Below are 144,179 nucleotides of genomic sequence, written 5' to 3' on the forward strand. Positions count from 1 at the left end.
ACCAAATCCCTGCGGTCATGTCGGATTTCTGAGCCTGCCACTTTTGTGTCAACATCCATTCTGTAACAGTTTAGCCGGAACATTAAGCTTCAGGCTCCGAGCGGAGTGACAAATCTCCGCTGCCCCAACTTCATCCGGCTTTCTTTTGGTCGACCACCCGTCTGGTGAAGGGATGGGGGCGAATTGGGTGGGCTTTGTTTGCTGACTGAATACAGAAGACTTTCACGTCTGACTGATTTGTGCACTGCGATCAATCTGGAGGTAAATCACTGAAAGGGAGAGGTGTTTTATAGGTCTTACAGAGATGACAGATGTAGAGTCTAGTGGGCGTGAAGTTTCCTGGAGACAGATGATGAAAGGGATGAAGACTCAAAGATAAAGGTATCCTCGCCATCATATTCCTCTTGTGATCCATTTTTACCAGATCTTCTCATCATTGCTTATATCATTCTCTCATACCCCGACTTTGCCACTTTTTTCTTCTTAATATACAGTATCTATTGTTTTTTCCAGTTGTTGTCCAGTTGTTAGCCTCAGTCTGTTCTGCCCTCTCAGACATGTTTTCTTTCAAGATTATGCTGAATTTACATCTATTCGTCTTCTCATCAACTCTGAAACACTTCTTTGTCTCCCAGAAAAAATGAGAACAGCAAGAACACGATGCTGCCACCATCATGTTTCATGGTGGGGATGGTAGTTCAGAGTTTCAGTTTGGAGCGTCAGGCTGATGGTTGGATAGGCTGTGAGATGGATGGATGGATGGAGATGGATGGATGGATGGACGGACGGACGGACAGGGTGTTGTCGGGCCCCAGCTCCACCTTCTGGAAGTTTTCTTCTAGATCATGATGTTAACAAGTAAAGTTTGAGTGCCTGAACTCATCTCAACTCTTCCTATTAAGAACTTTCACCAAAGTCTTGCATCGATGGGATTATTTCATGTGTTATTTTTGTTTCACATTCAACCTTCTATCATTCCTCCTCTCTATTCTCCCTCCGTATACTGTCTGGTTTTTGTTCCCCTGGTGTTGTGCTGACAGGTCATTGTCAAACAACAGAGGACACAGCAGTCTTACCTTCTGTCATCGCTCTCTCCATGTCAGTGCATTTGTCACCTCGCTCTTTTCAACCCTCCCCACCGACAGCAGCCTGTCCTGTCAGGCATGGCAGATGTAGCCCCATGTTCACCTTTTACCTTGTCACAAACATTGATGTGTTGATTTCACTCCCACACAGCTTCTGCTGTTGCTCTCCCACATTCATTAGGACGTTTTATTAGCACGCGGCCATGCCTCACCTTTTCCGCTCGCGCAGTGCGGCATGGCACCTGCATGGCGCCTCACACGAGGGGGAGAAAACAAGGGACAGCTCATACTGACACACAATAGTGCCTCTGGGAGACATCTGTGCTGTTACTTCCTGTCGTTTCAGGCTGTAAATGAGAATTGAGGGCTTTATGACAGACTGGTTGTGGCAGGAGCAGAGGAGGCGAGAATAAAGCCATTTCAGAGGGACTGCAGCTGCTGCAATTCTTTGCAAGAAACCCCTGACTGACCTTTTTAATTCTTGGGATTATTAGAGTGACAGTCAGAAGATTGCATACACTCACCATGAAAATCCATGTCATTTTATTGATTTATTGGCTGTTTATACAAGGTGAAATAATTGTACAACTTATAAATACAATCAATTTTAAAAACAATAACTGGGAATTAAATTTTTAAATTGCCAATTTTCTTATACTTGCAACTTCGTATAAGTTGGATGTACCCATCTCCACTTTTGGACTAGTCACAAACTGTGCCAACAGGCTGTCCAAAATCCAATCTAAAACATTGAATTCAGGTGTTCCAATCACTTCTACATCCACCAACTAGACTTGTAAACTACCTGCAAACATTGGGGAAAAGAAGTGTCACTCTCAGGAGCTTAGTGAATTCCAGCAGGGGCAGGATGATATCATGTCTTGTGCAAAAGCTAAAGTTGTGAAATTTCCTTCCCATTAAAGGAAATTTTCTCAGTTAAATGTTAAAGTTGTTTAAAGAGATGTTATGTAAAATTAACTTTTTGTACTAAAAAGTACAAGAACTTCACACAATCTTGTACTTCTATTTGGGTCTCTCACAATTGTCTGACATTGCTTGTCAACTTGCAACCCAAGCAGAGCTTCACCCACTTCATTACTAGAAGAACATAACATTTGGTCAGCTGGTTTGACCACTGTATACACTGTACAATGGCTGCTGGGAAAAACAAGTGTTTTATTGTCATCTTAATAACGGAAACCACTGCTGCATCCTTGATGTTTGTACATCAAAGTTGTACGTTTGCACAATTGCCCCTCTGTTTGCAGTCATTTTCACTTGTATAATGTCGAAGTGTAAACATTGAGTTGGGGGGCGTGGTCAGCAACAGTTTACTTGCATAAAAGTGACAGATTCCCTCAAACAGCTCATTCTGAAAGGAGCTCAAAATAGGCAGACTGAGAAGATGAAATATCATCTGAGAATTATTTAATGTAAAAAATGTAATGAACATGTTTTGTACAAACTTTAGACCTATAATAACTTGCTTAAAACCATGCATAAGAAAAGTAACTGCGAATTTACTCACGTTGGAAGCCAATTAACAGGCAAATAGTTTTCAGAAGTCGCCAATTTTCTGCAGAGCCAATAACAATACAGACCTTCAAACTTCATGTGGTCTTCATTTAGTGTGTGGAGATCTTCATGGAACAGGTTTCCACAGCCAAGCAGCTGCATCCAGCCTTACATTTTCAAGTACAATGCAAAACATCAGGTGCAGTGGTGACAGGTCAAACCTCTCTGTCTAACTTTCTAATGGATAAGTCTGGATTTGAGAAGTGCGTGAAGCCAAGCCTTTGTGTCAAATGTAAAAGGGGCTGTTCTTCAGGAACAAGGCTTGACATTCTGGAAAAATTCATCCTCCCAACTGAGTGAGAACAACTTGGGGATTCTTTCCTCCTAAACCAATACAAGCAAGATTGACATCCATGCACATGGTGGGTGTTCATTAACTTCTGCCACCACGGGTCACTAGTGATGGCAATTCACCAGATTTGGTGTAACAAAACATATTTTTAAAAATTCATATTGTATTTTATTGGTACTGTATATTTGTGATAAGGTTGTTCCAGAGAAAGAAATATTAGACCAATATACAACGTGGCAGACAGGGAGACATGTGAGTCAGAGAATAACATCCCTAGTACCATTGTTCTGTCTAGCTTTAAGCAAAGTCAGACACAGCATCTGAGCTGAACCTCCCGTCTGTCATTTCAGAAAGCATCAGTGCAAGAGCTTATAAAAAAAAGTCATTTTATTCATCAAGTTTTTATTCCACCTCCTGGAATAAGAAGCTTCGAGGGTGCTCTTGGTTCTGGAAGAACTGACTACTATGCAAGGTGTTGTTCCTTCACATGTGGCTTGCTTTGCAGAATATTGATCATATTATTTGCATGTCCCTCCAGATGTTGGAGGTAGTTTATTTGATTTGTAGGCAGTTGGGAGCTGACAGAGTCGTGTCTTCAGCAGTTTTGTCAGAGCGGGCCGTGCATGACATACATCACGGATTCATTTACCAGCCCTGATTCCAACATATGGACTGGGACAGCAATCAAACAGGGGGCCATTTACTGCAAACATGCTGATCCAGCCTACTCATGCTCAGCTAGTTGATGGAATCACGTTTTACACGCATACAGGTGGAGACAGATACTGTGTTTCAATGCATTCAGCAGTTCAAATATCACATAAAGCAGTTTTATTTTGTATTATTTATTTTGCTGCTATTTCCTTACATTTCAAGACCGTTGGAAAAGATACAAAAAACAAAGGATGGTGGCAAACCTTTGCACAATACTGTATGTTTAAAAGTATGATGAAAAACTCTGAAGCTGTTTCATAGCTACATTATTTCAGTCAACATGACCTAATAAATACCTATATCTGATTGTTTTGCTAACGCTTCTCAAAATTGTTTCTCCTCAATTATATATTGTTAGATGCAACTGGGGAATAAAGTCACAAAATTGCAAGAATTATGTTGAAATAATATGAGACTAAAGTTATATATAAATAAAGCTTAAGTTCTAAAATATAACTTTTACTTTATTATAAAATATAACTTTAACTTTATTTATAATATAATTTATAACTTATAGTACTATTATTATGCTGCCCTCACGATGTGTTGCTCTTACAAAGCTAGCTAACACTTGACTTGAAAATAATCCAGTCCTTGATAGTTTTCTTGTTTGATTTTGCAACTCTTTTCTCGTTTTGTTTTTCCTTTTTGAAAAACTGTAACAAAGCACAAAAGTACACATCAACCACAGACAAGATTCAGAAAACAACTAGACTACAGCAAACAAATGACTCCCATTTATCACCAATTAGCTAATGATGTAGCGTTAAATTTTGGTTGGGAAACATAAAACTTTTCTATAAAATATTACACAATACTGAAATGACAATAAATAAAATGAACTTACAGACAAATAGTGTCCAAGGAACAAACTTGTCTGAAGGACAGTCGATGATGTCAAGCGTACAGCTGGACGAGTTCTGCTTGACTGACCAAATTAAATACATAAACAATGTTCACTTGGTATCAGTAAGGCTCTACAGTTTAACTTACAATTTACCATTGGAAAACTAAACAAAACATAATGATGGAGTCAGCACAATTATGACTTCATTTTCATATTATTTTGACTTCATTTTCATAATTCTACAACTTTACTCTATAAATATTATGACTTTACTCTCATATTATTTTGACGTTAAAGTTGTATGACTTCCTTCTCATAATATTAAGACGTTATTTCCAGAATAATGTGAATTTCTTCTCATAATTCTATGACTTAATTCTTGTATTATTTTTTTTTTCAGTTTTTCTTAGTATGGCTTTAATACTCGGTCCTAATTATATATACTGTGTTAATTTAATGTTAGTTTTTTACAATACTGAAATTATGTAGATGTTGAAGCTATGCCTTTGCAGCCATCATTTTTTGGTGTTTTTGCTTTACAAAAAGATAGAAAGAAGAACAAACTGTACCTGTGTTGCTTCAAAGTTGCATCAGTGGTTAAAATGTAAATGACCCAACACCAAAGTGAAAGTAGCCAACACAGCAGGGGGAAGCAGGGCACCAACACGGGGAAAAAAGCTAAATATTTGAAAACTCACTTCATGCAGGGGTCTTCGTTCACACGCTGACTCCTATTTGCTGGAATATATATATATATTATCAGTCAGGGCCGTATTTCTGAAGACAGTGTCTACAGACTGTTGCAATGGGAATAAATAGTGCCAACTTTGTCGGATGCATATTGCACCCTAAAATGTAACGCTGTCTGCTTGGTATGTGAGTTCCAAGGTATGGACATGTTTGTTTTTGAAGTCTGCAGCTTTGTTTTCTCAATGCGATTTATCTCCTGTGAGAGAGAGAATCTCTCAAGGGTGTTTGTTTTCTTCACATTTCACAGTATTTTCTTTGTTCTGAAAATCTGATTCCAGACAGTCTGGATTGTTTGTAGGTCTAGCTGCTCCTCATGATAAAAGAGAAGGATGTTAACAGCTGCATGCAGACGTTTTGTGCAGATTGCAAAATTTTCAGGTAATGGTAAAACATTGTTATTCAATAGGTGACACCAAAGGCTATACAATATTGGGCACACTTTGCATAGTAATTCATAATTATAGTTTTCAGCCATTGTTTACATCTGGAATTACTACGCCAGGCTTCTTCTGGTTTAGAATTACGATACATATCTCATCAATTATGTGAAAGTCAGATAAAATGTGACATCCATTTAGTATCACATATGAAACTGGCAAATCAGATTGTTTGAGGGGGATTGATTGGAACTGGGCTGTTTAGGCTGCCATGAAAAAGTCGGGTGAAGGTTGCATATGGGCAAAAAATTGGATTTGGGTCGCATCTGTCTGCTGTGTGAATGATGCCTAAATTCACCAAGCTGTTTCCCGAGAAACAGTAATAAACAATCAATACCCTGACTATATGGCAGTAGCTTGTGGCACTCCCAAAGACACAAAGCTGCTGTATCCTTTAGTGCAGCAAGTCTTTCCACAGCTAATGTGGCTGGACCTTTGAGATTCAATAAAATGCAAGGAAATTGATATCCAGAAGGAAATAAATACAAGAAATAAGTCCAGCTCCAAAAATATCAGCATGAACTGATACAAGGTCCTTTATGACAGTTAGTGTTAAATACAACATCTAAAGAATCCAGATTTAAAGCACAACCAGTTTGATTTGTATTCAATTTGGCAAATATTGGTTGTAGATCTTCTGTGGTACACGGTTTTGTTTTGAACATTGTCTGATAATTACTGTTCTGGTATGGAGACTAAATGTTTATATGTCGGCTCGATTATGGTTTGTACATCCAGATTTCATTTGCAGTGCAGATGTCAGGCGATATTATGATATTCCCCAACTAAATGGTGGTGGCTCCATTGTGCGCCTATAATTCTGATCCTATTATAACCCATGCCGGCATTCCAAGAACCCTTTTGGCTATGATATAGCACTAGCTGACAGCAATGCGCCAAAGTAGATAATTATATCTGCATTTTGATCTTAAAAAAAAAGATTTCAGACTCTTGTTTCACATTTTGAATAAATGTATTTTTGCTTTGGGCTTGTGATGGTTCTGTGTGTAGTGTAATTATAGATATAGGACTGCAATGTCTTTTTTAAAACAAGATTTAAATGCACAAGTCCAAACTGGGTCAAAATTTTACACACAAGCTAAGCCTTAAGAGAGTTGGTTCATTCCAGCTGGTCAGTTCCCTGGCATTGACCCATCTTTTAAGTATCGTCCGCAAATTTTAGGTAGAGTTTAGTTGATGTTAGCTGTTTTTTCTATATCACATTCCATTTTGATGTAAGTTTGGAAACTTATATTAAATACCCAACTATGTCCAAATTTAAGACATCTGACCAAATCAGAAAGTGGGACATTTCTGCCATTGTCCACCGTGAAAAATAAAACTCACTTATTTTTACCTTGTCTGAAATTTGTAAAGGTCTACAACCTCAACCAAAATTTCTTGCCAATAAAAATTTTAAGGTCAAATTTATTTTTTTTATGTTTGAAAGAGATGATATGAGGCTTTCAAACCTAATTACATGGTACCAACTATGAAACATGGTGGTTGTTAACATCATGTTCTGGAAGTTTTGCATTGCTTCAACCATGATTAGCTGCAATCACTAATCTACACTCTTATCTGCATCAATAAATACCCTAACACACTCAGGATTCTTGTACTTAGAGTAAAGATCCCAGATATTGAGCAAAAGGTTTCTGGGTGTCATGTCAACAACACTTGTCTTTTCCAGCAGCTATTTGTACGATGAAGTTAAACCAACTGACCAAACTGCTGGAACTCAGCTTTAGTTGATAGTTGACGGACTGGGCTTTGCTGGAGTTGCACATACAGTATGTTACATTCCAGAGATTTCCAGACACCAAAAACCTTGGACTTATTGCCTAAAACTGGGTGTTTTATTAAGCACTTGCACTGTGTTTAGAAGCAGTTGAGACCCAAATGGAAGTATAATAATGTGCAAAACGTGCATAATACATTAGGGTCTTTCTTATCTCTGTTCTTGGGCGTACAGCCACTGAGTGCCAAAGAAAATAAGTGGCCAGCCAACAGCATGTCAACTAAATTTGGTACTATGTATTTTAGCTTCCCAAGTTGTATTTTCTTTCAAATATTTTTAAGAAAAAATGAGCACACTTTCTTGGAATAATTTAGAGTAGCATTCAATGGAAAAATAGGTACAAATAGGTGAATTCACAAACACTAAATACTGAATGTAAGGATACCCATAACCCAAAGAAGACATTAACAAACAGAACAAAACCTGTTGAGAGGATTGTAGGAGGGGACGGTGATGAATCAGATCAAGCAACCATCCCTAATTACTTCAGTCATCTTTAACAGGCAGCAGCAGTGACTAACATGTCTTCCTCCCAAGCTTGTAATCTATTATACCCTTCCCCATCTTCATTATGTCTCAAAAAAGAACTCAACACAAGGAGTTTCCGCTTTCTGAGGTACTTCCCCAGAGTTGTTACGGTGCTCAGCTTCTGTTTCTAATTTGAACCTGGTCGGTGTTGTGCTGTGAAAAGTAAAAGCCCCACAACAAATTTCGGTGGAGTTTACTTTGCGAACAGATTTGTCTGCTTTGGAAGCGGCAGAGACGAGATAAGGAGCTCCAAGAGTCGCTGCCAGAGCGATCCGTCTCATCCAAGCAGCCCAGCATGTTAGAGCATGAGGTGCTTGAAAAATCTGCAGAAAGCCAACATCTGTCTTCACTGGCAGGTCCACCAGCAGATCTTCTGCTTAGTTTCAATCAAATTCATTGTGCTTGGGTTCTCGCTTCCTCTTCTCTGCTCATACGTCTTCATCTTCTCTGTTTCTTTCCTTTTAGACACCTTTAATTTTGCGCCGCCGTCTCTCCTTCTCTGCCTGTTTTGCTTCGGCTCGCTCTTGTTTTAATTCTGTCTTGCATGTAATCACTGAAGACACTTTAGCTTGCCCTGGGAGGTTTATGGAGTGTTTGGAATAGGCGAGGGCCTCTCCCTTTTAATTTGCCTTTGTTTATCTGTTGTTTGGTACCTTCAGCTTCTGCACAGGCTTAATGCCTCAGCTCAGACTTGGCCGTTTAATGTCTTGGAGTCTGAAATTTTGGAGACAGAAAGCACCCGCAGTGGTTTTCAGTCTGTCAAGACGACGTATGTCTGGGTTCTGCAGTCTCGGTGTGTGTGCGTGTGTGTGTGTGTGTGAAGAGGGGGTAAGCCTTTCCCAATGTGGGGTTTGTGTAATTCAAATAGCTTTGCAGCACACTCGAAGGCCATGGAGAGGTCAGGGATTTTGCTGACTGAAAGAGTTTACCCCGTTAAAAACAAATCTGGAAATGGTTATTTATTCTTATATACATCCAATTTCAGCACTGCTGCTCTGGGCACAATCTGAATAAATGATGGAGATTCAGAAAAAGTGCAAGTGAAGAGGATTTGGTTTCTTTTTACACATTTAGGTGGGGCAGGCTAGAAATGCTGGAGTTTTACATACCTCCACCTAACCAAAATAACACTTTTAATCTGTTAGTTTTTTCATTTAAATATTTCCATCACATTTCTTCACATTGCAGCCTCAAACCTCAATGCATTAGATGGAGATTTTGTTCAAGGCCAATCAGAGTGGAAGAAGAGTTTCTGTGAACATCAGTCCAACAGACTCGATTCAGTTGGGGACCAAAGTTGCAATGTTTGTTCCACTTTCAGCTGCTGCGGTTTGCTTTCACACCTTTGAAAAGCCTGTTCACCTCCTCGCCTGAGGTGGCACTGCACCCAGAATTACTGAAGGAAGCAATACAAAAACCTCAGAAGACATCATGAGCGTAATTTCCTTATTCACAAAATGTAAAGCAAATGGAGCGGTGTCAGAGTTCAGTGGTTTTAGTTTAGACTCTTTAATCTTTGGTAAAATACGACGAGTCATTTCTCTGGGTAGTTACGCAGAATGCAGGGCATTCTGGGTAAGATTGCTAAAAGTTTATTGCTTTTAGCAGTTCTTATATGCATTCGAGTTCACCAGAGTTTTCTTTACCCGAATCAAAAAGTAGGTTTTTAGGCGGATCAGAGTCAGTTTTTTGGTCTGCATCAGAGTTCATTATGCATTCACACCTCCAGAAATGAACCGGACTTTCTAGGCAAACAAACTAAAGTTCAATTAAAGTGGGCTAAACAGAGCTGGTGTGAATGCACGCTAAGATTTTAGTGGTAAAATGAATGAACTTAAAGTGTTAAAAAAAAAAAAACCTGGTTCAGCACTTTTCTCTGCCAGCCGAGAAGGATATTCTTAAAAGAATCTGGCAAAATGATAGAAAATCCTTCAGTTCTGGCAGAGAAGCCCACAGAGTCCACTTTGCATCGTGAGATGCAAAACAGAGGCTGCCTGGAGGCCGAGGTTTGATGAGGTGAGGAGGTCTGATAGAACAGGACTGCTGGAAGCTGCAAATGTTTATCATATCACTCAGAAAGGCACAAGGTTCCCACCACGGTTTTCCCCGACAGCCATGATGAGCCAAGCCGATCCAGGCGGAAAATTACCAGCTTTCTCCCAGCTCCAACTGATTTTTATCTCTGTTACATCCCCATCTCAGCCCTTGTGTCTGCCTGCCTTGTATTGTTCCACATCTCTGTGGCTTTTCCCTCCTCCTGGTCTTCCTGCTTTCCTCTCTTTGCTTTGATCCCCTGACAACGACTGAGGGGAGCCACGACTGGCGTCTTCTTCCGGGTTATTAGACATAAACTACGCAGTTTCGAAGTAGAGAGGAGAAAAGCCAGTTGCGGCAGAAGACATGACAAAAGGAATTGTGATCACCAGGACTTCCTGTCCTCCCCTCCCCGTCACTTTTTCCATGAACTCAATTCACACATCTGGTTTTGCACAAAGAAGACACAAAGTGTGAGTAGATGCTGGAAAATAAAATAGAAGTAGAAAGATATAAAATAGAAGCATGAAAAATAACAAAGCTGTTACTTCAGACAGACTTTTTTATGCTGCAGGTCATTAACAGTTTTTTATGGATCTCTTGTTTGTTTTTCAGGCCATTTTAAAACCAGCATGTTCTCCACATCATCACTGAATACGTTTTAACTCTGGTGGAAGACGGAGGAAACATTTAGTACAAGAGTTAAAACAGTTCAAATATAGTCATCCATCCACCCACCCACCCATCCATCCATCCATCCATCCATCTATCCATCCATCCACACATGGAAAAGGCAATAAGATACAAGAAAGAAACACACACTATGCAATCAAAAACCAATGACTACATTTTCAATTTCTGCAGGATTTTTTTTGTATGGGAGAAGATGACCTATATATTTAATTCAATAAATTAGAATATAATTGAAAAGTCAATTTATTTCAAGAACTTTATCACTAAGTAAAACACATTATATAGATTAATTGCACACAGATGAATGTTTGAAAGTTTTTATTTCTATTAATTATGATCATTTTCCACTTTCAGGTCATGTAAAAATGGCATTTAAAGTTTTAATATTATTTCAAAGCAATAAAAAAAAACAATTTTAATAGAATTGTAGCCTTAATGAAAGGTATGTTTACCTTTCATTAAATGGTAAATTTTCACAAGGAACTTTAATCTGACGAATGAGCTTCATCAGAATGCATATTCTAATTTATTGAGTATAACTGTTTGTATGTTCTTTTCATTTGCGAAAGACTATATAAGCAAGTTTGAAAAATAGCAGTTGCATTTAGAGTTAAGGGCATAATCATTTTTTTTTTAAAAGATACATATTTATAGAACCATTTTGAGCCTGGGTTTTATCAGAACTTTATTCTCTCTGACTAAGACCTCCAGATCTGCTCTGACCATTACTCTGGTGTTGAGTTCCTTAAGACGCAAATGGCTTTTTTTTCTTTTTTCACAGTTTTGCACTTTGTGAGTTTAAATATAGACTCTATTTTTCTTTGGCTGGCCTTTAATGGTGGGCTTTTATCTGTGTGTTGCTCGCAGACCGAGCGCCTCTCATGAATACGGCGGACAAGTTCTTTTTCTTCTCTTTGTTTTTGTCCTCCAGGCGTCCACCATCAATAACACATTGTTTTCTGGGTCTATGGGTAATTGTTGTAATTCATCATCATTGCTGGAGAATAACAGACGGTGAGTGGGTGGATTTCTCAATGGAAACATACTGTTACCTACGGAGAATTGTTTTAATTTATGATGAATTAAAATTAAACTTTCAGCGCAGAAATATGGTGTTATTGTTGATATAACAACGTGTCAGCATCTCTGGGGGAATAAAAAAAAGACTCACTTTGAAAGATGCTAATAGCAGTTCCTCCTCCATTCATTACTCTGCGTGCTGCTGGTAATTTACAGTAAAAAACTTTACTCTGTAAACTTGGTGTTCATGGTGATTTTTTTAAATTGAAATTTAAACTCAACACTCCAATTGTCTTCATCTTCACTGCAAAACCCCAAAATTGTATCAAGTATTTTTGTTGTGTTTATAGTTCAAATATCTTAGTTGACTTGAAATAAGACAAAACTAACTTACATGTAACTTTTCATCAAAATATAAAAGCTCGAAAAAATGTCTTGATGTAAGTAAAATAATCTGCCAGAGGATCTAGTAAATCAGTATTAATGAATTACTTACACAACTTCTTCTATCTTACTTGTAAGTTAGTTTTGTCTTATTTCAAATATACTGAGATATTTGCACCAGTAGCTAGACAAAAAAACACCTTGAAATATTTTGTGTTTTTGCGGTGCTGCAATTATTTAACAACAGGACACAAAGATGCTTGAACTCCACCTCTATGGATTTTATTTCAAACATTAGTGCCATATTATTATAACAAATTACACTAAACTGCATGTTTTTTCTATCAAATATTTGCTACAAACAGGCTTAAAGAATCTGAATTTTTAACATTGACTTCTTGCATTCTAATGAGTCGATGGAGGCCTGTGGTCTCCTACCAGGGGGACTCAGGGTGTAAAACCTCGTGACACAGATGGTGAAAATGACTCTTGAGTTAGCTGTCTCATTACTGAACAGCCTCGTTTGTCTAATTTGTGCTCCCGTGTCACCTCTCTTCTCCATCTCCCTGCATGAAGAATCGATTCCAGAATATATTGATGGATGCCTTGGTTCTTGGGCACCAAGTCAGGTGCAAGCAGAGGGAACAATAAGTTCCCTTAGTGGGTCCGTTGTGGCCTTTTACAGGGCACGGGACACATGAATTCAACAGTGTGAAATGATATGACTACCAGCTGCTGCAAAATGATGGTGAAATGTAGCAGCTGTCTCAGATTTGAATGGTTTGAGTTTTCTAATAAGACTGAAAAACAAATATGTCCCAGTATGGGACCAGGTAGCACTTTCCAAGTGGGCACCTCTGGGTTTATAATTGCATCTATTTCTGGTAAACTAATAAACTGTACTGAGTTCACATGGCATTTGCAGATTTTGAAGCACAAAAAATATTTTGAAACCATTTTAGAATCTTTCCATTTGATGGGAACAAGATGGGTCTTGTATAACTTCTCCTCAACAGCACACTGAGCACAAAGTGTGACTTCATGTGTACAGATTAAATATTCTGTATCTATTATGTGATTACAGTACAAGACAGAGACGTCGTCTTACTGAGGCAAACTCAGAACTTCACACGGGTTATTAACGAACTCGTTGCCAAGAAACAATGCCATCCATACTCCTCAGACAAAACAGCAAAAAAAAAAAATTAAAAAGAGAGAAAAAATGAAGCATGTCTTTTTGCTCCAGGGGTTTTTATGTTTTTACTTTTTTCTTTTATAAGACTTTTATGTTTTCCAAACTTTTTCTTTCATCATATATTGCCCCTGCTTGAAAGTATTTGTATTATTTTCAGACAATACAATAAAAAGGCAAGTTCTAAATTTATCATTGATACTTTCAATTATATAGTGTTGTTGCGCAACACCCCCCCCCCCCTCCTTTCTCTACTCTCTCACTCTCTACTTCCTCTTCTGAGAGGGGAGATGTGCTACCAGCTCTCCTTCTAACGGGTTAATTGAGTTTCCTAAATCTGCTGGGATTTACCCTGTCCAGAACTGAAGTAAACTCTGTTTAAGCTGGTTTCGAGAAACGATTCGCCTGGTTTTCTGACGGCCTACATCCAGGTGTCCCACCCTTCTTCCCCCTGTGAATTAGCCAGACTGAGCAGCCTACAGCCAACTAGTTTCACAGAACACACCTGTTAACGGTCGCTCGTTCTCTATTTTACAACTTGCATTTGTTATTGAACCAGGTAGGTTTTAGTGACTCAGGCGAGTCCCAAGGATGACGTTTTACATTTGGGCTACCAGCAACCTATAAAACATTTTCCACTTTTTCCTCTTCAGAATCAAACATCACAGCTATTTTACAACCATCAAAGAACTTTAAGGTGACTCATTAACTGAATGTCCACAACATCTTTTAGATTTTCTTTATGCTAAATATTTTATTAGTAAGGCATTTTTGCAAGGGTCAGTACAGCTTAATTCAGTAGCAGAAATAATCAAGTAAGTAAAATCAGTCATCTAGTCTATCTTTCCCTACTGCTGATACTGAGAACTAAAAAAGGGAACCTTTGAGAGAGACGGACGGAGTTTGGCGTTTCGAACCCCAGACCTGGCCTGATGATGAAGAAGGTGCTGCAGCAGGAGGAAGATGTTGATCGATGAAGGCAGGGATCTCTGTAGGTCTGACGGGCTTCTTCTCCACATGGATGGTGAGGTCACACAGGACTTGGTGCTGGCAGGAAAAAAGGCAGCAGTTCTTCTTCTTTGTCTTTGCCTTTGTCTTTGTCTTCATCTTTGTCTTTGGGGTCTGAACCCAGCCGATGAGAGAAGTGCGATTCGAAGCCACAGGTTGTGGGGCTGACGGGTTGGTCCCCATGGCAGGACAGTCTTCAGCTCTGTGGCCCCGGCTCTTCTTCAGCTGCAGAGTTCTTTGTCCATCTCTTGGCTCGAAGCTGCCCGGAGGATCCAACCAAAGGTTCCTCTTTTGCACCCACCTTTTATAGGGTTTATCCACCCATTTGGTGCGTTTGCATTGGCTGACTGCTCAGACAGATGATCTCATATCCATCACTGTCTTACAGACATTATGTCCTGATGTCTGTGCTAATGTCTCAGGGTTGCTCAACCTCATATGTCCCTTGCCTGCACGACCTTTCACCTACTCTCTACCTCCAACATATCAGTGATGTTTAATTGCAGTTACACCTTTTTACACCATTTCAAGTTTAATGTCAAAATCACATTTATATCACATTTATTTTCTTTAGCTTCTCTGATTTAGCATTCATTTATGATTTTATAACCATAACTTATTAATTATACTTATTATAATCCTAATGTGAGTTATTACATATGTTTTTCTGAAAAGAAACCAAGAATAATCCATGATTCTAATTATTTGATACCAAAGTTACAGTTACTTGTTTTTCTTGTAACTGTTCCCACAAATGTAAGTGTAAGTATTATTACAAGTAAACCAATATTAATATAAGTATTTTACTTTGAATCTTATCAAATTACTCAAAATGTTTAGATTTCATTCTTTAAAACTTTACCTTTAAAATAAGGAATAGTCTCAACTATTTTTATAAATCTGCAGGCTGGAAACTTACTTCCTCTTTTTCCACGAAACCTGCTTTTCCTGTTTAATGACTCTCTCTGACTGACTATGATTTCTTATGATTAGATAGAAAAAAGTAAAATTAAAGCAAAGTTTGCATGAGACAAAAACAACACACACAACCAGATTTATTTTATTGACACCTAAGTCTACTGCTGGGCCTTGATGTCACTTGAGTGATTCATTTTAAAGATAACTTTATTTATTATTACTGTTAAACTTAAATCTCCAGCATGGGGAAGTGGGATGAGCTCGGATTTTCTTGACAATAGTTATCAGTTTTATTGTTCTGTTATCCTGTTTAGTTGGAAACAAATGCAGGCAGATCAGAGGCAATGAGGTGAAGAGAAAAAGAAATTAAAGACAATTTCAATTTGAAGAGAACAAGAGCATCACAGAAGAATCCCATTGAATAAAGGAAAGCAAGCATACATACTGAGGCCATGAAAAAGTCACACAGGTTTTATTTTCCTGCCTAAGTTACAGAGCAAACAAAGGAAGCTGAGCAACAGCACTCCAAAATAAACCAGAATAAGTAATAAGCTAAACACAGAGGACTGATAAAACATGACCTAATCACAATAAACAAAGAGGAACGCAAACCCAAATAACATTAAATGAATAATAAAACTCAGAAACGATTAAGCAAACTAACTCAAATGAAAACCAAGACCAATGTACTTATAAATCACGACACTAAAATAAATGTGTCATTAAAAAATAGCATGTTTGTTGATCACATGCCTTAAGGTGTGAAAATCCTGTTAGTACCTAATCAGATGATCCAGTTTTATGTGCCTCAGCATTGATGACACACTGCAACATAAAATTACTCGGGCTCATAAAATACTTCATGAACTTCATTGAAATCAGTTTTTATTTTTGCTTTTTCATATAAACGCATTGTAGTGGTATAGAAATATACATATTCCTATACAAATAGTTCCCAGGGTGGCGCTGTGAGCAACTTAATTGGGTTTGGAAATTTAAATTGCCCAATATTCTTGATTTTAACCTAGTCTCGCCACATTTTTGGCGCTGTGAGCAGGATTGTGCTTTTTATGAACATCTGAGACAAGTATTTGTTTGGGGTTTTTAATATTTGTGTTGTGTGTGTGGATTTTTTTTTCTCTCTCCTTTCCTTTTTTTTTTTTTTTTGTGTAGATTGGCCAATCCGGCAACAGAGCAGCAGTGGTTCCGTGCAGATCTTCAAAGTGGTGGGTGAGGTGTTAACAGTTGACCTTAGGTTGTAGTCTTGCACTGTAGTAATCACAGGAAGCAGAATAAGCTTGTGATTATGGAAGACGAAATTCAGGAACTTAAAAAGCTGGTAGCAAGCTTACGAGCCGACAATGAGCAGTTGCGACAAGGACAGGCTAGCTTACGTGCTCAGCCGTCCACTTCTTCAGCTTTGCCTAATGCCCCTCCTACGCCTAGTCTCCCTGTAGCAGAGAGACTGATTTTTGTACCTAGAGATAGGAAATGTCCCATCTTCAGAGGGAGGACAGGTATAGGTTTGAGTGAGTGGATGGAGGAAGCGAAGGTGTGTATGAGAGCACGACATCTGTCTGTGGTTGACCAAGCGTTTTTCCTATTCGATCACCTGGAGGGAGAGGCTAGAAATGAAATAAAGTATCGCTCTAGTGCAGAGAGAGAAGACCCTGCTAGAATATTTGAGATCCTACAGGAATTGTATGGTTGTTCAGAGTCCTATGTTGCTCTTCAAGAGGCCTTCTTCTCTAGAAGACAAGAAGAGGGAGAGAGTCTTCAGGAGTTCTCCCTTACATTAATGGGCCTTATGGAGAAGGTAAAGCAGCGTGCACCTGCTGGTATGCTGAATTCTGAGACGCTGCTAAGAGATCAGTTTGTTGAACAGGTGTTAGACAGTTCCCTGCATCGTGAGCTGAAGCAGCTGGTACGCATGAGGCCGGACAGCACTTTGCTTGAGGTTAGGGCTGCAGCAATCCAGTGGGAACGCGAAGGGGTACCTCATAGTGGGAGGAGCCGTGGCCAGTCGGTTCCCTCAGTTTATGGTGTCCAGTATGGGGTTCGTGGTGGTCCTCAGGTAGCTTCTTTAACATCAGCAACGGAAATGAGCCAGATAAGAGAAATGCTAAAGCGTCAGCAAGAGCAGCTCCAGCAGCTTAGTGAGAGCATTTCTCAGTTGCAGAATTTCCGCCGTCCTAACCAGCCACGCTTTACTGGTCCAGTGATCTGTAGGCGGTGTAACCAGCCTGGTCATTTTGCACGAGAGTGTGATGGGGTGCGTGCCCCCCATCGAACCCAATGCCAGTCAGATTCAGCTGCTCAGTCCCGTTCTGCTTCCATGGCGGAAAACTAGTTCCCACCGGACTGCAGAGCCACAGTTTGGGTGGGGATGTTACTGGCTCACTAGCCACTATTGGAAGTTTGGGTGCTTCTAAGTTGGTTTCAGTTTGCCCTCATGCGGATGTAGTTATGGGTGGAGTGACAGTCACATGTTTGGTGGATACTGGTTCGATGGTGTCCACGGTTTCTGAAAGTTTTTTCCGTCAGCATATGGAGTCTTGGGGTTCGGAGCGCCTCCAGTCGTGTCATTGGTTGGAGCTTAGAGCTGCCAATGGTCTTAAGATTCCTTATATTGGCTATTTGGAACTGGATGTATACCTCTGTGGCAAATTGATTCCCCACTGCGGTGTTTTGGTTGTGCAGGACCCTTGTGGAGAGGTCCCAGCCAAAGTCCCAGGTGTTTTAGGGATGAATGTGATCAGGAAGTGTTATCAAGAACTGTTTGGGCTACATGGTGTAGCTTGGTCTTCTGTGTCTGGTGTTGCTGAGGCCCCTCAGTCAGTCATGCAGGCACTGCAGCAGTGCCAGTTTGCCGACTCGCGAGAGTCTCGGAGTGGTCCCGGAAGGGTTAAGGTCAGGGGTAAAAAGGGCTGTCGGATTCCTGGTGGAGTCATGAAAATTGTGGCTGCCACATGTTCTGATGTGTATGCAGGCTCTACTGTTTTGTTTGAACCTTTAGAGTCCGGATTGCCTTCTGGTTTGCTTGCTTCCCCTGCCTTGGTTCAGGTAATCAAGGGTACAGCTTATGTGCCCATTATTAATGTTGGTACGACAGAGCTGGTGGTATACCCTCGCACTGTTGTTGGCACCTTAAATGTTGTCAATGTTGTTAGTCTCCCTGCAGGAATTACTGAAGTCCCAGCAAAGGTAGCTACGATGGTGTGCCAGACGGCTTCAGTTAATGTGCAACAGCAGGTGGAGGACTTGGATTTGTCCTCCTTGTCCGTGGAAGGACAAGGTCAGGTGAGGTCATTGCTCAATCAGTATATGACAGTTTTCTCATCTTACGATGGCGACCTGGGCTGTACTAATGTGATAGCTCATGACATTCCTCTGATTGATGATGTCCCAGTTAAACAACGCTATCGGCGCATTCCCCCTTCTGATTATGAGGTGGTGAAGGACCATATCAATCAGTTACTTGCTTCACAGATCATTAGAGAAAGTAGCAGCCCATATGCATCTCCCATCGTCTTAGTTAGAAAGAAAGATGGGAGTATTCGTATGTGTGTTGACTATAGAAGACTAAATAGCAAGACCCGAAAAGATTCTTTCCCCCTTCCACGAATAGAAGAATCGTTGGATGCTTTGTCTGGCGCATGTTGGTTTTCCACCCTCGATCTTGCTAGCGGATATAATCAGGTTCCAGTTGTGGAGGCGGACTGTCCAAAAACTGCCTTTTGTACCCCCTTTGGGCTGTTTGAATGGAACCGAATGCCTTTTGGGCTCTGTAATGCGCCTAGTACATTCCAACGGCTAATGCAGCGGATTTTTGGGGACCAACAGTACCAGTCTGTCTTGTTGTATCTTGATGACATTGTTGTCTTCTCTTCAAGTGTGGATCAACATCTGGAACGCTTGAAAGTGGTGCTGGGCCGACTTCAACAACAGGGGCTTAAAGCAAAGCTCAGTAAATGTTCCTTCTTTCAAAAAGAGGTACGTTATTTAGGACATGTGATCTCTGGTGAGGGGGTTGCTACAGATCCTAGTAAAACTGAAGTTGTAGCCAATTGGCTAACTCCTACTAAAGCCTCAGAACTTCGGTCGTTCCTTGGCTTTGCCAGTTATTACCGCCGTTTTGTGGAAGGTTTTGCAAAATTGGCAGCTCCATTGCATAAAGCAGTGGCTCAGTGTGGTGGTACCGGCAAGAAACCTGACCGTGGACTTGCTGCATGTTGGACTGATGAATGTCAAAAGAGCTTTGAAGTCTTGAAGGCTAAGCTAACAACAACACCAGTGTTAGCCTATGCAGATTTCACTCAACCATTTATCTTGGAGGTTGATGCCAGCCATGGTGGCCTGGGAGCAGTCCTCTCTCAAATGCAGGCAGGCAAGGTGAGACCGATTGCTTATGCTAGTCGAGGCTTGAGACCCACCGAGCGGAACATGGCAAATTATAGCTCCATGAAGCTTGAGTTCTTGGCCCTCAAGTGGGCCATGACCGACAAGTTTAGAGAGTATCTATTGGGGAACAAATGTATTGTATACACTGATAACAACCCTCTCAGCCATTTGTCCACTGCTAAATTGGCTGCCACTGAACAGAGGTGGGCTGCTCAGCTAGCCTCTTTTGATTTTGAGATCAAGTATCGGTCAGGGCGGTGTAATACGAATGCTGATGCACTTTCCCGTCAGCATCCACCTGATCCGCCAGATGTGAAAGTCATGCTTCCAGGTACAGCTATGCCTAAAGCATTACAGGAAGCTTTGGGACTTGAAAAGGTTGAGGCAACCCAAGCAGTTGTTGCAGTTCTGCCACAGCATACTACAGCTGAACTTTGTGCTTTGCAGCAGACTGATCCTTTTTTGCAGGACTTGTTGGTGTTTTGGAGGAAAGGACAGCATCCTAGTCGAGAGGAGCGAGCCCAGCTGTCCCCATCCACCTTGGTGCTGCTCCGGCAGTGGGACCGGTTTGTCGAGAGAGATGGCGTTCTCTATCGAAAGGTATTTAGATCAGATGGTGGTGATGCTGTGTTCCAGTTGGTGTTGCCAAGTGTGCTAATTAAGGATGTTCTGACTCAAGTCCATGAAGAACATGGCAGATGTTCTTCATGGCAGGGAGTGGAGCGAACTTTGGCGCTCTTGCGGTCCCGGTGTTACTGGCCTCATATGGCCTCTGATGTGGCTCAATGGTGCCAGGCTTGTGAGAGGTGCCAAGTGGCAAAGGATGTTCACCCTAAAGCTTATGGCTACATGGGACATTTACTAGCATCACGTCCTAATGAAATTCTGGCCATTGATTATACCACCTTAGAGCCCACCCAGAATGGCTTGGAAAATGTTTTGGTCTTGACAGATGTGTTTAGTAAATATACTGTTGCTGTCCCTACACGGGATCAGCGAGCGGCCACTGTGGCTAAGGTCTTGGTGTCTGAATGGTTTTATAAGTTTGGCGTTCCTGCTCGGTTGCATTCTGACCAGGGTCGTAACTTTGAGAGCTTGCTTATCCAGCAGCTGTGTAACTTGTATGGCATTGTAAAATCACGCACCACTCCTTACCATCCGGAAGGAAATGGCCAATGTGAGCGCTTCAATCGGACGCTGCACAATCTGTTAAGGACACTGCCTGTGTCCCGAAAAAGGGATTGGCATGCCTGTTTGCCCCAGGTTCTTTATTGTTATAATACAACTCCACACCAATCTACTGGAGAGTCACCATTTCTTTTAATGTTTGGTCAGGAACCTAGATTGCCCCTGGATTTCCTGTTGGGTAGAGTTGAGAGTCCAGTTGGTGGGTCTATCCATGAGTGGGTTCAAGAGCATCAAGCTCGATTGCAGGTAGCCTTTGATGGGGCTAGAGAGCACCTGAAACATGCTGCAGATCGCCGAAGGCAGGCTCATGATACCCAGGTGAAACATCTGCCATTAAAGGAAGGGCAACTTGTGTTTTTGCGTGACTTTACTGCTAGGGGGCCTCATAAGACAAGAGACCGATGGAGCTCTGTGAAGTACAAGGTATTGAGGGCACCAAAGGGGGGTGGCTCTGTTTACACCATTGTGCCTCTGGATGACCAAACTAAAGTAAGACAGGTGCACCGTACCATGTTAAAATCTGTGGTTGGTGTTGTTCCTCCTGATCACACTCCTCCCCATAACTTGCCTCCCGTAGAAAAGGGACTGACTGAGGATAATGGCCCCTTTGATTATGATCTGTTTGTTTGTGAACAGCAACCCCTAGTGGTTGCTTCTGCCTTACCTCCTAGTAGGTTGCTGCCTCAAACTCCATCTCAGGAACCTGGACCACCTTCTGCACCCGCTGCACCCACTGAACCCTCTACATCTTTGGCTGGTCCATCTGTCAGCTGTGCTGACCGAGTGGCCCTACGTCGCTCCAACCGTCCAACTGCTGGTCGACATACTAATGTGAACCATCTCCCCCGGCCAGCAGGAGACATTCATCCTAGGGGCGCTTCTGCATCTTTGTCAACTGTATCAGCTTTGTTTAGACCTTGGAACTGATAACATCGGTTTTGAATCAGCCATCGTCGGGTCGACGATGCAAGAAGGGGGGGTAGAATGTAGTGGTATAGAAATATACATATTCCTATACAAATAGTTCCCAGGGTGGCGCTGTGAGCAACTTAATTGGGTTTAGAAATTTAAATTGCCCAATATTCTTGATTTTAACCTAGTCTCGCCACAGCATCATAAAGCTGTGTTGATCTTTGTTGAGCGTGACAGAACAAAGTCGACAAACATTTCCATTCAGGGCAAAATAGATCTTTAATACTGCTAGTACATCAAGTTAGTATGTTGATTATCACTTATAAGTGGTGAAAGCATATGCCAATGTGAAATACTGTCCTTTGATTTATACACTTGATTAAAATATAGTATGTTGTAAACGTTAATGCCTCTGGTCAATCCAGTTTCCTGTTCTCAGCTCGCTGCTTTAAAAGTTCATTTATTGCTTTTATAGATCAATAATTTATGCAGCTGCCAGAACAACTTGCCTCCAGTTAACTCCTGTTTGAACTTTCAAAATCTCAATCACTTATTTATTGAGATTGATAACAATATGACAACAGAAAAGGTTGGACGTAAAGGCTTGAAAACCTGCAGTCACACTTCCATTTTGTTGCTTCCAGAAATCAGGTAAATTTCATTTAAACAATTCCACTTTCCTAAACGTATCCAAACTTTAGTTTGTGGGAAATGTAAGTCTCATAGAATAAGCTCCCTTGCAATATTTTGGTTAGCATTAAATCAACCAATATGTACCGATCAATGTTATCTTTCAGGCAGTTTATCACAACATATAGGACTATCGTTAATCATAATGCATCTCATAACTGCTGTAGTAAAAAAAGTGTCAGCAGAGACAGACTCTGGATGTAAAGTGAAGTCAGACGTATCAACACTTTCAGAAAGCAGTGTGGGCCTGGAGCCATGATCCGAATGGAATAACACTTCGAAAAGTTAAGTCAATGAAGAAAATATATCTTCTACATTTTCTAGTAAAGTGTTCATATTTCTAACTTTTAATACTTTATTTTTCCACTACAGCATGTTTCTGGAAAACATTTTGAATCTTTTTACTAGTACATTAAATTAGTAGTTGCTTTGGTCACCAGTAGTTGCTTAACCCGTTTAATCCCAATTTGTTTTTCTGCAAAATAAGTCCATGCATATAAATCCTTGGATCTCCCTAACACATGACATATATGAATGATTACATTTTACGTTGTTTATGTTAGTGAAAATGTAGGTTTTATATTCTGCAACAATTGTTGCTGGTGGAAAACTGCATAGTCTGAATTACACAAATCTGGCCTATAAAAAATGTGTAAAAAAAACATCAGAAAAATCATGACATGCATAACCTATTATAACTAAGAATGGTTACAAGAGTGTCCAGAAATATTTTAGATACATAAAGATTCAATGCCACATCCTGCAGATGTCATAGTCTCAATATGGCCGGTGACCTTTGACCTCATTTGGTCATTTCTTCAATGAGGCAAAATCAGGTAAAAATGTTAGTATGAACAAATCTCCATCTGGGAGGAAATTCTCTCTGTTCTACCAGACCAATCACTAAACCTTGGCTCTGTTCTAAACTAGTTCCAGGAGTGGCAGCATCTTATAGTGGTCATTCAGTGTATAGACCAGACTTTGTGTAAAGGATCACCTTTTGGGGGGTGAGGGTGGGGAGGGGTTCAACTGTGGGACTGACAGTGATGTACAAGACATTATTTTGAGGTTTCTTCAGGTCTAGAAGGTCTAAATTATTTGATGGTTTTAAGCTGTGTGGGAACAGCAGGGCATATAGAATAATCAGGAAAGTTATGGACACATAGCATAATGCTGTCTACGTATTATACTAGCAGCAACAATTGTTGCCACGCTTACATTCACTCATCTTATGATGAAAAGATGAATGAAGGGATACAATTTGCTTTATTTATCAGTAGAAGACACTTGAAAGAACATATGTTCAAAATATTTTATTTATATTTGTTTATTAAAGTATTTTACTGACTTCCTGTTGTACAGGTTTGTGACTGACATTTACCTCCAGCGTTACAGGCAGGAAGTAAAGAGGTCTGGTCATGTGACCTTTCACACTACATACATGAAATTGATATTGCTTAGAGTTGACTCATTATCATTTTATTTTAAAACTTCAATTAGTTGCCAAAAGTCAAAACAATTGTTCTAGAGCTTCCAGAAGTTAGAAAAAATATCTGGCAACAATTGTTGCCGGTGGGATTAAATGGTTATGACCTGCATCAATATGTGCTTTCAGTTACTGGTGATTTTTGGTATCGCCCATATTGGCAGTTGCTCAGGGTGATATTGTAAAAGCGGAAGCGGGAGCACCAGCACCGTATTAAAATAACTTATCGTTTGTTCCCTGAACAAGTTTTCTATTGCTTTTATTGGGACGTTTGCTTCTCCTGCTCAATTCTGAAAGTAGGGGGACTCGTTTTCTGGAGCTTTGTGTGGAACTAAAGGAAGATAAGAAATTCATGGTTACATTCGTAGAATCTCCTGTTTTCCTCATAATCTAATTTTTCTCTGCTCATAAATTGGTCATAGTAATGTTTTATCTGTTTCATAAAAAAAATGAATCCAGTGATTTCTGTAGATGAAATAGCTGTTTCAGTCCAAATAAAGTATGTCCTGTTGAACTGACTTTGTCTTACTATGCTTTTTTTCCTGATATCTTTGCAACTTGAGTCTGAAATGTCATTGACTGAGACAAAGGTTTACTTTCATGCAAATAGCGCATGAAAAGATGACTGATACTCTCATAAATACGTTTGTTTCTTTGATCTGGTTTTGCTGCAGGGACAAAACCAGAAAACGATTGTCACACATGCCACCCAAACACGCATGAACACCTCCGCATGCTCATTCCTCAACATGAAAGATGTTATTTTACTTCTGCGGGGCGACTGATGACTCTGCTAATCCTCTGATTTTTAAGACAAGCCGTTCGCTGAAGCATGCTGAATCAAGGCTGAGCCAGTGAGCATCAACACCCTGCTGAAAAATTAATGAACGAGCGCAGACATCTACATCATGTAAACACTGCAAATAGGATGTCTCCATCAGCCGACAGCACAAACGTTGCAGGTTAACGATCTTGGTTTTATGAGTGCTGCCGAACAAAGGCAGCAAACCTGAATTATGCAGCAATCTCAGCAAAATGCATGAACTAGTTATAGCCACTGTTGCTCCTAACGTCGAGTGTTTGCTGAGAAAACAAAATCTTGCCAATACACACATCCACGTGTGCTGAACAGCTGCACTGATTCTCATTTCACACACGCACACCTATAGTGCAGTGTTCCTCTGGGGAAATATGGTCGAGAAAAGTTTCTGCGCAAAAGTAATTTAAACTTTGTATATAAAATTATCATATCTCCTAATGCAAAGTCAAATAAAGCAAAATACAACTGATAAGGATGGACTTATAAGAGAAGTCTAATTAAGACATGAAGGGCTTTTAGAACTGACCGATAACTGAGGATGAAAAGGACAATATGTAAAGTTTTAGTTTTAAAAGCAGCTTTGTTTGTTAGAAGAATGAAACTGTTTTTGTTTCGCAGCTAAGACTTCAGATACTTTTTAAAACACCTCAGGCATAGAGGTGTTTTAAACCTCTACTTGTTAAAAACAAGTAGAGGTTGAAATTGTACTTGTCATCATGACAAGTAAAATCATAACAAAGGTATGAGGACATTCGTTTGTGGCGTGGCCAGTCTCCACACAGGTGTTTGAATGTAAGGGTTCTGAAAGTGTGGATTATAACCTAATGATATCAAACACATAGAAATAAAAACAAAAATAAGAATGTTGGCACTCTGCAAGTAAGATAAGTGAGAAAATAAGCCTTAAAGTTTCAGAGGAACTGTCATTGACTTTAATAGTCAACAGTTATAACTGGGAGGGTGTGCATACAACAGTGAGTTGTTGTCTGGCTTATCTAGTCAGAAACATATTTTTCCATTTTCCAATTAGAATGTGAGCCTGTCTTTCAATGTCTAAGTTACACATTTTCCCAATTTTGTTGCCTGTGTCCTCAAATGTGCAAGTGATTGGCCAAAACCAACAAAAGTGTGTGACTAGCCTCTGAAATGGCAATTTAAAGCCATTGCAACAAGCATATTTTGCAAAAGTATTGAAATCACCTTTTCCTCAAAAATAGATTTTTCTGTCTCAGTTTCTGCTCTCAGATTCAGATTTTAATTTGTGCCAAAGAAAAGCCAACAATAGATCAGATATAAACTCAGTGATGAATGAAAAGAAAACTCATGATGTGAGATAATAATACAGGTTTGACATGAATTCCAATTTTCTATCCACTTAACAAAGCTTTTTTGAAATTCTAAAAATTGAACCCTGGCAGATTTGATGGCTGTGCTCAGCAACACAAGGGAAACACACCACAGCTCATCACATTAGGCTGACATCTTCTCTTACAGTCCGCCGGTGCGCCGTCATCGCCAGCGGTCTCAGGAGAGCAGCGGTGCCGTCTGCTCTTGTTTTATACATAACCGGCAGGCTAATCTAATTACTCTGTGATGGAGAGCAGTCAATTTCACAGTCAGTCAGCCACTTCTGCTGCCTAAAAATTGGGGCAGTCCAAGTTTGATATATGAGGCAATAACCTGTAATGTAATGGAGTCACCTTCAGACCAAGACCCCTGTCATTGAAATAATAATGAATTATAACAAGCATAATAGTGTCTGGGTTTGATGCGAAGACTCTATCTCTGAGTTCTACACTCATTTGTTTCCCTTCTGCTCTCCAGGTTGGATTTTTTTCCTTTTTTAAGTAGCAACATTAAGGTGATTATAAGATCAATACATGGAGCGGATAAGCAAGACAGACATATGCAAAGAGTGAGAACTCCCCCCCCAAAGATCACACTAATTTACTTAAGCAAGGATGGATGACCATAAAAACCTGATGCTATTCTTTGCCGTCATAAAACTGTCATCTGTAAAAATGGTGCTCATGGCAAAGTGTTTATGCTACAGAGCGCATGGATTTTACATAAATGCGTGCAGTCAAGCTGAAATATGGCCCAGATTACGACACTTTGTGTGAAATATGTGACATTCAGATGAAAAAGCAAAGGCTAAGGTAATATTCTATCCAGTCTGTCCTGTGTTCATTGGGGTTAGTGTCCACAAAACAGGACAGGTCAGACTGCAACGAACATCCAGGAGTTGTACAGGTCTATGGTCAGCTTACATCCTGTACAGGTCTACTGTCAGACCCCACACATCCTGGACACAACCGGTTTAAACTTTTACTTTCAGATTGGTGCTACAGAATGCTATTTGCAAAATCCAGGAGCTAGAGAGACAGTTTCTTCTGCCAGGCTGTTTTTCTGATGAACACCTGAACACCTTACAGCCAGGGTAACTCTGCTGAAAAAAAAGTATATATGCACTCGCAACAAAAATAAATTACTTTTATGTATAACCTTTCAGTATGCTGCGACCAAATGAAAGTGAAGTCAGATTCCTTATTTATGCACAGACACTTTGCAACTAAAGCAGCAGATTCTGATTCTGTAAAATAAAAATAGACACAAAAAAATACAAAATTCATAATTTCCTAGTAAGTACTTGGAAATTAAATGATATATGCAGCATCTTTTGCACATTCTAAAATGTCATAATCTGTTTTCTGTGAGGTCAATATTTGACCAGGGGCTTTTTCCCTGCATTTCTAAAATTGAAATTGCAATAAAAAATGTTTTACAAGTTACAAACTTATCATTTTTGTCACTAGAAATGTATTATTTAAGTTCTCCAAGTTACTGGATGAAGAAAACAATTAAATCTCACATAAAGGGCATTTCCAAAAGTAAAAAAACAAACAAAGTGAATGTCTTTCTCTTAAGACAGTTCAAGGTGATCTAGTAACATTCTGGACCTAAAATGGAAAAAAAAACAATGCAGAAAAGTTAAGCAGTCTTTACTGACAATGATAAAAATGAATATGTGCAAGCAGGAACAGGGTTGCATTTCGAAGACACCTGTTGGATAAGGCAACTAGGAAGGAACGTTCAAACAGGAACCACCAGAGGCGGTTTCCTGGACGGTTTCCTGGACATTCCTCTTCACAGTCATTGCTCGTCTGGGATATTCAGGAGTTGCGTGGAAGGTGACGTAAAAATTGTGCAATTTGAAAATGAATTTGCTTCTTGGAAACATGGCAATTTTGAAAAAAAAAAAAGTCTAATTTTTTGATAAAAAGATTTGGCAGTAGAAAGAGGTGGTGTTTTGGTCGTATCAAAATTGGCTTATTTCATAAAACTGCAATAGAAACACTTTTTTCCCCATCACACACGTCACAGGATCAACAACCGGATGTTGCCACTGGCGAGAGCAAACTTATTCTTGTGCAATTTTAATAGTGTTTCTTATGTAAACACCTCAGTTGCAAAATTGTGTCTTTTCAACATTAGTGGAATATTGACACATTTGTAGTGGAAACGCAGCTAGTTTACCACGGCAAAACAAATGATCATTTTGTCTGAAATACCTTTATAAGTGGTTGGGTCAACAGTCCAGGTCACCAACAGTGCAGCCAGGTCAGATTCAATATCCGTGAGGCAGTGGTCAAAATCCAGAGACAGGAAGTAGGGGTCGAAGGCACAGACAAAGGTAAAATCAGAGCAATCAGCAAGCAGACAAAGCAGAGGTAGACGACAGACGATCTCACACCGAGTTCACAGCAGGAGTTCATATAGGCAGCAGCACAGGTAAGAGTCATCAGCAATCAGCAGGTGAAGGAGGGACTGTGAGCATGAATCAAGGCAGGAAACAGGGAAATCAGGAGAGATCTCCTACAATAGAAATCCATATTAACAATCCATGTCCAGCTGGTCACTCTGTGTCAAATCCTATGGATTCGTGAAGACATGACAAGAAAGTGCTCTGTTCAACCAACAGGGAAGTCATTTGCAAAAACAGTCATCTGTGATAGCTTTGCTAAAGGAAACGTTCATGCTGTTGCATTGATGGAGTCGTCAGCATGCACTTACTTTAATGAAAACCTTAATTTCTACTGTCTTTAAGAGATAAAATATCACTACTTCCATAAAAGTGCATTACAGCTCTTGTCTCCATCCATTTTGCCAAAGAAAATGCTGAAGGTAAGAGAAGTATAGTTTTAGCAGACCATATCCATGAAATTGCTTGTCACGATTTTAGTAATAATAAGGCTTCTGCCATTAATTTAATCTTTTCTCTCTTTAATGAACTAAAAAAGTGTGATTTGATAACTTTTAATGATTATTATTAACTTCCCAGTAAGAGGTTTGAATTCACTTCTGTACTTTCTCACCTCGTAGACTTGACTTAATAAAGTAGTCTCTGTATTGAAAACCTGAGACCTCATTGCATGGTTCAGCAGACACATATTTAATGCTGCCCCAGTTCTCTCCTGGGTTTTTTAAGCATTTCTGCTGTAATTGTTGCAATGCACTCAATAAATAGTTATTATTGGATTCATTTTCTTTGGCAGAAGCTATTTCATTAGTTTTGAAAAAAAGAAAAAAGGCAACAAGACATGTAAAAAGACAGGAATATGCAATTATTATTAGTAGTAATTTATATTGGTGTCTTCTTAGATGATTTATTAGTCATTATTCTGTTAAAATCATACCTGAAATCTTCACACTAGTACAATGAATATTTTAAAGCTTAGTCAGAAAATAGATCAGATAAAATAAGATTCATTTGCCGACTCAATTAGCCACAACTAGTGAGACAGTGTTTTTCTGGTATCATCAAACTCAGATACAGGAGAATAATAGTTTAGATGTGGATTAAAGCAAATTTCCCAAATATATATATATATATATATATATATATATTATTAGCTCAAGCTAATGAGGAGACAAGTCAATTTTACATCCGAGTCATTTAGGGTAATTTTCTCAACAGTCCTAAAAGATTCATCATATGCTGTGCTTTAATTGTAGTCAGAACTCAGAAATTGAAACAGCACAGCTGCGAATTCTGGCATTATGTTAACATAGCATGAACATGCTAACCCCAACCCAGTCAGCACAGAATGCAGTGAAGTGATTCCTTTCAGCCAACATGACTTACAAAGTCACAACTTTTACTCTTTCAGATCAAATAAAAGTACTTTGCAGGTACATAAACCTTTTGAGTTGGAGATTCAAACAAAATCTCTGACATCCTTTAAAGCCGGGGTGTCAAACTCCAGTCCTCGAGGGCCGCTATCCTGCAGATTTTAGATGTGCCACAGGTACAAAAACGCTGGAATGAAATGGCTTAATTACCTCCTCCTTGTGTAGATCAGTTCTCCAGAGCCTTAATGACCTAATTATTCTGTTCAGGTGTGGTGCAGCAGAGGCACATCTAAAAACTGCAGGACACTGGCCCTCAAGGACTGGAGTTTGAGACCCCTGCTTTAAAGTGAAGGAGTTCAGAGCAGCTTATTTATAGACTGAGAAAGTAATTTAAAAACACAGTGCAGGTGTGAATAATGAGTCAATCATTGCCAGGTGTGAGATGAGAGCTGAAAGCAGGAGTAAGAGAAACTGCATGGGGAACAGAGCAAGAAAACCAATATGTTAAACTACAACTTCACATCTTAAATTATGACTCTATTCTAAGTTTTGACTTTAGACCATGCACACACAAAAACCGTAGGTTATAACAGTAGTTAATGATGAAAATAATTCTTCAAGATAAACACTAAAGTTTTAAGTTATAAACGAAAATCCATATTAAGTATCTTTACAGCTTTATTTGTTCCCCTCTGGTGACTAAAGTAAGATGAGAAAACTCAAGAAAGTAGCCTGAAAAATAGCAACAACGAAGTGACAGAAAAACATTTTGACCCCAAATTGTAGGTTATGTGGAAATGCCAGCAGTCTTCCTGTCGGAAGAAAAAAAAAGTCTCCATTTGCATGTGAAAAGAATAAATCATGTTTGCAATATTACCATGACTGTCCTTTTTTTGTTTTTGCTTTCAGGGCAGGAGGTTTTCATCTGGCTCTGGTGATGTCCTTATTTCCCTCAATGCCTCTGCAAGGTCACAGCTTTATTCAACTAAGAGGAAAGCAGCAGCTCTCTGGGTTCCCTGAGGCCCTCGAGCAAAGAGAAATACATGAAACTCCGGTACAAGGGCCAACTGACAGGTGTGTATTAGCGTGTGGTCCAGGTATGGACTTTATGGGAGGAACATCCTCCTCATAGTAAGTCTTTACAGCTTCCAAAATAAAGGGAAATTATTATTATAAAATGCTCTATGAGCTCAAGGACTTATTGAAATTCAACACAAAGTTCATGGGTAATGGATACAAGACTAAGTATTAGTTTTGTCATGCATTCTGTCATATTTGCAAAGAGGATTTATATATGTGTCCTCATGCACAATGTCAAAGTCACTGTTTGTTCCGACCTTCAAGCAAACCTTGTTATCCAAAGTGCCATGTGAAATCACGTGTAGAAAAAAACAAACCTGAAAGTCAGAATCTGTTCTGCAGCCATTTTACACATCAGTTAGATCCACATTTTATCTCATTTCAAAAGAATGTTCCCTTTTGGCCAGAGTTGTGTTTTTTTTTTATTTAGCAGTTTGTAAATCAGATCAAGATTAGATTTGTTGAGCAGACTTTCTTATGATGTTGATTAACTGCCACTGACTGTGGTGGGAACATCTAAATATATGCAAACACAGACGCATCAATGAAATTCATGCTGTGTTGTTCTAAGATGTTTTAATTATTCAAACAGAAATGATCTGTACTCTGTGCATGCTAGATGAAGCTAACAGGCAGGCTTATTGAGTTCTTATGGAAGTCATAGTGAAATCATTCATCTTTTAGAAAACTGTACCGTGGCTTTAAATTATCAATTTATTTATTCAGTCAAGAAATTTATACAGAGACATGTTCTTTCCTAATTTTAGCATGAGCTGAGTTGAAGATCGTCTAACCATCAGCAGATGGATCCCAACATCTACACATCTGCAATGTAGTCCCTATGGGTTGACACACTTCCACTAATCCACTGATGCACAAATACTGGAGATCATTTTACAATTAGAACTTTAGCGATTTTGCTAACTTTGAAATGTTAAGCACACTTAGCTTCCCCCTAAATTACCTATCTGGATCAGTTCTAAAGCACTAATTTACTTGACTATTTTATTAACTTCAAGTTGAACAAAGTACAACATCTATGTTGAAGTTTCGGTTATCGACTGTCAAGAATTCTACAAGTAATTAGACGTTTACATCCATGCTCTTATTTTGAAGACTGTTTAAGCAGCAGTTCTGTTTCACAACACTCTCTCCAATGTCCTCAAATGCTCTGCAGATTCCTCTCAAGGTTGTACGATATCACCAATGTTCTTTGTGGACCCCAGATTGTGATGACCATCAGAACAAATCTGAATCAAGCTAAATAATTAATGCTGATGACAATGTCATTGTCAGTGTCTCGGCAGATCTCTTTGGGGAGATTCAACTTCGGACTATTTTTTTTTTCAAGGTGTGAAACACAGCTCCAAGTTTCTAGTACTAAACACGAGAAGACTGAACTTTTTGCCACCACAGCAATAGTATGATGGATAATTCTGAACATTTTTGACAACACAACCTTTTATAACCTTGGTGTTCATTGACATCAGTAACTAAGTAATAAGTAATCACCATCTGTTCCAGAATCTTAAGTAGTTAATCTGCTTTGGACAGGTTAGGATTGATCATCTCAGAGTCCCACCACTCATGTTGCAGTCGCAGAGCGGAGAGCTCTGATCGTCTGTTTGGACCTGCTTAATAATATTGCTGGTAAAGCTATAAAACTATCCTGAATACAAATGTCCATCCATCCATTTTCTGTTCACCCTTTGTCCCTAATGGGGTCAGGATCTCCAGCTACGTTCTGGGCGAGAGGCGGGGTCACCCTGGACAGGTCGCCAGTCTGTCGCAAGGCAACACAGAGACATACAGGACAAACAACCATTCACACACACCCACTCACACCTAGGGAGAATTTAGAGAGACCAGTTAACCTGACAGTCATGTTTTTGGACTGTGGGAGGAAGCCGGAGTACCCGGAGAGAACCCACGCATGCACAGGGAGAACATGCAAACTCCATGCAGAAAGACCCCGGGCCGGGAATCGAACCCAGGACCTTCTTGCTGCAAGGCAACAGTGCTACCAACTGCGCCACTGTGCAGCCCAATGCAAATGTCACATGAACTTATTACATTAAATTTAAATGATTTCACATGGAACTCATGTGAAATCATGAGTTCCATGTGAAATTTATTTATTTATGAAAAATAAATAAAAATATTTTATTTATTTTTCATAAATAAAATATGAAAAATACTTTTTACGTGATGAACTTACCAATTTATAAGAAAATGTATAAAAGCGTAGTCTATCAAATGATATGTGTATTAAAAAACAGCAATTTGCCAATAAAATGCATATTGCTGTTCAGAAATACAACCTCTCTCAATTTCAGTAAGAATACTCTGGTTTAATGTTAAGGTTCTGTGTTTGTAGCAGTTTTTTAGTAGAATAATCCCCATATTCCAATTTTATTAGGTTGTGCTGGAAAGCATCACAAGAATGGTGATGTTTCTTATTAGGAAAAATCCAATCTGTAGTGTTTGGAACACTCTGCTTTGAAGGTGATGGAGAGTCTTCAAAATGTATTCATGAGAAGTGGAACATGAGTGCAGAAAGTTTTGTGGGATTTTTCACAGACCTTATAATCAGTGTGAGGTTTTACCGTCATGCAGTGTGTCCTCCGAATACAGACAGAATCCCTTCAACAAACCATGCATCAACTATTACATAAAAACTCAAAGGATGTCTCCAAGGTTGGATTGGTTGTTGATCAAGTATGGAGTGAAAATAGTCTCAAAATATTTGTGCATGTGTAAAAGTATTTGTGCGCGTGTAAAAGTATCTGTGCGTGTGTAATACTGGATTTGTAAACCTTAAAATAAAATAAACCTTCTCCTACGCCTACAAATGTTGAAAAGGTACATACAAGTCACCTGGTACACACACACAAAACTGCATTTATGCACAGATCCGGTTAAGAGTGCACGAGTATTTTTGAGACTCATTTCACGCTTCCGGAGCTCCCAGATTTGTGTGTAGATGGTGCGTTTACATGCTAGTAGAAAGCTGAGTCATCTGAGTTTTGCTCTGAGTCTAGTGTTTTTATCTTCTAAACCAGGGGTATCAAACTCCAGCCCCCAAGGGTCGGTGTCCTGCAGTTTTTAGATGTGCCACAGGTACAAAATACTGGAATGAAATGACTTAATTACCTCCTCCATGTGTAGATCAGTTCTCCAGAGCCTTAATGACCTAATTATTCTATTCAGGTGGTGCAGCAGAGGCACATCTAAAAACTGCAGGACAGCGGCCCTCGAGGACTGGAGATTGACAGCCCTGGTTTAGAAGATAAAAAACACTAGACTTAGAGCAAAACTCAGATGACCCAGCTTTCTACTAGCATATAAACGCACCATCTACTCCCAAATCTGGGAGCTCCCGAAGCGTGAAATGAGTCTCCAAAATACTCGTGCACTCTTAACCGGATCTGTACGTAAATGCAGTTTTGTGTGTGTGTATAAGGGTGACTTGTGCGTACTTTTTCAACATTTGTAGGAGAAGGTTTATTTTATTTTTAAGGTTCACAAATTCACCCCTACACACGCACAGATATTTTTACAAACGCACAAATACTTTTACACATGCACAGATATTTTGAGACTATTTTCACTCTATAATCAAAAACTCTGTTTATATCATTTTCAAATCTAGTTTAAAAGAAAAAAAGTACCGTATTATAATAGCAGGATTGTGTTTGTATTTGTATTGAATACGTTTGCTTAAATTGTCTTTTTATTTATGGTCAGCCTGTGGAGACAGCTACTAACATAATCAAAAATCAACTTTCCCAAAGGGGAAATATGATAGAGGTTTTTTTATTGTTCTTATCCTAAATCATTGTACTGTTTTTCTGCATGGTGTTAATACCTGAACCTTACCATATGGATTAAGCCAAAGACAACAGAAATGTGATGTGATTTTAGCATAAACATCTTGCATAAAATTACTCTAAAATTTATCATTAAGAGATTACTATTTTTTTCCTGATCATTAGAACAAAACTTCTACTGTTTTGTACTTTATGTAAGAGACAAATTAATGTTTGACTGCACCTGCATTCAGACTGTGTATCAGTTTCAATTTCCCCTCCAATCATCACATGTGCACCATTAGCTGGAGTGATTTTTTTTATGACTAAATCACATGCTGCTGTGAGAAAATACTTCCAGAAATATATTGTCATCAAATGTAAACATTCTCTGGGGATTTTATTTCTTTATGTAAAATAAAGACAATAAAAATTTATGTATTTTGCAGTTTCTTGGTTGGGACATTTTGACAAATAAGAATTATTTTTTTACATTCTTATTTAGTAGTGTTATACTGTTGAAATACTATAGCTTTTATGGTACCTTTTACAGACAATTTCAAAAGGTTGGATAAGATTTTTCTTTGCGTTTGTGGCATGTGGGAAAATGGAGGTGATATAACACAAAAAGCAGCTGTGTCCACTACTGTTTGATAGCCGAGGGCAATCCATTTAACCATCAGCTCCTCAAATAAAAAGCTGGTTGGGGGCAACCAGTTTCAGACTGAAGTGGAAAAAGTGGAAACCTTTGGGGTTGAAGCAAGTTGTTTACATCAAAAGTAAAAAAAGAAGAAAAGAAAGAAGAAGAAGTTAGTGTGTCCTTGACATTAAATGTCTGTGCTTCAGTTTGTGTGTGTTTGGGGCTGTTGATATGTGCGATGGATGAGGCGTGTGAACAGGCTGTTTGCGCTGCCTCTCAGACTGCCAGGCTTGTCAGGACGAATGAGGGATCTGTCTGTAAGAAGCCCCACAGTTGGCCTCTGCTGTGCTCTTTGCTGCCCTGATCCACCTTCATCTCTGCTGCTCTTCTGACAGCGAGGAAGAAAGGAGCACAGACCACTGGGAGCAGGCACTGCAGTCGAGCCGTGGAATACGATCAGGAGCATTTTACTGTAAGTGATTATCTGCGGCGCACCGCTTTACAATCGCACTCATGGTCAGAAACCCCTTGGTGTCACATTAATGCTTTAGTATGCTGGCCTCTTTTTTCCCCTTTTCTAAGTGTTATCAAGGTTTCAAGTTGATGTACATGAATATTCTAAGAGAATATTGGTTGAAATATTCTCCCGATGGCATTAGCGGTACTGTCAGTGATATAGAGGGAAGCACAAGACCAAAAATGAAGGAATATGAAGCAGAAAAAATCAAAGAGAGCTGCAAACTAAAGAGGAGGCTTAATGCTGAGATTGGCAAAATGGTGAAATAAATTCAGAATGAACAGAGAAAGTTATGTTCAAACACTATGGGCATTATCAGTATCTGCATTTCCATTGACTACATAATTGCGCAAACTGGAATTACAAAAATAAATCGTTGGGGACCAAAATTCTAACATTTGCTACTTTTTCAGCTGTTTCTCTTTCACCTCCACCGTGTCAAACAAACCAAATCCTTTGAAAAAATCTGTTCTCGCCCTCGTCTCTGGCAGCGCTGCACCAAGAACCACTGAAGGAAACAACACAAAAAATGTCTGAAGAAAACACTGAGGGCAACTTCCTTCTTCACAGAATGTGTACAAAAATGGAGAGGTGTCAGACTTTCGTGGTTGCAGAATTTCTCTTTTGTCTTTAGTGAAAGACTGGTAGACTCTCATATTTGTTTTGGTTGTATTTACCCAGAATGCCCTGCACTATAATTCACTTCCTGCTTTCCAGTTTGCTTGCCATCCACATTTACATTCAGACCATGAAAGAGTTCACTTCAACCGAACTGGTACCTAGATTTTTAGGTGGACCAAAGTTTGCGTTTTTGGTCTGCATCAGACTTTGTTAACTCATTCCTACCTCCCTAAACAAACCAGATTTTCTAGCCAAATGGACCAAAGTTTGACTAAAGCAGACTAAACAGGGCTGGTGTGAATGCACCCTAAAAGTTGGCAGACAGTCGCTCTTGAGGACTGGATTGGAGACCCCTCTTTTAGGGGTTAAAACTGGATTGAACAAAACAAAAGAAAATTTCTTGTTTTTTTTTACATATTCAAAAGAAACAAAACTGTTGTCTCCAGATATTTCAGTGAAGCGATGATGATGTGAGGAGATCAAACAACACCTCTGATGTGAGCAACACCTGTCACGTCTTTTGACAGCCAAGCAGCAGGGGCTTCTGCTGGCTTTAAAGCTGACAAAGACCCTTCAGTGTGCTTCGGTGAAATGTGACAAAGTGCCTCAAAAGCAGCAGTTTGAGAGCTTTCTTTCAACAACACAGTAATTTCAGCATCTTAACCTTTTCTGTTGTATCACTCTTTAGCTCTTCCTCTAAGGCCTCTTCCCAGTGAGGAGGCTGACATATACGTGCCATTCCGCAACCCTGCTGGTGTTGTTGCCGCTCTCTGTGTTTAAGGTCAGCAGAGAGAACTGTGATGCTGCACAGCACCATCGGAGCAGCAAAGTGAGAAGCTGTGAGTCCCACATACATTGTGAGAACTGTTGACTTCCAAATGGAGAAGGTGAGAGAATCTATGATGAATGCACACACACACATTCCCTTGGTTTTTACATCTGGCCACAAGATCTCAGCAAGTAAAACTGTCCAGTTTCACGTACTGAGGAGGAATTTCTGAAGGTAAAATGGTTCTTACTGGATGAGTAGATTATTAATGGTTAGAATTACAGAGTCAATATAATTTTGTAGTGCAGGTTTTTACTGAGATTGGCATTAAAAGTGCAAAAATTAACTGTTGCATTGATTTCTGGGCTTCATGTGAGATCACCTCAAATAATTTTTCAACAACACAGCGCCCCGAGGCGTTCCCCAGAGACCACAGATTACATTTCTATGAAATTAATAGAAACTCTCTTTGGCTTGTGGCGAGACAATAAATACCAGGGCATGTTAAACATTCACATTTGGTACAAACCTCAACCCTGAACTTTCACTATGAAATGCACCATGAGTTGGTTTATTAACGAAATGTACTTAAGTAAGCTTGATTTGTGCATGTTTTTTTAATGTGGGCATCTCATTATGTTGAGTTTGCAAATTATCACCAAGATAAATAATATAAAAATAAAGCATTTTTTGCATCATGTTTCCTGCAGAACATTTGTAGAATATATCTGCACAGTTAGCATTCAGCATATAGCTTACAGCATGCGGAAGGTTTAGCCTGTATAATTTACCTTACATTAGAGATAATGGAGCTAAATTAGTCTCTAATTTATCTCCATACCCATCCCACTTCTTGGCTCCACCAGACTAGTGGCAGCAGCAATTAGTAAACACCTGGTGGAAATGTACATCTGCTGAGTTTACCATACAAGCTACAACTCTCCTAAAAATGGTTGTAAACTGCATTAATGGATGGCATGGAGAAGCATTGTTGTGATGATGTGATGAAGGAGGACTGAAGGAAAGCGTAGGAGGTTTTTAAAGAGACAGAGGCCAATTTCAACTGTAGCTAACATAGTTGTTTGTTTGTACTTGATTAGTAAATACATGATGGCTCCCTTTAAAATGCTAAAAGTGGCATTTGAATGTACAAAAAGGCTTTATTGGCCAAATGTAGCAGTTATTATTAATACTAGAGGTAATCTTTAATACCTAATAAACATTGCTAAAATGTTTATTGTGTTTTTAGTCACTTTATTAGCTTGAGCTCATATTTCTTCAATACATAGAAGTAAAAAAGAAAACAAATAAATAAACCCAGTGTCAAGGTTTTCCTTTCACTGTTGAAAGAACATTTTAATATTTAAATCATCCTTGCTAAAATGATTCAGGCAATAAAGGAAAAACATGAAAGAAAGTGAGAGACTGGCGTAGTGAAAGTCTCCTCAGTGAAGGACAGGACATGACTGAAGGTCAGGCTGACGACCGCTATCTGCTTTCACAAAACACCAAAGATCTTTTGCTTTTCTGAACATCACAGTTCACCACCTAGAGCTCATCCAGAGAAGGTAATATTTCTTTTTTTCTTTTGGACATTTGATTCATATTAATATGACAAAGAGCCTATACTTTGAAGTCGTTTTAAAAGTTAATTAAGATTAATGTATACCCATGAGACTTAATGTGAAGATCATTTGAATGGTGATAGTTTTTCAGAGTAGCTCCAGGTAAGTAGTGATAGATGGGAATAATAAAGGAGCTGACAAAAGGCTTCAGGTTTATGACCACATTTAACACTGATTCTTTGTCATTTTTTCTTATCTGATCAAGTTCTCAAAGAGCAGCTAAGTTGTTTAATCTTATAAGGACTTTTGTTATAGCTTGCTTCACTAGAATAGAATAGAATAGAATAGAATAGAATAGAATAGAATAGAATAGAATAGAATTACTTTATTCATCCCAGCAGGGAAATTATTTCGCAGTTACAGCAGCATAGAGACAAGACACAACAACAACCACCACTGAGTAGCAACGTAGACAAGATAAAATAAAATAAAATATAACATGCTGTCAATATAAAAAGCAGCTTAGAGCAGACCTTGCAAAGATTCAAAAAATGCAGATACAGTATGTATATGTAAATATATGTACAGCAAGTGTGCCTCAGTGCAGTTGTGCAAAATTGGACTGATTAGTGCAGAACAATAATTTAGCTTTTATTGTACAGTGAGATGGCATGTGGCAGGAAGGATTTCCTGTATCTGTCCCTACGACAGCGGAGCTGGAGCAGCCTATGTGAGAAGGTGCTCCGCTGTCTGTCCACTATGTGGTGGAGAGGGTGCTGATTATTGTCCATAATAGACAGAACCTTCTTCAGTGTCCTCCTCTCCACCACAGTTTCCAGGGACTCCAGCCTTAGTCCCAGTACAGAGCCAGCTTTCCTGATGATTTTGTCTAGTCTATTAGAGTCGCCGACCCTGATAGAGACATAAAACAGTGTTTCTTGTTTTTATATTAATGTATGTAATAAAATGCACAAAACACCTGGATGGTGTTTTGTTCCTTTACTTTCAAAAATAGAATCCTCTTTGTGGTGATAATATATTTTTAAGCTCCTTAGGCATAAGGTGAATAATGGTAGAAACAAAGGTGCGAACCTTAAACCTTAACCCTCTGATGCGTGAGTGACTGACTATACAGTCTTCTGTGATTGGGTCTTTTTTGACCAGGGTTACAATCAATGTGTTTTTATGCTACGTTTGACATTTTGATTCAAAATAATGCTTTGTTTAATACCTTCTACTGTGTTTTATTTCACACAAGAATTATCTCATGTTTGAAATATTTTCATTTTCACTTTTTAAAACGTTTTTAGAACAATTTGTAGAACATTTTTAAAACAAAATGACAACAACAGCAATTTTACAACAGCAATGATGAAATGTCAATAATGGACGATGTCAACATCAATTATGTGTATGTGAGTGTGTGTGTGTGGGCATGGGGAGGGGGTGCGAAAGAGCATGTTTCTTGAAACTAGCTAGCTAACCAAGCTAGCTAACATTACTGTCTGTATTCTATTATGCTGTGTATCACACATGTGAGTGTATGTATGTGTGTGCATTTATTTATCCATCCATCCATTCATCCATCTTTTTCTGTTTATCCGGGGTTGTATTTATCTGATTTTGTCCCATATGTTACTTTCACATCAGATTAAAAGGAATTCATCACAAAAAACAACTCTGGTTGTGGTGAAAGAACAACCCTAAAGCCTGACGACTGCAGAACGTAGCTTAGTAGAAATACTTTGTACGAACCCTGACTATTCAAACATAAATATCTGTGTGCTTTTCCAGCCTACAGACAAAAACCTTTACAAATTGAGCAAGTGACTAAAACTAGACCTTGGATCCTCTCTGTGTGAGCGTTTCCTTGGTGTTTTTCAGTATTTACCTCTTTCAGAGATCTGAGAGCACCTAGAAACCAACTGCTATTTTTTTCTGTCCTAATGTTGTTTTCCAGGTCAGAGACCCAATGATGGAGCCATGAAGACACCTGCTGCTCACAACCGCTCTTCCTTCATCATGGTGGACAGTAACCGGAGGATGATAGGGTAGCGCAGGCAGGGCATGTCTGAAAAAAAAAACTTTAAGGAGAAAAATGTTTGTTTGCAAGATGAAAACACAGAGAAAGGGTGACAACAAATATATGTAGCCAAATGCTCAGAGAAATCAGCAAAATCTTGTATATTATAGATTCTACTGGTGTCAGTAATGTGATTATTAGTTATTGTTAAAATGAATGACATTACACCTAAAAACTAACTAAAAACTGTTTGGAAAGAGTGAAGGGAAATAACACAAACACTTTACATCAGCAGTCAGGCATGGTGGTGGAGGGGTGATGATTTGGGCTTACTTGAGCAGTCAAATATGAGGTTCTCTGTAACAGCTGAAGCTTGGTCCAAACTAGGCCATCAACTGGAAACTACAACAGAATGACTAAAGAAGAAGAAAAACAAGAGTGATTGCAATCAGCCATTTAAAGTCCAGACCTTAACCTGACTGATTAAAATGCTGCATTGGGATCTTAAAGCGCTGAGCAGAAACAAAGTGTCTGCAAAACTTAATAAACTGACGCAAGGTTGGAAAGGAAAGTGACCCAAAATATTGGATAAGGTCAGACACTGAAAGTGGGAGCAGGGGTGATTTTTACTCTTTTGTATCTGCATACTTCAAATTATTGTGGTGGGCAGATAATCGTTTTCTTATCTTAAAGGGAAAAGTAACAAATTCTACAGAAATCAGCTGTACAATGCTTTTACAAAGCATCAATGATGGAAGAAGGGAGCATCACATTCACTTTCAATTTTTCAGCATCCAAAATCAAACATGTCCCTTTTGCTGTCAAAAGAAACCCAAAGACAAACTGTGCAGGCATTTGTCTTCATGTTTATACTCCAGCTGTTGTGACAAGCCTTGTATGTAATTTCCGCCTCACTATGTTCCTGCGTTTCGTCGTCAAACGCAATTAGTCGCGACCTAGTTTTACGAGCAGGAGAAATACTGTTCTTTAATTGCCTCCTATCCTGGCGAGCGTCGACTGGGGAATGTTTCATGAAATACAGCGGAAAATAACAGGAGAAATGGTGATGATGTTCAGCCACACTTATCAGGAGGGTAATGAGTAGTTACCAGTTCCCTTCTAAGCCAAAAAAAATTAGAACAAATCATATTTTATTCAAATTATGGTTAATCACTGTAAGATTTATGTGGGGAAACGTAACATTTCAAAGAGAAATAGAAATTAAACACATTGCAGTATCAAAAATATATGATTTAACACAGTTTAGCTTCTGGTTTCTATGATCAGGAATAATTTACGGCATGAAGATTTTAGTCTTTAAAACACAAGTATGTATAGTAAAAGTGCAACAATTTATATGTCTTCTGTCTAGCAAAGATTTTCTTTTATTATTATATTAGAAGATGAATTAAACTTGAGTTAAAATGTTTTGGAAAAGCCAAGCCACCCTGTTTCCACCAGTACTTCTGTCCTTCCATTATCTCCCAATGTAAAGACCATCACTGATGTAATAGGCTAAAAGAATGCAGTCAAAATGTCTTCCAAGAACAATTTATATAATCTGTATCTTTTCCATTACGATTGAGTTCTTTGCCCCAAGATTAAACTGATAACAGATTGACCCAAAGATCAGAGCATTGCAATTTTGAACCTGTGGTCACAAAAATGTTAATCTATAAAATGTTTCGTAGAGCTGGCAGAAACCAACAAACTGATTAGCTTCAAGCATAGGCGCAGGAACTGCCAATATTACCTCACAATATTGAACCTGTTCAATCGCATTCGTCCCACCCAATAATTTCACCGCAGTTGTGAAGAATTTTTAAATCTTCCACTCTGGTGCTTTTATTTTGAAGGCGCACCACAGCGCCTTCAGCACAGCGCTGTGGTGTGTCTGTTGTAAATACATGAACCCATGCAGGGACATCAGGCTGCAGAGAGTCAGAGGGAGGCAGAGACAATAGCACATATCAGTAGATATTTTAGTTAAATGTTTGTGGCTGAAAATGACAGGAGAAAAACAAACATTTAGGCTTTTTGCCTCAGTGTTTTTCATGGCTCATGTTTGCTAAGTTACTGAATGCAGGGCTGGAAAGTGAGACTGAGTTATTAGTGAGGAGCTAAGGTGTCTGTTAGATGTGAAAAGTATCATTTTTATTAATTTTGTAGATCAAACTGTTGCACTGATGTAGAGAGTTTTTCAAGAAGAATAAAACTTGTTTTGTAGATTTTATTGTTGTTGGTCAAACTGCTGTATTGAGTTTAAAACTGCTGAGTCCTATTTTATGAGCTGCTTTTTTACTTTGGCTTTAGAAAGAGGCAGAACCTGTTCAATTGCCAGTCAACTTATATCAATGCATTTTGACCAATAATCAAATGTCTCTTGACCAATGAAACATATCAGACTCTGGTAGCTTGTGTTTGCTACCAGGGTATTTAACTTGCTAGTTGTGAGGTAAATGATAAAGTGAGTGTTCAGTCCTGGAATGACAGTCATTATGCTACGTGGATGCATAACTTTAATCTGATTATTAGATTGTAAATAGTAACATGTTAGAATACTTGCATTGCAAAATAAATTACGAACTGTATGCAAAATTGTACATACTTTTATAAATACATTCTACACCTTTGTAACTGAAGGTCTTGTTTTCATTTCATCTGCCTCTTCTGCTCACTAATTGCTCTCAGCATGAGCAAGAGAAGATGAGGAAAGTACAATCTGCATTTTAAGCTTCATTAGTTGCCTGCAACTGACTCTGCAGTAAGCATCAAATTAAATTTCTGAGATTCTTTAACATAAATAAAAATCTCTAAAATTGTTGTAAAAGTCCAGCTGAGCAGGTTAAAATATGTGGAAAAAGAGAGAGAGGCAATGTTGGACCTTTTACGCTTTGGGGTGGATTAAATCCAAATGAATCAATGAGGAGTAAATACCTTCCTGACTGGTCTTAACCCCGCCTCTTTAACACACACTCACACACAGATTAATGCCCACAGCAGTGCCAGATAACCCTGCAGTTCAGATTGATTCATGGAACGGGTGTCAAGTTCAAACTAAGGACAGGGCCTTGCAACCAGAACAGCTCAATGTATCACCAACAAAGTTAGAACAACGTTTCAACTGAAAATCCTCGAATCTCTACACAGATAAAAGGAAGATAATCTGGAAAATGTTGCTATTTTTTAAACTATTCAGACTTTATTTTTTTTATCACACTCACTACTTTGTGCGTTTTCATGTTAGTTTTTGCTTGCATGTTGAAGCTGCAATACACAGCTTTTATGAAAAATATATTTCTTCTATATTTATTAAAACAGCATAATAAAACTTTTTTCAGTAACTGTGTTTGGGTATAAATCTAATGAAAACATCCTAACATTAACACAGTGTCACACTTCTGTTTTTTCTCTATATTGATGTATCTTTCATCCTCGTTCCAATCTGTTCTGCTATCATCATAGAACCACCACTATAGAAGTTACTCTGCATTCGTGTCTGTTGTGAAGTTACCTAAAATAAAGGTGGATTTCACAGCAACAAAAGGCACTTAGCAGGTGTTAAATTAAATCCCCCTTCCCTCTGACATTCTGTCTTATGATAAAGTTAATTAAGTGTGAGAGTTTGTAACTGGAAGCAAAACGGGAGCGAATGTCTCTCAGATAATATGATACCCTGCAGGGGAACGCAGGCCTTTTCTGATGGATCATTGTCACTTTTATTACGGTCTACCACGGCTAAATTAAGAGATAGAATTTCCTGCCCAAAAAAAGAGAAAATAATGAACATGAAAGTTGGATTGGGAAACTGCACCTGACTCCTGCCATTTTGAGTAAAAGGGAGGAAATGTGTTAAGGGCTGGAAATGAATTAAAATGGTTCTCAAAGTGATATAAGAGCCCTTGACAGTGTGTAATTGCAATCAGTTAAATTGCCTAATTCAAGCAGAGAGCCATGGGGAGCTGCAATTTGCAAAGAGGCGTGGGGGCAAAAGGGGGCGGGGATTTATTTATTTTATCCTAAACACCTCTAACTATGTTTACATCAGCCTGGGCAATTAATTAAACCTCAATATGATGTTTCTTTTTTCATTTTAAGCTGATAAATCAGTGACTAAAACCACAGTCAGAGGAAGATAGACAGACAAACACAGACAGACAGACAGACAGGCAGACAGACAGACAGACAGACAGACAGACAGGCAGGCAGGCAGGCAGGCAGACAGACAGACAGACAGACAGACAGACAGGCAGGCAGACAGACAGACAGACAGACAGACAGACAGACAGGCAGGCAGACAGACAGACAGACAGACAGACAGACAGACAGACAGATAGATAGACAGACAGACAGACAGACAGACAGACAGACAGACAGACAGACAGATAGACAGAGTCAGAGCTTCAAAAACAAAGGTACCTAAAAAACAGCAAAAGGAGGCAGTAACATGTATTATTTGGGCCTGTTTCAGTGAGAAAAGAGAGCTCTCTGATTGAAATAATACATTTGGAGTGTTGGTAATGCCACCTTAAGTGCTGCTGGAGGAGTTGAGTGAATTAATCGCCTCCCCAACTCGATCGCAGCCAATTACATTATCCCCTGATTTATGAAACAACAGACCCTAGTCCACTATAACCTTGAGCCCAGGAGGTGTTGAGTAAATCTGGCTTTGTGTTAAAATCCAGAGACTAAGAATAATTGTGGAATCTTACTTTTTAATTAAATATTGTCAGCATCATATTCTGGAAACACAAAATACCAGATGAGCTTTTATTTCTTTAATATTTCACACACTGACAAGCAGTTAGGTGCCAAGCTATTTTGCCTGATTTGAACTTCATTTTATGTACATACACACCAGTGAATGGGGCTCATTGATGCCAATGTTCTACTTTCACTGAACGTATTCCTGGCTAAGTGTTAATGTGTTCAGCTGTGTCTCTTTCCTAGAAGAGACTATTAACACAACCACCATTAACCCCCATTTTAACTGCTATTTTATCAGTTTTTTGTCTTTAAAGTTTTTTTTCTGACCCTGTTTTTTTGCGTTTAGCTGCGTCTCCTCCCTGTAGAGAGCCACTGACCAAAGTATTGCTTTCATTAACCTGATGTATTCACTCCTTTAGTCTAATATAATTACTCCATCATCCGTGTTTTAGAGTTCAACTGTGTCTGTTTCCTGGATGAATCTGTTGATGGCGCTAAATTCACCATTACATTTTTTCTTTCCTAAAGAAAGAACCATTGGCTCCATACTTCTTTCTGTTTCCCCTTTTCTCATCTCAAATTCTCATGTTTTTGTTATTATTAATATTTTTCTTAGGATAAAATGGGCATTACAACAAGAATCATTACCACTTATGCCACATAATTCACAACTTCTCTGTGACACAGATAAAGATGAAGGAACACCAGCACAAAATAAGTACTGTGTGAACCGATGAAAAAAGGCATACAGTTGCCTCCAAAGGGATGTTTTAACACAACAAGACAATATATGTACACTCAAATTGAATAGATGGATAATAAAATAAAATAGAAATAATGAAAATTAATTTTTTTTAAAGGAGTGGGGGAGGGGGACACCACTCAGTCCAGAAGCAGAAACTGAAGAGAGTGAAAAAAATGTCTGATCCTCTCTTAGCTAATTAATCAAAAACATGATGAAAGGTTTGCATGGATGGATTTTAGGACTAAATATTTAACTGGAATTTTCATAATAGGATTTAAAACTGATGACAACATTGGACTGGATTTGATTTACTAAAACTAAGGATTGTTTTTGAATTTGCTCTCAAATGAGAAGTATTTGAACTTCATTTGGAAAAAAATTTACACAAATTGTGTTTTTAAGTATCTTGTAGACACCTGGAAACTTGGTTGATATTCTTTGACAAGAAAAGTAGATCCTCCTGCACAACAGCAAGAATGTAGCAAGAGGTTTCTGAATAGTAAGTCAGCAATAAAACACTTGTTTTTCCAGCAGCCACTGTACAGCGCAAACGAGTTCTACTTTGGTTGCTAGGCAACAGATCGGTCTTCTCTGGCCCTGCTAGGTGAGAGGCAGTACCTCTCACCTGTGTGCCCAGGGAATAGGAAATAAATCTAACTAAAGAATAACTAGACTAACAAAGAATAACAAGAAACAAGAAATAAACATAACTATAAACAATAAGAAGAACTGATCTAAAGGAAAACAGGAACAAGACAAATCTAACCAAAATAAGAACACAAAATAATGAAACTAGAATCCAGTCAAACAACCAAAACAACTCAGCAACCCAGGACCCTATAACAAACACGTTTAATGAAGTTACCCCTCATTGACATCTCTTAACCGGAGCTTTAAATAAAACAGATGAATCACAGTGGTCTGAAGAAAGATGAAAAAAATCCATCTCATAAATAAATAAGACATATACAAACAACCTGACAGATTCCATCTTTACTTTTGCTTTTTCTTCTTTCTGAAGTTATTTTAGTGGCTTCAGTCCCAGACGCACGCTAGGAAGTAAACACGCAACAACTCAGCACTGGCAACCAGCACTTTGCCTCTTGACAGGCATTGTGAGTGATTGGATTGTCTGTATAAGCATGTCAGCGCCTGAGAACAACGAAACAGAAACCCTGAAGCTAATTAAAGACGGGTGCCGTCCTCCTCGTCTTCAACAGCTTCTGACAGGCAGGAGGCCGACAGGCTCCGCGGAGGCTCCTGCAGCAACGAGGCAGAGACTGGAGGTGCCATTGCTACTTAGACTGTGCGTGACAGAAGCAGCTTTGCAGAAGGATGGACAAAACCCCCTAGAAACCGAATGATGTTGCTGTCTGAAAGCGGCTTTGATTGCTGGTGGCTTTAATCAAGAGAATCAGACATAAAAACCAGCTCATCAGAACGTCCCTTTTCAACCATCGAGGACTGTAAGTGTCTTTGAATGGGAGAGACACAAACAGTCACCTCTAATGGCTCCATGCAGCACTAAGCACAAAGCCAGGAGAGCATGTAATGACTTCACTTGGTGTAGCACAAAGTCCCTCTCTGAACAAAACAAGATAATAAGAGTTACACATATAGAGAGACTGAAATGTGAGTTAGCCTCTGCAAGTCAAGCTGAAGACATCACGCATTAACAAGCTTTTACTTTATACGACCTTATTATGTCCAAGTAAAAAGAATGTAGCATTTAGACTTCTGCAGTCATGCTAAATTGAATGTGCTGGTCAGTGTTTCTCAATTATTTTCTGTCTTAAAACATTATACAAGTTCAGTTTATTAACTGAGTTAGTAAAATATAATCTCGGCTGCTCAGTGTGTGTGATTCTCAAAAGTGCAAATGATTCACTAGGATGTGCATATTTAGACTTAATAGCTGCATTTTCATTACAAATGTGCACAAAACTTTGACATCTGTTGATAATGTTGAAAAAAAAAACATTTTTCAATTCCGTTAAATAAGAAATACAGTTAAAATCACACGTTTGTTCAAGAGATTAGCCATTAAAAAACATGCTGCGCCATCCTCCCTCTACCACTTCATGTCGTTTTCTGAGCCAGTAGTAACATCTGTTTCTTGAATGCGTGACTAGTGTGATGCAAAAAGTGCTTCCAATGCAATTTTGTGAAACATACAAATTTTGATACGGCTGAAAAACAACCTCATCCAAGGACAAAAAACTTTCTAACAAAAAATGTGAATTTTTTTTAAATTGGTGGGATTCTGTTAAGAGAATTTATTTTCACAATTCCAATTTATGCAATTTTATGGTCAACAGAAACATAGCAGTGAAAAGTTTCCAAACTCAATATTAGTAACTTGTCAGCTTCTATGGATTATTCTTTTTCAAAAGGCATATAGCTTATTAACTTTTGTGCAAAATTTGCAGCAATTTTGCTTGTTGCTTTAAAAGTGACTTCATCTGCACAACCACTTGGTTCACGAGAGAAATTTGCTTCCAGTTGGTCCACCTGAGAACGGGGGAGTTAGTGGTGCAGTTCAGACCCGAAACAAATGACCATTGGCACACACACCCCCACACACACTCCCACACACACACACACACACAGACGGAAACCCGAGGTCAAGTGTTGGAGTGCAACAGATCCATTATTGAGATCAAGCCGGTAGAGATCCAGGTGTCTGGACACAAAACGCATTATATGATTAAGGTGCGTTAAGATGCTGTGCTGACTGCGTGTGCGTGTGTGTGTGTGTGTGTGTGTGTGTGGTGAGCAGATGATGTGTAAAGGCCTCTGGAGCTGCACGGAGCTCTCTTTGAGCTCTCAGATGAATCAATCCCTGGCCATCCAATTTAGAGTGCTGGGAAAGGGCGCATCGATCCAAGCTCCGAGTTTCAACAGACGATGACAGTTTCAAAAAAAAAAAAAAAAAACAGGGAGGGTGGCGAAGAAAAGTAACAATCACTGCAACTTATTTCACGTTTACTAACACAAACTTGTAATCTGCCATATCTGTCTTGATTCTTTACTCTTGACAAGTACAAATGGAAAAATAGATAAAATCATTGTTTTAGAGAGGAGGGAATACAAGATACATCAGATAAAAGAAAAGAAGTCACCAGATTTAAACAAGGAAAAAGGGAAATACGTTTCAAACTGAAAGTGCTGTTAGGCTCAAGTAGGAGTTGTTTTCACATATACAGCACTTTCATAAAGCCTGCAGGTAACATGCTTGATTGTGGTATAAAAAAAGCACTGTAAATTCATAATACTCCCCATTTTAACATTTAAAATTAAAAAAAATATATGTCCTGATTCTATAATATTTCTCCTGGAAGTATTAAATAACTCTTTGATTTTCATAAGACACAGAAAGCCTTACTCCACTAATACTTAGCAATATGTTTTATAGGAACATGTTTTAGAGAGGAAAAGGCTTCAATAACTTCTGCTAAAGAAATGAAAAAATAGTTTTTTGCTCCCCAGTTGAATACCTCATGGATTTATTTCGGAAATTTCTCCAACTGTCCAGGTACAGATTGTTATTAAGAACTGTTTTCTGTTGCTCATCTCCAAATCAAAGGTCTTGTGAGATGGAAATGTGGAGTAGAAGCTGGAGGGGGGTTAGGAGCAGCTTTAGGCAGAGAAAAGACAGATGAAGAAGGAGGATGAGGATGGCCTCAACCCCCTAGTTGGAATGCTGCACATACAGAGCCGAGCAATGATGGAGCAAAACACTGTGGCTTTATAACCTCTTATAAACTTTTATCACTCTCAAGATTTGACATTAAAAAACACCTGAGAGTAAACACTCTGCCATATAACCAATATTGGCGAAGCTCTGTGTTTATAGGCATGTAACTGCTGAATATCTTACACCAAGTGTATAACAAAAATCAACCTTTGTGTCTTTAAGTCACCCATAATTTCACTGTAGTCTGAATTTTAAACAGAAAAGCTCAGAAATGTGAGTTGAAGAATCAGACTTAAACTTAAACTGTTTTAAGGATCATCAAAAGTATTTGCAAGTGCTAAATCTCAAAATAATTGATATTTTCTATTACATTTTAGCAACAAGGCAGTTTAAAGTGTTTTTTACACTATAAAAGCAGTATGGTAACCAATCATTAAACAAGCAACAAACATTACATTTTACCAATCAAGCAAATATACATCAAAAATATCAATCAATGTTCTAGTTATTATGAATCAAAGGCAACTTTTAACTGGTGGGTTTGTAGCCTTGAGTTAAATTAACTATGTGTTTCAGCATTTTTGTAATTTTCTGGAAATTTGTTCCATATTTGTGGTGCATTGTAACTCAATGCTGCTTCTCCATTTTATTTTTAGCACTTTCTTCAAATTCAGAAATGTAAAAACACCAAAAGACCATTAATATCTGTATTAAAGATGCCACCAACAATACGTATTTGTAGAAGAATGTTTAAAAACTAAAGGGTAATCATTTTTACAGCTTTTTTATTTTTAGTTCATTTCAATTTTGGAAACTTTTCAGAGGAAAGACATAGATTGAGCTGAGCCTCAAGTTTCCTAAGTATATGGCCAAGCTGTGGGATCTAAAGTGCATCACTTTATTTGGTCTGGCAGTATGACATCGCTGCCAACTCCTCCACTCTGTCAGAATGGCATTTCTTTTGTCCATACCCCTTGTTAACTTTCTTCTTCCTGTTATCCTCAGGAGTTCATTCAATCTGCTTCCCACTTGGCCATGCAGGAAACTGCTCTCCCTTCTGAATAAATTACCTGGCCTCTTAAGCTTCTGCTTTAGCTCATATATTGTCCTGTCTGCTCTTGGATATTTCCTTTGGTTGCAACAGTTTCTGGTTCATCAAGCAATAATGACATCACCTTCCACCTAACGAGGGGCCTGCTTGAGATAATTTAGAATGACAGTAAAATGTTTGCTCTCAGCAGTGGTTGTGTCACTGCTCTAAGGCCAATAATGGCACCTGATGTGTATGGAAATAATTACACTCTGGACTCAGAGTTGTTTAGCACCCTCAAACTGCGGTCTGAGGCAAAAATAACATGACAAAAGCAATAGCATCACAGCTTCTCAGACCCAACGGCAACAGTAAAGGGTCTACCAGTTCTTGAATACTTGAGAAACTGTCTAAAATCAAACCGCTAATGGGTCTAATTTTGTGAAAATTCCAGTAATCGATGAGCTGCACTTACATTTCCAAAACATGCCCAACATCACAATGGATCCATTGTACTGTTGAAAAACAGAACGATTTCCTTTGCTGTAAGGAACAAAAACCAGTCAAGACAGTGAATAAAGGTCACCAGACAAAGACGGTGCCTCGGGATCCTATTAGACAGCATTACTTGAAGGACTTTGATAGAGGTCTCATGTTGGGTTTGTAGGAGACTGGACAATTGTCCAGTCTCCTATCTATATCTCCTATTTATATCTATAACCCTTACGTAAGGATTATAGATATCAAATCAGGGTACATTTAGGGTACATTACCCCACGCTGTGTTGTGTATCTGAAACCAGGTGCCATTCACCTCATGTTCTGCACAATATGTTAATCCATACTTGATATTGTTTGTCTTTACTGATTTAACTGATTGATGGAACTCTGTCACTTTCCCATAAATAATTGCTCCCCTTGTGATGCAGCAACTATTGTCTTTCACTGTCCATTCTGAATCTATAGCAGCTTCATGTAGAATACCTACCACATTTCTAAGTGTGTGCTTGTTATGTGCTTCAGGCACATTATAATTCTTTCTATTTATTTTTTTAGATTGTTTTGTGTAATGACTTTAGTTGAATAACTTTTTGTTTAATATATTTTTGAGTTTGGATGATTCCTTTTCGTAATTAATTTGATTTTGATAATTTGTGGCACTGTTGGCCTGCCTATAAACAGGCCGGGTTTTGACATGTGTGGAGATCCGCCCTTCTGCTCGCTCCACCACCACCGAGGATGTGTCCCGATGCGGTGCGCGCTCGTCTCCAGTCGCTGTAGGCCGCAGCTGACGTCTCCAGCCTGCCATGCAGTATTTTTGTTAGCCTTTGTTTGTTTGCATTTTTTGTTGTGATTTTGGCCTGGTGGGACCACTTGTCCTGTTTTTGATTCTTTCTTTGCAGTAGATTCTTTTTTTGTTGTTTTAGTCTGGTACTAGTTGGGGCTTTGACGGCCCTGTATAGGGTTGGCCCCCTGCTGTACCGTTTTGTTCTTTTTGATCAGCTCACCAGGTCCAACTTTCTCTTAATACTTTTGGGGTTTTGTCTTTTCCTCTCTCTTTTTTTTGGGACATGGGGTACTGAGGGTATTTAACTCTCTCTCTTTTTTTTCTCCACAGAAAATCAAAGCAGTTGAACCAAAAGACAAGTTCAAGAGTTTAAAAATAAAATAAATTTTTGAACGCTCATTTTTGCCTGTGTCCTCAAATATGTTGTGCCCTTTTTGGACGTAACAGTGTTAAATTCATTTTGGGTGAGTCATGTTTTCCGTTATCATTCTTGATGATCGCCACCAATTCCCAAAGTTTTGAGCAACTACTAAATCTTACATGGAGCAAGTTTCATCCATTTGTTGAAGGGGTTCCATGTTAAGATTCACTTAGACATTAACCTAACTAGTGACACTCACAAACCCATTTTGGAGTAGATATGTTGTCCCTCCAGTGAGCAATGTGTGCTCTCCTAGTGGGATGTGCCTGGAAAACCTTCCCAGGCCCATCCTGGAAAGGTTGTGCCTGAAAACCTTTCCAGACCCCCTAGGTCATGGGTCCCCCTATGACCTAAGGTCATATGTTGACTAAGATGCCAGAAACATCTTAGTGTCTCTTGAGTAGCTGCTCTGATCTAAGTGTCTCTCTGATGGTAGGGTTCCCTATCCCGTCCATATGTTGGAGTCCAGAGAGCCAATAGAGGAAGCTCTTTTCAACTGCTTGTTGTTTAGGCCTGTCTGAAGACACCAATAAAAGCATGTGATTTACAAAACCAAAGACGAGACTCTGAGAGTACCAAACCAAACATCTGTAGGTTTCCCATAACTTTGTTATCTTCAGATCCATAAACCTCACAGGGCTTGAAAACTGAAGTAAATGTATTGTCTATATGGACACATTGTTGGCTAACACCAACAACATTTACTAAGCCTTGAACATGGACAACATTCTAGGTCCTCTCATTAGTTCTCTTCCCTTCATCTCAATCCCACAGATTGCCAATAGGACTAAGGTCTATGAACTGTGATGGTAATGGAAAAAGGTTGATTTTGTGAATCATTTTTGTGCCTTTAGCAGAGGTCCACAGTTTTGCAGGTCACCGTATATGAGATATTAGCGGTGATTAGCTAACTCTACAAGTTTGTTTGTTATGCAAGGACATCACAAAGAACACGCTCCCCTGTCCTACAGACGGCACCTAATGGTTACGGAGTCTAGGAGTCTTCAAGATGCCAGTATTCATAAGTTTTCCCATCAGCGACTTTTTAAAATTTGTCCTCACCCTCATCACTTCCCAGTCTTTAAATGGTCCATCAAACACATCTCAGAGGAGATGTGGGTGTGTTTCATCCCTCCAACACTCCCTTGAGCTTGTTGTCCTTGAATTTCATTGCGTCTTGCAGTCTTTGCCACAAACTGTTAAAAAGACAAGGATCGTTTATCTTTTTCAAGCAGGTGAAACGCATAAATCGCTCAGCGTGGTTTTGCAACCTTCCCATCCTCCGCCTCCTCAAAAAAACACAAAACTTGCATGAAAACATTTCCAACCCAATTAGGGGCATAATTAATGAAACCCAGCACCGGTAGCGCCACAGCAATTGTCAGAGAGGGGAGGGTGAAAAATGTGGCAATCAAATTAATCAAGCAAAAGGCACAGACCAATTACTCACAAAGCATCTTGAGTGTGGCGTCGAGTGAGCAGGACAGGTGATACTTATCACTAAATTAGAGGTTATTTTATCATTTGGGATGATGACGGACTCACGGTGGGAGACAAAGCAGACCTTATGCTGCCCGGTTAAAACAAGAGGCACTGAGATTGTGATTAATGAAAATGTGAGTGACTGCACCATCTGGGCCTGTGTCCCAACCTTGTGTAGATCCAATAGTTTGGCGGAAACCTGGATGGGCTTCCACACAAGTTTGGGGAAAGTAGTTGGTATATAGAAGGAAAATTAGTACTTATTTCATTGATTCCTTCAGCACTGGTTAAGTCGGTAAAATACCAGAGAAACTAATCAGATTCTCCACCCCTAATGCTGCCTATCAGTGGGACATTGTTCTGCTGTGCTGTTGGAAAATGAAGTAGAGTAAAGACACAAGAAACAAACTTAGACATTAGAGAAAGATGCATGTTTCTTTTTTGTGGGAAGGAAACTTTCACTTTTCCTACAGTTTTTTTTTTTTTTTGTCATTCCCTACTATTTGCCTGAGTTTTCAGAACATGCCATATAACAAAATAAAAAACAAACACATACTGATAACCAAATGTTGCTTTTCTTTTTAAAAGAGGAATTACTTCTGGGCTTTGATTACAGCCTGAGTGCAGATGTAGTCCAGAGTGAAAACAAAGGAGCTGGCCTGAGATGAGGGGAGTGGCAACGCTGTTGTGCATTTCAATCGTGTGAGGAGTCAAGAGGGCCACTGCTCATGGCGCAAACTGGTCTTAATTTATGCTGCAGGTCGACTGAAGGAAAATGGCTCTGATGGACTGCATGTGATAAAGCATGATGTTGCTCCTGCTAATTGATACTCTGCAGCTCTATGAGGGATAAAACCACCAGCCTGTCTCTTTATCTGCTTTTACCATGAAAAGTGCAATATGTTTTAACTTCAGGTGACATGTTGGTCAAACATAGCTGCTTTTCACTGTTACGGCTCAGTTATGTATATAAAAAGGTTTCATTTTCTTTACTGTAGAGTCAGATTTGATTTTGGATCCCTTATAATTCTCAGCAAATTAGGTTTCAATGAAAATTAGCTCATGTTGTCTCATTTTTGATTGATTTCCACTTAACATGTGTGTCAAATGGTTTGAATAATGGACTTCAAATTATTTATTGCCGGATTGACCTATAGCAACAATTGCTACCCTAAGGTTATTACTGATGCCTTCCACCTGGCATTGTTATAACACAACTGTAAATGGTATACATGTTTTCCTTTCCTGTTAGAAGTCAGCCATGTAGATCTATAATTTATTCTCTGCTTCGGTCAGTCTGGACATTTCTGTTTTGGTTAGTTTGTTATTCACATTTGAACATAATACCATTGGCACATTGAATATTTTTATCTTTTTATTCGGTGCCACAAAGGTTTGTTTTGTTTCACAGTTTGGGTTTGGATTTTGGTATCTGCTCAACACAGATACCAAAATTCAGGCACCATGTGTATTGCGTTTGATCTGGATTACTCTGTTATCTGTACCATACACACGTGTTCTTCCATGCTGTCGAATTCAAATTTTATTACCACTTTTTATTCAACTTTTTGGCTCAAGTCATACACAGAAGACCCAGAAAGCTATTATGTTGACTTACTGAGTGTGAGCTATATTTGGAAACAGGACTAGTTACTCAGTAGTGTATTTCTAAAGTCTACAGATGAATCTTGAAAAAGTTCAACAGTTATTTTTGATGTTTATGGCTAACATACAATAAAACCCCAAAAATTCAGTGTCTCAAATAATTTGATTTTGAAAAAGTTGGTAACACTTTATTTGACAGGTTGTGAATAAAACTGTCATTAAAAAGTTTTACTGATTAAACTTTAAAAATGATGTAGCTTTATGTTATTAAAGCTAAAGTTTAATCAGTAATACTTTTATAACAAATTTATGTCAGATCATGATTTCTTGGTTAATGACAAGTTGTCATAACAAAGACATTTTGAATAATGTCAACTTTGTATTAAAAGTGTCATGATTTACCAAATGACACTTTATGACAACAGTCATAAATATTCATGGAGACTTACTCATGTTCATGACAGATGTTATGTCATGTTTATGATGGTGTCATGACAGTTATTATTCACAGCCCATCAAGTAAAGTGTTACCAACAAGTTAAATATGGAAAACTAATAGCTGCATTTCCACTGAGCATATTGCGTGATTTGACACTGCAACAATAAATTTGCTTAATGGAAACATATCAATTTTGAAAAAAAACTCTAGTTGTTCCATAAAAAGTTTTGCTGTTCAGAGGAGGAGTTTTTCTTTGGTCGTAATGAAATTGGTTTATTTCACATAACTGCAATAGAAACACTTTTTTCGTATCACACAAGTCACTTGTTTTAAAAGAACCCAGGGTTTCAGATGTTTTTTGGAAGTTTGTTCCAGATTTGAGATGCGTAGAAGCTGAACGCTGCTTCTCAATGTTTGGTTGGGAATGCAGACCACAACCAGAACCAGAAGATCTGAGTAGGTTGGAAGGTTGATACAACAATAGCAGATCTTTAATGTATTTTTGGTGCTATGCCGTAATTTACAAACCAACATTTTTTTTAACCTGCATGTTTTTATTTCTGATTCATTTGTGGAGAATATATTGAGGTTATCTCCCAGTTTGAGTCTGGAATTTCACCAAAGTCTGCAGCTCAACACAGATTCCGACCCCTACTTTGTTATCTGGACCGTCCACATGTATTCTACCATGTGGGCACACCATTTATCTGGGAGATTTTTGGTGCAGCATGCACACAAGAGATGCAACATAATCCCACTATGCTGACAAGCATATTAGGGAATGGGACTAATTCCTTTTCGTTTTTTTTTTTTTACTTCTCTTTTACAGCTGGGGAAGGGAACAAACACATCATTAAATCAGCAATGCCCCAATGTTACCAATATAATGAAGCTGCATCTGATATCAGCATACCGGTAATTCATTTCAAAAAAATACATGCTGCCATTCAGGATCCCAACGTCCCTTAGTATTGAAATATTTGTCTAATTTTCGAATCCTAGAGGAAGACGACTCTCTGCTTCGGGAGCATTTTCAGATAATACCATTAAAAATAATAATTGATGGAGTTGGATCTGGGCAAGGGTAATAAGAGCTTTAAAAGCTTTCTGTCCTCTTACAATACAATTTCCAAATCAATATTTCATTAACTGGAGAGAGGTACAATGTTCCCTGTTAATAAGGAGGATTTGGCTCAGTACAGACTTAAAGGTTTGGATCCAGGAAATTTCAGGTCTGAAGGTGAGACTTAATGCTCAGTTTGAAATCGGACAAAAAATTCCTGGCTCTCCCTTATTTTGATGCGTTCGCATGCTGTTTAACAACCATGTCATCAAACAATATCAAGGAATATGAAGCAACTATTGCCACCCAACAATCTGGGAAGGGTAATAAATCTATTTCTTAATTATCTGGAATCACAAGTGAACAAAGCTCTTGCCAGTTACCTCAGGAGTAAATCTCTATATAGTCTGACCCCATAATGCTCAGAGAAACTGCAAAAAATTTGAGAACAATGAAGAACAATTTGAGAAATATTAAACAAGTAAGGCTTGTATAGGAGGGTTGAAAAAGAAAGTATGTTTTCTGCAAATAGAAGTTTAGGTTTGCAGAGCTGTCTTACTTTTGGAAAAAGATTCTTTGGAAAAACAAGTTGAAAAACAATTAAATTAGAAACAAGGTAAACAGCATAAAGAAGAAATACTGGATATCAACCAAAGGGTATAACAGAGAAGGGGTAATACTTTGGGCTGGTTTGAGGAATTTTGCAGTCATTCAGTCGATTTTTAACTACTCTGTGCAAATTGTACTAATGTGAACTATGAGGCCATCTGGCTGATAGCTGAAGCTTGGCCCAAACTGAATCATCAACAAAAAAATGATCCAAAATGATTCACAGCAGCAAAACTACAGCAGAATATAGGTATGATGGGCTCATAAAAATCAGAACTGGATCTCAGCGTGACTGAAAGAATTGGCCTGGTCTGATGAATCCTAATTAGTCACTTGGCAAAGTGTGAAAAAACCAACCCAGTGGAGACAGTTTGGGCAAGAGCTTCTGTTGAGAAACCTTGGGCCTGCCATCCATGTGGATGTTTCTTCGATACGTACCACCAAATGTCTGACATGCTGGACAAATAAGACTTGTCCATGGAGGCCCCACCTCCGAATTTACACGACTTCTGTTATGTTGATGCCAGATGCCACAACACACCTTCAGGAGTCCACTGGGGTCAATAGTAGAACAAGCCACGGCTATTTTAGCAGCAAAAGTAAGACCAACACACTACAAGGCAGGTGGTCATAATGTTATGCCTGATCAGAATATAGTGCTGACAGTAGTGAAAAAGAATCCAAAGTATCTAATGTCATTCTTTTGAAGCAAGGACCCAACCACCTCCACCTATCAGTGGTCCATCTTTTCCCAGAGCTTGTTGCTAAGTTGCAAGCTTAATTAGATAATAGAAAACCTATCGGAACGTAAACTTTACACCATTCTCTCCAACATCTACATCCTGAGATCCCTTCAAAGAACACCACAAACATGATTGGCATCAAGGGAGGTCCTAACAGAGTTCAACTCAAGCATGGAGTTCAGACATTGACATATTTCTTGTGTTTGTGAAACAGAGCCTGGAAATTCTGATAGCACCTTTTACTTCTCCAGCAGCCTCACCGATAAAATCACTCGAGGAAAACAGGGTCTTAAATCTTCTCCAGATCCACAAACTGGATCTGACAGTAAATCTCTCATGATCCTATCAACAAGTGCCATGGTTAGGAATGTGAGATGGGTTTTTTGTTTACCTCTTACCTGAGTTACAGATCTTACACCCCAGGGGTGTGATCTGGGAAGAGTATTGCAAAAGAGTCTGATGACCACTCAACATCTGGTGGTCAACTATACTAGTTAGATACTAAGTCACATTTTTAAGGGTTTTAAAGTATAGAAAAAAAGTTTGACAAATTTCAAGAATCTCTTTTCAGTGTAGGATAATCCAGACCAGGTTTGGCATAACAATTTCATAATATGTACTACAAAATATCAGACACAGTTCTGAGTCCTTGAAATCCATGAAATTGCCCTTTAAGTAAATCAGATACCACCTTTTGATAAATGATTCACCCTTGGACCATCACCATATTTCTGACAGCTGCTCACCTCCAAACCTGACTGGAACCTCAATCTCTGAGCCACATCCATGCTGGTGCCACTGGAACCTGAACAACCTGATTACCAATCACCCCCTTCTTTCACTTTGCTTTTGTTTACAGTTTTTTTTCTGTTTACCTCAATCACAGCCTACCAATCAGCTCCCTAGCCCAGCTGTTAATCATCGCCTCAGTTGGCCCTACCTGCTCCTTTCCCCAGCTGCATCCATTCACCTGTCATTTCCTCTCCTACATTCAAGCTCCCAGGTTTTTCCTCAGTGATCGCCATGGTTTGTTTTTATAACTTCTGTCTCATTCATTTCTTAATTCAAGTCCTCATCTACCAGCTCTCTGCATTAGATCCTCCATTCCACACCAAACATGACAATATCTTGTCTTAATGCATCACAAGAAATACCTGTGCTGCTCCTGCGACTGAAACGATCTGCTCCTCTCTTCAACGTCCCTGAAGAGGCCACACTGCTGCTGAAATGTAAAAACATTTTTATTAGATTGTCAATTAGTTTTCCAAATGTATGCAGCACGAGAGAATTTGGTTATTAGGAAGTAAAAACTTATCTAAAATATCAGCTAAGTTTAAGTTAATTGGCCTTTGATGTAATATGTGAGATTGATGCAGTACAAGCAAGCGAAGGTTCATTTTGGGTGCATTCCCAAAATGCCAGTTTAGTCCGCTTTTAATTCATTGAATTGAAAGTGCGGTTCACTTGAGAAAGTATGATTGTGCAATCGAACTCGGATGTGAACCAAAAAACGTGAACTGTGGTCAGCCTTAAAACCTCAGTCTCTGTTCGATTAAAGTGAATGCAGATATGTTTCCAATGTGAATCCCAAACGGACTGGAGACTGCTCCAGCCAAAGCGAACTACAAACATGAGAGTCTATCGCTAGCGGGAGAAAATACCCAAAATTTTTCACCAAAGGCAGAAGAGAAATCTTTCAGCTGCTAAAATTTGATGCTACTCCATTTTCATTTACATTTCATGAAGAAGGAAGTTTCACTCAGCGTCTCCTTGGAAGATTTTCCTATCATTTCCTTCAGTGGCTCTTGGTGCAGCGCCCCCACAGGTGAGGGGGGGGGACAGTTTTTTTCAGTTAGTTTGGATTGTTTGACACGGTCTGCCTGTCCTAGCGACCTGTCCAGGGTGGACCCTGTCTCTCGCCCGAAATGTCTCCCTGGAGGGGTCAGCACCCCACCTGACCCCAGTAGAGACAGTGGATGGATGGATGGATGGATGGATGGATGGATGGATGGATGGATGGATGGATGGATGGATGGATGGATGGATGGATGGATGGATGGATGGATGGATGGATGGATGGATGGATGGATGGATGGATGGATGGATGTTTGACATGGAGCAGTATGAAAGCAAACCCCACCAGCTGAAAATGTAACAAATATCAGAATTTTGGGCCCCAATCGAACCGAGTCTACCAGATCATCAGGTGTGAAACCTGTTTACCTGTTAGCTCTGGAACATGTCTGAAAACAATCAAAGGCAACTGAAGGGGGAAAAAAAAGAGTTTCAGAGTCACTTCTTCCTCAGAGAATGACTGATTCCTGTGTGGGAGCGGAGGTGAAGTGGAACAAGAGATGGAAAACTGTTTGCTTTGTAAAGCTCCTTTCTGACTCTGCACAATGCCCTTTACTCTGATTCGGCTTAAGGTGGATTTGTGTTGAGAGGAAACCACGTGGGGTTCAAGCATCAGTGCAGATGCAGCCGTGCTTGTCATTCAGAGCTGCACTTCTGCACATTTGATTACCTATTGTAGAGCTGTAATGAAATTCAAACCTGCAGTATAAGAATTACTGAAAGTTAATTTAACTGTTACAGTCTTTGAAGACGCGCTTTCTCTCAGTCTGCTGCCTCCCGAAAGTACGCCGCTGCGTGCTGGGAGAGCTGCGGCGTGCGTGACAAATTGAAATATTGAAATTTCATCTCAAGGAATTCAAAGCCGCACCGCGCTCAGACCCGGGAGGACTGTGTTAGATTTGTCTCTGGTTTCGTGTAGGGTGTGATCCTTCTGAGAGATCTGCGGGACAGTAAAGTGGAGCTGTTGTCTGCCCTCCGCTGAAAGTCGACTTCCTGCAGAATTTAGGAGTGATGCAACACTGACATCCAGAGGAAGGAAACATATTTACTTCATGGTGGAAATTACATTTCTACATTTTTTTCCAGTTTAAATTCACCATTCTTCTAATGAACATCATCAGTCAATGAGAACTTTAAGAGCCAGATGGGGAGAAAAAGATTTTATTTGGATGAATCTTCCACCATCTGGCTCCAGGTCCTAAACGTTGTTATTTCAGCTGCTTTTGCTGAAGCAACAACTACATTTCCCCAAAGTGGATCAATGATGCTTCACTGTTCTGCTCTCAAATGTTGTTTTTACACCTAATCTTACATACAAATCACTTTTATGCAGCAACATGCTGAACATAGAGGAAATAAAGAAAAAAAAACACTTAGATACTTAAGATACTGGCAAGACCAAAACAGGATGCCAATAATATTGTTTTATTAGAGTAGCGTATTCTCATTTCATTTAGAAATTTCATTCTGAGTATTATTCAATGTGGAAAATATTTACCTTAGAAACATGATTAGAATTGTAAAACTTTGTCAGCTGTACATATTTTGTGCCATTCTCTTTTGCCAATAGGACAGCTCAGTCTTCTTCAGCATTTCTCAAGGTTGGAGCATTCAGAGAAGCGAAACTTTAACTGTTCCTCTTTGCACAATCTCTCTAGATCAGGAATCCCCAAAGCTGGGACCTCACTCGGGGTCGCTAAGCAACGATTCTTTACAGAAATTAAAATAAGGAACTCAATGGTAAAGCAATGTCATGATGTAAATGTTGAACAAGATTAAAAATACTTTTTATAAATAAATAGAATCTGTACATTGCATGGTGATTGTGTTGTCCTGATTCTGTTTAGCTGGATTGTCAAAGTTGCAATGGATGTTCAACCAGTAGATGAGCTTCTGAAGAGGACTGTGGAACCACTGGAGGGATTCTTCATCAAATCAAGAAAATTATCCAATTCAATTCAAAAATACTTCAAATAAAAAAATATTGAATTGAATTGAATTGAGTATCTTCTTCATAAGACTGTTATACAGCAGAATGTCAGAGATGCTTCCTGCCCACATCCATCAGCATCAACAACAATAGTTTGAAGAACTTTAGATTTTAAATGAGCCTCAACAACATTTCATTTCCCTTTGGGATTAAAAATATTTTTGAATTGAACTGAATTCCCACAGCACTAAAAATCCACTATTTGAACATGAGGCAAGAAAGGGAGAAATATTTCCCTTCAATGTATAAAGAGTAATTTCATACACATAAATTAATTGAATAAATGAAGGGAACGAATAAAATGTGACATAAATGGACCATATTCCAAAATGAGTAAAGAGAAAGCATTCAGGATGACAAATCTGCTAAAACATTAACATTTTCTGTCCCTGGCTTCAACTATCAAGGAGTTTTTATAAAATATTTCAGATTTATATTGTTTGGATATTATTTTAAAGCAAATCTCAAAAAGATAAAACATTGAGGTTTTCTTTAGCAGAAAATCTGGGGAGTGTATTCTCTGTGGAGGCCATCCAAAGAACCAACAAAGTGTAGCGTGTCTGGATTTGTTTCTCAAGGGCAAAGCTCCCACCGTCGGCCAGCAGACAGCCAAGCTCTGTGCTGTTTCTGCCAAAAGATTTCATTTGGGAGTTAAAACACTTATTCTGCTGCTGTCGTTCTCTGCACACCATCACCACCACAGAGATGGAGAGAGAAAGAGAAGGTTGGGGGAGGAGGGAAAACACATAAAATGGAAAAGTTAAAAGGAAATGAATAACACCCTGAGGCGCTGCTGGCACAACTGGCTTCTGATTTCTATTAGTTTCTCAGTCTGAGCCTCCATCGGACCGAGCGCTGCGTTGACCAACAACCGACTTTAAAGACAAATGAAAGGAAGCGTCGTGGCATCCAGGTTTTTCATCAAGGTGTGTGTGTGTGTGTGTGTGGTGGGAGTGGGGGTGAGTTGCGTACAGGGTATTTTCAATGCACAATTTCACTTGTCATGAATAATATAATCCTAAAGACTATTTGACTTGTTCTTCCAGTTAATTCCCAACTCCAGCAGCACATTTTCTTGTCTTATTGCTGGATGAGCTCATGCTTGGAAAGAGACGATACATAATTTAGTTGCTATAACCACTGAACTCCACCATGGCCTCCCTGTGGAGGGATGTTGGGGCCACAGAGATGGTTGGGAGCACAGTTTCTCAATTTTGTATCATTTATTTATGTGAATTCTGAAATGTTAAATTTTTCAAAAAACCAACAATTTGACTTAAGACTTCTTATTCTGGAAACTATGAGTATATTCTCTTTTGTGCAGCTACTACGGCTCATTTAAGGGAGCTTGATGCAAATACCTCAAATTCAGAGATTCACTTTGAGAGCCAGGTCACACAACATGGTTTCCTCTCATTTTGTTTCTTGTTTCATTTTGTATTGTAGAAACTGTTTGCACTTTTTAAATGTTCTTTCTTGCCCAGTGTTTTAAAAAACAGCCATCCTCAGGGTGGTGATTATGACATGGATTTCAAAATGAAGCTTCATAGATACATTATAGAAAATTCCCACCACCAATGTTCAACTTTGTCTGCTACTATCTACTTGTTTTACAGGCTGAAGAAAATCAGACAATCTTTAGTGCATAATGAAAATGAGATTCCTCTGAAATGAGGAATTGTATTGTTTATTTTGGGTTAGGGCTATGGTTAGTTAACTAACTAACTAGCTAACTAGTTTTTCTTCTTAGGAAAAACTACATAAGTGTTGGTCGAGAATAATTATCTTGATATAAAGCCTGGTGAGAACATAAAACCATTTTGGGAAAAAAAAAACGTGAACATCAAAGTAAAAAATCTACTAAAGGAAAATATGAAAAGAAAACTTAGCAGGTAGAAATTGATCCAATGAATGTTTGTCGGAGCACCTCAGGGGTAAAAAACCGGTTCAGTACAGTTAGTATAAGGCGGAGTATTAATCTGCACCTTATACTAACAATAACAACTTCTCTCATATTTCAGACCTACTGGATTATGCCAAAACAAAAATACATTTTTCTGTCTGGTATTGAAAGTGGGCTACACTAAGACATCCCCAACACGTGTGGATCAAATGTGCAAAGTCAGCATTTTTTAAAACACAAAATGAACAACTTTGATTTTAAGTTGGCTATTTATCCTTAAGAGGTTATGTTTTAAAGATTTCATGCTTATGATACAGATATCTTTAATCTTATCATTACTATTGTTTAATGTGTGCTGCTATCACTGTTGCTGTTCTAAAAATGAATTATTCTATTCTATATTTAACTGTTATACTTCTGCATTTCCTTTCTAGTACATTAATTAATATTACTTCAAATGATAATAAATTACAATAATTAATTTTAATTAATAGTTCTTCTAGATTAAATAAAATTTCTGTATTCTGTCATTTTTGCATGAGAGTAAATGGATGTTAAATATGTGCATTAGAGCATGTTTGTGGATAATCTCAAAGAAATGAGGATGAAGCGTGTGCTGATAAAAAGAGGATGAGGAAGAGGATGAGAGGAAGAAGATGAAGCTGCCTGCTCTTTTCAGAAGTCTGCGGTGTTTTGTGCAGAGGGACCGAGGCGGCCTCCAACCTGAGATTGGGGGCACTTGTCTGCTGAAATTGGGGCCAGCAGATGGCATTTCATTTGAAAATGCACTCAAAGCTGCTCAGAGCTGACAAGAGCTTTGGATGGACGCGGTGACGGGCGGACACACAAACCGGACCGGTCACATCAGGAGCAGGAAACTAAAGGCCAATTAGGATCAGCGGAGAGTGAAGCTCTGGGCCTGGAAAACAATGAGACACCGTGACCTTTTAGTAAACACACATTTCCAAAGAAGGCCTGCTTTCAGGTCCGGAGTTTGTTCTCTGAGGGCTGTTTCCTTTTCCTTTCAATTCAATTTGTTAGCAGCATAACATCTAGTGAAGTTGAGAATGAAGCAGACAAATTCAAGCGAAAGCCTTTTAATAAACAGATAAAGTCCCAAAAGGCTCCACATTTTACAGATAACTTCAAATGCAAGGGCAGTGAAATCAGAAAACGTGAAGAAATAAACAAACAAATGCCATAAGCATTTATTTAATCTGAGAACTGACATGAATATTAATATCGTTTAAAATCAAAAACCCAGAAAGTAAACTATAAAAATATAAGATGCATAAAGAAATAGTGAACTGATAATTATAGAAAATGATATAAGACTAAAAGAAACAGAAATCAAAACAGAAATCCCTCAATTGCCAAAAATAATCAATATAAGCTTGTCCTGGTTTTATCTACTTCTTTTAAGCTCCTCTCTTGGACAAAATTGTTAGAAAACTTGACTTTTGAAAGGTGAGATGTGAAGGAAGGTTGGTTAGTTTGGTTTCTACTAGTTTTATTTTTAATTGAATTTAATTTCTTTATTTTTTTCCATGTTCTCCTGTTAAATACAAACCTGAAAATAGTTAACTGTATTGCATTATTTGATGCACCATTTTGTCAGCATTACATCAACAAATGTGTTCAATAAAACATTGTAATCTGATTGACTGGCTCTAATAAAAATATTTTGAAAAAAAAAAAAAAAACAGAAAATGAAGATGATCAATGAAACCTTTTTCTTGATGTTTGTTCTTTTTGTTTTAGTCATACAATAGCGAGCAGACAATAAATGATTTGTATTAGATATCATTTTTCCTTGATAAATGTTCATTCTAAATGAATATTTGAAATATTTTTAACCTCCTGGGAAGACAAAATTCATGCCTTGTCTAACATGCATTTTCACTGACCTGTTTAAATTGCATGGTGGAACAATTAGTAGCGTTGTTGCTATGCAACAAAAGGATCCTTGGCCTCAGTCTTTTTCTGCATGCAGTTTGCAAGTTCTTCCCATTCCTGTGTGGATTCTCATCAGGTACTGAACTATTTATCAGCATAACATCTAGTGAAGCTGAGAATGAAGCAGACATTCTCAACTTCATGTGCCTGATATTTGCTACAATGATGATACCCTTAGAATCTGATATAACAGCACCGTAAGAAATAAGAGACAAAACTGAAAAAGTCCCGTCTATTAAAAGGTACGTTTTCTTTTCGTTTTAGACATTTACGGCAACATTTTCCCCCGGCTCTTATAAAACCTCATTTTAAAATCGAAAAGTGTCTGTCAATCTAAGAGAGATTTTTTTTTTTTTTAAATCATTTTCTGTATTTCATGAAAAAGTCCTGGAGCTTTCTTCTTGCAGAGCTTTGGTCGAAGTGACGAGCTGATGATCATTGATGCTGACAGGTTTTGGACTCGGAGGAGGAGGAGTGCTGACTGCTGTCACACTGACACAACCACCAAACCCATCAGGGTGAAGCAGTGACAGAGCAACTGGCACACACTTAAGGCTCTATTTACGCCTGTCGGATCAAAATATACTCCCAAACAGAGCTGCAGTGGGATGTTTGTGCTTCGTCTGCTTTCTTTGATGGCTGCAAATGTGCTGCTGTTCGGGGGGGGGGGGGGGGGGGGGGGGGGGGGGCATCATGAAGGCAGAACTGTACACAATTATACTTTTTTAAATGTTAAACTGCAATAAACGTAACTATTGCTGTAGTAAACTGTGCGTTTTCTTTATTTCCTTCCATGGAAAGTGTACCTGGTCGAGTTTTTCTGTCTGCTGAAGTTTATTTCTGTTGAAAGGAGTTGTTCCTCTCGACTGTCACCTTGTGCTTGTTCAGGATGATGGAGAGCAATGAGGGGAGGATTCAGTCAGGTGGCTTCCTTGGACAACATGTAACTGCTACTACCATTAAAAAATTGTATTCCTGGCTTACATCTCCAGAATTTTCAGTCATTTTTAAACTATGAAGTATAGAAGTTTGCTCAAATTTATGCGAGACATTTCTGCAATTATCACACCTGTAAAAAATCATGGTGGGTAGATGTATTGATGGGAAAATAGATGGGAAATAGATAATAGGAATGGATCTCAGCAAAGAGTTGGATAGATGAACGCATATTTTAGACATTAGGATAGGGAATAAAGTCTGAATACATTATTTTTAGAATCTATCTACACTCCACCAGAAAACAGACATTTTTTTCTCCCAGAGGTGAAAGAACAAAATGATTTTCTTCTGTTCATGCAGTCATGTAGTCATCTGTAAATGGGAAATATGCGTCTGAAAACATGGATGATATATCTTGTTTGTATCCTGCAAGGCTGAAATGTTGTCTTGCATCTGTGTTTGAGTTTTTTTTTCTAACAAGTTCTGTGTATTTCTTTTCTGCTTGTTCGAACTTCTCAGATGTTCTCCACTTGTTCTTGTGAAGTACAAGATGGTTCACATGTTCCTCTGAACAATGTACAGGTGTTTATACTCCATGTTTTTTGTTTTGAACTTTTTTAGGATTTATTCAGACCAGGACACAACCTAAATTTAATCCCATACTTTCCCAGGCTGTGTAGAAACCCTGTGGTGTTCACTGAAGGCATTGCTAATGAGCATTTCCGTACAGGATCCAAGAACCATTATTGCTTCATTATGTCTAATAGCTACACATTAAAGCTGCTTCCAGTACAGCTTGAACGATCAGAACTAGTGAGGAAAGAATTCCTCCGATTTTTCTAGTCTCATTTTAGAAAAGAAACCGCAGATGAAAACCTCAAAGCTTAAAAAAATGAAATCAAATAAAAAGCAGAAAGCACATTTTATTTATTTTTTATTTATTTACAATTATAAAATGACACACAAACAACAGATGAAGGCTGGGTGATCTACAGGCTGTGGATGATGGTCCGGTTCTTGAGGCCTTGGACGTACTCTTTAGCTTGATCAAAGCCCGTCCTCTCCTCCGGTTTGGGTGGCACACCCTCCACCAGCTTGACGAAGTAGTGACAGTAAACCTTGTCCATGATGCCGAACATGCCTCTGCCATGGTAACGGATCCTCTTCAGGTACTGCCCTTTGCCGGAGAATGACTCAGCTGAAGGGAAGAAGAAGAAACGACCGAAGAAGAGATATGGAATGATTTTCCATTTTCCAAAGTAGCTCTGAATTAAAAACAATCTAAAAATACACCACAGCTTATTTGTTTGCAAACAAATTTGCAAACTCAAACAGCTAGGCCTGTCACGATAGCAAATTTTGGTGAGCGATTAATTGTCTCAAAAAATTATTGCGATAAACGATAATATTGTCTGAAGACCTTTTTACACTGATTTAATGGAAATGACGTAATAATGCATGTGATTTCCTACCAAAGATAGATACACTTTATTTTCAAAAGAATATTTAACACTGGAACTGATAAACAAAATAAACAAAACAACCAAAAATAAAATGGATTCTCAGTCTCCATTAACAAAAAATGTACTTGATAATATCTAAACAACATAAAGCCAAAGTGGAAATAAATACTGCATTCAACCAAAAGAGTGCAGATTATGAAGTCTGTATATTATGTTACCCTTCAATAGTGATTAGATTTAAATAGAGAAGATGGGCACATCCACTACCTGATGCAATAATTCACACTACATGATTTTTTGCTCCTATTTTTCCCCTTACAACAATCTTAGAACGTTGGTCTTTCTAAGATTGTGTGGTGTGTTACCGTAGATCGTCGTTGCTGCTCCTATCTAAATCAGGGGTTTTTCCCCACTGGAAGCTTAACGCAGCCTGTTAAATGTGACAGGCAGCCAATCAGAAAGCGCGGATTCTCCTCCGAGCTTTCTGAGAGGAAATTACGGAGGGGAATCCCAAACAGCTGACACAGCGCAACCCGAAGTCCAGCGGACATCGGAGATGATACGTGGAAACAACATTAATGTTTATTCAACATGCAAAGAATTTAGAAATGACAAGGGGAGAAGTTGGAGCGAAATTGCTACCGCAGTTGATAAACCTGGTAACTTTTCAGCTGTTCTTTGTTAACGTGACGTAAATAGTTTATAATGATTTTCATTCAGTCAGGACTTTACGCTGACACTAGCAACATGCATTGCAGGTAGATTGTAGTAAAGCATTGATTAATGCCTGGTTTTAAAATTAGTTAACTGGACATGTAGCCATTATTTTGTGCCCATTGTTGAACACCGCACGGCAGGAACGAACCGATCAAACAGTTATACCTAGGATTTCTGTCGGCTAATGTGTGGTCTGTCAGGTTTTGAAAATGGGCCGACAATCGGCCGACAGCTCTAAGATCGTGTCGTGTGCGCTGGGCTTTACACTAAGGAAATGAGGAAGGGAGGGTCAGTGGAGAGCACCGGAGTTGAGCCTTTTTTCATTCGGTGTCATTAACAGAAAGAGAAAAAGGCCGGAAGAGACGATAATGCCGATAATTGAAATGACGTCGATAGTTTTAATTTATCGTACGATTAATCGATTTATCGTTTATCGCGACAGGCCTACAAACAGCATTGGCTTACAAAAAGTGAGGGGGGGAGCAAATATGTATTTTTATCTGTAGAAGAGGCTGCCACTGTTTAGAAATGTTATATTTCATTTTGCAGCTTCATAACTGCTAGAAATTACTTATATACAGTACAGACCAAAAGTTTGGACACACAGTTGTGTCCAAACTTTTGGTCTGTACTGTATATATCCATCCATCCGTATTCTTCCGCTTTATCCGGGGTCAGGTCGCTGGGGTAGCAGCTTCAGAAGGGAGGCCCAGACTTCTCTCTCCCCAGCCACCCACTCCTCCTCCAGGGGTATCCCAAGGCGTTCCCAGGCCAGCCGAGAGACATAGTCCCTCCAGCGTGTCCTGGGTCTTCCCCGGGGCCTCCTCCTGGTGGTACGTGCCCGGAACACCTCACCAGGGAGGCGTCCAGGAGGCATCCTAACCAGATGTCTGAGCCACCTCAACTGGCTCCTCTGGATGTGAAGGAGCAGCGGCTCTACTCTGAGTCCCTCCTGGATCACTGAGCTTCTCCCCCTATCTCTGAGGGAGAGCCCAGACACCCTACGGAGAAAATCCATTTCGGCCTCTTGTATCCGCGATCTCGTTCTTTCGGTCATGACCCAAAGTTCTGTACATATGACCCAAAGATATATATATATGTAAAATCACAACTAATAATGATATTTTGTAGAGAAATTTGTTTGGATGTGTAGTCAGAGCCAGGAGTTGTGGGACTCTGATATGACGCACTTCTGTTACACAGACTTTTTTCATAAGTTCATAATTGTAGTTTTCAGGCCAGATTTACTGAATCTGACTTCTTCTGGTGCCGAATGATGATGCATGTCTCACGTTATTGTCATAAAAGTAAAAAAAAAAAAAATGGAACAATCGTTTAGATTGCAGACACTTTGAAAACAATCAGATTAATATACAACCTGGTTCAACATAAGGAAGTGGGACAAATTAGATTTCTTGGGTGAAAAAAAAATCAGACTGTGTGGAAAAGTGGGATATGGGTTGCATATGAGCAGAAAAGGCAGATTTGGTTGCATTTGCCTTAATCTGTTTGGAAAAAATTTGCACTAAGAACGCACAGGATGAGGTTGAAAGTACCATGCGGATCTGAGAGGGGGCAGTGCTGAGTCCTAAAGGCACAATAGCTAACAGAGGGATGGATGTCTCTGCATATTCTTCTTCTGTGCATTGAAGACTGAAGACAAAGAAAATAAAACTGACCCAGGTTTCATAAAAATGTACATCTCACTCCAAAGCAGTCAATGCCTCACTAGTCTTGAATATCACTGCACGTCACTAGTTAAACTTCTACATACTTACAAAGTTTAACATTTTAATTAGACAAACCTTGGATAGAGCAGCTGAACACAGTTTTAGATTTAAGACTGTGTAGCAGCTACAATGTTCTGTTCTGATCTTTTAAAATTCTGTTTTGTGAAATATTTTTCAGGAAATCTCGGTTTTATGTGTCATTTACAAAAACAGTTAAGCACCAATTTTGCTTCAGATATGCCACCTCCTGTTATTCCCTTCCCTGCTCTGCATGTGACCAAACTACATCTGAACTGGACATTAACTTCTGTTGGTTTTTGGTTGTATATTTAAATGTGTATTTTGCTGTGGTTGCAGATACTCACCTACGTAGAGGTTGGATTTATACTCCACGTTGTGATTCTTGACCGCCATCTCTTGAGCTTCAAGAAGAACCTAAAACAAGCAAAGAGCAACTCTCAAAACTCATGCAGACATTTTTTTCTCGCCAAAATTCAATCAGACGCAACCACAAACCTCTCTCATGACCTTTGCTCCTTTCTTGTCGTTGAATTCTAGCTGAGCGATAGCCTCGTCGATGCTCATCCCCTTGATCTGTAAGGAGCACAACTCAGATTGAAATTAATCTTTCTATTTAATTTGAGGTCGCAGTATCTAAGCATTAAGGCTATAAATTAAGGCTACTATTAAAAGATAAAGTGAAGATTGTTCAAATGTGGGCAGAGTAGTCTGGAAAACCTCAGACCCCAAACAATTTGACAAAACAGACTCCTAATTTTTTTGTGCTGCTGACATCAAACTCTTCATTTGTCTATATTTACAACATGGAATTACATTTTGATGCCTTTACAAAATAATGTTCCAACTTTTTCTGAGGTTTTATCCAAGGTTTCTGCTGCGAGTCTCACCATCTTGGCCAAATACCACATCTTGTCTTTGCTGTACTTTATTTGCCTCCTGCTGTGATAAACTTCCTGCAGACAAACATCATGTTAGAAAAATGTTACAGTAACACCAGGTGTTCTGCTCATTCACAGATGCATTTTAACCAGTGAAGAGACTCACTGCAGGTCTGCGAGGCTCCTCCGGCAGCTGAGGAGGATATACTTTCCGGTTGTTCTTCTCCCAGTGTTTGTCATCTAATGAAATGCTCGTGTGGAGACATGAGAGCTGCTGCGATGCGCCACCAAGAACCTGCAACCTGTAACCATGGCGATAAAAGAGGGAACAGAAAAATTTAGTGGAGGCAGAATTTACCTTGTGAATTGCAAAAAGCACGATATGCTACAACTTTCGGAAATTATTAAGACACTGGGAAGCTTTGACAATATAAACGCAACAAATTATGACAGAAATTATGTCCTGTTAATTTATTTTAAATTATGACAGAACAAAATGTTAAAACTTTTAACATTTACAATTATTCTACACTTTGAGCAACTAAATAGCTGACAAACTATTAGTTTAATTGACAAGTTGTCAGTTCAAATGGTAATCAATAGTTGTATTACTAGCTTTTCAACAATTTGTGAAGATTCCCAAAGAAAAGCTCACAGAATATTTACTCAGCTGCATTAAAGAAAGCCTAAATGATGCCCTGCTTAAAAACCAAACTTCTTACACTAGTCAGAACTGTTTTAGAATAGAATAGAATTCAACTTTCTTGTCATTGCACTGTCACAAGTACAAGCAACGAGATGTAGTTTGCATCTATCCAGAAGTGCTCTATGAGATATAAATATTTATTTACAGATGTACAAGACATGTAATCCATTTTAATCCATGTAATCAAAATAGTCTTCAAAGACAGATACAAAAGAGAACATTTAACCCAGAAAATTTCAGATCTCAACATTTATTTGGAGTAGAATAATCCACCGATCTTAAATACTTTAAATAATTTCACCAATCATGACATGTGAAAAATATGAATGATATGAATATAAATGAAACCTATTAGAACAGCAGTTTTTAATCATCTATCTAAAGTAATACTTATGTCTTACATTGCAGTTTAGTGTGTTTTTACAAACGGAGTAAAGGTTTCACAAGTTGCAATTTATGCAATAAAGATTCTGTAAAAGCAAATTGTCTGGTTCTGGTTTTGGCCAGCTCCAGTATTTTGCATTTTAAACCAAAGCTGATCAAAGATTGCTGCGACAATCAATAGTAGAGCTATTGATTGTCACAGCTCTACAATCAATAGCTATGGCAGCTTAAGTACACACACTATGTACTATTATTGCATAGCCGTAGTACATAGTGTGTGAAATAGCCATGTACTGTATCATGTGCTTGTTTTTTTAAATACGATTTAAAGAAGTGATCAAAATACAAAAGTTACCTGCTATAAAGGATTATCACAAAATGATTTAGTATTAAAACTGTTCAGCAGCTTCACGGCTAACAGATATATGATGCCCTTACCTCATGTGTAGCGACCCAGCTATGTTCCTAATGAAGGCGACACCTGAACAAAAACATCAAGATTTGAAAAAAAATACACATTAAGCAAAATAATTGCAGTTTTTACAAATAAATAAGGTTCACTTACCACGACCTGACATTGCCACCGCCATATTGGATTACTTCACGACGTCACAACAGCATCTTTACGGTAGCAGCGTTTATCTATTTGGTGTTTAATATTGTTATTATTACAATTACATGTAGAAATTGACGTATAAATGTATAATTCTGTTTTTGGTAGCTTTGTCACCTGACATGGCAACACAAACTACTTACAACATGTGAATCCGGGTTTTAAATACGGCAAACTCCGTGCGGTTTGACCCTATTAGGATTCCGTACTCGAGACAGGGTTTTTGCGACAACACGCTGCTTTTTAACGCTGCGACTGAAACCGTCCAGGCAGCATGTGAGGACTTTTTATTTTGGTTTATTAAAACTTAAAATTATGAAATAAATTTAACGGTTATCTAAAGTGTCTGAGGCGCCATGCGTGAGAGGTCTCTTCCCGCCTCTCCTAACTGGTACAGCTCGCGCTGCAGTGATGTCAGCAGCAGCGGTTTGCTGGGAGTCGGAGCCAAAAGCGTAATCTACCTGATTGAGGTTTCTGCTGCTTCATGCAGGGTTATAGGTGAGTCTGTTCTCACAACTCCACAAATCACGAGGCTTAGTGATTAGTTCTGTGGGAGAATTGGTTCAAAATCTGCTTTGAACTTTTTCCACAGTATCTTTCTCCTTGTGGTAACTTTAATGACTGTTTTTTTAAGTTGCTTGGAATTCTGTTATCTGTTTTGGGTGCTTTTACTTTTAAGCATCTTTTTGCATCTCTCTGCAGCTGTTATTTAGTCTAGAGCAGTTCTGTCCAATGTCAGATCTCGTGGTATCCGGCATGTTTTAGTTTTATACCTAATTCATTACACCTGAATCAAATGATGGCTCATCAGCAGGCGTCTGTAGAACATTTATTATTTTATTTATTAATCATGACCTCTGAGCAGCTGTGTTGGAGCAGAGACTCAGTTAAAACTGGCCGGACACCAGGGCTGGAGATCTGCAGCGGGACACCCTGACCCACTGGAACCTTTTACAAAAACCAGATCATTTTTAATGGGGCAATTATTCAGTCCCCTTATTTTTTTGTCTTCTGCAGGACATTTTTTCTTATAATTCAATCTTTTATACCCACTGGCTGTTTTTGACTGTAGGAAGTGTGTATTTTCTTTCAGTGCCTCTTCTTTGAGTGGTAGTTGTTTCTACCACAGGAACTTTTTACCAGGACTTTTTTGACTTCCGTCATTTTGAGTTCATGAACTTTTCTTGAGCCATTCTATTGTCCCCATTGACTGATCAACCTGATTTGGACTTTTAACAGAATTTCTTGGAACCAGTTGTCAGAAATCAGTTTCCAGGAGCAGTTTTAATTATTCTATTTCTCACTTTTTCCTGTTTTGAAAATGTTTATAAAAATCCTTGTTTTGACTCCAAAAAAACATTTTCATAACAAGGTTTTTTTTTTCTTGTTATTTTGAAAGCAGAAACCAGTTTCATATCAGAGTTCAGGGGGAGGATTTCTGGCCTAGAAAACCCTGCATGATCCTACAGAGTGGGAGAGTTCCAGTCATTTCTGAATGGTTGAAAACTAGAGACCAAAGGCTCATTAATGAATGAAATGCTTTGTGTGTGTTTTGCAGGTGAACTCGTGGGCCACAGGGACTTGGTGTCTGGCTTTTCATTCTGCCAGCACCCTGAGCAGAGTCACATTTGTGTCAGCTCCTCCACTGATGGCAGTGTGCGCTTCTGGGACTCTAATAACAAAACTTTGATCAGGAAAAATGCACCTCATCAGGTTAGCTTAGTATGATTCTACTGCCCTCTGCTGGCCGCTGCCTCACCTGCAACCTTTAGATATTCTTGGGCATAGTTTTCTGCTAAATACTGGATTGTGTGTTGCAGAGCCCCATCTCAGCGGTGCACTGGTCCCCTGCGGATAAAAACCTGGTGGTGTCGGGTGACGAGAAGGGAGTGGTGGTCTGCCACTGGTTCCACACTGGCGACACGGCCAGCTTCTTCCCTGAGCCGAGGACCATCTTCTGCCTCACCTGCTCTCCTCACAGCTGGAAGTCTGTGGCTGTTGGGTTGGTAGATCGTTATACATCACCTCTCAGTTTAGACTTAAGGATGGTGGCTTTATAAGGGGTTACAGAGTTTAAAATCCAAACTAAAGTGTGAGTTGGATCCATGTTCCTTTCCATGCTACAAAATGAGGCTTTTCCTAGCAGCCCCTCAACTAGTAGCCTCAGCCCCGTTACTTAGCGTCCAGCAAAATTTATCAGGCCTAGCAGATAAAAAAAGCTAGGGCTTATTTGGATTTAAAGTGGCAAGAGGCCCTAAAACAGCTGAAAGGAACATGAAATGGATCAAAATCTCATTATCTAAGAACAATTTTATGTGAAAAATGTAATGAAGATGTTTTGTAAAAGGAAACATAAAGGGTCACTTTTAACAAAAATCAATGGTCCAGTGGAACTTATGTTACAATAACGACAACTAAACTGCTGCAGGTACAAAGACGGGATGATCGTGCTGATTGACATTAGTAAAAAAGGCGAGGTGATGCAACGCCTCCGAGGACACGACAACGAGATCCACTCGCTGGCGTGGTCTCCGCTGATCGGGGAGGACACACTCTACACCAGAGCTGAGGACCATGATGGTAACTTTGTCCTGCCAGCCAAAAAACGTCAAAAGCGCTGCTGTTTTGTTTTTAATTTAAGTCTCACGTTTATTATGTTTCAGCAACAAATGGAGTTTCAGCTGGGGAAGAATCAGGCTGCTTCCTGGCTTCTGGGAGCAAAGACCAGACGGTGAGGATCTGGAGCACTGCTAAGGGAAAAGGTGAGGGATGAGGTTTCTGAAAGATGAAAATGCTTCAAACTTTTCTTTAATTCAGTATTTAGTTTTGAGTTTATTTCTTGTATGCCAATAATATCAATGAGGAAGTTTAGACATTTTAGGATGAAATCACATTTTCTTTCATTTCCAGCTCCTCTCTGCAGTGAATTTAAACCCTAAATTCCTTCATATTTTCTCTCCTGACAGGCGTGATGACGTTGAAGCTGCCATTTCTGAAGAGAAGAGGCTCTGCTGTCGACCCCGGGGTGAAAGAGAGGATCTGGCTCAACGTCCACTGGCCAAAGGGACGAGCGACGCAGCTCGTTTCCAGCTGCTTCAGGTCCAGGGTTTTCCTATGGGGGAGTTGGGACACGCATAAATGTTTAGATTAAGATGAGTGTTATTAATCCTCAGGAATAAGTAGCAGAAATAAAAATAAAATGAATATTTTAATTAAAACTATATTAAAGAATTATTTTCAGAACTAACACTTTGACTAGGACCATGTGCTCTGATCAAGAAAACTAAGAGTTGAACTTGTTGGAGCCCTATCTTTGTTCCAAATACTCTGGAAACCCTATTAGTGGCCGGCATTATGAAGCAGGACTCTTTGAATACAAATTGTGTGCCAGAAAGCTGAAATTGTACAAAGAAACAAAGTCATAAATGTAGTAAATTTAATATTAAGGCTATTTTATTTATATTGCTGACAAACGTAAGACGGTGTTTATATTGTTGAATTATTTCCTGCTAACGCGCTCAACCTGACATTCAACTGTTCCTACCACTCCAGTGGTGAGTTGGCAATGTGGGATTTGGCCAAGAATGGGAAGCAGAAGTGGAGTCTGTTTGGAACGTCGTCTGAGGGTCAGAACCACAGCCGGATCGTCTTCAACATGAGTTCGGTTCAGCTGCAGGACGGCCGAGAGATTCTCATCAGCACATCCATGGATAGAGAGGTGTGTGCCTGGCTTCCACCCCAAAAGATAACTAAAGTTTTACTTTTAAATGACCTACTTTTGTTTTGCTTGATCTTTGAATGGTGAGGTCTCTGGGGAAAAAAGAGTTGTCTCTAAGAGTTTTTAAACTTCTACAAATTGTTCTAGAAATAAAAAATTGTAAAAGACATTAAAAAGAAAAAAAAATGGGGAAAGTACTTTTAATTTAATCCACTTGAAAAGGAACAACTCTTAATGTGAATAAAAAAACCTGAAAATTTTAAAAGTTCTTTTTCTCCAGCCAAAGGCGTTTTGAGAAACTGTTTGTTAAAAGTAATGCTTTTATGACAAAAGTTATGTCGCATTAGAAATTTAAATGGAACTAGTGCTCTTTTGTTAATGCATCATAAAATCCATGTTTGTTTGTGCTTCTGGGATTTTGTGCTTCTTTACACTGCAGCAACCCCAGACAGATTAGGTGGGTTGAAGAGGATTAAGTTGTTCTCTTTTTTTGCCACTGGTTCAGATTAAATGCTGGGACCTGGACTCTCTGAGCTGCTGTTGGACCCTGCCCACCCTGGGGGGCCACATCTACACCCTGACCTTCTCCCCGGTGGGCGTCGGCTGTCTGGCGCTTGGCGTCGGGGACAACCTGATCCGAGTGTGGAATACGCTGAGCACCCAGAACCAGTACGACGTCAGATCGTTCTGGCAGGGCATCAAGTCCAAGGTCACAGCGGTAAGACTTAGCTGTGGGTATCTTACAATTTTCCAACACTCAGTGTGGTTCAAAAACACGAGACCACAGTAAAACTGTACCCTCAGTGAAACATCATCATGACTCATGAGGATGTGGTCGCCCTTGATCTTGTGCTGTGAAGGACATGGGTCACATTAGGGATCGAAACAGTTTGAAAATATATTTTTAAAAAAACGTTGCCTCTTTTTAGCAGACAGGTGAACTTTTTAAGACTACTTCCTTACAGTAAAGGTTCTAGAGATGAAAAACATGAATTATTTTTTGCTATAATTGCAGCTGGCGTGGCACCCAAAAAAAGAGGGATCCTTGGCTTTTGGAACCGATGATGGAAAAGTTGGGATCTACGACGTCTTCTCCAACAAGTAAGATCCTCTATGGCAGGATTTGTAATACTCACTCCAAACTTCCTCCTTCTCCTGATTGCTTTTGACCGCTGGTTCATGAAGGTAATTTCATGTGTTTTTGTATCCATTCATAACAAAAGACTGAAAAAGTGTCTTTCACCTTCAAAACCCTTTGGCTTATTTTCCTGCAGCATCACCATCCTCTCTTTCTCTGATTGGCTGTTTGTTCTCCTGCAGGCCTCCTCAGATATCGAGCTCCTATCACAAGAAGACTGTGTACACATTGTCCTGGGGGCCCCCAGTGCCCCCGCTGTCATTTGGTGAGTCCCTCCTAACTCTGAAATCAAAATCAAGAAAACTTTAACCTGGAAATTTTGCTGCTTATTCCCAAAGTGCAGCTGGTCTGTGAGACATGTCTGTGTGACATTTAGGTGCAGAAGGAAAGCAGAGCGACAGTCTGTACAGCTGCGCCGGCGAGGGCGTCATCCTGCAGCACGACCCAGCGAGGCTGAACGGAGAGGCGTCAGACATCGACAAGCTCATCAGAGACACCAACAACATCCAGGTGGGGTGTGTGTGTGGGGTGTGTGTGTCATCAGGATGGCAAAACTAAAATCTTAAGTCATTTCTGATTTTGTTTTTAGCTGAATGTTTTCAAAAAAAACCCTGTTCTGTCTTGTTTCTACTGAACCTCCCCTGCTTTCAAACAGCACAAGTTGTCTCCACACACGGACCTCAGCTGGAAGCCGGATGGGAAGGTTGTTGCCATCGGCAACGAGGATGGGTGAATTACTCAAATCTGTTTACCCACAGAATGAGGAGATTAGTTCTGTTTGAGCTGTTTAGACTTCGTATTTATTTCTGCGTTCACTTAAAGTTCAAAAACAGGACCAGTAAATTCAGTCATTGGAGGATACTGAAGGGTCATTGAGATCTTTTATTTTTAATATTTATGTATTTACATTTTTTTTTAGATTTTTTTTGTTGTATGTTACTAGTCTCAACAAAATGACTTCACTGATACAACTTTAGTTCAGGATATTTTTGCCTGAGCCAGAAAAGGTTTTAAAAAAAGAGGCGGTGGTATAGTTTCCGTTTCCTTAATAGAATTAGTTTTCAATAAATAATTGTAAGTTGTTTTAACTAGAGAAGGGACACAACTCCTTCTGGAGTTGCATTGTTAGGATCACAAAGAATTTCTTCTAAATTAATCCATTATAAACTAGAGGAGTAGCAATGCATTGATTTATATCGGTTAAATGATTAATGATCCAATTACGCTGATGCAAAATGTAAATATCAATCTGTATCATCAAGTTTAAGATATTTCCTTATTTTGACATTTTTAACTTTTTACTACAATGCCTGTAAGAGCTTAGTAAGAAAATAGTCGTCATATTATAGTTATGTTTAGAGTTGAAATGGATGTTAAGTGGGCATATGACATATTGATTGCAGTTTTGTGAATTAAATTGTAACGTGACAGACATATCAGCAAACATTGTATCGTTGTCTAAGTAAATCGATATGATATTGTGATGAATCGGGTGACTCATATCTTCACACCTTCTGAACATCTGAGCGTTTTGTTTCCCCTGCAGGAGCATTGATGTGTATCAGGCTCCCAGTCTGTTGCTGCTGTGCAGCATCCAGCAGCACCACAAGATCATCAACACGCTGCGATGGCACCACGACCACGGCACTGCACCGGAGCTCCACTGTCTGCTGGCCTCAGGCTCCAGCAACGCCGTCGTCTACGTCCACGACCTCCGCTCTGTCATTGGTTGGAAGCATCTTCTTGTTGTTTTCAGAAATGTTTTTCCCTCCATTCATTTTTGGTATTTCTTCTTGATCCTGACCTCATGCAGTTATAGTTTCTCTTTAAGAATTTGTAGCTATAAAAACTATTATTATTATTCCAGACCTTTTTTATAGACTGTTGTGTTTATTATTCCTTTATTTTTTGAAAAAAGAAATTTTAAACTGCCTTATTATGTCAGATTAGCAGTAAGTGACTGACAGATTCTATGTGTATTCAGAGAATGTAGATCCTTACCTTAACTTTGACATTTCCAAAAATCTTCACAACTTTTCAGCCTTCCTGTTATCCATTGAAAGCCTGAATAAACAGCAGCTGTCTCCCCCCACATTGTTTAAAATATTCCACCTGAGTAGCTTCTTACAACGTCTCCCTCTGACTTCATTTGAAACATCTCACTGATACTGAGAGCTTTTATTTTTACACAATAACATTCACACTGAAGAGTGTTGCCAATGCAACCAGGTACTGCTGAGGTAGAGGGCCTTCACAAATGGTGAAATAATTGCATGTATGCTGAAAATCAACTGATGTTCTGGAGCATCTTCATTTTTTGACATTGGAAATATGACTCTCCTCCCAGGGTGTCATTGTATCAGGGAAAATTAGAGGGAAAAAATGTTTTGTTGCTTTCTTGAATGCCCAATGAGTTGGAACTATGTGTCTTATGTTTTGCACAGATTTAACTAAATCTGTTTTAATTTGTAGATTTTGTTTTCTTTCACATGGAATCAAAGTTTAGTTTATTTCTTTCATCCAGCTTTGGGCATCGTATATTTGATCAACTCGCTTTCTGCAGAGAATCCTCCGGAGAGCCCGGCGGTGCTGACCGAGCCGTACCGCCGGCTCTGTGGTCACACGGCCAAAATCACCAGCATGGCCTGGAGTCCGCACCACAGCGGCCGACTCGTCACCGCCTCGTACGACGGCACGGCTCAGGTTGGTCTGGACATGTATCTGCGTACTTTACTTCTATATAATCCTGAACTATATCGAATTAAGTATTTTACAGGTTTGAAGAAGAAAGTGTAGGGAGATATTTGTATTTTATTTGGTTATTTTGTTCATTTAAAATGAACATGTCACATTGCAAACAGAAGTTTTGAATAAAAAGGAGTAGTTGGAAGAAAAAAATCTTATACCGTCTACCTCTTCTCTCAAAAGTCAATTAGCAGCTAAACATCAGTCAACCGTCCATATAGATTTATCTTTAGCTCTGAACAAACATCTTCCTAAAGTTCATTTACCCAGTTGAACTGTTTGAGTTGGACGGTGATATTTAATGGTGTCTCTCCATGTAGGTGTGGGACGTCCTGGAGGAAGCGGCCGTCTCCAACTACCGCGGTCACACTGGGTATCTGCTGTGTGTGGACTGGTCTCCAGCTGATCCAGATGTGATCTGGACTGGAGGGAAAGACTTCACAGTCCAGGAGTGGAAGGTTTCCCAGCAGGAGTTCACCAAGCCTCCTAAAGGTAGACACGGACATGAAGAAGGTCTGTGTGCCGACACAAACAGCTTTCTGTGACACTGTGCTGGCATTTAATCTCAGGGAAGAAGATGGCCCTGATGCAGGAAAAGAAGCAGAAGAAGAAGAACAAGACAGCGTCAGGATCTGTTGGACCGGCGGAGCCGAGGATCAACGGCGAGCCGGCGACTGAAGGAAAGCAGGCAGAGCAGGGTCTGTCTGAGGAAGACGAAGAGGAAGAAGTCCGATCATCAAACAGTCTGGAATCTCCAGCTGGTAGGTGAACAAAGTACAGTAAAAGGAGCTTGTTTTAATTATTATTTTATATGAAACAATTTTGTTATTCTTAGCAGTTAACGAGGTACCAAGAAAATCCACTCCTGCTGCAAAACCGAAAGACAAACCAGGTGGGTGGATTCATCTTTTCTGAAACATGAAGAACTGAGCAGCTTGGTTGTGAAAATGAGAGTAAACTATTAATCCAATCCTCCATTGTACCTCATAATGTTTCATGTGATTCCTCCCCAGACCTGATGAAGAAGAAGAAGCCTCGCTCCATGCTGCCTCTCAGCACATCCATGGACCACCGGCCCAAAGAGGAGCTACTGCAGGACTGCCTGACTCTGGCTTCAGTCAAACACTCCAGTGGTGAGAAGCTTAAAGTCAGATGATTCATGTCTTTAATCCATCTAGAGAAATATTTACAAGTTCTTAAACTAAACCAAAACGGAGCTACTCACCTGTTGATCTGTCTCCATATCTGAAGGCATCCGATTGGTTGGTTTCATTCATTTGGTTTCATGACCAAATGAAACCAAATGGAAGGCAGCTGGATTGAATGACATTGAAAACACATTTCAGTAGTGGTGCAGCAATAGATCAGACATGATTTCCTTCATTTTGAGAGAGCTGCAGTCTTCCAATACTAAAATGAGAAACTGAGTTTGTTTCCCTCCACAGAGGTCTGGAAATCAGCAGTTAACAATAATCACCACATTGTTTCTAATTTTGTCGCTGCATTTTGCGACTCTTCAGATATCTGCCAAAATCAAAATCAGCAGGTCAGACTTTAGAAAGATTGTCCAGAAAACTGTAGCCGTTTCACCTCTACATTTCAGCAAACTTCACAAATAGAAATCTGGATTGAAAGTGCACACAACTCGATTCTGTTTAGTAGTTTGGTGACGTCTGAAAGCAGTTAGGTGCACAGTTTGCACTACTTTGTGTTTCTATGTCACATAAAGACACATTATGTTCAAGGGGTGTGAATATTTATTGCTGTATTTGAGGTTCCATATTATCAATCAATCAAATTTTATTTGTATAGCATATTTCAGCAGCAAGGCATTTCAAAGTGCTTTACATCCTATCAAACAGAAACACAATGCAACATAGAATCAACAATCAAAACACGACATTAAGTCAAGTTCCATCAATAAATTTATATTTGATTACGTTTCAAATACAATCCTAAACAGGTGGATTTTTAGTGGAGTTTGCATCCATAGAAGGTTTACCTGTTACACTCCTACTGTGTTATATGGAGCAAAATACCTGTTGCTATTTTTATTCCCACTCACAATCACACAGTTTAAAACAATGTAGACAGCATTTAATGGGCTTCTGGCACAAGGCTCCATACACCTCTTTAACGGAATTTCGAGCAGGGACTCCGCTGTCCCTCACGGATTTTTGTGTAATTCTATGGTACCTGTTACTGTCTAGAATTTACAGGATTTCCGTTACATGTAATGACCCTCAGTCACTCGCCGTTTTCTTCCGGCACGGGGCTCCGTACACCTCTCACGGATTTTTGTGCAATTCTATGGTATATTTTGACTTATGCACTAAACCTTTGTTCCTTTATATTGCAAAAAATGGTTGTTAAGTTACTACATACAAAATGGTCAAAGACTTGTTGATGAAAGTGTTTTTGTGTTTTTAGCGCCACCTGCAGGCTGTGTCCCTGGCCGAGGAGATTATATCCACCTGGGTCTGTTTCATGACAGAGAGGCTCTATACTGCATGTTTGAGGCTGAAGGTTTGTGGGATTTCTCTTCTTCAGCTGCTGGATGTTAAGAAGTTCAGAGTGGAAGCCTGAACTATTTTTCTTCTTCTCTTGTTGTTTAGAGAAGAGCCACATGGAGGCGGGCCACTACGACTCTGTGGTGTATCTGCGGCTCTGGAGCGGAGACCTGCAGGGGGCGCTGCAGCTTGCCACAGAGAGAGGAGAGCTCAACGACCACCTGCTCTCCATCGCTCCCATGGGTAACAGCTTCACCTCAGCAGGCTGTGCTTTAATTGCTGTACACAAGGGCTCCCTCTAGTGGTGAACAGGAGACTTTTAGATTTATTCTAGTATAAAACAGTTTGGTTTTACTTTTCTTCTCGTGCAGCTGGCTTCGAGGTGTGGAGCCGTACGGTGGAGGCCTTCGTCAAGCAGCTGTGTCTGCAGGAGCAGTTTCTGAAGGCGGCGTCCCACCTGCTGTCCATCAACAAGCTGTATGAGGCTGTGGACCTGCTGAGGTCCAACAAGCTCTACAGGTTCATGTCTCCCACCGTTCATACACACGAGGATGTCTGTGTAACTTACTGTCGCTCTCTGTTTAATTCAAGTTTACATCCACTCATCATGGGCATTAGGTTCCATTTTTAGTCATTTTTCCAGAGTAGGATAATTCCACAACATATGGCTTCAAAGACTTTATAAAACAAGAAATGTGTGTACAAGATTGAGTTTATTGTGGAAATTCATGTTCCTTTATTTAACTGACGTCCTGAAGAAGCCTGTCTAAAAGGTGTTGTGGGCAGGAAGAATCTGCAGTAACAGCCAGTCTCTGAACAAATCTGAAGTGACTTCTGACTGAAGACAGTTGTTGTAGGACAGTTTCATGATTGTCATGATGCCAACAGCTGAACATCTGGGCAGAACAGACTATTTCACAGCAACATGTCCTGGATGACTCAGTCAGTTGTTAGCAAGCACTGCTAATTCACCTCAGTTTCTTTTGCTGAAGATGGTTCGACTGAAATAATGGAGGTGGTTTGACTATACTGTAATTTAGCAACTGGATCTAAGGAGTGGTTCCAAACACAAAAAAGTTCAAATAAATCAATAAAAGTTTAGAAATAAGTGAAATAAATGCCCTTCTAAAAGCAGCGAGAAGCAGAATATTTATGGCACAAACTTTAGTTTTAATGCTGTTGATTTTTGTTCTGTTCCTGCATCTGCTCTGGTGTTCCTCAGGGAGGCCATTGCTCTGGTGAAAGCCCGGCTCCCCGCAGACCAGCCTCTGCTGAAGGATCTCTACACATGCTGGGCTGCTGTGCTGGAGAAAGACGGACATTTATCTGCTGCCGCTAAATGGTCAGAAGCAGAAGCACAGGACTAGACCCAGAATTCAGATTGTGAATTCTGGGTTTATATTTTCTCCTACGTTTTTGCTCAGTTACCTCGGTGCCGGCTGCAGTTTTGACGCAGCCAAAGTCATTGCCAGGAAGAACGACGCCCCGTCTTTGAGGACGGCGGCTGATCTGGCAAGAATCTCCGGAGAGGACGTTCTGGGCCAGACGCTGGCTCTGAGATGCTCTAAAGACCTGGCAGCTGCTCAGGACTGGGTCGGAGCACAAGAGGTTCTGAGCTCGCAGAGCCCCCTGCTGGTCAGAGTCTGTCATATCCTGAAACCACTTCTTTCTGTAAGTATTCAGAGGATTTAATGTGGCAGTTTGTGTCCTGCAGGCCCACAGGCTCCATCTGTGTGTGGCTGAGCTGCTGGCCGCGGCGCTGGCGGACTCCGGGGTCCTCGCCCCGGCTTCCTGCGTCTCCACTCATCGGTGGGCGACCCTGAACGGTTCCAACACCCTGCAGGACAGAGCGAGAGACATCTGGGAGGAAGAGTTTAACGTTTTCCTGAATTCAGCTGGAGATCGGAGCATCAGCGCGCTTCTGGAAGAGCTGAAGTCTGTGGAGACTCCGGCACGAAGCGCCAGCATTCCTCTCAGACAGGTTCGCTCCGAAGATCACCCACAGAGAGCATTCACAAAACAGGAACCTCTTGGGTTGCTGAATTAAAAAATGAAAAGAACACAAATATTTGAAACAGATACATACTGCCATCTGAAGTTGCTAAATGCTAAAACTTCTCTTTCTTGTTCTGGTTTGGCTCTGCCATTTTTTTTCCTACATCAACTAGCTCTGCTTCTGGGTGGAGGCCAAACTGCAACACTGAAATAATGTCTAAGAAGGCTTCAGTTGATTGAAGCTCATTTTGACCTATGAAACCTTTAATTGACAATTAATCGTGAGTTAATTATTTGTTTCAATTCATTACACGAACCCATTTCGGTCCATGTTCAGGTCCTGCTGTACTCCTCGGTCCATTTGACTCGCTCGCTGCTCAGCTGGTTGCTGAGCGACGACGGGCGGCTGATGACGGAGCTGTGGCAGGCTGCGGCTTGGATCGGAGACGCTGGACACTTTGAGGTCTCTGCGGCGTTCTGCCGGCTACTGTTCCCTGAAGGTATCAGTACTACTTCAAGCTTTTATTAAAGCTGATTTGAAATTATTCTAGAGATTTTAGTTAATAATAATTAGAGCTGGGTGATACAGTACCGTACAGTACTCTTAAAAGTAAAATTAGATTTTTTTTCAGGCCAGATCTGATTTAATTTTTTTTTTTTTTATTAAGATGACAGAAACCATTTTCAAAAGTGACTTATTTCAGTCATCCCTCCTGAGAGTTGTGCAATGGAGTATTGGGGACCAGCTACAAGAGTCTTTAATTATGAAAATATAGTCATTAGCAGAATAAATGCAACTTTACTAGAAGAACTTCTTAAATATGAGAAGTCATTTAATAAAAAATAGCCTGAATAATTTCTTTTTTTTTTGGTTGAGGAGAGTTTTTGTAAAATGACTTAATTCTCCTAATATTATTTCAACATTAATGTCATTCTACTGTATTCTTGTAATATGACCCTATTCTTGTAGTATACCTGAATTTATAGTGCAAATATATTATATGGCAGCTTCCCAAGCAAGATGGCGGATTTGATTGTGTTGACATCACTCTGAATTAAGGAAAGCTTTAGTGGGGGAAAAAATCCAGATGTTCCAAAGATTAAATCTTAAAAAATTAGATTAATGGATAAAATTAATTTATCGCCCAGCCCTGACATTAACTAATCGATCGGTTTGTCATACAGGTGACGTCAGGATATTTTCCAGGAAACATTCCAAAACACTCCACCTCTCTGAAGCTGAAGCTGGCAGCCTGCAGGCGTTAGTTTGTTACCACAGTCTGTATGAGTGCTGGTGGAGGGACTCGGTGGTCCAAAACAGACCTGGCTTCTGCAGCAACGACGAGCCGAACGAGGCAGGAGCAGCGGAGTTGAAAGAGCGGTGCTCTCAAGGACTGGACTTTGAGCCATCAGTGCTTCTGTCAGAGCCTCACGCCGCCTGTCAGGCCACTCAGAGGTCAGTGAGGGAGACCCAGGAGCGACTGTCCACCATGGTTCTGCAGCACAGCCGTGTCCGAGATGGACGGACGGAATCTGGGAACCAACAGGAAGGCAGTCCGTTTCAGACAGCAACCTCAGACATTGAGCAACGGTCAGGATTGTTCTCGCTTATTTCCATTTTCTTTATCTGGAGAAGTGGCTCTTAAAGTATCATAAAAAAGGTCTAAATTTAAACAAAATTTCCTCATCAGGTTTCACATTTTGTTGTGCTGTGCCTCATATTTGTACATTTCAGCAGCTGTATTAAGTCTGTCATTAAGCTTACTGTGTCTTTAAAAGTCCCAAGCCTAGATGTAATAACACTTGATTTGTATGGCGGAGCTGGTTTTAGTTTTACTTAATGTTTGTCTTCAAGTCAAATTCTTTGGAACATTTCAGACCAAAGTGACTCTGTTGCTCTTCTTCCTGATGTTTCCCTCCTTTTTTGCAGATCTGAGGAGGAGGAGGAAACTTTCCTCTCTTTGTCCTCAAAGATGTCCAAACTCCAACAGACCCTGGAAAACATTCCCAACACAATCAAGGTAATTAAAGTTGGTTGGCGAGTCTGGATACCAACAATTCCAAGAGATGGACAACTCCTTTGGATGTTTTTGTCTTGCAGATGTTTCCTCGTCCAGATGTGGTGGAATGTTGCCTTGTTCTCTTGCATCTCGACAAGTCGTCTTCCGTCTCAGACGTCCTTCGACAACAGGCCAAAGATCTGCTCCGAAAATACGGAACCAGTCTGCCTGTCCTGAAAGCGTCCCGAGGATTCCTGACGTGATCTGGTTTTCCTTTAGACTGAAACACCTCACTCACACAGCTTTTTTGGAAATAAAATAAATCTTTGAAACAGATCCTGAGTCGAGTGAAACTACATCGCAACGTCCTCTACCTGGTCAGAAGATGAAATCTTATCTTCTCAACAAACCTGGAAGCAGAAAACAGAACGACTGAACCCACAGAGCATTTACCTCATTCAAAATGAGCTAAAACATTTTTAATTTTTGTTGAACTTATACATTTTAATTTACAGGCCCTTCCAGCATTAACTTAAAAAAATAAATCCCTGCGGGGGGGGGGAATGAAAGGGAAGTCTTTAAAATCCCAGGATGTCAGGCGCTGGTCCCACGCTGTAAAAACAAACACGTTTAAAAAAAATTGATCCGACTTGTTTGGCCTGAGACTCGGCTAAAAACTGACATGGAAAGAAACGAGTCGGCCGCTAAGGGATCTGTTCCCGCTCCGAGTCCACTGAAAAAGTCGCTCAGATATGTTCACACAAGTTCCTTGGAGAGCAGAAATCTTTTTTTTTTTTTTTTTTTTTTTTAAAACGAGCGAAGCTGAGCGGCCGCTCAGTGTTTGTTGTTGGTCTCCTCCTGTCCCGACCCAGAGAGCCCGTTCTGTGGCTGGCTGGATCCAGATCCCAGGCCGTATAGCCGACCGCAGTACTTGGCGTCGTCGATGTGGTCTTCAAAGAAAAGCTGCAAAGACAAGAACAGCTTAAATTAAAAACAGGGCTGTGCTAAAGTTTTCAACTACCCTAATTCCTTTTTATTTTCCCTTTCAAAAAGTTCTGATATACAGATTCTGAGGGTTTTTCTCCCTGGACTTCAGCTGCTTTTCAACACAGTCCTTGAAAAATTAAGTTTTGCCAAGCATAACCAAAACTGAACATGTTACAAGTTTAATAAGCAGGTAAATAAATATGACAGAAATCAGAAAAACAAGCAGAGAAGCAGCAAAACCTTCAAAAGAGTCCTGAGACAAAGTGAATATTATTGAAAGTAACAGCAACTGGGGGTGGGGGGGGGGGTTCTACTTAAACTCCGATTTCAAAAAGGTACAAAATTGATATGATGCAATACTACTAATATGTGAGGCCATCCTAAAGTTTAAACATTTATTTGATAACTGCATTAACTGGTCAGAAACTCACAAATGAGACCAAACGAACACCCTTCAGTGTGGAAGTTGTTTCTGGGGTAAGAATACTACACGTTTCCACCATCTGTGAGGTGTGTGAAGGTAAATTTAGAGCAGCTTATTTACACAGCTGCTGAAGAAGAAACAATTGTTAGATAATAGGAATGCTGTAAAGAAAACAAAGGTTATCAGTTTTACTCTTTAGAGCTTTAAATGTTTGTTACAGGAAATGTTGGTAGCTTTTGGGGAATCTGATAATTGAGGTAAAGGTCCAATTACTCCAGGGAATTCAACCCGACACTCTTATTTACACAGTTGGTGAGGATAGTTGGGCTAATTTCTAGCTTGTTGAAAATGATAAAAATACTGTTTTACAGTATTTCTCCTTGCATCTGCTCCGAATACAAACAACAAAAATATTTTACACAAAACTCTGATCGTGCCATTAAACACAAAACAACTCGGAATCTCAGGGCAAATTATTCTATTTTTGACCCTTTTCATTACTGCTTAGCATTTTTTGCAAAAAAAAAAAAATACAATTTTAATGTCTGGTTTTGGTGAAACATCAAATGCCATTAAAAGGAAAAAATAACTTGTTAAATGAACATTAAAGACAGAAAAGGGTTGACTCATACTTTTTACCATATCTGATTCAAGCTTATCTACCTCATTAATACTCACTGTACAGAACAATTTCAAAAATTTATAAAATACAGAGGACTACTTCAGTTGCATAACTTCCAAGGTTGAGGCTCAGTTTACCTCTTTCATCCTGAAGAAAGCCATCCCTGTGAGCAGTGAGTCGGATCCGGCCTGATGCTGCCGTCCGATCCTCTTCAGCTCCAGCTGATCGGCTACTTCCTGCAGGCCTCCCTGCAGCACAAACACAGCAGGCGGGTCAATCCTGTCTCCTCCAGTGACCAAACTGGTTCAAATAAAAGATGTGGCTACATTTCAGCAAACCTTGAGACTTTTGCAGCTCTTCATCAGGTACTTGACGTCGTAGATTGCAGGAAAAAACAAGTTGAGGATCTGAAAGAAGTCGTGCTCCTCCTCGGGAAGCCGAGCATCAGTCAGAAGCTTCACCAGATAGCCAAAGTCATAACCGCTGAAAAATCAAAGATGGGAATGTTCATCACAATACTTACGAATCACAGGGGATACATCTGCTAGGTTTAAAAAAATTTTTAAAAACAGCCAACCTGTGGAAGGAGAGCCACTTGACGTTTTCACAAAGCACCAGGCCGGACGTCATGAGGAGCTCTGCAAAGTACAGCGTGTCGATTCCTTCTTCTTCGTGTTTTTTGAACTGGAGGCCGGAGTTCTGCAGCAGGTCGATGGAGTCCTGCGAATACATGTCTTCTCTGAGGAGAAGATCGACGTCACATTACACAAACAACACTAAATGTTCATCATCAAAAGATATTTTGTTCACCCTGAATCACCAGGGAAACGGTTTTAGACCTACGTGAGGTTGAATTTGAAGTTGAACTGCCACGTCGTCGTGCCCGGAGGATAAGTGCCGTCCTCGTTCATGAACGTGAGTCCGAGCTGGATGATCTTCAGGAGGTCCACGTTGCACCTCAGCAGCTGGTACTGGTAGTCCACCGTGCTGCGAAACTCTCCGATTGGCCGCACAACGACCCCAGGGAACTCTGTGTCCTGTGTGAGACGTAAACATCACTGATCTGTTAAAGTGACAAGAGTCAGCCACTTCGTCTAATCTCTCAAAGGAAAGGAAACAGGAGTAGTTCAGGTATGGTTTAGATTATTAACAGCTTAGGATGCATGTAAGTAAAATTTGTTTTGCTGAATCAACAGTCAAAACTCTCACCATGGCGACGTAGTTGTAGCTTTGGATAATCTGTCTGATCTTTTTCATCTCTTCTTCCACATTGCTCGCCCAGACTTCACAGATGATCTGACTGGAATCTGCAAGTGCAGCTGGCATGTTGGTGGGTGGGATGAGAAGCAAAACTCCCAGCAGTCCTGCGGCACTCAGTGGGAGGCAAAGAGCGAATCCGATACAGAAAAGAGGGACAATCCTGGAAGAAGAAGGAAAGGAAAATGTCAGCCAGTTTACCCCTTAATTAGCAGTGAACATGCACAAAAACCTGCAATACAAATTAAAACCTATCACATTCCAGTCTGTAAAAACACCCGAAAAACTCATCTTCTCTGATGCACCGGTATCAAGATTACAAACATATCCTTCAACGCACAAACGTGGAGATATAAAATAACGCCGTTTTATAACTATAACTGTTTCTATATTTGAAATAAACATAACGGGCTGGCATGCCCGATTCAAGAAATGGACAAAAAGGAGCAAAACATCAGACAAAGCTCACATTAAACCTCCAGAAAGCCTGTAGAACTGTAGTTTGAGCTACTTTAAGAAAAATCTAGCTCCTCTGTAGGGAATAATAACTTATTATTAATGCACAATAACTCTTTCCTTTAAAGCCTTTTACACTTTGACCCCATTTGCTACATGTGATCATTTTAGTTTTTTCATGCTTAATCATCATCAAAATGTAATCCCCAACATTTAGATTAAACAGGTAGATTAGCTGAGATAGAATATTAAGAATTTTTTCATCCCGTTGCCATGACAGCAGAAAGAGCAACCGTTAGCTTAGTTAGTTCAATTTCAACTAGAAAGCACCAAATACAAAGAAAAATGTTAACTACAAGGAGTATGCTTACACAACATTAATTAAATTCACTGTAAGCGACCAGTTTGAAACAAAAACAAACGACGCAACGACGGGGACACTAGCATTTAGCTTAGCATCGAAGCTAACCTTCGACTGGAAGCGGCACAAAAACAAAGCGGAAATAAGAAGCGCTTCCCTGTTCCACTCCTCCGCGTGTTGTACTCGAGCTTTATTTGCCGTAAGGATGACACACTGACGTTGGGAAAATTATTAAAATGTAATTTTACCTGCTGTTTTCTTCAATCAAAACCTGTCTGCCTGGTTGGTGATGATGTTTTCTTATTCGTTTTCTTTTCGCCTCTTCGTCTTCAAAACGCACAGCAGCACCACCTGCTGACAGGGAGTGATTGCGTGATGACGTGTATCTACTAGCCCCTCACGTACTCAATAGTTAAAATACGAGAACAAATCCAAGCCTTATTATACAGTAGCATACTGGTTTTTTTCTGATTTATTGTGATTGCTTGATATAATTGTTACCGTTTCTCATCTTTTCCCAGTGGCTACTGATATGTTTGTTCTTTTTAAAGAAAATGTTTTTTAAAATTACAAACAAAACTATAAAACACATACTGCTTCTGCATTTAACTATTTTAGTGATAAACCCAGTTTTAATATTTTTAAACCTGCATGTTGCTTTCATATATTGGACTGTATTTGAAACTGATAACGGCATTATGTTGTTTTATATTGTTTTCAGACATGACAGTCTAATTTCCTATCAGAAGCAAACATCTTGGCTGAAAGAAAATCATTCAAATTTTAAATCTGTCAGGGGTTTGAATATTTTTGGGCTTTAATGTATGTTGCTGGGATTATCTCACTTCATTTATTCCATATTGACAATATATCTGTTCAGTAAAGAAAAAAGAATCCATTGTCATTCCATTTACCTTTTTATTTAGTTGAGACTGAAGCAAGATAACACTTCTGATCTATTTCCACATAATATTTTTGAAAATAAAGAGTTCTTTGAGACCGTTTTGATCTGTGTGCTGTTAAAGTAGAAAGCACAAGGATGTTTATATTTCCTTTTTGTTTTCTTAGATCAGAGCTGGCGGATCCAAATATTCCAGGTCAGGACCTCAGTAAGTCAATTTACTGTACGGAACATGTAAAACAACAACAACAAAAAATAACACTGAGTGACAGAGAGCTGTTTATAAAAGTGTTGAGACATCGTGTCAGTCTTCTGATGGTGTCAGTTCCCAAAATAGCAGAGATCAGAGATCACTGCTCCGCCCGTCCAGCTCTCCTCTGGATGTGGGAAATCTCCAGTATCGGCATGAGGAGCTGGAAGGCATCCTGGATGTAAGACGCACTGTTGGAAGCCTGAGCAAGATAAAAATTGATTTAATTTTGTAAATGTCATAGAGTAAAAAAAAAAAAAAAAAAAATCAAAAACATGCAAACTTGAAATGTGGTGCACAAAATTATAAATGGAGTGATGGACCAAGAACACATCCATGCTGGACTTCAAAACAAAGCAATTTACAAAATGGCAGTAGTTCTTTCCCAGACTTCCACCCACCTTCCATCTCTTATTTAAGTAACTCAAAAGTGTGGACCGACTCACACCTGTCCAGTAAAGGACCACTGTCTCATGATTTGTGGTGCCAATCCCTATCGAATCTTTCAAGTCAACCTTTTTGCCACACAAACGCAAATACTGCTCTTAAAAACAATTCCATGTGTAAAATGCCTCTTTAGGACACCGGCCACATAATAAGGTGTGATTTGTATCACTAAACTGCTCACAGTGACTGTGTTTATTCATATTTTCAAATTTATTGATATTCTTATTGGAAAAAAAAACAATGGAGAAAAATAGTAAAAATAACAATGCTGACAATACAGACAGTTTTAGAATTTTTCTAAACACATAATTAATAGGAATTTATCATCACAATAAATCCAAATTTTATCACAAGAAATGTATCACAATAAATGATACAAGCTGAGGTACAAGCTGCTTTAATTCGATTCCTGTTCTTGATTCAATCAAACGTTAATGATTAAAGCTTATTGTAAAGTAAGTGTTTGTTAGAAAACATCAAATGAGCACAAACCTCGAGAAAGATTCCTGTAATCAGTGGGTTCAGGACATCTCCCTTCTCTTTAAACTGTAAAAAACACACCAACCAGAACTCTGAATATTACCTCAAAACTTTGTATTTATTCAGACTAAAAATATTAATTGCTGTGGTTCTGCGTGCAAAATTAAAATGAAACATGAATACTCGTCCTGCAGGCTAACAGTTGCCTTACCCCCGCTGTGGTCAGGCAGGAGGTGAACTTCTTGGAAAGCAGAGAGATTTCTTTACACAGGACGACAGTTAGTCTGAAAACAGACAGATTTAATGCAATTGGCTTCCCTCACCATGTCTGTGCATGTGGAAACTAGAAAATGTAACATGGCTTTACTGTGACAAGACGTTGGCGTCTGTGCTGCCGTTGGAGAACAGGATCATCTCGGCCAGTTTGTGGAAAAGCTCAATGGAGCGAGCAGTCAGCTCTGCGAGACTCCGGATGGCCGTAGCATGTACATCCTAAAGAATTTGACAAAATCTGTTTATACTTTCTAGGAATGACAAATTTCAACTTCCAGAAGCACACCAAACTCTAAAAATACTGTTCTGTTTTCCTCTTTTCAACTTATCCTTTGTTTGTGACTTCACAAACTGACGATGGACTGACCTCTGCAGAGTGCGTCCTCTCAGTCTCTTCACCGTCTTCCTGTGGTACGCTCATGTCGCTGATCGTGCTGCGGGCGTTCTGACAGGCCTGATAGATTACAGAGACGATGCCGTTATTGCTAACATTTAAAATACAATCATTGAACATAAGAAATGGAGCAACTGACAGACTGGAATTCCTCAAATCTGATAGCTGAGTTGAAAAGTTATTCCATTCCAAATGTAATGGTAGCAAAATGTATTTAAATTTGGATTGCTTTTGTAAAATTAGACTAAACATTACCCTTTATGACTGTGGCTGTTAGCAATTTGGACACTAATTGTTTGGAGGTCGGCCACATCTCGACAGCTCTTGACATTTAACATTGCACATTAATCCTCCAGCACTGGAATACATTTAGATCTGTCATAGCATAATTATTATAAGTAGCTAGCTACTCCAGAACCCTCCATCTAACTTCATAAAATCCAGACAGGAATCGGTCACAGACGTAATAAAGTCATACCTTAATGAGTTTGTTTTCTGTGGCAGAAACACTGAGACCATCAACGGCTGACGTTAAATCCTTCTCAAACTCTGTGCCATCTTCGTCTGGGATCAGATGAACAAAGACAGTTTAATCCTGGTGACTTTCATGCTGGTGCAGACGTGCTAACCCCCCAAAAAACTAAGTCTTACCTTTCTTGTCGTCGACCTCCTCGTCATCAAACTCCACCATGGAGAAAGATTCCTTGATTTGGTCCAGCTCCTCTCTGAGCTGGATCAGCTCGTCTCCAGACAGAGTCGTCAGCACAGACTTCACCTAAGTGAAACACACAGAACTAAGAATAAAAACCCAGGGCACCTTGTCCTTTGTAATTTGATGAGCAGAAACATCGAAGGTCTTTGCCAGTGTTGGACACTCTTCTGCTCATAGCAAATATCATTTTTGGTGTAACAGCTAAACATTTTTGCTAAGTTTGAAAACGTCTAGGTTCCCTTAAATTAAATGTCCAGAGAAATTCTAAAGCGCTAAATTTACTTGGTTGTTTTGTAAACTATCAGTTGAGTAAAGTTCAACATCCGTGTTGAAGTTTTGGTAATCGACTAAAGAATTCTTAAAACTGAGATCCAGTAAGAGGAGTGCTTAATGTGCGACTGTCACAGGATGATTGCCTTTTAAAACTTTGATAAAATGTCAAGACTTGATCAAATTAGACATAAAAGTAAAATATCTTGCATATTATCTTTAATTTCAATACAACCTTTTTTTTTTTAAAGCAATTAGGGAAGCTGTACCTTAGATTCGCTCTCTCTGGACAGGATCTCCAGGGCTTCTAGGTGTGACAAACCCTGGAATTCATCAAACAGCATCCCGTAGTGCGCCACCACCTTCTTCTCTGTATCTGATGACTCTTTCTTTGCCGTCTGCAGCTCCTCTCGCTCTTTAGCCTCCCGCAAAACCTGACAAAGAAGCAGAAGAGAAAATAAATTTGGATTTTTACTTTACCTTCCCCTATCAACTCATTTAGACTTTACCCACCTGAGACAGAGAGGCGTTCCTGTTCATCAGTCCTTTGGTCTTCTTAAAGCCAGGATCTCCTTCAGCTATCACATCCATCGTCTTCTTCCCAATGAACTCCAGAGCGTCCAGACCTCCTGTGATCACAGTCTTCCCCTATGGAGATGTTTACTTTATTTGAGATCATTTAGCTGGATAAAAAGTGACCAGGACCACATGCAGTAAAACATTTCCTCACTGTGGTCTGAACAACGCTGGTCAGAGACGAGAACATTCCCATCGCGCCTCCTGCTGGTGAGGATCCATCAGTTGCAGATTTTTCTGTCTCGCTGCTGCCTTCGCCTGCAGAAGAACAATCCAAAATTTGACGAAGAACATAAAATGTTTTGATTTATTCTATCTTTTCTTCAACTGATAAGTATGTCTCACCCTGATGTTTTTCCTCTTCCTCCACCTTGGCTGACAGTTCAGTCGGACTGGGAATTCCTAGAGATGTTTCTGCCTTTTCGATGACTTGAGTGAGCCCCTGGCCTGGACAAGCAGAAAATAACAAGAAGAATAAACACAAACAGGGTATGGCCGTAGGAACGGACATGGTAAGGAATGGAGTTGCTGTCTCCATTGCTAATCATAGAAAAAATAAACTAGAACCTTTCTTATTGCAAACATTTCATATATTTGGTCATATCTAAATAGTATCTGGATCTTACTTGGTCATCAAATTTGGCAACTATACCACAGGTGAAAGACAATATATATATATATATATATATATATATATATATATATATATATATATATATATATATATATATTTATATAAAAAAAACATATTAAGTTGTTCTCCTTTGTACTATTTGCGGCTTATTTGTTTTATATTTCTGCTATTTCTAGTCAAAGTCTTATGTTTTTGTCTCGTAAGTTTTCGACTAAATAATTGTCAAATACTTTCTAGGCCTATAAGTAGAATATATATTAATAATTTTAACATTTTTCCCTTTCCTTTTATTGTTAATTAGCTCAGTGTTAGGAAAATCGGGGGCTCGTCCGGGATCACAGACTGAAGACTAAACCAAACTAATAGAACTGAACAAAGTTGGCAAGTTTTTCCAGATTTCTTTTCTTCTTTTCCTCTTCACAGCCCCACTTTCAATGTCCCTTTTTAAGGAGGGTACAATGGCTTAGCCAAAATTGCAGGACATCATGTTGACAAGAAAGTATTTTATAAAGTTATTTCTAGTAAACAGATATCACAGACATTTTCTTCAGCAACTGTTGCAATTGTCTGTAAATTTTGAAAGAGAGAAGCCAAAGAAAAACAACAACAACAAAATCCAGACTGCTCTTAAGAGAGACAGCTTGGTGTTCTGGACACTCACCCACAGTGGTGACAGTAGCTGTTGCTGTGGACAGGATGGATTTACCCCAGCTGCCCCAGTATCCCCATCCACCTTGAGAGACAGTTGATTCACTTGGCGTCTGTGAGAGAAAAGGGAGGAAAATAAAATATGGAACAGAAATGCTTCAGGTTAATGCAACAATAAATAATTTTTTGACAATTCAAATAACCACAAAAATGTACAATTAGTTTAGTCCTGTTATGTGGTTAAAACTTGAACTTAGCTTCTGTGAAACATTTTGATTTTTATTAAACCTTTTAAAAGATGCAATAGATTTCTTGGATGCAACTATGTGGAATGCCATTGCATTTATTGGCTTCATGTATTCAAACTTGGCTTGCCAATAACATATTTGGCCACCTATTATATTTGCCCAATTCACAGCTACTATAATAGGCTATTTAATAAAAAAGAAGAAACCTGCACTATGTTTAATCACCATTAACAATAATTCTATAATGAAACAATTTGAGATTTTATTTGTGAATAAATAAATGATAATTTAGTGGCTGCCTTTGCTGGCTGCTGTTCCTCCTCTGCTTTTGGTGTTGGCCGGGTTTCCTCTGCAGGTTTGGTCTCTGGTCTCCTCCTGGCTTTCCTCGTTGGGGCTACATCAGTAGAGTTGTCTGGTATAGATGCTGAGGAGCTGCCTGCTGTTTCAGCTGGTGAGGGGTCTTGGATCCCAGGCGCTCCCTCTGTCCCATCGCTTTCTGAATGAGGTGTTTCGCTGTCTGACATCTTCTCAGACATCTCAGCACAACATGTCTGCAGAAAATAACCGACAGCATTAAGATTGAAGGATTTTTTTTTTAAATGTGCCATTTGGGGCTATGAACATTAACAGTCAGCCTAACAACAAAACTAAAGAAGCCTTTGACTGAAGGCTGCTGCTATATGACATGCTAACAGCTCAATTTCTGAGCAGCAGAGATGACACAATGACTTGTTGGGAATGGGAAGCACCGTTAATCCAAATAATTTGCTTTTCCGGCTTCTTTGTAAATCTTTTTTTCTGGCCTTAAGGCACAGACAGAGACGTTGGAGATATGATCGATGGAACAGATTGTTCAGCTCTTTGGTCCTGATCTACAGGTAATATTTGAGCTTTCGAGATGCTAATTAGTTGCTTCCACTTGTAAAAACCATACTTTGTTGCCACAGTTACGCACCATACACATGTATCTTTCATTTATGTGACCAGCTGTGTTGGACCAGAGACCAGACTAAAAGTAGCCGGACACCAGCATTGTTTGATATTCATGCTTTAGGATATTATGGACTTGAACCTCTGGTTTCCCCACAGACTCTGACAATTAGCACTGGGTGTTAATGTGGGTTTCAAATCTGCTATTACTGTTGATGTTGTCAAAGATTTATCACGTAAAAGGTTTCTGCTAAAACAGTAAATTGAACTAAACATTAACGTTTATCCTCAGCCAATTTAACAAGAGTCATGAAACCAACCAGAAATAAGACAAATCAGCGTTTTTACAATAAACGAACCTTTTCTGATCTCAGTCTTGATGCTAGTAGCTAACGTTTTCCTCCAATCTGCTTGTTGTTTCCTTCCCAAAAGTAATTAGAAGAATTTTCCGTTTTAATTACAGTTTAAAATTCCCAATCCAGGTCTTAAATTTATGTTAATTTTCCAGATTACAGAAATAATTCAGGTTTCTTGTTGTTCTCCAGAAAGATTAGCCACGTCACATTTTGTTTTCAAAGGTTAGGTCTGTCAGCAGCTGGGGGAGGAGGGACTTCCGTCTGCTGCCTTCAAAATAAAAGCAGGCCTGGAAAACGAACATTGTTCAAATTTGTTGGAACATTGTTCCAACAATGTGCTATTAATAAAATCCAATCAAATATTTTCACTTAACCAAATAACAATTGGTTAAGGTTAACAATATCACAATTGGTCTATGCATTTTTATAAAGGAAATGTTTTATTTATTTATTTATTTATTTATTTATTTTCTATCTTTTGTTTCGTTCTAAAGTGTTTCACAGGTAAATATTAGGCCACGCCCACTTAAGCACCTTTTCCAGGAAGTTGTTGGAGTATACAGTGTGTGATCGATTTCAGCACTAAAAGGGATATATCTATGAATTAAGTTTCTGTCTTTTGGTCTAAAATTAGCTTAAATCTGTTGAAGACACAGCGTGTAGTGACTTAGCAGCAGGTGAGTAGTTTACATGGCACATGATTTTTTGAAATTCCTTCATAGTCTGAGTAGAATCAGTTCTGATCTAATCTGAAGGATAGTGACTTTTTTTTCCCCACAGATCGTCTGTTTCTTGAACTATTAAAACCAAGATTTATTCAAATATAAATCAAATTTTTATATGTTTTTAAAAAGATTTAACATAGTTTTGTGAGTTTTAATATTCTGACATATTGCCATCTAACTTTTCTGAGGTATTCAATGTGCTAATTGTTTCATAAAGGGTCAGTTTAATATCCTTTAGTTACAATTAATTTGTGTAAGTGTAATAGAAAACCAATATCTTCCTAGAGACAATATAATGATTAATACCATTATACTTGAATTAGAAACATTGCTCAAAATGTAAATCTTTTTTATAAAAATATATAGTATACCATTCGAGTTAGATTAACTGAAATATGAATGTCAATAATCCCTGTATTCATCATAATATTATGTACTGTAATCTATTTAATGAAGAGGATAAGAAAAACGAAATCAGGTACATCTTAGTCATCCTGTAAAGACTAAACAGGTGCATATTTGATTTTAGTTTAAATTCAACATTAGTGCTATGATACCAAGAGTTTGTAATATTAAAATTTAATGTACAAAAAAAAGATACTGACAAAATAAAAAAGAAAAATGGGTCAGTAGCTGGGTGCTCTTGTGTCACAGCCACCAACTCTACCTGTTTTACAGGATTTTCTGGTCTAGATGTGATGTCAGCCCGAAACTTCACTCAACATGTTATCTAAGAAGCACTGCCTGTCACACACGCTCCTCCTGCTGCTTGGTTGCTGGACAGCAGATGGAGCTCACAATGACTCGGAAGCAGGGTCCGTCACAGAGCTGGCCCCAGTCGCCTCTAGCAGGTACATCTTGGCAAAGGAAGGGTCCAGCACGCTCATCGAGTGTAACGTGACTGAAGTTCAAGAGGACGTCCGGTGGTACAACTCTAAAGGACTTCTTCTTGGAGAAGAAGAAGGTAACAGGATTTTATTATGAACAGTTTTTATTTGATAATTTACTTTTAAGTTGTCAAGAAACATCTAATTATCAGTTCATGACTTCTCATTTCCCTCTCATATTCTCATAGCGCAATCCAAAGACTCATTTCTTTTAGCCACTCCAAAATGAAAAAGACAAAGGAACGTTCCCTTCAAAAAGGGAAGATTTGTTCATTTGTTCATGTGGAGCACAACAATGGGATTCACTTGTTGAGTTGGTTTCCAAATTCCCCCACATCTCAATCCAAATGATTATCTGTGGGTTCAGATGTACAAAAAAAAAACATTACATCTATGGAGGCCCCACCTTGTAACTAACAGAACTTACAGGTTGCCGGTGCCAAAGCTCTCCAGACGAAGTTTGTATATTCATGTGGAAATAAGAGCTCTTAAATTCCATTAATAATGGTCTTAAAAAGTCTTAAATTTGAGATGGGAAATTATGCAAAAACTCTGTACAGATTGCAGGTGTTTACTTGTCTTTTCTAATTTTAGGCGGGAAGTGGCAGATCCAGGAGAGGGGTGCCCTAAACATCAGTGTGGTGTCCTTTGAGGACCGTGGCCGCTACACCTGCGTAGCCTCAACAGGCATCGGCCTCACCAGAAACTACACGGTCATTCTGCGTGTGGCGTACACCAACAGTGGCCTGGGGCTGTACTTTGTCATTGTGTGCTTGGTGGCTTTCGCCATCACCATGGTCCTCAACGTGGCGCGCTTGTGCATGGTCAGCAGCCACCTCAAAGAGACAGAGAAGACCATCAACGAGTTCTTCCGCACCGAGGGCACCGAGAAGCTGCAGAAGGCATTTGACATTGCCAAAAGCATTCCCATAGTCACCTCGGCGAAGACGGTGGAGTTCGCCAAGGTCACGCAGTTTAAGACCATGGAGTTCGCCCGTCACATCGAGGAGTTGGCACACAGCATTCCTCTTCCGCCGCTCATTCTGAACTGCAGATCGTTTTCAGAGGAGAACATGAACCCAGAGAGCGATCCTGGAAAGAGGAGCAGGCAGGCCTTCGGCCCGCCGTGCCCTGACCAAATCGAAGAGGAAAAGGTGTGTGAGGCAATGCTGTCAAGTGAAAGACAAAGGAATGATGGGATGGGTGAAGACTTGAATGTGTCTCTGCATAAAGTAAAGGTTGACATTGAGGATGATGAGAGCAGCGCATGAACTCAGTGGGAATTCCAGCAAAGAACATTTTTACAGCCAGATAAATGAGGTTTTTGTCTTAGAAGATTGGCTTTCAACTTGAATGGAGCAATTTACGATTTATTTTTGATCTCATTCTTATTCCTGCAGCTCAAGTTCTCAAACATAAGCTAAAACTAACTTTAGACTTTTTTCCCTTGCTTTCAGACATTATTTAACTCACCATCAGATTTCCAATTTTTGGTTTATGTTTCTGCGATTTTAGATCATTTCACTCATTCAAGGTTCTTTTATTCCTTCGTTTCCTTCTTTGTTCCCTTTGACAGGCTGGTCAGCCTCCACTGAGAAAATATTGTCTGGTAAAATCATTATCTCTCCACTTCCATTGTTGTCACATCACTCATAGGTAATTGGTTTTATAGGACTTGACTGATATCACGCATGTATTGTTTGCCTGAAAAACATTTAATTGCAAAGCTTGAAATGAAGATTTTAAATAAAGCGGCAAACGTTTAAATATAAAAGGAAGATTCTTACACAGTAAGATGGAATATTTACCATGGAAAATGTCATATTTGGTCTGAAAATTAAATTAATTAAATTATCTGATTATATGAGAAGAAGACTTTAATTTTATAATGAGGTTGTTTTGTATGTGTTGTACAGGGGAAAATATGATTGTGTTTTTATTTTTGTTGTGCTTTGCATGCTTGGGGTTTGTTTTTCTTTTTTTCCCGTTAACAATCCAAACGCACTAGACTGAAGGTGCTTGTCTAGGGAGGCGGAGCGCACTAATTGGCCGCCGATACAGGTGTCAGCAGAGGCTGATTAAAGCCAAAATAAAAGGAGCCTGAATGGAAGGAGGGAGAGGAACAAACAACCTGTTTTCCGTAGGCTACAGAAACCGACACGCTGCGGAGCGAGGGGAAGACGGAATCTGCACGTCAGGCGCAGAAGATCGGGAGCTAGATAAACGGCCCAGTACAGAGGATTAGGGCAGAGGAGAACCTCTGCCCGCGCCTGTAAGTAGCGCTCTATTTTGATCAGAAAGTAGCCATTAGCAGGAAGTACGTCTTCCGGCGGAGTTTTGGTGCGGGGATGCTGGCGCTTTCCTGCTCTTTCTTTTAGCTGGATCGGGCGGAAGAGGGGCGTTGCACGCCGAAGAGTGGAGCGGTGCTGGAGCATCGTCCCGTCAGCTGGGGATTGGCGACGGAGTGCGCTGCAGACGGATTACCTCCACCAGAAGCAACCTAAGAAGCGGAGCCCAGCCTGTGGCCTCGGATTGGTGACTTTTAGATAATTACTGAGCCCTGGATTTTATTGAGGACAAGAGGGCGGTTTTATGGTGCCACTATTCGTGACTTTTATTATTATTTTTTGGTAATAAAATACCTTGCGCCTGGTCGCTTTGCCGTTTGGGTTTTTGAGTTGTTTGCTCTCCCTTGTACCAAGGACAGAGTGTGGGGCCATATTGGCTGTCAACATTATTTTGGCGCTGTGAGCAGGGTACAAGCAGGGAGCAACACTCTTCCCAAAAGTAAGAGCACAACATGATGATGCCAGTCTTCCCTGGTGCACCTTGGGTGCCCAAGTACAAAGGGATTGAAAGTGAACTAAAATATGAGGACTGGAAAGAACAAGTGCACGGACTTTTAAATGCTCAAGAATTAGTAGAGGCAAGAAAAGTGGACATTTTAATAGGGGCCTTAGCTGGGGAAGCGAAGCAACAGGTTAATGTTTTAGATGAGGGTGAGCGAGATCGGGTCCGTAAGATTTTTAATTATTTGGACTCATTGTATGGTGATAATACTCCGGTTGCTGTGTTAAGGTCACAATTTTTTGGTTGCATTCAGAAACCTGATGAATCTGTAAAGTCCTTTACTTTAAGGTTGAGAGAACTGTGCTGCAGGTTGAGGCAGCGCAGCCCTGATGATGCACCTACTGACGCAAACTTATTGGACCAGATGCTACTTGGCCTGCGTGAAGGTCCCCTGTCCCACACACTCAGAGCCTATGTGCGACACAACCCTGGAGAGGATTTTGTCGCTGTTCATCGAGAGGCATTGCAGCTTGAAGAGGAGCATAATGGCTCACAAAGACTACAGAGTATGTGTTTTGTAGTAAGTGAGCCAACACATAACCGATTGTTGTCCGACTCTAACTGGAAAGAAGATTTTAAAAAAGAAATAATGCATGACGTTAAAGAACAAATGAAAGATTTGGCAAAAGAAGTAATTAATGAGATCAGGCCTCTTTTACAACAAAGTCAGAGGGATGTTGCTGCTTCAGGGGTGTCAAGACTACCACAAAGACGGCCTGGGTACTCCCGGGGCTGGACCAGAGATGGACAACCTATCTGTAGGCAGTGTAAGCGGGCGGGCCATATTGCCAGGTTTTGCCAAGCACCTGATGGGGAACAGCCAGCTTTAAACTAGGTAACCCTACTGCCGAGGCCCAGGCAGTGGGGACGGGTTGTATAACAAATGGCCAAGGGGCCACAGCACCATTCATTGGTAAATGTCCTACCATAGAGTTATCTATGGGTGGAGTGAGAATGACAGCTTTGTTGGATACTGGTTCTCAAGTCACACTGGTCCAACAACAAGTAATGGACTCTTATTTTCCTCAAATGAAAAGTGACAGATCTTTGGTGTTCACGTTAAAAGCTGCAAATGGCCTCACCATCCCATATTCTGGATATGCTATTATGGATTTTGAGGTCGAAGGGTTTAAAATACCTGAAAAAGGTGTTGTGATTGTAAAAGATGACTGCTCCACCCACTCACTTATTGTGGGCATGAATGTTATTGGTGCTTGTTGGGACACTGTTTTTAAAAGTGGCACGTCAGCTTTCTCCCCTCAGAAGTGGAAGTCCTACCAGGTCTGGGAAGAGGCATTTACCATCTGCCAGAGGATTTCTGCTACTAAGATGGAAGGGGATTCCCTGGGGTACGTCCGACCTGCCTGTCGCCAAGGAATACAGGTACCCCCTAATTGTGAAACAATGATTTGGGGCCGTGCTCCTCAGAAGATGAGGTCCAGGAATGGGTTGGTGTTTATTGAGGCACTACCTGGATCAGAACAATGGGGGGTGGCAAGAACTTTGTCAGTGGTTGATCGGGGTCGGCTTCCTGTCAGAGTCTGCAACCCTCACCCATATCCAATAAAAATAGGGCCCTACGAGAAGTTGGGTCAACTGCATCAAGTGGAGGAGACTGAAATTCAGGGTACTGGCGACCTTAGTCTAACTGTGGGATCTGATGGGGTGGTCGAAGTTGGTGTAACAGAAGTTGTAGGGATGGAAGAAACAAACAGCTGTGAAGAGGTGAACAAACTCTTAACTTCTGTGGATTTACCCCCACAGCAGAAGGGGGAGCTCCAGGCCTTTCTGCAGAGGTGGAAAAAGGTGTTTTCTGTGGATGAAGAAGATGTTGGCAGAACAGACTTGGTCCAGCATAGCATACACACAGGTAACGCAGCACCTATTAAAGAGAGGCATCGACCTTTGCCTCCTTTAATGTACAAAGAGATGAAGACACTTCTGGCAGATATGCTGAATAAAGGAATTATCTGTGAGAGCAAGAGCCCATGGGCTGCACCTATCGTTCTGGTGAGGAAGAAAGATGGGAGCTTGCGATTTTGTGTAGACTACAGGAAGCTTAATGCGGTCACTCATAAGGATGCTTTTCCCCTTCCTAGGATCGAGGAGACCTTGACATCTTTAACAAAGGCTGAATGGTTTTCAACACTGGATCTGGCCAGCGGCTACTGGCAGGTGGAGATGGACCCTAAGGACCAAGAGAAGACTGCATTTACTACACCACTTGGACTCTTTGAGTTCGAACGCATGCCGTTTGGGCTCTGTAATGCCCCTGCCACGTTTCAGCGTTTGATGCAGCAATGCTTAAGTGGCGAACTTACAGACTCTGCCTTGGTCTATCTGGATGATATTATTATATACTCACCAGATTTTTCCTCTCATTTGCAACACCTTGAAAATGTTTTTCAGAGACTTTGTCAGCATGGCCTGAAACTTAGATTGGACAAATGCAAGTTGTTTCAAACTCAGGTAAAGTTCCTTGGCCACCTTGTTGACAAGAATGGGGTGAGACCTGATCCTGAAAAAATTAGTGCTGTCAAGAGTTACCCTGTTCCAAATACCATTCGCCAGGTCAGAGCTTTTCTGGGCCTGGCTGGGTACTATAGGAGGTTTGTTCCTGGTTTTGCCAAAATGGCTCGCCCCTTGAACTCTTTGTTGATTGGGATACCCGCTAATAAGAGGTCAGAAATGAAGATTACTTGGACAGCCGATTGTCAGGAAGCATTTGAACAGTTAAAAACTGCACTTACACAAGCCCCTGTTCTCGCCTATGCTGACTTCTCTCTACCATTTGTCCTTTATACTGACGCAAGTAAACATGGGTTGGGTGCTATCCTAGCCCAGGTGCAAAATGGGAGAGAACATGTGATTGCCTATGCTAGTCGGAGTTTGCATCCTGCTGAAAGGAACGATGCGAATTACAGCTCTTTCAAGCTGGAACTGTTAGCCTTAAAGTGGGCAATCACCGAAAAGTTTAAGGATTATCTGACAGGAGCCAAATTTACAGTCTTTACAGATAACAATCCAGTGGCACACCTTCAAACTGCCCACTTGGGGGCAACAGAACAACGTTGGGTAGCGCAGTTAGCCTCCTTCGATTTTATCGTGAAATATCGGGCAGGGAAGGAAAACGTTAATGCTGATGCCTTGTCCCGATTTCCTGTAGGCCTGTCATCAGAGGACCAATTTGCCTATGTAACCAATGTAGCAGTTTCTCCAAATCCTTCGGAGCCTGGACTACAGACACAGGATTGGAAGACTGCTCAAGAGTTAGATGTGGACTTGAAAGCTGTGCAAAGGTATGTGAGGCAGGGGACTTTACCAGAAGCACAAACTAGAAAGGACTTGCCAGCCAGTACACGCAAAATTCTGAAACAGTGGGGGAAACTCGTACTCCGGGATGGTGTTGTGTGTCGAAAAGTAACAGACTGTAAAACTAATGCAACTTTTTTTCAAGTTGTATGCCCCACAAGCAAGCGCAGGGAGGTGTGGGAGAAGTACCATCAAGCAACTGCCCATGCAGGAGGGGAGAGGACATTGTCCAGAATTCGTCAGTTCTTCTATTGGCCCAATATGGAGAAGGAGGTGCATCAGTTTCAGTTGGGCTGTGCTGCCTGTAGCTTGCAAAACAGGGCAGAGCCTAAGGCCCCACTGCACCCCATATCTGTGTCTTACCCCCTTGAGGTTATAGGCCTAGATTTTCTTTCTCTGGGTAGACCTACAGATAGGTACCAGAATATTTTGGTCATGACTGATTGGTTCACACGATATTCATGGGCTGTTCCAACAAAAGATCAAACTGCCCAGACAACAGTTCAGGTGCTATGGTCACATGTGATACAGACATTTGGTTGCCCAGCTAGATTTCATACAGATAGAGGGGCCAATTTTGAGTCTGCTTTACTGCAAGAGCTTTGTAAGTGCTATGGTATCACTAAAAGCAGGACCACTCCGTATCATCCCTCAGGGAACGGAAGTGTGGAGAGGATGAACCAAACTCTCTTGAATCTGTTGCGGTCCCTTGGATCAGAGAGACAACACAGGTGGCCAGAGTATCTACCTGAACTGTTGCAGGCTTATAACAACACTGTTCATGGCTCTACAGGTTATGCCCCTTCGTTTCTGATGTTTGGCAGACACTTGAGGCAGCCGGTGGATGTGGGCTTAGGAGTGGGACAACTCCAGTCTCAGCATGACATGGGAGGGTGGGTTAAAGACCATCATGCAAAGCTGTCCTTTGCTTATGAACTTGCTAAAAAGCACATGACAAAAGCTGCTTTTTATGGCAAGAAGCAATATGACAGGAAAGCGCAGGCCCTGCCTTTGGCACCTGGTGAGAGGGTGTGGGTGAGAGATAGAAATAGGAAAGGACAAGGTAAACTGCATCCAGGATGGAATGATGAACCACATGTTATTCTGGAGCAAGTAGGTGAAACAGGGGTGGTATACAAAGTGCAGCCAGAAAAGGGAGGCCGTGAAATGACCCTGCACCGCAATGCATTGAAACTTTGTATTGCTCCTTTAAAGGAGGAACCCCAGCTGGTGGCTAGTAAGGAGAGTGTGGTAGAGACTTGCATAAGTCCCCCATTTTTTGGTGTTATGTTTACCCCGTCAGCTCCTTTTCAGGAAGAGGTTTTAGGACCTCGGCGCTCTGCGAGAGCAAACCTAGGACAACCACCTGCTCGCTATAGAGCAGCAGATTAGTGACAGGGACTGTCATTGTAAAAGTGTGGGGGGATGTTGTACAGGGGAAAATATGATTGTGTTTTTATTTTTGTTGTGCTTTGCATGCTTGGGGTTTGTTTTTCTTTTTTTCCCGTTAACAATCCAAACGCACTAGACTGAAGGTGCTTGTCTAGGGAGGCGGAGCGCACTAATTGGCCGCCGATACAGGTGTCAGCAGAGGCTGATTAAAGCCAAAATAAAAGGAGCCTGAATGGAAGGAGGGAGAGGAACAAACAACCTGTTTTCCGTAGGCTACAGAAACCGACACGCTGCGGAGCGAGGGGAAGACGGAATCTGCACGTCAGGCGCAGAAGATCGGGAGCTAGATAAACGGCCCAGTACAGAGGATTAGGGCAGAGGAGAACCTCTGCCCGCGCCTGTAAGTAGCGCTCTATTTTGATCAGAAAGTAGCCATTAGCAGGAAGTACGTCTTCCGGCGGAGTTTTGGTGCGGGGATGCTGGCGCTTTCCTGCTCTTTCTTTTAGCTGGATCGGGCGGAAGAGGGGCGTTGCACGCCGAAGAGTGGAGCGGTGCTGGAGCATCGTCCCGTCAGCTGGGGATTGGCGACGGAGTGCGCTGCAGACGGATTACCTCCACCAGAAGCAACCTAAGAAGCGGAGCCCAGCCTGTGGCCTCGGATTGGTGACTTTTAGATAATTACTGAGCCCTGGATTTTATTGAGGACAAGAGGGCGGTTTTATGGTGCCACTATTCGTGACTTTTATTATTATTTTTTGGTAATAAAATACCTTGCGCCTGGTCGCTTTGCCGTTTGGGTTTTTGAGTTGTTTGCTCTCCCTTGTACCAAGGACAGAGTGTGGGGCCATATTGGCTGTCAACATATGCACACCGTGATGTGTGAAAGGCAAATTAGTTACTCATTAGATGCTAACCCAGCATGTTTGTCTCAACGGAAGTCGAAAACAAAGATTTGTAAAATGTATAAATGTGATAATGTTGATAAAAGCAATGTGATCAATCTGTGAACTGGAATTGAACTAAAAAGGTTTTAGTAATTATGAAACTGGTTTGCTTTTTCCTTTTTCTACTTCACATTGATGGAGAAGAGCTGAAAAAAAAAACTGAAATCAGTCTAATTAACAGCCTGATTACTGTAAAAGTGAGGAAGACATACTTAAAATTCGTATTATTTTGTGTTAGCTGTGGTTACATGGAAGGAGAATCATGCAGCTGTTATCAATTTGAATCATCACTGTTTCCAAGCGTCTGGTAAGTAGATGAAATAAGAGTTTTATCCATAATTAAAAACTTCAAGCTTAGAAGTTTAGCTGCTGCAAACAAGGCATTAGAATGTCCAATGCATATTGACACAAGCAGCTGAGCTTGCTCAATACTAACAGTGTTAATCTGGGTGAAGTAATGGGGGCAAAGTAACAAAGATATCCTGCAAAAGCAGATACTTTCAAAAATCTAGCAACAGCTTATTGCTGACCTATCAATAAGCTTCTTGCATTTTAGAGCAGCGTGCCACAAGGCTGAAGTGATAAGAAAGTGACTCAAAGATTAAAACCTTCCTAGACTTTTGGTCAGAAAACTCTTCCGATCTAAACCCCGCTGATAATCTGATCAGTTCTCCAAAGGCAGGTGCAGAAATAGAAGCCAAATAACTTGTAATTTACTCCATTAATGACATTAATGAGATCATAACGGCAAGAGGTCAGTCAGGAATCAGGATTTGGTCCAGAAGTTGATATCCTGAGTGAGGGATAAGGGTCAACACTAAAAATGTTGATGCTTTGCATAAATGTTATGTGTTATTCACTTGTCTTCACAGTAATAATAATGCTAAATATTTTAAAACTATAGTAATTAATAGTAATAAGGTCCGATCGGATGTATAAAGAAGCCACATGATGGCGCTGTTGGATAGCAGAATTTCATGTGAGCTGCGGCGCTCTAACACCCTGACACGTTTTTGAGTCACATTTCAGTTTAGTAGCAAGTGAAAGTATCAACTACTGTTCAAATCCTGGCTGCACTTGAATTCTTCGGTATTAAATATTCAAGCATTGCAAAATGAGAGATGCATTTACCAGTAAAACATTTCATGAAGCAATACATTTTAAATTTGATAAGAAATATAAAATTAGGAAATGAGCTGAAATGTCATGCAGGTTTTTAACTTTCAACTGTAAATGCAATAAAGTTGGAAGGTTCACAAAATAGTGTGGAAAACCTATTTTATGCCTGGGGCTTAAAAATATCCTAAACTATTTTATTGATAACATGTTTGCAAGATCTAATTAACACAATCAGAGGGATTTTGTCCATCAAGTAAACATGAACGTTGGCCTCATGCTATTTGATAATTAAAAACATGTTTTGCGAGGAAAACGTGAAATAAAAAAAACAAAGCAGAATATTTATGGGGTATGACTCCCTTCAGGCAAGGTAAGGTAAGTTTAGAGGAGTATTTTCATATTCCTTTGTATTTATTAGTGGAATGATGTTAGTCGTTTTCCTGAGTTGATGATTTTGTGTATTTGTTCAGCTTCTTTTGTGCTTGTTAGTCACCTTGCCTCAGTGTCCCTGGTTTGGTTCTATTTTTCTCCTTATTAGTCACACCTGGTTCTCATGCCACTCATCAATTCTCCAAGTAGTGATAAGCTTGTCAGTTTCCTTGTCAGATTCTCCTATTTTTCACCGTCAAGTATCCTCCATGCTAGCTTCTCTGTGCTCCAGTTGCTTTGCAGTTTCCAGTCAGTTGTTTTCTCAGGTCTCCTGTGCCAGAGCTTCAGTTGTTCTGTAAAGCTCAGGACACACGACACAACTTTCACAGTAAATCCCAGACGGAAGGACTAGGTCCTGGGTGTTTAGCTCCCATCCTCAAGGGCTGGTATAGATGTGTGTCTGCTCCAACACAACTCGCTGAAATGCTCCAAATATCCTCAGTGTGTCAAAGTTCTGCAGAGGTTCTGCTAATCAACCATTATCTGATTGATCTGAAATGACTAAACCTTGCAGAAGGTTTAGTCATGACACGAACAGACTGACACAAACAGACTGGTAACGTAGGCCCCTTAGTATGCTGAATACAGGTTATATAATATTTGCTAAAATACTAGCTATGTTGTTAGAAAAAGTGTTTCCTGCATTGGTTCATTTTGACCAAGAAGGGTTTGTAAATGTTCGCCATGCTGAAAATGATATGAGAAGATGATTTGAAATAATTAATGGAACCACATCTCTGCAACATCCAGTGATTTTATTGTCATTGGATGCTAAAAAAAGCATTTGACAGGCTTGAATGGACATATTTACTTTAAACACTACAAAGACATGGCTTTAGTCCAGTATGTATGCAGCACTTTGTTGTTAACCACGGGCTTTTGTTAAAATTGACAAAATTATGCTGAATATTCGAGCATTCTTATGAACCATTAAATTCATGCACCTAAAACTAAAGCCTTAAAAAATCTTAAATTATTTTTTTAAAAATTACATTGCAATAAATACATTTATCATGGGTCTTAAATTTTTTCATGGCAGAACAATTTAATCTTGAATTATTCTGTGTAGTTTTTCTTTTTCTTTTCAGTCAGGCTAAAGTTTGAGTCACCTGCAGACATCTTCACCACGTTTTGTGACTCCAGGTGTTTGAGGCTACTAGTAACTAGCTGCTAAATACCCATGACAGCTAGCCAGACTTTTTACATTCAACACGGATAAGTGCAAATTTATTGCCAATTTATTGTCTTTTGTACACTTCTGTTGCAATACAGATCTTACATTTCATACTGGTCTTGAAACTGTATTAAAAATCTTAAACTTGAGTTTGAGAAAGCTGCAGAAACTCTGTTATGTTTGGGTTGAAAAGATCTACATGACAAGATGTTCAGTTTCACCAATATTTGCTGCAAACCACACAAGAGGCATGATCATGTATAAATATGATTTTAAAATAAACCTGTTTGTAGAGGACATATTATCAACTTTGGCAAAAAGAAAAAAAACCCAGAGAGCTCAGTGGAACATTTTATTTGAACCTATAAATGTTTGTTTTATTTTTCACCCTCCTGAGTAATTTAGACTTTTGTGTTTTTACATCGTGAAAAAGAAAGTGTAAATAAAAAAAACTGAATGTAAGATAAATAGGTTCATATGTGAAAATATTTCATGTAGAATGTCTATTTGTTCATTTTGTTCATTTACCTTCTTCTTTCTTTCTTTCTTTTTTTTACTGTTTTCTCTTTAATGTTGTATAGATACAGATTTTAAAAAGTTGGCTCCCAGCCTTTATTTTTTGTTAGCTGTCGTCAAATTTGAGGTCAGGTCAGTGACTGGCTCCAGATTTGACTCAAAAATTGTTTGACTGCAACTGAGGTTGGCTGATCCTGTTTCCATCAAAAGTCCAGTTTTCACCTCTTCTCACAGCAACAGGTCTTTGTGCTGACAGAGTACAGCTGATCCAAATCCACACAAACTTTCCCTGACTGGGAATATGGTCTGAAATTGTGGAGCAAAAATTGTAGTTTGTCCCCAGCTTAAGTTTTTTTCTTCAGTAAACTCATTAACAACATAAGGTTAACTTATATTAACTTGTCTGCACTTGGATCCAACACCAACAGAAAAACACAAAAACCATTCATACATAGGACAATTCACAAAGAAAAACTATTTTATTAAAAATAGGCTAAACTGGAGACGCAACAGGAAACTGTTAACAAAAAGGGACTGACCAGACTTTACTTCAGGTGTTTGCAGTAAGATGTTACTTTGTCCAAGTCTGTTGTGGAGAATTCCATCTCTGCTATTTGTCACATTTAATCCACTTTTAAGAAAACATAATTTCTTATTATTTTTGATTGAATAAACAACTAAGGAACAAAAACAGATGGACTTTATTTCTAATAACCATCAAGGATGATCAAATGTTTACTGGGCCAAAAACAAAGTGGTAATGCAAGGAAAAAAAATGTAATCTGCCTTTGTAATTATATTTAGCAGAATTCTAATTAGATTGACATAAACTGTATTTATTTGGTGCTGTATTGAACTCACCTTCCCTGTAAAGTGCTCTGAGATTACTTTTGTTGTACAGGGAGACTAAATAAATAGAAGCGAATAAGATTGCAGGCGCTTTATCGAGCTCTCCTTGCGCTGGGCCTTTTCTGTATCTAGTGGTATTTTTCCCAGAGGTTAATCTCCAGTAATACAGTTACTCAGTCTGCCCTACCTGTGAAAATATCAGGTTGGCCAGCATCCCAAATAACAATAACCTTGGGCCTCTGTGTTGAATAACTCTAAAAAATCCATCCATCTTCTTTTTTTTTTTTTTTTGTCCTCTCCAGAAGTGAGCATATCTAAACAGAATTGATTGGCGCAGACGATCATTCATCATAGCGAGCCTGAGCAGGCGTTTAGAGGGAAGGGGAAGGAAGATTTTAGGGGAGGAAGATTTCCGACGGGCTTCAGTGTCATTGAGGTAAACCGAGTGAATCGATTGGGCTAAAAAGGATCGGCGCGGAGCGTGCAAGTCAGGGGAAAGTTGTGGGAGAGAAAAATCTTCCCCTGCCTTGCATGGGGCGTGTGACTGATTAAGGATGCTTGTTAAAACGAATGAAGCCTGCATGCTGCAAATTTGGGCCTCTTCAAATTAAATTGCTTATAAAATTAGGTTAGAATAAGACTGCTGCTAATTTGATTTCGTTTGCAATCAACTGGAAGAAACAAGACAAGGGGAGAAGATGATGAGTCACATGAGACAATGAGAGAGTCGTTGAGGTCTGTAGGCCTCCATGCAGATGATTGAATCTGCTGTTCAGCCTGTTTGTATTAATGGCTCTTCTGTGGGCCTGATCTCATCTACTTGACTAGTGAATGAAAAACTGATATTTTTTTTTCCTTTCTTAGGATTAGTTTTTGATCACAGCAACTTTCTGAGGTTTTTCCTTCCATAACTCACTAATGCATGTTGCCAACACTTATTAATCCTGTTCATGTTATATTGAGATGTGAATGTGCAGCCAGGTTTAAAAGCAGACTGTGGAAGTTAGGAGAGAGCAGAAAGCTGCACTGCTTCCAAGAATAGCTCCATGGATCATTGTTTCGTACAGAGAACAATGACCTGTAATTAAATCCGAGGAAAGTGGTAAGTCCAGCAGGAACTTTTGAAATTACTTTCATTTAGAAAAAATACAATGGAGCTCCAACCAAGGAGTTTTGATATTTGTCCCAAACTGATATATTTTATTCAGTTGTTGTTTTCAGCCAATCCTAAGGTTAAGATGCTGAACTAACATTATTACTACATTGAAAACAAGTTAGTGTGACCATCAGAAACTGTAGCCTTGGGTGTTTGCTGATGCTTTCTTTTACTGTTGGGGAAAAAGTTTAGCTTCATATTAGACATGCAGTTGCGAATTTTGCCCTTTCATTCGCCAAACAGGTTTGACAGTTTAATCCAATGTGATAATTAAGCAGTTGGAAGTGAGTCAGCTGAACGGTTTAGGTCAAATCTTTGTTAAATGCTCTTATGGAGCTCATACAAAATAAAATCAGGTTAAAGTTCTAGAGTTCTTCCTAAAACATATGTGTTGATTTTGAATGTTTGAAAACAGCTCCGCTTTTAAAAATGAGTGACTCTATTTCATCTCCAAGGAAACAGAAATAAAACCTGATTTCAATGGTTGAAGTTTAAAACCTTTAAGCAAAGTTTAAGTTCAGAGAGTTCACTTCAAGAAGCACCTAAATTGGAACAGGAAATTGCCTCTATTAAGCCCTACAGGTTTGTTCTTTATGCTCAGAGCAGTTTGATGTCTTGGAACTGCAAACAGAGCGTGTTAGAGGCTGTAATTTCCTCCATAATGCAAGCCTTACCTAGACCATACTGAAGTGCCTTAAATTAGTGGCTCTAGGTTGGGAGAAATTGCCAAAGAGGCCCCTTACGTTCCACTCTGATTCTTCAAATGAGTCAAGTCAATTGTGAGGTTTTCTGTTTTGCCCTTTTATTCACTTTCTTCCACAGCTTCAGTGGAGGATGGCTGCAATACTCGCCTCACTCGCCTGTTTTGCCATTCATTATTCATCCAATCTTAAAATCCACAGGCTTCACATCCGGCTTATTTCCAGGCAGCCAGCATCACAAGCTGCTCGCTTGTCAGAATTATTCATATTTCAAGCTCATTTGACTTTCAGCTCTTTTTGAATATGAAGAGAAGTGGAAAGTCAAAAAACAGGGACTCCATCTGTGATGTAAAAAAAAAAAAAAAAAAACATCCCAAAGGAAGCGCTGTCAAAGTACATGGTGTGTCACCACCAGTGCTCTTTTTAAAGCGTTGGAACGAACAGGTTGCCAAATGTTTTCACTCAGGATGTCCAGTTCTGTCCTTCATGTTTTTGATGTTTGCCTGGTTCAACAAACCTGAATCGAATGAGTCATTATCAAACTTCTGTAGAATTTTATGGACTAGTGAGGGTTACTCTCTCATTTGAATGGGAGCAGGACACATCAAAAAACGTGCAAGATACCAGTCACTTCAGGACTGTAAGTGGGTCCTGAAGGTTCAACTTATCCAGGCTTACTAAAAGATATCTAGCTAAACCAAACCTGACATCGGCATCATCAGGTTTTTTTATGTCAACCCAAGTTTACTGACTCTGCATGCGGTCCTTGATGAAAAAACAGTGGAGCATATAATGGAACAAGTTAAGTGTAGAATAAGAAAGCTGCTTATGAAGAAAGGAAGACCTGAGTAGTTTTGACAGGGATGATGTGGCTCCATCCCCAGGGTGCCACAGACTAAACCCTTTCTTTTTTCTGTTTCTTATTTACCAGATCAGACAATTGGATGCTTCGTATTGAGCAGCGCAAACACTGCAAGGAAATATGCTATTTTATGTGATCTAATTCTATTTTAATATCACTGAATTTTAGTTAATTAGCAAAGAAAACCTGTTAGATGTCACAAAAGGAATCCTGCAGGAATGCTCTGACTTTGGAAGGAGGCTGAATGCCAGTTCAAGCCTCATATTTCTTTTTTTTTTTTTTTACATAAAGTCTTAATGAAGTAACTTCAAAGGTTTGCCGTTGCAGTGCGACAAAATGGAAATAAATTTAAACTGGAGTATGTACATTTTATTAAAAAGTATGTTTTCTGCATATTTGTTAAAACTGTCTCTATGTCGTGACAGAATAACATAAGACAGATAATAAGATTGAGGTGCTTTGCTTTTTCCCAGTGCTCCCAGTGATAACTGCAGAAATACACAGCTCTGTCAGAAACAACCAATCAGAGCCAGAAGGAGAGTCTTACTGCTGCCAATGATGCTCCTGTACAGGCTGCTCACACTCTCCCCCTTGGTCTCTGCTATGCTACAGATGGTTCACCACAACAGATTATCTGTCTCATAACAAACAGGGACAGTTTTAACAAATATGTTAAAAACATATATTTTTACAAATGAAATTTATACACTGTAGATTTAAGGAGAGATATGTCTTTGTTCTGAGTTCTTCTGACCTGAACCACAATTTTTGAATCTGTAGGGAAATAAAGAGACACAAATGGATAGATGGATCAAAGCTTAAAATTGTTGAGGGTTGAATCCATGGAAACACAAATTGATTAATTTGATTATACTAATTAACTGATAGTAGTGACATTCACATTTCCCAGTGTTTCACTTCTATTTCAACCTGATTTCCTTGGAATAACAAAGCAGCCTTTTGGTTGGCACTCTTCCCCTTTAACAGCATGTTATTTATTAGTTATTTGTTAGTAATTCATACACGTCTTCACCACATTGTTTGCAGTTAAACCGGTTGCACCTTTTTTACTTATTTCCTTCCCATCACGCTGGATGAGCTGATAGAGGCACTCCAAATAAATAAAAAGCACCGGCTCTCTGTCAGGTATGAGTTTCCTCACTTTAAATTGTGTCCCGACGCTTTCTAAGACAAACTTTGCAGCTAACTACATTCCACCGGTGCAGTCAGACCTCGGAGAGTAACGACTGTGAGGACGTAAGTTGACAGGACAGTTAAATTAGATGACTCAGCCGTTCTCTCCGCTACACGGCGCGACTTTGTGGGCCAGAGACTCTTTCTCCAGCATAGACTTGGGTAATTTACTGAGTGGCAGACTCACTATAAATATGCAATAATGAAGCTTATGAAATATTTATTGACCATCTTCTCCTTTTATCTTTATTCAGGCAGGTGGGATGTGCTCCTCTGTGAGCGTCCCGGATGACATTACTTTAATGGTTACAAGTTCCCATTCAAGCCTCTTGTTCATTTTTGAGGTTTCAGCTCAGGTTGCATTTGCATAAGTCAGCCAAAGCAAGCCTTCAGTCCTGGAAGTCCCAGGCTGCGCAGCATTCATTTACTGGCTCGCCCTACGAGCTGCATGGCAACACCATTCTGTCACATTCAGGTCATGGCAACCGGCAAGTCGGTTATCCGGTCTGTGCTCAATCTCCTAAACGCGACACATGGCCAACATGTTTACTATTCGTGAGTGTTTGCATTGGCATGACAGAAAAAGACCAAATTCTACACATATGCTTCATAGCGCCACAGTTTGGGTGAAAAGCTACTATATCTTTCCTAATATCCTGCTTCTCTACGTGCCGTAATTAATTGTGAAAAACTCTACATCCTACCAAGTATTTATGTCTAGCTTCTAGGGCAAATAGCTTACTATACTTGAAATGAGATGAAACTAACTTACAAGGAAGTTTTCAGTAAGTTATACCAGCTTGTTTTAAGTCAATAATTCCTTAAGATTGATGGAAAAAAATATGTTAGTTCCACTGGCAGATTATTTCACTTATGGAAATTTTTTTTTGCTGTTAGCTGCATTATCCGCTGTTTTTTTCAATGCACACATACACATTTTAATTATTTTTTTTAATGGTTTGCTCATTCTTTGGATCAGAGTATGCTGTTTTGAAAACCTGCACCATGTTTTCAGTTGAAATTTTGCCCAAATAATGGAGCTGAACTGGACAACAGTGGACCTCTGCCTATTCATGGCTCAGTATATTTGTTTTTAAACAGAACTCTAAATTATTTGTGAAAAATGTGCATATTCACAGATGTTTTCATAGAATATCTTAAATATTCCAAGGAAAATGCAGCTTGGGAAGCTGAGATAAATACACATAATGTTACTTGACAAGCTACAGGCTAACGTTTGCAAAGCAGCCAATCAAGAAGCCCCATTTATTTTCCTTTGTGCTCATTGGGTGTACTCCACAAGGGAAACCGTTAATATGTTAGCATATTTAGTAGAGCTAATACCATTTCGACTCTGCATATTAATGAGTAATAGGGCATATTTGGTGTTTTAACAATTAAAATGGGCAGTTTTAGTGCAGTCCCTGCCCTCCAGGGGGTCCATTATATCTTTCAGCAGGAACCAATGGTGTCTGGACTTTATCAAACTTAGAATCTCAGGCAGAATATTTAAACATGTAGCAGCTTTATCTAGCCACATGAAGCTGTATAAAAAGCTACTTCTGTCCTGTAAAAATCATTTCAATTAAAGTCAGGCTAATGATGATTAGCACTTCAAACTTATTCCCATATAACACACAAGTAGAGTTCCCCAACAATCAAGAACTTACTCCAAAGGAATTCTTTAAACTTTTAATGCAAGCTGGCTGCTTTTTCCCACTCGGCAGGCCTGTTTGAGTGGACCCACGCAGGGAATATGGCAGCAGATGAGAAGGATATGGAGGGTGATTTTTAGGATTAAAGCAGAGTGTCCTTGTGCAACTCACAGAGCTGAAAGAGAGCGCTCTTTTTCCCCCCCATGCCCACGAGACGTCCGATCGTTTTAATGCCTCATTTCTCCTCCGTCTACAGCCTTGGGTTCATTTCTCTGATCTTTTCATTAAGCCGTCCTGTGTGACTGCTCTTGTATGACATTGAAAATTTATGTAAATGTCTCATTTTACGTCATGTATTTCAAACTGCAGTCAGGACCTGGAAGGCCTCTTTGGGTCGGAGGCAGTTGATTTACATGCTGGGATCCGGACATTATTCACACAAATCATGATGAAAGAGCAAAAAAAAAAAAAAAATAAATAAAGTCATTTTTTCTGTCCTCTGCTGACTGCTGGATTTTTGGCTGATAAGATAGTATTGTCACCAAGAGCTCCGGCTTGACACCGAATGAGAAAATTAGGGTCCTGAGAAGTGAAATGGTTCTTGGAGAGGATGGAGCGATCCTCCTAAAGGCTTTGTTTTTATCAGTTTCAGTCCCGCGGCTGAGCGGTGTCGCAGACAAACGATGGCGCCGTGCGTTTGCTCATTTGGCATCGCTCGTAGCACTTCTTGAGTTTTTCCAGGAAGCTTTTTATGCAAGAAGAAACCCCACATGGGAGCAACGACTTGTGTAAACAAATATCTGAAGCAAAGCCACCCACCCGTAAAGAGCCGACGGCCCCGAGTGCACGCCTAAACATTTCTGTTGTCCCAGTACTACACAGAAAAGCACTTTTTTCATTAAAGAGAATAAGCCAGAAGCTTTCTCATGTCTTCATGTGAAAGCTTTAGACGTTATTAACAGAGGACTGAGCAGCTGAGATAGTAAAACCAATTAGGAGTCTGAATATGCTCGCGTAATGGAGAGATGACACTGGGGGGCTCCGGCTGAGGAGACCTGTCAGCTGGCAGTGGAGGAGCTCCACAACTTAAACTCTGACACCAGACAGAAGTGTGCATGAAAGGAGCATATAGTATTTAACCTTTTACACCACTGGGGTCCAAACTTTCTGCACCAAAGTCTAAATTCACCAAACTGTAAGTACTCTGGGCCTGCAGGGATTTTTTTTCCCCCATTCAGAAATGCAAACTAACTTTATATTAAATTCTTTCCTTTCTTCTTGCCCAGTAAAACCTACAATGTTTTATTGAAACCAAAAGTAGAAATGAAAGGTTGGAAAATGAACAGAAAGAAAGGAAGAGAGCTTTCTAACTTAATGGGTTGAATGTTTTCTATTTTGTTGGTCTAGAAAATATGTTAGTCTATTCCAGCAAGAAAAACTAGAAATTTTCTTTGAAAAGCTTTTGCTGGGTTTAACCTTCAGACATACAGCATATTAATATAATGTCAAAATCAGTTTTTTGAGTAAAAGGTCAAAGGTGTTTGTGTCCCTACTTACTAAAAAGGCAAATAAAATAAAAATACTTTCCCCCTCCCAAGGACGTCTATATTTGTCATTGAAAACTCATCCAAAAAGATTCCCAAACCATTTTGCTGTAAAGCATTTCCACCAACTCCTCCACTGTGCAGTCAAAGCATAACTCATATAGTCATACTGTATTTATTAAGGATCCCAGTTGTTTTTCTTCTGTTCAATGCATTTTTATGTTCCGTCATAATTTCCTGATCATTAGTTCTGCCACACTATTAGAAAAACAGATAAAACACACATTTCAGTCAGAAAAGTTGTGATGTGACTTCAGGTTAAACATGTGCAGAATAAACAAAATAAATCTAAAGGGATCTGCAACTTTTATAATCCATAGAGCATTTTTGCCCTCAGTAAAACATGTTGAGAGACACAAATATTACCTGAAGTTTTGAAAAAAAAAAAAAAAGACATCTTATAATGTTTGATAAACAGCTACCTCAGGACTTCTGTTATTTTTAAAGAGCAACCATTTTATTCCTACTTTTAGGTTTCGATACAAAGAAAAACATCAAACTTTTTCAAAAAGGTCTTGATTTTTGCACATTTTATTGAAATTCATTTCATGAAATTGAAATTCATTTTTCTTGGTACTTTTATTGACATCCTATTGTGGTAATTAAATGTAATTATTCCATAATTCCATAAAATCTGAAAAATATCTAAAACTTTCTTTTTTCATTCCATCAATTTTCAAAACCTAATTTTTGTCTTGTAAAACACTTTTAGCCAATGTGGAAGATCCAAAGGGCCAGCAGTGGCTCCGGAGCCACCGGTTGAAGACCCCTGTTTCATCCTGTCAGTTATGCATCACATTAAGGAGCGAATCACATTGGTATTCTTGGATGTACACACAGAACGCCCTGCTGTGAAAGAAATTTAGTTTGGTCTGGTTTTGGTTTGTTAAACTATTTGAAAATAAATTGTAGCTATAAAATTCCAATTACCTGTGCAGAGGATTTATGGAGGTGTGAGAAAAAGGTATTCATCACTTGCAGTGCAGTTATCTTTGCATTTTGTGTCATCTGGCCCAGTAAAGCCCATCTACCACAGCTACCTGCAGCACCTTCCCTGTTGCTCCACGAGTTTTAAAGCGATCCTGTTCTGGCAAACGCTTCCTCTGCTTGACACACTGAAGCGCTCAACATATTGATTTCTGGAGCAGCCGGGTTTCCTTCTCCTCCCAGAGTGTTTGCATCCCGAGGAGTCAGTTAATGGTGTGTTACTGACTCCGGCTCAGTGATCCTTTACATGCTGCGCTCACATGGCCCTCCCTTCGCCCTGAATATCCATCACCGACGGAGTGGCCAGCCCTGCTCATAACGTATTTATGAATGCAGCCTGGGGGGGGGAGGCTTCTGCTCTATGTACTGATACACATTTCAGAGGTTGCATTTTTATCACTATCCTGCTCCTTTCCAGCCTCTTTTTCAGCCACAATGGTGATAATACTGTTGGGATGAAACATTTGCATTAAATTGTTAACATGCTGCCACCCCTGCTGATCACAGGAAACAGGGAAGTGGGAAGTTCAACACAGCGGAAATAGCTTGAAATAGTTTAACGGAATAACTCTGAACAAAATCATGGACAAACTAGTTTCATTGTAAGTGTGTTTATACTTGAATGAAATTTGTGCATCTTTACTCAAAGGATTCTTCCGTTAAAGACACTGGATATTGCATATTTTCTCAATCTGATACTGAGCAAAGCCACTATCACCAAAACTGATACCAATACTTTTATTTAAGTTTGACGCATCAAACTTCTGACTGCAAGGTTTTTGTTTTGCTCAAACCTATATAGCTGGATTTTTACTACGCAGATGTTTTCTGTTTCCAGATATTTTTCTTGAGATTAACTCAAGAAAATGAGATGACTGGTGCAAAGTTTGCTTTCTTGAGATGAACTCGTTATCTTGAGAAAATCATCGGGAAGAAATGTATGCAAGCTTCCTCAAAAAACATCCACTCTTGGCTTCCATAGGACAAAATTTGGACCAAGATTATAAGTGTCTAAAAGATACTTTAATAACATATTAACATGACAACCAGTAAAAATAGAAAAACAAAAAGTGCAAAATTTTAGCATTTGAGAGCAATTTAAAACATCTTTTTGAGGTAGCACTGAGAAACGATATAAAAGTTGAAATAAAGTTTCAGTCTGAAACTAACGTACAGTTCTTACCACGGTAGCATTGATCCGATACGGATAAAAAACAACTGAAGGAAAATAAAGCTCTGTTCCATAGAGATGACACAACTTAATAGTTACCATAAATAGTTCATGGAAATGCAGGAGGCATGGACTAATCTCATTTATTTAAGAAGACTTGGTGTTTGAACCAAATTACACAGATTATAAATGGGCATGGAGCTATAAATGTGTTTTTAGTGTATAATGAGGTCAGAAAATGTAGAACACCATCTTTTATTTTATGCACATATGTGGTTGTTCAAAGAAACTACAGGAATATAAAAGCCGCCTTATAGTGTTGATTTTATAGTTATTGAAAAATGTGCAAGAAACAGTTGCAGACTCTACTAATTTAGATGAAAAAGCTAAATTTCTCTTGATCTATTTTGGACCAAATGTCCGAATGAGAACTCGAGTCACTTGCAGTTTAGGGTCAGATGCCTAAATGCACTTATCATAGACATCATATCAAATGAATTTTTTAATTTTAATTAGTTATTTGAATCACACTGTTTACTAGGTGGAATGATTATACAGCAGCCAAATTATTTTAAAAAACAAGAACTGGATGGAAAAGTTTGAACTTGTGGAATTTTTCTAATTTGTCCTCATTATTTTGGGGTTAAATGCCTCTTTCTAACGTCTGGAACAATTAATATTTGACCTCTCTCCTTGTCAGAAGTGATGGAACTCATTTCAACTCGATAACGTTATTTATTTTTGTTAAATAAACTGTGTTTTAATTCACAAAAGGTGAATTAAAACACAGAGTTTCATTTACATTTTTAGGAAAATAAAACATTTGCAAAATGGGAATGAGCAGAGGTGGTAACTAGTAACTAGTTACATTTACCCGTGTAATGTATTTAAAAAATATATTTTTAAGAGCAGTTTTATTGCTCCATATTTTTTACTTTTACTTAATATTATTATGAAGTTTGCTACTTATTCCTGTATAAAATTTCTGGATATTCTACCCACTGGTAGAAAATTTGCTGAATGAAAAACAAACATATATTGACCAGAAATGTACCAGATGAAGATGCTGATCTGCAGTTTATGTTTTATCAAAAGTTTTATTTTGAAATAATTTAATTGAAAAGTGTTTCTTTTGCTTAAAATTTATAATTTCATGATTATTTATTTTTTATTTTATTTTTTTAGTTTTTAAAATAGCACAACTTTATATTTGTTTTACAAAATATTTTTGCACTTTTACCTGAGTAATTTCTTGGATAGATTCTTTTTACTTTAATAAAGACATAATGAATTAGCACTACTCTTACTTAAGTACATGTTTTGAGTAACCCACACACCTCAGGGAAGGAAGATAAAATTACAGTTTGACTAAAAGCTGGATATTTGTTCTGTTGTGCTGTTGATTTTTGTTGTATTCAGCTCCAGCTTAGAATGGTCAGCCATGTTTACTGAGGTTAAATGAAGCTACTTCAACTGTAGAAGCTGATGCTCAGTCGGTCATTAAAAGTCAAAAACTGCAGGAAAACCTCCAGTGACAGGTGTGTGAGGAGCAATTTTCCCCTGTCACATTACGTTTTCTATCATCCTACTTTCTTCTTCATCATTATGTTTGAATTAAACGGTCTGTCCAAGGAAGGAGCTCTCATCCTTTTCAGTTATGTAGATGTCAAATCCCAGAGAAAATGCTAGTGATGAGGTTCTCTGCCCTACATAAGTTCTCCTTAATAACAAATATATATAAAAAAATAAATAAATAAAAATAAGAAGCTCTTTGTAAATCAACTCTAATGTCCCCAGTGGAGCCAGTGTTTCAAAAACGTGCTGATGAAAGCCCACAGGTCTGCCTTGTGTGGTGTGACTTAATCAAAGTGAGCGAGTTCTCCTTTGATCAGAGCGTGTGGCATCTCGTTTTAAATCCACACCAGGAGTGTCAATTTAAACACCAATTTGGTCGTCGTGAACAGAGCCGCACGCTGAACAAGGACAAAACCTTTTGATGTTCCAGTTTGCTTTTTTTCTCCGTCCCCCCCCCCCTGTTTTTACGAACACGGAAAACATTTGTGCTGGTAAAATTCCCTTTGACAAGCAGCCTGACGAGCCTGTTGCTGCTTTGTAAGACGAGGCAAGCCTTTGGAGTGGGGCCATTATCCTCCCAGAAATCTTGAAATATACATGAGGTGCAATAAGCAAAAGCTGTAAGAAAAACCTTCAAATCCCTGTAGAACATGGCTCGGATCTCTATGAATGAAAGATGTGGGTTAAATTAATAAAGCTGCATGCACTTATTGCATTGAAATGTATTTAAAAAAGAGATCAATTCATTTGATTTAAAAATGTATCGGTAGCAATATTCTTTGTCAAATATGGATGTTTTTTTTCTCATATAAAGTTGATATGAAGTTCAATGAATAAAGTCAGGACAAGTCTGCTTTTTCCCAATTTTTGCAGGAAAGGGCCAGGTAACACCTCTGCAGACCCCACACATCCTGGACACAAACTGTTTGGACGTTTATTTTCAGATAGGCGCTGCAGAGACGTGGATATTTACTCTGGATCATCCTTGTGTTCGTCTTTTGTGAACATAAAAAAAACAAAAACTGAATATATACATATTTACAAGAGAGGCTTTTATTTTTATTTAACTTCTTACATTTCTACACTTTAAATGTCTTTTCTGATAGCAGAGTGGAACTGGTGTCAAATTCCTTGTAAGTGTGTGCAAACTTGGAAATGAAGATAATTCCGATATTCCAGATAGAAATGATATTCTTCTTTCACGTAGATACTTTCTTCTTATGTTTTGACTGGACATAGCTACTTCATGTCTAATTCTTTTCTTTCTACCTTTAGTGGTCGGGAGGACTTCCATATTGTGAAATGAGTTTTATACTTTGTAGTATTTTTACTGTTTGCGGAATTTTCCTTTTCGCCTGCATTTGCAGCATTTTTCTGTTGCGTTATTTTTGTTGTCTGTGTGGTTTGGAGTTTGCATCATTCATGTGTTTGCAGCAGATTGAGGTGCGTTTCCACCTGTTGGCTGCCAAATGAAAGCTTCTGAAAAAGAGCGCCTAGTTTACTGTGAAATACAAACATCTTACATATACAAATTGGGAAAGGTCTGTGAAGCCCTTAAACATATCATATATTACAATAGACCATTTGAATCTGAATCATTTCCGCATTCAAACATGACACTCTATTGGTCTCACTTATCTAAAGAAAGTCCCAGAAGTGCAGTAGTTAAGTCAGATGAAACTTAGCAAAGCTAAATCATTTTTTCTAGTCGTTCTCTCATAAACATGAATATTTAACATGGTAAAGCTTTACATTCTGTAATGGGGCTCTTTGGATTTTGGTCATTTCTCTGAGCGTTTTGAAGACATATAATAAATCCGGGACATTTTTTTTCTCATTATTTTGGCTTTTAAAAATAATTTTGGCAAGGCTAACTAACCTAGCATTAAATCAGGCCAATAAATACTTGGCCTGATTTAATGTCAGACTGAGAATAAAAAGTGGATGAGGGTTTTTATTCAGTGTATGTACATTTTAGGAATCAACTGTATGTTTTGTTGGAGTTATGAAAACTTTGCACCAGTTAGCTCACAGACATCACATTTTAGGCTATATTTAGTTTTCTACTTGATGTTTGACAGTCATCTGAGACATTAAGTAAATTTTCACTTTTAGTTCAGTTTTAGCCCAGATGTCCAGAGGCAGTTTGGATCTGGGTTAGATGGATTTTGAACTATGAATTGCTGAGTAGAAAACTTTAAAATGTACAGCTCCGGACTGCCTGAAGGCATTTATGTACTGGGTTTTCTTTTGGCTTACAAACACAAACCCGCCTTTTGTTATTTTTGCTGAAAGCTCTTTGACCTCTCTGGAGGTAAAACAGCCATTTAGTTGGCTTGGTACAGTTCTCCTCAGGTTCTGACTTCTGAGGTCAACATTTATGAGTGTTTCTCTTTTCTCTGAACTGCAGAAGACTTTAGGAATAAATGGATATAGATGTAAGTAGCTAAGCAACAGAATGATCTACTGACTACCGAGCAGCAGCTGCAGGACGTATCATGGCCTGCTAGCATGTTTACCTCAGGCCTGTTTATACAGAAATGTGTGCAGCTTTTGGAATTTATAATCATAGATGAGTGCGGATGAGTAATAAACTTTTATAGTGATGCTCAATAAATTTTAACACGATCACATGCATCAGCACACTAATTTAATTGTTTGTTTTTAGCAAAAGCAAAGCAAACGTCAGTTATGTTGCATTCAATATAACCCCCCAGAGGAGCGGATATTGGTATGAACAGAGATGAGTCCCAGATTGTTGAGTCCTCTTCAGAGGAAAACTCCCCGTCAGTTTGTTTTCCACCAGATGCTGTGTGACAGTCGTTCCCGACCTTTTACCGCAATGCATTTTGACGGTTATTAAACATTAACCATCCCAGCTTGTGAACGACAGACGGGAAGTCTTGGAAGTTTGTCCTGACAGATGCCAGGGTCTGTGATGTGTCACAGTGCAGGAATTTCATCAGAAGCGGATAGTTAGTCAAACTAGAAACAAGATTATTTAGATTTCTGCAAGAATTTGAGGACAAAATGTATAAATTTAAAGCACTTTTCTCTATAGAACACTAGAATGAGTTTGGGTACTTCTCAAATACTAAACCTTTTCATGTTACAGCCACAAATTTTAATGTCTATTAATGAAACTTTAATGTGCTTTTGTATAATTTGTTAATATTTTTATACACAAGACTAAAACAAAGCCGCTCATATAGAAGAGAAGTAGAGCCACAATGATTCTGACATTTTTTCTCTGAATTTTGACTTTTGCTCTCATCAGATTGAAGGGACAATTCTGGCAAAATATCAGAATTATTAGTTTAAAGTCAGAATTCTGACTTTCATGTCAGAATTCTTTCATAAAAAGTTAGAATACAGAAAAAAAGACAGAAAAGGAGTGAACTTAAGCCAAAAAGTCTGAAATTTTGAGATTATCTCAAACATTTTCTAGAAAAACCTGAACATTTCTGAGATACGATAGTCAAACTCAGAAACTTGATTTTAAGAGAAAATTTACTCCTCCTGTTTTTCTGTCTACAATGACCTAAATATGGTGTCATAGAAATCAGAGATTACAGTAAGAATTCTGAGATTAGTCCGAATTTTTTGTTTCAGTGACCCTACACACATTTGAAGTGGCAGGAGATTGATTTTCAAGCTCACCCTCTTTTTATAGAATTCACTAAACAATGCATTTTTTCTGTGAATTCCTTTTTAAAAAAGATAGACACCTCATTGTTATGGACAACCATGACAGAGAGTACAATACACCAGAACACAAAGAGAAGTTGAATGTTTCCTTGCTAGCACAGACTGCTGCTCCATGCTTGAGATTTGCATTTTGTCTGATTCCCCATAATCACAAAATCACAAAAAGGATTTGAACAATTGTTTGTGTTGCCTTTGTTTGTCTGGGATGAATTCTGTAAAAGAGAACAATTAAATGGAGGATGAAGCAAAAAACATGATCCCAAATACCACTGAGATTTTTTTTTAGTTAATTCAAACTCAACTCATTGCTTGCAACATGCTCATGTCCAGTCATACCTCAAAAAACTTAAGAAATACAAAAAGGCACGGTGCCCACAAGGGTCAAAATACAAAACCTGCATCGAAAGTTATACTAAAACTGACATTTTAAAAACTTGCTACCACAACTTCCGTTTTGGCATACAGTACCTATAAAAAGTATTCAACCCCTTGGATGTTTTACTGTTTTTATTGCTGTTATTAATAATGTAGCTTTTTTTAGCAGGAAACTTCAACTATCTCCCGAGGTCGACTACTGTTTTTTTAGTTTGTTTTTTTTTACATGCTCTGGTTTGATCCAACATTTTTACGTTTTGAACTGACTCTTATCATTCCTGTTTTCATGAAAATAAGTTTTCAGTATTCCTCAATATATAGTTCTCGTGTGACATCACACATGCGTGAACTTTGCAACTGACAGCCGTCCTGTCAGGTAGTTGCTATGACGACAATAAATAAACCACAAGCTTAGAACTAGCTCTCGCCTCATTCCTAACTTGTAAGCAATAGAAGTACATTTCAACTACAGCTCTATCACTACAGCTCTACTCACCTCTGTGTAATACCACGATAAATATCAGTGCTGTTTACTGCAGTACTTGCTACCAAACTCGTAAAATTAGCTTAGCTAATGTAGCTTTTATCTGCAAGCTAAAATTGATATATAGCTTATGTTTATGTTAGTACATGTTTTTACTCTGCCAGTCACTAGAATCTTGTTATTCACATGAAGAGTTTGTACATCCTTTACAAACTGATTGTATGCGTCCATTGATTTCAGGCCGTGAGGTCCCTCCTCTGTGTTCACTAGGCAGTTAACTTTATGATAGTATGAGATCAGAGGCAGCTTGTCTAAGTCGTCTGACACATTTTACTTCTCCGTCTCATATGCGTGGTTCCCAATCCCAACTGCAACAAATTTGTTCCGGGATTTTTCTCTTGCACATTTGTCCAGTGTACACATATTTTCTTGTTGTTGGTTCGCTATGCGTTTACCACTGTGGATCGCTTTTGGTTCAGACTTGTGGGGACTATGTATTAAAGAGACTACTTACAACAAACCCTAAAGTAAGACAAAACAGGATTCTGTAGCTGTCTACAGTATAAACCTTGGCTTTGTGAAAAACAAAGAATATTTGGCAAGGTGAGGCCAAAGTCACAGCGAACACACAACCCAGTATTATGACTCAGATATGTCGGGTCAGGTTAGATTTAAAGTTTTCTAAGTGTGAACCAAGAGAGACATTTTGCCACATGAAGGTCAACACCAAGAAGGTGAAGAGGTGAGAGGTCCAAATTGGGAGTGAAGTTTAGAGCAAAGTGCCGTGACTTCTGATAAAAACACGCCACATTCAATCTCGTCATCAGTTTCACTGCGAATGGAGCACTCTCACTGGTTTACATTGACCTTTCACCTTTACAGCCAACACAGTCCTTCACACTTCCATTCCCTCGTCAGTGTTCACTCACCCTGTGAATTGACTGCCACCAACTCTTGTACAGATGGTGAGGTAGAAATGCATCAGCCCACTGTGCTGGTTTTTATGGGAAAACCAACACATTATAAAGCTAGAATTCAAGCACACTGCCTGATACACATTTCAGTGGTGATTTATTGTTTAAGGATCTTAATTTCACAGTGTTTAATATGGACAATCATGTTAAAAGAGATGGATGGACACAGAAGATGTCTTGATTTTGCATCTTTGAACTTGTATTGTAACTTGACAGAGGCGTGTGTACGACACCAGGTTGTTTTAAAGTGTTTGAACCATGGTGTGTTTGACAGAAGGTACACACATGCCGTCAATGAAAAATGAAAATGTGTCCCATACTCACTGTATAAATATAACCACCACTTCTGAAACCTACAAGCGACCGACTCAACTCGATGCAATCCACTATCATGCACTGTGCAATAGCATTGTATTGTGTTTATATGAAGTGAACTGATACAAACTGAACTAGGTTTGATGCACAACTTATGAATTGGACCTGCTCATAAAGTGTTTTGAGATGCATCTGTTGTATTTTGATGACATGAAAACATGCTGAATTAAATCAGGGTCAAAGAAATTGAGTCTGGAGAATTGGAATTGGTGCATCTACAGGTAAGATAATTCCCATCCAGTCTCCTAATAGCTGAATCTCAAATAATCTAACTCTTTGGGGTTTTCTGTTGGCTTTTTTTACGTGTCCTGTCAATCAGCAATTGATTGACAGGACACGATGGGACACCTTGGCACTCAGACAGTGCCAAGGTGAGACCCAACAGATTTACTTTCCCAAATAAATGATTATGGCTTCCACTATGATGCTTCACTTTATATATATTGAATTTGATTAGAAATTGTTTTGGGTTTATTTCAAATGTACTGGAGATAGAAATGAGAAAGAAAGAAGAGAAGAAAGCAAGAAAGGTGGGAAAAGGTTTAAAAGCAGTGGTGTCAAACTCCAGTCCTCAAGGGCAGCTGTCCTGCAGTCTTTAGATGTGCCACAGCAGGTACAAAACACTGGAATGAAATGGCTTAATTACCTCCTTCTTGTGCAGAGTCCTGCTAACGACCTGATTATTCTATTCAGGTGTGGTGCAGCAGAGGCACATTTAAAAGTTGCAGGGCAGTGGGCCTGCAGGACTGGAGTTTAACACCTGTGGTTTTAAGGTAGAGGAGGAGTAAGGAGTAGAAGAAAGAAGCACAGAGGGAACAAAGTCTTTTTGTTCATTTCCAAGAAGTCTGAGTCTGAACCTGCAGAAAGAGAAAACCAGAACAGAAATTGCTTTAGCAGTAGAATATAAAGTGGTTGCCGTACTTTACATTTGAAGGATTTTTTGTTTACTTTAAAATGTCAAGATAATGTTTACTTATCCTTTTTAAATGAATGCACATATTATGACAATCATAATGTCACTGAAACATATACCGTACAACTCAACACGTTAAATAGACTAACTGGTGAACCATGATTTATTCATGAAATTAAATAAAGACAAATATGTGCATTCAGTTTCCAACAACCTTGAGCAAACTCACCTTTGTAGCTTCCAACACAACCTCTTTAAATTTGCTGCACTATGAAGCAAGAGACATGACTAACACTTTGATAAAGAAATTCTTTATGCATGGTAACTCTTTCCCAGATGCATAATCAGCATGTAAAAAGTAAGATCCATCACTTCACCTTGTTGTTTGAAAACTCCTTTCAAGTTCAATGATTAGACAAACGTTGCGTGTGAGAGCGTTCCTCTCCTTTCCTGCAGAGCCGCTGATTACGCTCCGAGGTGTGCCGATACAACTCATTTAATAGCACACTCCGTGCTTCCGTGGCCCCATTTAGATGATTGATTTTGGGCATCTTAACCAGCTCAGCCATGCATTAGTGATGAATTGCAGAGTGATTTAATGCCATCTTCTGCGGGGAAGGAACTTGGCAATCACCTTCTTCTGTAAACAAAACCACAGCTGTATTGTGGAGCAGTTTCCATCGAAGGTAACGGATACGCCACATCAGAACTGTTCTAATCCTGCTCTTCCATTTGTTTGTGTTTTCCTTTTCTTGGTAGTAACCTGCCTTTGTTGATTCATTCTTCCTTCTCATAGTAGGCATCTCGTCCTGGTTATTATTGCTGCATATATTTTTATTATGCAACACAGCTGTTGATTTTGAGAATGTTTGGAAATTTATGTCATAAAAATGCCTACTAACATGAGTCTTAATGTCATATTTTTGTATAATCTTCTTATTTACTACAGATTCAATGCAGGATGAAGAAAAGTACCCTCATCGTGCAATGACATGAAACCCCTGCTGTCTAACCCACACTGCAGATTTGTCTTGCATCAACATTCTTTCTCTCTCTTTTTTGTTTTTGAAATCAAACTATGTAAATAAAATTCTGTGTCAGAGGTTGTTTACATTGTAATTGAAGAAAAACGAAAGCTTAAGAGCAGAGCTGCTGTTGATTCTGTTTTTTATGAGCACTGTTACATTCAAACAAATACACAATAAACTTGTAAAAAAAAATGCAATACTCAAACTAGAAAAGCAACGAAGCTTCAATAAATATGAAAATTATTTGAAAAAGACAAATAAAAGCATATTGAACCTAGTCAAAAAGCAGATAAAAGTGAACATTATTCCTTTTAAACTGATAATTTATGTTATTGTTGTCCTTTTGACACTTCTTTCCACAAGGTTGCCATCCGCACTGCACAGCTGCGTGGACACAGACTTGGCAGATGTCTTACACCAGATGGTCTTCCTGACACAACCCTCCAGATTATGGGGATCCAGGGATGGAGAGAGTGGGATTTAAACCAGGAATCTCTAGGTCTGTAGTGAACCATGCCACACAAGCCACCACCATCCTAAATGGATCATTTGTAGACCTGGTTTTAGAAACCAGAAGATTTTCATGTCCCAGAACAATTAATAAGCCTACAAATAGAGGGAAAAAGACTTGTTGTGATGCTGTAATGAACAATACAAAGTTTTAGAAAACGCTGCCGCTCATTATTCTGACATTTAGCAGAAAGACACTTACATTATGCAGGTTAGATCAGATAACGTTAGCATGTTTTCCACCTCACCCACACAGCTCCTTTAGACTAGCGGCAGCAGCAATTAGCAAACACTTGGTGGAACTGTGTGTCTGTTGAGCCTATCATACAAACCACAACGCTCCTAAGAACAGTTCTAAATGGCATCATGGAGAAGCATTGTTATGATGCTGTGCTGAAGGTGGAGTGTCAGAAAGAGTAGAAGAGCCTTGAAGAGACGCGGGCTCTATTTAGTCAGATATGACTATAATGCAAACTAAATTTTTTAAAAGTTGTTTTTTATACACAGCATTTTCATAACAACTGAAGGTAACATACGGTACTTATAATGTAGCACTGTGTGGCTGGAAAATACATAATCCGTCCCTTTAATAAATAAATAAAAAAATCTCATTCGTGCACAAAGAACACACCCACACAGCAGGATCTCCAGAATTTACAATTTAGGATTTCTTGCACACATTTCATTATGTTTTGTCAATACTTTTAATTTATGTTTTTTTTTTCTAAACTGACTAATCTTATTGATGCTGAAATACTGTGAATTTCCCCACTAAGAGAAAAATAAAGGACAGTTAAGCTGCATTGTATTTCATTGTATTGTGTTCTCAATAATTGCAAGTTAAACAACAATAAATTATAGCCTAAATAAGTCCAAGTTTTCTTGCTAAAAGAGGAACCATTAAAGCTGTCAATAACTCTTATAAATTGGAAGAAGATTCCTTACTAGTACAACAAAGAGCTCGTGTCACAAGACACAGAAGACATACTTAAGAGAAAATATTAGCCTGAACTGATTGCCTCACAAGCTCAATCAACAATTATCTAGCTGCCCAAACTCATTCCCTAATCTTTGAATAATAATTCATATTTTCTGGGAACACCTCGGGCTGTCATCTTTTTTAAAACCAGTGAATCAGGTATTCTCGACCATATTACTCACGTATTAATTACATGATCAGCACCACGCTGGAGCGCTAATGAAAACTGAACTGGTGCAAAGATCAGAAAACCCACCGAGAGCTCTGATGCTTGCGAGATAAAGACGGAGAGGAAGGTCGTTATCAAAGAACGGAGAGCCAGATTTATGGCTGGTAATTAATGAGACTTTCCAAGCTTTCTTTGGCAGAAACACTCGGGCCTTGGTCTGCTATCCCAGGGCGTTTTTGGGAACATATCAGCATATTAAGTAGTTGACATTTGAATTTATCATCAACACTGATTAGCCCACGATTCTCCGAATGCATTTAGAAGTCATGAGAGATGTCGTTTAACTTCAATTTGAATAAAGAGGGATGGGAACAACTGGAGCAGGGAGCATGAAACATTAACACAACCCTCTTTAAGCAAATTACCTCCAGTTTATTCTGAAAGCCTTGTTAGTTGTTTTTGATCCTCAGATGGGGGCTTTCAGTACCTGTGCTGATTAAGATATGATCCACAGCTTAACTGAAAAGCCTCTTAGCTCTGATGGATTTTCCTTACCAGTAAAAATGAATTCCTATTACATCAGTGATTTCATTAGACACGTGAACGATTATTTACTTTTAAATGAGATAAACTCTGTGCTCACAGGTCATTGCTCAGATTGATGATGCTATTTCTAGTTAAAGTCAGCACTGCTAAATATCTTTTGTATAGTTGTGTAGTTTTGTTGTTGTTGTTGGTTGGAAGTGGTTTTGTGGAGCAGTTATACATGGTCAGTATTTATTCTGAAGCAAATGATGGTGACAGCGGTTTCAGTTTGGAGAATCATAGAATAGAACCAGGACTAAAGATATCTCCTCTGGTTAATTTGATAATAAACTAGCAAAAGTTCCAACACTATTAGTTGGGTTCACTTTAACCCAAAACTAACTGAGCATAACACACTGGTGCTGTAAGATGCATTAAAATAGTTACAATTGATTAAAACTGATGCTGTCAGTGTCTACCAATCCTGCTTATCTACATATTCTGTTTTCAGTATATTAGTGGTCTGTCTTTTCTCCTGCCAACTCCAGCCTTCAGTTCTTTGTATTTGTGTAAATACAATAACTGATTCTGAGCGCCAAGCTGCTGGAAAGGACAAGTTAAGAAAATAGCAAGAACTGAAGTTTAAACTTTTTCTGACATGTTTTGGTCGTAAGCACAAACTGTAAAATGCCAGCTCACAAAAAAACATAGATTTTTATTCTTTTTGTCCACATTCAAGGAAGAGTGGCATGTTTTACTTTTTTTAATTGACTATTTGGAGTCAGTTTTAAATGACCAGCGGTCCAGGAGAGCACAACAGTAGATATGTTCAGTTTTGACAAAAGCAGTTGCCTTCTTGCATATTTCTTTCTTATTGTTCCTTTGTGACACTGAAATGTTTCTTATTATCTAAGATAATCTGTTTGCAAAAAAGCAATTTTCAAATGCTGATTTCATTTTATTTATTAAGTTTGCACTGAGCACAAGCCTTTTTGGCAACGTAGAGCGACGTAGCACCTGCACACCTGTTCAGAGTCCTGGAGTTGGGTGTTAATGAATTCAACCAAAACTGCCAATCAGAGTTGGATTTGAGTCAAATGTGCGCTGAGAACTTTTCATGGTTCTCATTTAAGCAAAAAATCTTCTCTCAAGAAATGATTTAATGTTTTAAAAGTTTAGGCCAAGCTCAAGATGAAAATGAACAAATCTCCCCCCTGAGTGTGTGTCCTCCATTAGTGTGGTTGTTTATGTGACTCAGGGCTGACTTGCAATTACATAAACAGTTTGTGTGATCTCGCAAAAGTAAGTCAGCAAGTAAATCAACATCCATTTATTATCATTTTTACCAATGCGTCTTGTGAGGCTTAGAAAATCAGTGACACAAAGTTGACAAATAATTTTAAATTTGGAGTTTCTTAAAAATGCTGGAGGAAAATGTACAGATTTCATGAAACATTAGCATGTTTATTCTTTTTCTGTTTAAGTTGATTGCTCAATAAAGTAGTTCCCATCAACATTATGTGCTTAATTAGTGTTTTAAAGACATTCAAGTAAATCAAGTTGTTCCCTTATGGAACAACTTATGAATTCTTCGCAGAAAATACAGCCAAGTCTGTTGTTAAACCAATAAAGAGCAAAATGACAAAGAACTAAATCCTCGACAGCTAAAGGGACATGATGGAGGGAAGAGAGAAAGAAAAAAGCAAAGAAGACAGTATTCATGGAAATCACCAAGGCCTGCTTGGAACCTGCATTTTGATAATAAATGGATGTCCAATGTCTGAGCAGCAAAGAGGCAGCAACACAATTCGCTTCTGCCTGGCTAATGTAATGACACGCAGTGAATTTGCAGCCTGAATCAACACTATCATTCTTCACGTGTGGAGAATCTGCTGAGATTAAAGCCCCTTTTTCAATAATAAATGGTCCTTGTTATGAGAAGAGGCATTTCCAGCTCCAGTTTTTTATTCTACGGCTGCTCTATAGTAGATTCACAGTTCAATAAAACCTCTATTTACCTCTTGGAGGATAATATGCAAACCCACAGCTGAACCCGGACAATGAAAGAGGCCATGAAAGCTCTTGGCTCTTTAAGGAGCCCTACTTTAAACGCCCAATTTTCCTCTATATTCCATCTCTGGATGCCTGGTGAGGCACACATTCAGGATCTTATGGTGCTGAAATTGTGATTTCTTGCTCTTAATGAGAATAATATTTTTTAGACTGCCTTGGACTTCACTCTGACAGGGTTCCTATAACATTATTGGATAGGGTTGGATTTTTATGTTTGACTTTGTAAACATAGATAAATATAAATTTAGTTTGGTTTCATTTTGAATAATATGGACTATTATGGAAGAGAAGCAGGTCCACTGGGAAAAAAAAAAAAGAATTTAATCTCAGAATTCCGATTTTAATCTTCTGACATCAAAAGTCAGAATTCTGTCATTAACATTAGAATTCTTTTTTAGTGACCCTAAACCACTTCATATTTAGAATCTTCTTTGCACAAAAAGTGCAAAGATAGACTATGTGACGTGTTGGCAACCAGTGAAGACAAATGACAACAAAAAAAAACTTAATTACATATTTATTTATACATTCATTGTATTTATTTTGTTGCACAATAAGAGTTAAATGTAATACTTTAACACTGAATCTTAAATAATTTTATAACTTGTCAATGAAAGTATGCGTTACATAAACAGGCCTCGCCTCTATCAGCTTCTTGAGTGTGAGGTGAACTAATCAGGAAAATGCCACAGAGAAGAAAGATCTCAGAAGAAAATAAAAAGTTTTATTCTCGCTGCTTCATATGAAGGTCAAAGGTGAAATCTTACACATACTAGCATTTAGTTATTTTTCAGAATATATATACAGTACAGACCAAAAGTTTGGACACACAGTTGTGTCCAGATTTTTGGTCTGTACTGTATATATATATATATATATATATATATATATATATATATATATACATTAGATCTCAAATTGATATAGTGCAAAAAGTTCTATGTTCAAAAGGTGCTTCGGTTGATTGCTGGCCAAACATAGGTCCTCAACCACTGGGATCATTTAGTATTGAAAGAATAATGGTATTTCCATTTTGTTTATCTGATTCTGAACGATGACTGCATTCTCTCCGTCTCTCTGTCTGTGATTCATTCTTGACAAATGTCAAAACATTTGATCACAACATGTCACCACCAGAAAGACACCAAGCAAATTTTGTGAAGCAAAATTGTCTTTGGAATGTTTTTTTGCAAAGCAGAAAACAGTGAGGAGACAGAAGAAGAGACAATGACTTGAAAGAAGATCAAAGCTACATTTATTAGACAATACCGTAACTCCTACTTAAGTTATTGGTTTAGTGCGACGGACAATTTCCATGCACCAAGCCTGAACTGCATAATATGTGCCGAGTGGCTTTCTAATGAGGCAATAAAGCCTTCAAAACTGCCCTAGATGGGACTGTCTCATTACAGAGAAACAGCCACAGGGCTCCCACTTATTCAGTGTTAGGGTGGCTTGTATTTTTCATGCACTTTATATTTGTTTTTGTGGTGTAAAGGCATGTTGTAATGTTACCACAGTGACCAGAAAGCCCTTGGTGGTATGTTACTTATATTGTGCAATGTCACAGCATTGCTGCTCGTGAAGTTATGAATACACATTGGATTTACATTTATTGTTATATTTAAGAAATACTGCTGCTTTTATGTCAGTCATATCATTGTATTTTGTTCTATTTATCTGCCACATCTTACAGTCCGGTGTGCGAAACATTTGGTATTAAATCAGTCTGTGACGCAAGAAATGTTGGGAACCGCTGCCATAAACGATGTGATGTTTAATTTTGAAACACTTACAGTCGAAACCTTCAATTATACATTTTATTTTAGCATTTACACAAATACAAGAAAGATTCAGAAACGCCTGCATATTCAGTGTTTACGTGCAAAGTAGACTTAACCATAAACACTATTTCTGTTTATTGTATTCTATTGTAACAGATATAAAATAGATTAACACCTTGAAAAGTTTATAAGCTGTTATGTTTAGTGTCTCCAAACTAATTTATTTAGTGAAAGAAGAGGTGAAATGGTGCTGCAGTTAAGCTTTAATAGTAAAGCTTGCAGAGACCTGGTCTGTGTTGTGACAATACAACACTGGACAAATGGCGATTGGAAAATTCAACAAAGTCCAAAGAAAATCTCTAAAAGATTGTTCAGAAAACTTGACAAATCACTGATCAAGACCACAGTAAATATTTTAATAGGTTGCGGAAAAAGAGGAAGAAGAAAGAGTTTAAAATCTTTTGGTACAGTGCTGTGTCCTTTGGATGCAAAAACAATGTGCTTCTCCATAAGTTTCAGATCCGTGGCACATAACTGCACAACATTTGCACTCAGCTTGGTTCACTAAATATGCCCCATAAAAGTGAAAGACATTTTCCCAAAGACTCTGACGTGCTGCCATACCATGTCATGTTGACCTTTCTGGGGAGGTTTTGTTCGGGTCCTAAACCCTCCTGGACCTGTCACTCATAATTGGGAGACCATTGCATTTTTATTGCACCCCGTAGCCTTTGCTAAAAGCCTGTGAAACATTCACATTCTGGTAGATTTTTTTTTTATGTCATAGTTGCGTTTTGATCAAACCTAAAGGGACTCTTAAAACACATAAAAAAGTCCAACCTGTTAAAAGGTCAATTCAACAGGTACATGAAGTTAGAAGATATTTAGTTTAACCATAAAGGTTGTGCATGGAAGTCAAACAATGAAATTAAGTAAAATTGAAGACAAAACCAACAATGGCCACATTAAATGGAAACAGGCAGGATAAGTTGAACGTTTCTCATTTAGTGGTATTTTCATTTTAATGATCAATACCCATTGTTGTTTCATTAGGCTCCATGAAACCAACTTTATTGCAATATGCTCTGATTAACGATAAGTAACAATGTAATTTGTAGAAATAAAAGCAGCCATTTAATAGTCCTTTTGTTCATGTGGGCATGAAAATCAGTTTGATTAGACTTGCAGTGTGTTGCTAAACTTAAGTGCCAATGGCTTTGAAACCTGCTGTGTTTCGCCAGCAACAATAATTGATATATAAGCACAGTGAACCCAACGAACCCATAAAAAACTTAAGATAAAGTCTGAAATGCAATTTTTCCAGGTGTATCGTGTTTAACATGTCTAACCACTTTAGAAACGGTTCTGTATATCGGGTACTGTATATGTGTTTATAGCTTTCACCTAAGTTTCAAACCCCAAAAGGTAAAGCAAAGTCAAAGCAGGGATGGTAACAATGATGACACAGCAGGTTAAATCCATACCTTATTTTCACATGTTCAGTTTTCTGCTGATCTGTAGCAAGAAAGCAGAGTAAGCAGTAAAAATATGGAAAGCCAAAAGAGTCACACTGAAAGTTTCACAATAGTTAGGAGCATCTAGAAACTGTCAGTATAAATAGCATTAAACATTTAATAAGCTGTACTCCAAAATGCATCATGCCACTGGAGTGGAGTGTCTTTGACTAGGAAATATGTTCATTAAAGGGGCAGTATTATGTAAAATGAACATTTTTGAGCTTTACATCATCTTAAAATATTATTCCCTCATCAAAAACATGCCTGAAGTGTTGTCATCATTCTTTCATTCATATTTGAGCTGCAGTTTCAAAGTTTCCGCCTCACAGAGCAGCCCTCCCCGCGAATCCCCCACTCAGCTCCTTCAGACTAGCCAGTAGGAATTAGCAAACATCTGGTAGAGCTGTGCATTAACTGAGTTCATCATATGATCTACTTCTCAGTGAAACAGTGGTAAAAACATTATGAAAATGTTAATAGAGGAGCCATGTTGTGATGACTTCCTGCAGGGAGAGTGTTAGAAAGAGCAAGTATTTCTTAAAGAGACAGAGGCACAATTTCAAAGTGTTAAATTACAGGGTCAGATTTCTGTTAAGTCATATTTGATATAAATAGCTTTTTTATAACAACTCAAGGTAACATAGTGACTGAACCCTGTCCTACATTTAAGAAAGTTCCATCATTTTATTCCAGATAGATTTCATAGAACATTAAAGAAAACATTTTGTCTTATGTTAAATATTTTATTTGTGTTGATGACTCCCTTACTGAATGCCACTGTTCTCCTTCCTGCAGCAACAAATGATATCATTGTGAGCTTGTTAAAAAGTAAATGGTGGTGGAAAGTTAACAAGCTAACCAGACGAACGCTGAATGAATCCACCTCATTAGATGACTTTGCTGTGACTAAGTAGGGATAATTTTCAATTAATAATGTCACCTGTCAGAAACATGCCACTTTGCTGTTACATGTTACATAACTTGATGTTCAGAAGCAAAATCCAAAACTTTCCTTTATTCTTTATGAAGCTAAGAGACAACAGGCAATATAACATACTTCTGTCATAAAACTGTTCTCCATTTTCTTTTGCTCTTCAATCTTTGTTTTCCTCCTTTATTAGGAATAAAATGCCTTTGTTGGAAGAGGTACTAATGAGAAGAACATGTAAGACCTCAACACCGTTGATTATCCATGTAGTTTTGTTAATAAAATAAAAATAGTGAAGACTGCTCAGTGCCGAGGACTATTATTTGAGAACTAAATTGTAAAACACCATCCCAGTCAAAATGCAATCTTGTATTTTCATGCTATTTAGTTAAAGTTATCTTAAAGCTGTAGTAATTTAACTCTGAAAGTTACCACTATAATTTTCCTGCGGTCTTTACCCTCTTAAAAAAACCTTAAATAACATGATGTTCTATTTTTAGCACCTTCACTCTTACAGCCGCACTTCACTGTAATCACAGCTCACATCTCACCAAAGTTCCTTTTTCTTCTCTGCTCGCCATTCAGGAATGATCTGCTTGAAAGTAGCAGCAGCAGCATCTTCACTAATCCTGAGTTAAAAAAAAAATACTGTTTTGAATGAGCTCCTCGTTTTTCACTAATGTGGGAGCAAAGAAATAGGTGAGGACAGAAAATTTTGCATCTCTATGCAACATTTAAGTCCTTGAGTCAAAAATCTTCAGGGAGTTGCATTATGGGAAAAGATGTCACCTTATTACTGAACTTCATCAGCTTCATCAGAAGATATAAATGTTCACTTAGTTTACTTTCAACATAAAATACTTTTTCTAATTATAATTTACAATGTAAGTTGAACTTATGTTAGCCTCTGTGGAAAGGGAGGTCTGACAGTTTCTGCTAATGCTAACGCTAAAAGCATTGCATCCTGGTCTTACATGAATGATAGAAGATAGATAGGTTAAAGCTGCCACACTGGCATACCTTTACAAAACTGAAAAAGTTAAATTATTTGGTTTAAGAGGCAACAAACCTCAGTTATTTTGTTTTTGATGATGCTTTCAGCACTAACCTGCTCTGTTTTGTGCTTTTATTAAAAAGCTATAATATGTTACATATTTGAAAGAAAATATAAACTGTTAGAGATTTTTTGGTATTATCATTTCATTCTTACTCTGGTTCACCTTAAGTCTATAGATCTTAGTGATTTTCTGTTTAAAGTGATCTTCTGTTTAAAGTGATTTTCTGTTTAAAAAGTTCTCTTCTTTAAATGACCTGGAAGTCACTACTGTCTGTTTATCTTCATGTGAAACAGTTAACAATGTGTTTCTCAGACCTTTGATTAGTTATCACACCTAGGAACTGGGTTGCTAGTTGATTGTATCAGAAGTTTTACGACCTTTGTTGTTTTTCCTGACTGTCCCCTAGGTAGAAATTCCTTAGTCGTAAAACTGTGTTTGATTGTGTTCGTTTCGGGGGCTCCTAATCTTATCAGCACCAGCCCCCTTTGCTTTTGTTTTGTGTTAATAAAAAGACAAGCTCTACTGCAGAGTTTCAGAACACATGGTGAACTGGTCAGAGGAGCAGTTCTCTGTGTTTTCTCCTTTTGCAAAAGCTTGGCTATAAAATTCATAATACGTTGTCTGTGGTTCTTTGTTTTATATAGGTTCGAAAGGAAAAATACCTATCATAAACATTTACCAGTTTTTGGATATTTGTAGTGTTTACCACAGAATAATAACACACAGCTGTGAGGGAGAAAAAAAGTTTTAGTTTTTTTTTTTTAATTAAAGGCAAATTTTTCCTTATGTATGTGAAGGGAGAAAAATAATAACTTTCCAGTTGTTTGTAGCCTGATGACCTGTTGGCTGCGTGTTTGACAAATGGCATTGCTAATAAGATCTGACATCCATCAGTAAAATACCACCGCAGCGCCTGTAAACACAACCCGCCAGCTTTTCATTATCTTCACATTTTTTCCTCCCACTGTGAACAGATAAAAGTTCAAGAGGAGAAAATTCACTAAAGGCAGAGCTAAAAATGGAACATGATTGACACTCATGAGCTTACAGTAAGACACGATAAACAGAGATGAAAATGATCAAAAGAGAAAAAGTTTTCTGCTACAGCCGAGCTCATATTGTCTCTCGTGTTTTGGAGATTTCACTTGACTATAGTTGTTTGAACTTTAAGGTCCTTTTTGCACCTGCATCTATTCTTTTTCATTTTAAGCGTTTCTCTACACACCCAGGTAGTCTTACTAGGTAAAGCATTTGCGGCCAACGATTAAAAAAGTACAAGTGATTCAAAATAATGGGTCTTCCACCACAGCATTTTTGCCACCTCATCGTTTCCACATTTTGTAACGCTACAAACACAAACTTTATCTTATTTTATTGGGATGTTAAATGAAAAGAAAAGGGCACATGATTTATTTTTTTTTTTTGTGAAAACAATTATGAAAAATGTAACATTAATCTGGATACCTCTGAGAATTGTACAAATTTGAACTGTAACACTGCTATAAAAATTCCAATTGAAAGTAACAAAAACGGTTTAAAAACTCATGTATATGTTTCATATTTGTGTTTCATTTCACAATAATTGTGTTTTAAGAAATCTTAATGCTTAATAATTCAAATATTGTGAAACACGTTCTAGCTTCAGCATTAAATCAGCTCAGTAGAATCCATCTCCTCTCTGAAATATTTATGATTCTGAGATTGCCATTCATTTTCTGGACTTATGGTTTTGTCTTTTGCTGCATCTGTGCTAATATTTTTTTCTTCTTTGTATTTGTCACCAAAACCGAAGGAAAAGTTATGAAGTATTTAAGGAGCCAAACTAAATATGCTGAATTTTGTGAAGGTATTGATGCCACCTGCACATTTTTGCATTTTGTCACATAAGAACTTCACTCCTCAATGTTTTTGTGGGACGTTTTTTTAAGAAGTTCAAATTTCTCAAGTTAAAGGAAAATTATACATAATTTTAAACATTTCATTCATATGTTTATTTTACAAAAAACAATGCTAAAAGGTGGGGTGGTTATTCTGCTTCCTTGATGCCCCTAAATTAAAGCCAGTGCAACTTCATTGCCTTCAGATGTCGCCTATAATAATGTAACCTAATTCTAATCAACAGCATGAAGACCAAACATTACAACAGACAGATCAGGGAGAACGTTGTTGAGAAGTTCAAAGCAGTCATAGATCATAAAACTGCTTTAAACTTAAAATGTGAAAGAATTGAAGAGCTTCGTAAGACATTCTACTGTATGTGCAACAAAAGCCTCAAAATTAGCATAAATCCTTATCAATTACATTTTATCTACTACTAGATAAGATTTATTTTGATTGGTGGGAAAACGCATGTTTGAAGATGATAACCACTTAACAAGATATAATATGAACGAGGATTCACTTGTCGATGCTTCTGATTCAATTTTCTTTT

General features: G+C 39.0%; 5 protein-coding genes across 6 annotated transcripts; 2 read left to right on the forward strand and 3 right to left on the reverse strand.

The window, feature by feature from the left end:
* Positions 1 to 68,319: 68,319 nt before the first annotated feature.
* mrpl22 (mitochondrial ribosomal protein L22) lies at positions 68,320 to 73,955 on the reverse strand. The gene is made up of 7 exons (XM_005800366.3): positions 73,867 to 73,955; positions 73,740 to 73,782; positions 72,378 to 72,513; positions 72,221 to 72,286; positions 71,829 to 71,906; positions 71,678 to 71,747; positions 68,320 to 68,600 (listed from the first exon to the last, which is right to left on the reverse strand). Exons 1-7 carry the CDS (start codon positions 73,889 to 73,891, stop codon positions 68,392 to 68,394), a joined length of 627 nt encoding a protein of 208 aa, XP_005800423.1. The 5' UTR covers positions 73,892 to 73,955; the 3' UTR covers positions 68,320 to 68,391.
* Positions 73,956 to 74,128: 173 nt separating this feature from the next.
* On the forward strand, positions 74,129 to 88,356 carry gemin5 (gem nuclear organelle associated protein 5). 2 transcript variants are annotated; one of them, XM_023342585.1, is made up of 28 exons: positions 74,129 to 74,412; positions 75,473 to 75,627; positions 75,735 to 75,916; positions 76,343 to 76,494; positions 76,578 to 76,676; positions 76,881 to 77,013; positions 77,467 to 77,632; positions 78,138 to 78,350; positions 78,648 to 78,733; positions 78,953 to 79,035; positions 79,147 to 79,280; positions 79,426 to 79,499; positions 80,317 to 80,498; positions 81,334 to 81,473; positions 81,836 to 82,007; positions 82,085 to 82,276; positions 82,351 to 82,407; positions 82,529 to 82,648; positions 83,946 to 84,041; positions 84,131 to 84,268; positions 84,397 to 84,544; positions 85,248 to 85,367; positions 85,450 to 85,660; positions 85,740 to 86,006; positions 86,358 to 86,520; positions 87,206 to 87,611; positions 87,951 to 88,041; positions 88,122 to 88,356. In XM_023342585.1, exons 1-28 carry the CDS (start codon positions 74,271 to 74,273, stop codon positions 88,281 to 88,283), a joined length of 4,284 nt encoding a protein of 1,427 aa, XP_023198353.1. In that variant the 5' UTR covers positions 74,129 to 74,270; the 3' UTR covers positions 88,284 to 88,356. The 2 variants fall into 2 exon arrangements, with proteins under 2 accessions (XP_023198353.1, XP_023198354.1); XM_023342586.1 differs by having other exon boundaries at positions 82,354 to 82,407.
* Positions 88,357 to 88,818: 462 nt separating this feature from the next.
* On the reverse strand, positions 88,819 to 92,480 carry cnot8 (CCR4-NOT transcription complex subunit 8). Its single transcript, XM_005800365.3, has 7 exons — positions 92,376 to 92,480; positions 91,263 to 91,473; positions 90,897 to 91,090; positions 90,631 to 90,792; positions 90,392 to 90,536; positions 90,191 to 90,301; positions 88,819 to 88,983 (listed from the first exon to the last, which is right to left on the reverse strand). The coding sequence occupies exons 2-7, from the start codon at positions 91,377 to 91,379 to the stop codon at positions 88,855 to 88,857; spliced, it is 858 nt and encodes a 285-aa protein (XP_005800422.1). The 5' UTR covers positions 91,380 to 91,473; positions 92,376 to 92,480; the 3' UTR covers positions 88,819 to 88,854.
* Positions 92,481 to 93,023: 543 nt separating this feature from the next.
* fam114a2 (family with sequence similarity 114 member A2) lies at positions 93,024 to 99,510 on the reverse strand. Its single transcript, XM_005800382.3, has 14 exons — positions 99,250 to 99,510; positions 98,260 to 98,511; positions 97,726 to 97,825; positions 96,776 to 96,877; positions 96,585 to 96,688; positions 96,368 to 96,502; positions 96,124 to 96,288; positions 95,524 to 95,647; positions 95,351 to 95,436; positions 94,846 to 94,932; positions 94,573 to 94,697; positions 94,417 to 94,489; positions 94,218 to 94,271; positions 93,024 to 93,480 (listed from the first exon to the last, which is right to left on the reverse strand). Exons 2-14 carry the CDS (start codon positions 98,494 to 98,496, stop codon positions 93,379 to 93,381), a joined length of 1,494 nt encoding a protein of 497 aa, XP_005800439.1. The 5' UTR covers positions 98,497 to 98,511; positions 99,250 to 99,510; the 3' UTR covers positions 93,024 to 93,378.
* A 281-nt stretch (positions 99,511 to 99,791) lies between these two features.
* mfap3 (microfibril associated protein 3) lies at positions 99,792 to 102,722 on the forward strand. Its single transcript, XM_005800381.2, has 3 exons — positions 99,792 to 99,923; positions 100,650 to 100,935; positions 101,453 to 102,722. Exons 2-3 carry the CDS (start codon positions 100,695 to 100,697, stop codon positions 102,127 to 102,129), a joined length of 918 nt encoding a protein of 305 aa, XP_005800438.1. The 5' UTR covers positions 99,792 to 99,923; positions 100,650 to 100,694; the 3' UTR covers positions 102,130 to 102,722.
* The last annotated feature ends 41,457 nt before the right edge of the window (positions 102,723 to 144,179 follow it).

Source organism: Xiphophorus maculatus, chromosome 11, assembly GCF_002775205.1.
Source record: "Xiphophorus maculatus strain JP 163 A chromosome 11, X_maculatus-5.0-male, whole genome shotgun sequence".
In the NCBI taxonomy this organism is placed as follows: Eukaryota; Metazoa; Chordata; class Actinopteri; order Cyprinodontiformes; family Poeciliidae; genus Xiphophorus; species Xiphophorus maculatus.

Excerpts from the sequence above, each read along its gene's own strand:
- fam114a2 (XM_005800382.3), bottom strand. The coding sequence starts at position 98,496 with ATGTCTGAGAAGATGTCAGACAGCGAAACACCTCATTCAGAAAGCGAT. Across the intron at positions 95,437-95,523 it reads GGAGGTCGACGACAAGAAAG|ACGAAGATGGCACAGAGTTT; the intron begins GTAAGACTTAGT and ends ATCTGATCCCAG. Across the intron at positions 94,272-94,416 it reads CCTGCCTGACCACAGCGGGG|TTTAAAGAGAAGGGAGATGT; the intron begins GTAAGGCAACTG and ends TGTTTTTTACAG.
- mfap3 (XM_005800381.2), top strand. The coding sequence starts at position 100,695 with ATGTTATCTAAGAAGCACTGCCTGTCACACACGCTCCTCCTGCTGCTT. Across the intron at positions 100,936-101,452 it reads TCTTCTTGGAGAAGAAGAAG|GCGGGAAGTGGCAGATCCAG; the intron begins GTAACAGGATTT and ends TTCTAATTTTAG.
- cnot8 (XM_005800365.3), bottom strand. The coding sequence starts at position 91,379 with ATGCCAGCTGCACTTGCAGATTCCAGTCAGATCATCTGTGAAGTCTGG. Across the intron at positions 90,793-90,896 it reads AACTTCAAATTCAACCTCAC|AGAAGACATGTATTCGCAGG; the intron begins GTAGGTCTAAAA and ends TCTTCTCCTCAG. Across the intron at positions 90,537-90,630 it reads AAGTGGCTCTCCTTCCACAG|CGGTTATGACTTTGGCTATC; the intron begins GTTGGCTGTTTT and ends TTGATTTTTCAG.
- mrpl22 (XM_005800366.3), bottom strand. The coding sequence starts at position 73,891 with ATGGCGGTGGCAATGTCAGGTCGTG. Across the intron at positions 73,783-73,866 it reads GGTGGCAATGTCAGGTCGTG|GTGTCGCCTTCATTAGGAAC; the intron begins GTAAGTGAACCT and ends GTTTTTGTTCAG. Across the intron at positions 68,601-71,677 it reads TAAATCCAACCTCTACGTAG|CTGAGTCATTCTCCGGCAAA; the intron begins GTGAGTATCTGC and ends TCTTCCCTTCAG.
- gemin5 (XM_023342585.1), top strand. The coding sequence starts at position 74,271 with ATGCGTGAGAGGTCTCTTCCCGCCTCTCCTAACTGGTACAGCTCGCGC. Across the intron at positions 76,495-76,577 it reads CAGAGCTGAGGACCATGATG|CAACAAATGGAGTTTCAGCT; the intron begins GTAACTTTGTCC and ends ATTATGTTTCAG. Across the intron at positions 84,269-84,396 it reads GCTCTCCATCGCTCCCATGG|CTGGCTTCGAGGTGTGGAGC; the intron begins GTAACAGCTTCA and ends CTTCTCGTGCAG.